The sequence below is a fragment of the Anomalospiza imberbis genome, chromosome Z, assembly GCF_031753505.1.
Source record: "Anomalospiza imberbis isolate Cuckoo-Finch-1a 21T00152 chromosome Z, ASM3175350v1, whole genome shotgun sequence".
NCBI classification, from domain to species: Eukaryota; Metazoa; Chordata; class Aves; order Passeriformes; family Viduidae; genus Anomalospiza; species Anomalospiza imberbis.
This window is the reverse complement of record NC_089721.1, coordinates 26,057,826-26,161,194: the sequence shown is the minus strand read 5'-3', so window position 1 is coordinate 26,161,194 and position 103,369 is coordinate 26,057,826. Positions and strand designations below refer to the sequence as shown.

The 103,369-nt window shown below is 39.6% G+C and overlaps 2 protein-coding genes and 1 long non-coding RNA gene across 6 annotated transcripts; 1 reads left to right on the top strand and 2 right to left on the bottom strand.

Annotated features, from left to right (window-relative positions):
* Positions 1-13,373: 13,373 nt before the first annotated feature.
* Positions 13,374-15,252, bottom strand: LOC137464706 (uncharacterized). The gene is made up of 2 exons (XR_010994375.1): positions 13,805-15,252; positions 13,374-13,768 (listed from the first exon to the last, which is right to left on the bottom strand). It is a non-coding gene; the product is annotated as an uncharacterized lncRNA (long non-coding RNA).
* Positions 15,253-17,435: 2,183 nt separating this feature from the next.
* NAA35 (N-alpha-acetyltransferase 35, NatC auxiliary subunit) lies at positions 17,436-43,760 on the top strand. Its single transcript, XM_068176206.1, has 22 exons — positions 17,436-17,579; positions 20,313-20,346; positions 21,785-21,899; positions 22,981-23,055; positions 24,261-24,428; positions 25,293-25,359; positions 26,060-26,103; positions 26,724-26,774; positions 27,503-27,586; positions 28,397-28,511; positions 28,996-29,174; positions 30,212-30,271; positions 31,576-31,682; positions 31,911-31,977; positions 33,199-33,297; positions 34,597-34,775; positions 36,390-36,526; positions 37,491-37,558; positions 37,864-38,004; positions 39,604-39,726; positions 40,827-40,907; positions 41,411-43,760. The coding sequence occupies exons 1-22, from the start codon at positions 17,456-17,458 to the stop codon at positions 41,468-41,470; spliced, it is 2,178 nt and encodes a 725-aa protein (XP_068032307.1). The 5' UTR covers positions 17,436-17,455; the 3' UTR covers positions 41,471-43,760.
* A 622-nt stretch (positions 43,761-44,382) lies between these two features.
* Positions 44,383-81,781, bottom strand: GOLM1 (golgi membrane protein 1). 4 transcript variants are annotated; one of them, XM_068176202.1, is made up of 10 exons: positions 81,640-81,781; positions 74,159-74,332; positions 71,461-71,640; positions 61,849-61,903; positions 60,769-60,871; positions 54,391-54,517; positions 49,571-49,700; positions 48,078-48,365; positions 45,983-46,096; positions 44,383-45,639 (listed from the first exon to the last, which is right to left on the bottom strand). In XM_068176202.1, exons 2-10 carry the CDS (start codon positions 74,285-74,287, stop codon positions 45,575-45,577), a joined length of 1,191 nt encoding a protein of 396 aa, XP_068032303.1. In that variant the 5' UTR covers positions 74,288-74,332; positions 81,640-81,781; the 3' UTR covers positions 44,383-45,574. The 4 variants fall into 4 exon arrangements, with proteins under 4 accessions (XP_068032303.1, XP_068032304.1, XP_068032305.1 ...); XM_068176203.1 differs by lacking the exon at positions 81,640-81,781 and adding an exon at positions 81,609-81,631; XM_068176204.1 differs by lacking the exon at positions 81,640-81,781 and adding an exon at positions 79,086-79,226.
* Positions 81,782-103,369: the final 21,588 nt, after the last annotated feature.

The following is a 103,369-nucleotide window of genomic DNA, read 5'->3' as shown; positions in this document are numbered from 1 at the left end:
AGACTTCATGTTCAGATGTGTTTATTAGGCACTACTGGGAGTGTCTACAGAGGACTTGTACAAACTCCATCCTCCTGAATACTAAGTGTGTGTGTATGTATATATATATATATACACACATATATATATATATGTATGTGTGTATATATGTACTAGAAGAACAGCAAGATGGTTAGCCACAACCAAGGCAGCAATAATTCTGGTCAGATATCATAACAGGATTCAGAGGAGATTTTACTGACACAAGTTCTGGGGGTCCCAGTGTAGCAAGGATGTGGACTTGCTGAAGCGAGTCCAGAAGGGGGCAATAAAAATGACTGTAGTGACAGAACAATTCTTCTGTACAAAGAAGGGCTGAAAGAGTTGGGACTCTTCACCCTGGAGACAAGAAGGCTCTGTGGGCCTCAGAGCAGCCTTCCAGCACCTAGAGATAGCCTACCAGAAAGCTGGATAGGGACTTTTTACAAGGGTGGGCAGTGATAGGACAAGAGGCAACATGATTTCTTCAAACTGAAAGGAGGAAGGTTTAGGTTAGACTCTAGGAAGAGAAAACACATAGCCACCATTACAACAGTTTAGTGCTGAGCATTTCTGTTGTCATTTTAATAACATCATACTAGAAAGATATTCTTATAAATTAAACACACAATAATGTCACATCTGAGGCTCAAAATTTTTATTTTAACCAATAGACCTCTACTTTCACATTAGGTTTTTCTTTCTCACTGAAACTGACAGAAATCCTATCTCTCAAAACCCCAGAGAGTTTTCATGCTAAAATCCTGCTATTAAAACTTTCTCTTACAGAAAACAGGGATAATCTCTCTGTTGTTGAAATTAAAGGACATTCTCAATTTACATAAACAGAATCCACATGTTCCATTGACCAAAATACTTTAACACAGAACATGCCTGCCTTGGAAGGATAAATGTAATTTTAATAAAATTTGAAGTACCTTTGCATTTTTTTGCTTAAAAACCTCTTGTCCCTCAAGAAACCAGCAAAATCAAACTACCACACACAAGAAGACCACTCAAATAATTAAAAAAAAAACCAACACAAAGTTACAACAACAACAACAACCCACAACCAGAAAATAGACTACTTCAAAGAGCCAGAGGTGTCTAAAATTTTCTACGGCTAATACTAGGATTGTCCTGCAAAGTGCTTTGTAATTACATTCCAAAAAACACAGTTCTATCCAAGGGAAACCAGAAAAATCAAAACCCACTATGGAAATACAAAGTTTATCAATACTACTGAATCTGTTCTACTTGCACTATATTCTATTAAGTTTTTATTTTCCAGAAACTTATGTTCTTAATAAATATTATATAGAAAGGTATATTTTTGAGTTTGTTAAGTATATATTAAAACACGGTACCTCCTAGCAACGGAGGAGTTGCTAAAATCACATATCAAATTATACTTATCAAGAGAAAAACCAAAATTTAAGATTTTTATGTCTATCTACCACAATAGCTCTGCAAAACCTGTAAGACTGTTCATCTACACAAATATATTTCCATGTTTTGCTTTGTATCCAAAGCTTGGTGCAACCCAAAATGTTTTCAAAGCCACAGCTCAGACTTCACTTTTGATTATCACAGAGCTATTGATTTGAAAGGTGAAAAAATTAACAAGTCTGCAGCAACAAAGTCATTACTTTGATGTGTACTTACTTATCTGATAGTGCAAGCAAGTAACTGAACAAAATCTTTGGTAAATGCTACAGTACAAAAAATGGCAAACTAGCACACAAAAAGAGGAAGGAGTACAAAATCTCAGGTGATAGAATAGTGTCAAAATGCAACGCATTAAAAATTAAATAGAAAAACTCTAAGTATGAACTGAGAAAACACTTAATTATTTAAGAGGTCACAAATGCTCGGCAGAAGAAAACCTATATTGAAACCCTGAAGCTGGTTACATACTGGGCTTCCAAAAGCACTTCTAGCTCTCACAGAAGTACATGTGAGTTCTCCCAGTTCAATGCAGATTAAATCACAAGCGAATGCACTTTTCATATTATCTCATTTCATGCATCCCAAAGTCTCAGAAGCTGTTCATGGGTCAAAATATTATTTTTCAAAGTACTTATAAGTCTGTTTAAACAAAACCATATAAAAAGACTTCTGCATTCTTTGTGCTCTAGGCAATCTTAATTCCAAAATACCACTTGTGGTTTACATTTTTAAACACTGAAGTAAATTGTTTGCAAGAACAGACTATTTACCTAAGTGAATTCACATTTGTAGGAATATACTCTGTGTTAAAAATTTAGGATAACCAGCAACACATGGCAGCAAGAGTCATGGTCTCTGTAGCAACAGCAACCTACCCAAAAATCTTGTAGAGAGCAGGTAAACACCATGATAACCAGCATTCTAAATATAGCAAAACCACACAAATAAAACACCAGGCAGAAATAAGCAGTATGTTACCTAACATTACAAAAAGAATTATTCACCAGGACAGAATACTCTTCCTTTGACAGCAGTAAGAAATGGCCACTGCTATTAATAGAGTGGTGCTGTCTCCCCCAACTCATCCCCCTGCACCATAAGGAGGACTGCCCATTTGCAGAAGTCCCAGCAATTGTACCTTAAGTAGCTCCTTCGTCTATTTAATCCTTTACTCTTTCATACTTAGCATACTGTTTTCAAGTTCAGTGTCTCAAATGACAACTTACACAACTATTTTTTTTAATAAAATGGTTTGTTGTGGGCCGGTTGTGGGGGTTTTTTTTCCAAGAATGCAGTTCTATTTTAAAGCCATACAAAGTAGCAAAATTACTGCATGTGAACAACTTCCTTAACAAAAACATGATACTTAATGTTAGGTAAAAAATCTCACACAGCTATTTGGAGACGCTAGAGTTATTTGTACAAACTGCTTTATACCCTAAAATCTCGATCCACTGAACAATCCATAAAAACTTTGGTTACCTATAAACCATACTAAAAACCTGGGGAAATCCTTCAAGCTTCACAATTAAATTTCAAGTTGGCAAACGCTACATTGTACTCAATCACAATCCAGTAAACAGTATCATATACATAAAGAATTATAACTAATGTGGTAGTGACAATCTGTTTCCTGAAGTTGACTATTCCTAGCCCAGCTCCTGAACCTTTACGAGCACTGGAAAACAAAAACAGACTTCCCCCCATGCCCAACCTTATGCTGTATTTCATAGCAATTAAAGTCCTAATCAATAGCCCAGAGAGAGTCAATTATCAGGACTAGCTGATTTTTCAACTGAATTGTAAAATAGGATGGAATTGCACTGAGTACACACTGAACAGCTATCTCTCCCTATTAATATATAGCAGTACAAAAAGTTTTAGTGCCATCAAAGTATTATAATATACCTAAAAGTACCTTAGAAGTGTTTTTTCCACGAGAAAAGGTTTGTTCAAGATAGTAGAAAAACTATTTCTTCCAGATGTAATTTTAAGACTTTATGTGGAAATGGCAGAAAATAATCCCTTACCTAATGACTACTCAAGACCTCTAAGCAGAAAAAAAAAAAAGATTTTGAAGTTTTTGGTGGAAGAGAGCCTAATTCGTAAATCTAAAACAAAATGAAAAGGCTAACAACCTTCACTAGTCAAAGAAAAAATACTTCTGAAAATCAGTTAACTACCTTTCCCTTATGCCATTTGCTATAAATATTTATAGTAGGGAACAAAAAAGTCAGCTGATTAGCTTACCCATTGCTGCATTATAGCAAAGCACCGACTTTTTGACATGACTAGATAAACTGCAGCATATAATCACATTCAAAAAGACATACATTAAACTTCACAGACAACTGAAGCACTGAAGTCCTTTACAGCAGGCTGCCAACTATGTCATGCAGCCATTAGCACTAGTCCACTCGACTGCAAAAACAAAGTCTGACAAAAGTAGCCAAAAAAAGCTAAGCAAGCAAGCAAGAAAAGCATTTGCTGGGAAAGAAGCAGACTCAAACACCAACCAGTACTTTATATCTTGCCTGGAAAGAATCTCCTAGAAAGTTACTAGCATTGCAGGCAAAAGATTACTTCAAGATATGACAAACTTGCTGTCATCAAGGTCACATAGTATCACATTCGAAGTTTATGTGATTTAAGCTGAGAGAAATACTGCAAAAGTCAGCTACTTCTTGCCCAGCCAGCAAAACCCTTTTATCAGGTAGGAGGTGACTGGCACAGGGAGGGAGGAGGAAGCAATAAAAATAGACAGAAGGAAAAGGACTACCACAGCAGAAACTAAGTATTTCCCTACACCATGAACTGAACAAGAACTGGAAACCTAGGAACTTTTGCCAGATCTTGGAAAAGCTTAATACAGTGGTAAATGGCAGAGGTGCTTTCTTGCACCTAACCCAGTGATTGCTGCTTTGGGTTACACTGTCTTGATGGTTAATATCAGTCTGTAAAAATATCAACTCAAAGATCTAAACTTCCTAGTTCACAAACTTGAAAAAGCAAACGTGCAATCCTGGTTTTAATCTAAATAAAAAAAAAAAAAAAAAGAAAAAGAAAAGTAAAAAATCCATGGCTCCATGTTGCAGATTTATCTACCTAAATATACCTCAAACCCTTCAAACCTCATTGATGTGCAGAAACATAATCATAACATCGTATAATACTCCCAGCAACTGTTATCCCTTTCAAAATCTTGATTTAGCTTATGAATTAACCTTGGAACAATTAAAACAGTATTACCTATCTCTAGTATGCAAACCCTGGGCACCCTGTTTCTCAGTAATTTTAAGTTTTATAAAGGATGTAGTGGAAGTTTTTATGTGCCTTGTAATATACTAAATGTTTTAGGGTGACATTTTCAGGACTGTTGCCTCTGCAGCTGTTGCAAAAGAAAGGAAGGATGTTTGGGTGCTCCCTCCTCTCTGCTAGTTCCAGTCTTTCTATGGTTACTGCATTTCCAAATAGAAACCATGCTCAATCATCCATGTATCCAGGACACACACTGGATAGTTTATAATCTTCTTGATGCTTAGCACAGGATACTGGACAGTTAAACTGTGGATATTGGCAGGGCCTGAGAACATGCCCAGCTGTTATAAATCTCTCCTAAGCCCTCACACAAGCAGCTGCTTTGTTCAGTACTCTCACACCCACCCCAAGAAACCTGACATCCCCTCTAAGTTCTTTATGGAGTTTCAACGCTTCAGTTACTGCAGCTATACTCCAGAGCTAGGGTGACTTGATTAGCACTCAGTGCTTTTGAACATTAGCAATTCGTATCAGGGGAGCAATCTCCTAAAAGCACGAAGCTCACAGATACTGGAATTCAAGAAGACGTTTCAAATAACATACTGACAGCCAAAAAACAGGTGATGCCCTGTGCCTAGCAGAGTATCACCATGAATTTTAAAGACTGCAAAGTTTCTAATCATGTGACACACTGCTGACAAGCTGTTGAGGGAGAAGCTGAATGTCTTTCCTAAACTAAAACCTAAACACAAGGTGAAATAGCAAACTCTTCCTGTAAACTAAAAGGACTTCACAGAGCCTCTCACCTTTTTCTCTTTACATGTAGCTTCTTACACATAATTTCAGGGAAGTTGCTCCTACCAGCAGTAAGATAACTAATACAAATCTTCTGCCAAGACAACTGAATATTCTTCAAGCTCAGAAGCTTAAATTTGGAAAATAATCTGTGAAGTTCTTGAACATGAAAACTAAAATATGAGCACTGCCACCTCCAACACCTGAACTGAAAGTTAAGCCTGAGATCAGGTATCACTTTACACAAACATATATCAGGTGTCACTTCACACACCAAGATTATGCCTTGGTTTAAGATAATTTCCACACTTTTTGAAAAAAGAAATACAGAATCCTTTTTTTAAATGAAAGTTTTAAAAAAAGGTATTTTGCTTAATTTATACTAGCATAAAAAAAATCACAGTAGTGAACTGAAACATCAGAAACTATGTGTTAAAATTATCTTGACATTTAAAAAAAAGTCTTCAGGAAGAGAGCTTATCTTGTCACTCCTAGTGGAAGACATTAAAAGATATTCCAACACAGACTTGCACTCACAACAAACAGCATGAGGTATAATTTCCAGAAAAACTCTTTGGTCATAAGTATAATTTCAATGAAAAATTAACCAAAAGGTGGGGCTATCCCATCAACATCCAGTCACTCAGGTTTACACAAATTCCACACTGAAAGCTACCTGCAAAACAGAGAAGCCTTTTCATGAAATATAACCCAAAAAGGTAGTGCAGACACATATTTCTTTAAAGAAACATCATTCATGGGAATACACTTATTGGAGAACTAATTTCCTAATGCTGGAAAAATTAATACACAAAACATTCACACCACAAGGTTATACACAAGCTTCACGGTGTTTTTACACCATACAGGTAAAAAGGAATTTACTTTCTGCCTATACATACTATTGAAAGATCATTGCTCTAAGTAACCATAACAATTGGTCCAGCTGAGGATTTCTAAACATCTCACACAAAGCTCGGTGCCTGAAAGCAGGTACGCTGAAGAAAAACACCACCCCACCTTGATGTGCAACCTATTTCTCAAACCTCTCTCGAGCATGTGAACCGGTATCTACAAAGAAACACTTGCTGTGCTAGAGTTCCACTCCTGAAAAAAAAAAAAAAAAAAAAAAAAAAAAAAAAAAAAAAAAAAAAAAAAAAAAAAAAAAAAAGAAGAAGAAGAAAGAAAAAGAAAACCCAAACCCCCAAATGCTGACAAACTCCTACCCACGGAGCATTAAGTCAAAGAGACGTTGGGCAGGCCAAGTCGCACGGCACATGAGGCAAATGTTACCCAACCGCCGTATTTTCCACCCAATGCCCATGATGGGCTACCCCTCCGGCGGGGCAGCGGGGGCAGAGCCGCAGTGTTCGGGGGCCGGCAGGGCCAGGGCTCACGGCAGCCCCGGCTGCTGCAGGGCCGCTCGGCAGAGCAGGAAGTGCGCACGGGCCGGCGATGCACCGCACGGAGCGCTGGGACAAGATCGTCCCGCGCGCGGCGCGGGGCTCCGTGCCACCGGCGGCTCCGCCCCGTGCCGCGGGCAGACCCAACCGCGGCCAGGCCCGGAAACCAGGACCGCTCCTACCGTAGGGCCTGCGGGCGAGAGCGCGCAGGGCGCGGCTCCTGCAGAGACCCGCCGTGCCCGAGCGGCCCCGCACGCATCCACCGGTGCCCGCAAGAACACGCCCGGCAGCCCCGGAGAGCCCGGCACAGAAAAGCCGAGCCCCGCCCCGCCCCGCCCCAGTCCCGATCCTGGCCCCGGCCCCGGCCACGGCCCTGCCCCCGCTGCGGCCCGCTCCGCCCCGCCCAAGGCGATGTCCGCTTGCGGGGCTTCACTTTCGCGGCCGGCGGGGAGCCCCCCCACTCACCCCGCGGCGCTCAGGCGGGGGCGCCGGGCGGCGGTGGCGGCTCCGCTCTGCGCCCCCGCCGTGCTCATGCGGCGGCGGCGGCGGCGGCGGCGGCAGGACCTGCCCGCACCGCAGCGCGTCACCGGCCCCGCCGCGCCCCGCCCGCGCGCAAGCGCCGCCGCCGCGAGGAGCGCGGTGCCCGGCCCGTCCGGACCGCTCGGATGGAGCAGCACCGCTTGAGTCGTGTCAGTCTCCCTGGCTGGCCGCCCCCCGCACCAGCCACTCATGCCTGAGCAGTCCTCCGTACTTCTGTTAGATACACAGGTATCTAATGGGGGACCGGGGGGGAGCAAGAGCACGGAAGCAGGCTTTTCTCGGTGATTCGGGAGCAGTACGAAAAGAGGCAACGGGCACAAACTGATGCCACAGGAAGTTCCACCTGAACACGAGGAAGAACTTCTTTGCTGTGCGGATGACCAAGCACTGGCACAGATTGTCCATAAAGGTTGTGGAGTCTCCCTCACTGGAGATACTTAAGAACCCTTTGGACACCATCCTGTGCGGTGTGCTCTAGGATGACCCTGCTCGAGCAGAGGTGTTGGACCAGATAACCCACTGTCGTCCCTTCCAACCTGACTGATTCTGTGATTTCGCAATACCTACGGGGGGCGCTTCCCCCCAGCCCAACCTTTATACACAGCTTGTTGTGGCAGGTGAGTACCTGAACCCAAAGAATCCTACTGCCCAGGGCACTGAGGTACCACGGAAGCAAGCAAGAAAATTCATAGTGATTCATTAGTCAAAGACTTTGTATGCCTCCTCACACACCCTCCCACCCCTTTCCCCTGAGAATCTTTGCAAAAGAAAAATACCTCATACGCTTCACAAAACATTTTATGGCAAATTAACCTACATGTGCCTAGCACCTGAAGGTGCTATGAACCATGCATTAGTATCGCTGATGATTTCTAGAAATGGGTAATTTAATCTTCCTGACAGTTGTCAAACTGGAACAACTAGGTATTTCCTTTCCCATTAAGTTCCTCAAATGAAGAAACTACTAAGAATCTGTGGCCAGATCTTTATACTGAGTTTACAAATCTGACATGGGAAAAGCAACCCTTTAGTAAAAGGCCAGCAAACTGAAATCAAGTTCAGATCCCACTTACACCCATTATAAAGGCACAATCCCTACTAGAACGATGAAAGGTTAATTTCATAATAATAATGTGTATCCATGGAGTTACCCATTCTAATTCTTTTTCAGTAAAAAGCAGATTTCAGATCCTTTAAATTTATACTTTTATTCATCTTCCTATTCAAAGTACAGATACCTGGATACAGCACGTGCAACTCCTGTCCTATACACATCATTCAATCTACTCACAAAGGCAAGAGTAAAGATAGCCAAGACTTTTCTACTGTCTAGGAGGTAGCTGTGCATTTTGTGTGACAGTTTGCAACTCTTCCATAGGGCTGATTCACCTGAAGGATGGTTTATAGTTAGTGTTTGTTAGTCCTTTACCTTGGGTTACAATATTAGAAAGATGAATTCTGCTTATCATCCATGCAACGGTACACAGATGATCTGCACAGCATGCATACATATCCATACCTTATGGACACAGAACAAAGCTGCTTTACTGGCAAGTTAGCAGAAACCAATGCAAGTGAGGAGCAGTGAACTAATTTTGTCAAGGTATGATAGATGGGAGATCCTGATCCTCCTACCTCCTATTTATGCATAACTGCTTATATACATTTTAAGTCCTCATCCCACCATATTAACAAAAATGGATAGTCAGATATCCATTTATTCAGTTATTCACATGGTCTTTCTCCAGCAAATAATTCAACATTAATTATGCTTCCTAGAACTTGTAAACCCATGGGCTATAATCACAACACATATGTGTACTGGGAATAAGTACAAGTTTCTTACAAGTTTCTCCAGGAATCTAGCATGAATGAAAAGAGCACATTATCAGAATTTTGCCAGTGCATTGGCAACAGATAGGAACGGTCTCACTTGTTCCATAACACTGGTCACATTGGGAAATGGGTAAGAGAATATTTGTAACAGAATTCAGTACAGCTACAAGTTGTCTGTGAATTCTATTAATGGAATATTCTGTTCTATTATTTTAAATGCATAGCTCTGTCTAAAGCAAGGCAGAAGACATGGAAGTACTCAAGTATGACTCAGGCAAATACAAAAATAGTATCAGGCAGGCTCTGGCAAGTAAAGGAAAATAAAGGGGGTGTAGATAAAACTCTCAAATATTTTGAAGTTGAAGTCAGAGTCAGTTTATTTAAGTTAGTTATGAAAATAATGTTTTAAAACAGCTCTGTACGTGTCCTGGCACATGGCAAAAATAAATCAGTTAAAAATATGAGAATTTTCTACTGAAAAAAGAGGACCCAGCAGTAGCTCCATTAATTTAAGGCTGGCAAAAAGTGTGATTTTAAGGAAAAAATTAATGATAGTAATGGGCCTAATTAAAATACTCATATCAGTTACTGAAATCTATTAACTTTTTTCACTCAATGTAAACAAAAAATGCAGAACAAAATTGAATATAAGCACTGCATTCATCTTGATTATTTCACCCAAAAGACCATTCTATGTAGAACTCCTATTTTTACTAGCTAAGCATTTGTTTATGGAAGTTAAAGGTCACTGAACGACTGAACCTAGAATTGGTTTTTTTTGGCAGGTAAACTGGTTCCAAATTTAGGATTTATTTCTAAGGAGAAAAACTTTTCCTTTAGAAAATGTGACTCTGTTTACAGAGTGTAAAAATGGTGTAGCAGACCTTTGCTGATCTTATTTACATAACAATTCTCACCAATTCAGATGCATTTTACTTATATGACACAGCAGGAGTATGCCCTAGCTTTATTTGTTTTCAAACACAGTACTGTGTGCAAAAGTGAATTGTTTATCCATTGAATTTTTTTATAAAAAGTTAATATTATTCTTTGGTTTCACAAAATTTTTTACACTTACAAGTAGAATCTTTAACAAGCATACAAAACTATTCCAAATGATTTACATTTAATTTAACCAGAGCAAATAATACATTTGAAAATAAGGTGATGGCAAATTATAGAGCCATCAAGTAAAAGCTTGATGGGGAGCCAGGAATGCATCTCTGAAAACTGCAGCAACAGTAATTCTAGATTGTGGAGCAGAATGGGTTCCACCAAAATTAAGTCTCTAGGTTTGACTAAGTGACCCACCTAGCAGATGAGAGAAAGGCTGTGGATGTTGTCTACCTGAACTTCAGTAAAGCCTTTTCATACTCTCTCCCCCACGGCTTCTTCCTGGAGAAATTGGCTGCTCATGACTTAGGTGCAATTTACTGGTTAAAAACTGGATGGCTGGCTGGGCTGAGGTATCTGGCTGACAGTCAGTCACTACTGGAGTTTGCTAGGGATCAGTGCTGGGGCTGGTCCTGTTTGATGTCTTTTATCAATTATTTGGAGTACCACCTCAATTTGCAGACAACACTAAGTTGGGTGGGAGTGTTGATCTGCTGGAGGGCAGGAAGGCTCTGCAGAGGGATCTGGACAGGCTGGATTGATGAGCTGAGGCCAGTGGTATGAGATTCAATATGGTCAGGTACTGAGTCCCAACCTTGGGTCACAACAACCTCATTCACTGCTACGGGCTTGGGGCAGAAAGACTGGAAAGCTACTCAGCCAAAAAAGACCTAGGGGTTAACAGCAGATCCTGACCTGGGACATTGAGGAGTGTGGAGCGTCCAGAGAAGGGCAATGGAGCTGATGAAGGGTCTGGAGCACAAGTCTTATGAGGAGCAGCTGAGGGAGCTGGAGATGTTTAGCCTGAAGAAAAAGGAGAAAAGGACATTCAGGAGTGACCTTTTCCCTCTCTTAAAACTATCTGAGAGTGTAGCAGGCAAGGGTTGGCCTCTTCTCTCAGGCAATTAGCAACTGGAGAACAATACATAGCCTCAAGATGGGTTAGGGCAGGTTCAGGTTGGACATGAGAAAGAATTTTGTCACTGAAAGAGTGATTAAGCATTGAAACAAGCTAACCAGGGAGGTGGTGGTGTCACCATCCCAGGAAGTGTTCAGTAAATGACTAGACATGCAACTTAGGGCTATGGTTTATTTGACATGGTGGTGATTAGTCAAAGGTTGGACTTAGAGGTCTTTTCCAACTTTAATAACTTTATGATTTGTAGGAAATTCAGTCTTAAGAATATACCTTTTAATGGGACAATCCATGGACTTAGAGAAGGTAACAAATATATACCAATCTACACACTGTGTGGAAAGGCAAGGACATCAGAGGTGTCATAAGATAAAAAATGAAGCTTATAATTTTACATATATTGTGTTCATTTAGTATTGTTGGCAAGGCAACACAAGCAACAAATTGTGTCACAGATTACTAACATTTATGCAGAGACACAAGTTTTCAGACAAAGATAGGCTCCTCAGTCCTGCATTTTTACAGGCTACTAAAAATGTATTTACTACTAAGTAAGCTGTACAGCATGACTTCCAGGATCAGACCATACAATTAAAATAATCACAAAATATTTTAAAATATAATGGTTAGCCCCTCTGGAAGCAGGAAAGGGCATTAAAGCATTAAAACAGACTGCCCAAGAAAGTGGTGGAGTCACCCCCTCTGAAAGTTCAGAAAAGTGTGTGGATATGGCACTTGAGGAGGTGGTATAATGGTGAACATGGTGGTGGTGCTGAGTTGATGGCTGGACTCGAAGGACTTTTCCAACCGTAAAAATTCTCTGATTCTATGATAAGAGCAAGGAGAATAAGAAAAAGCTCTTCAAAATAACTTAGTGAATAGCAACATATAAGCATCTCTAGATCCTATCCTGTTCCCTGTAATTATCAACTAGATAATCATTGCTTCCTACTAAAACTTAACCTCTACTAGTTAAATCTGCCTTGCCTGTAGCTATATGCCTATTACTGAACAGATCCAGTCAGTTCCAGATAATAAAGCTAACAACTCTCCATCACTCTTAAAAACAATCACTCCTTCATTTGGAAGCCAACACTTGCGTACATGCACACTGGAGAATTTGTTTTTGACTCTTTATCTCTAACGTATCTTATCAGAACACTTTTTTGAGATGATCTTTTATGCTCTGTTATGCATGTATTTTAGTGCATAAAAAAGCATTTTAGTTCAACTTCATATCTGTGCTTCATTCAGCTACTTTAGCCTTTGTAATACTACAAATGCAATAACACATCAATATTCTTCACAGAGAATTCAGAATGTATAGATTTGGTGGATATTTTCATCTAACTTTCTAGGGACAGGGGGTGGGAAGGAGTGGGCATTATTTTTCAGAGCAGGAAGAGGACAAGTTTCTAAAGTGATACACTGTTTCACAGGCTCATACCAAGTCAGCCACTTTTTCCATTTGCCCACTGACAATCACATTTAATTTATACATGCAGAATATTAACATAATGCCCCCTCCATGACCCAACCAAAACCAAAAGTGAATCTCATCTGTTTCAGTCTGTCAAGAACCTCCATACTCACAGTGTAAAAAACAAAAGTGTATCATTTTCAGCCTACCTGAAGGTCACCTTCTTTCTATTTATGACAGTATTTGCACACTTTGAGATGTCTCACTTTCCCTTTTCTCCCTGCACCAAAAGAAGGACATCTAAAGCAATGGTAAGTTCCTGAAAAATCAGCAGTACTTTAAGCAAGGTAAAAGGAAAGAATAATCTTCAGAAACAAGTATGAGATTTCTCCTTCTTGGGGCAGGGCTAGGAAGATATCCTGCAGCAGATGACCATTTCCACAATGGACTTACAACACCTCTTGAGGGAGAGGACAGATCTCTGCTATTTAGAAAATGATAAACAATTGCAATTTTGTACAAAGAGGTCAATAAGTAATTCTAAACACTTCAAATTCTTTAGACTAAACAAAATAGATTTACCTCTTAAATCTGATTTTCATTTCACATAGTACTTGAAAGACTGGCTTATGCCAGTCAACATTTCTTTTACAGGATATTTTTTTAAAGCCAAATAGTAGAGGACAAGTTTGCTCACTTCTCCTCTTAAGTATCCCTAAAAAATTCATAATGCTTTAGTATGAGTTTTTGCAGTGTAAAAATAGACACCCTGTGTTACAAACTCATACAAAATACATCAGTAATTTCAAAATTAATGTGACATCATTTTGGAAAGACAAAAATAGCAATCAGTCAAATGACTGCACCCTAAACTGTCACATGGTTAGCTGAAGTTTTCTTAAACAAAGCAGCCTATTTAAGTCAAGTATATGATGGCATGTACTAACTGTATTACAGGAACAAAGGTACTCCATAATTAATACTGAAGCAAGTTCGTCATCATCCTTGATCTACTGCTCACTTCACCAAGACAGTGAAGTGTCGTCTTGGTGTTACTTCACCAAGACAGAAGCACAAAACATGTGTTGGACATAAGGAGCAAGTATTATATGAAGGTTGTTCTTTTCTTCTGTCTTGCTTAACATTGTGGACTACTTTGTGGTGTCACAGACTAAGGAAAAAGGGGATTCTTTTGTAATAAATGCAAGGCATTTTAAATACTAGTAATTTTGGTAAACTATCTCCAGGAAAAATAATAATTGTGTGCATAATCTAAAAATAAATAAAAACTGATATTATTTCTCTGGATTTTCCCATGTGCATATCACATGTACCAGAAGTTAGATCAGCCCTTCAAAGCATTTTTTCAAGGCACTTCATTGTATCATTTCAGGTTGAGGTGCTTTGATGTTCTCAAAGCAAAGCATTTCACTTTAGAGGTTATTGCAGTGAACAGGTATTACCTTTTTTAACTGCTATGGTCATTTCACATACACATAATCAACCTGGTGTTCATTTTTGATGCTTGGTATTTTTTTCAAAGGAAGTGATAATTGCTTGTATCTATTTAGGATGAATCCATTGCCATGATTACTTCACAAAAGTCAGCTTATAATTTCTACCATAAAGTCTGCACAGAACCACAAACAGGTGGTTTAATGGATTACTCTCTGACAAACTTCAAACCTTTTCAGAAAGTAATTTTTGTTAAATATTGTGGTTTTAAAAAAAGATAATTTCATAGTGAAAATATTATTATATGGACCACAGCCCTTCTGTCCTGAAACTAAAAATAGAATTCCCCTGAAAATCAACTACAGAAGAGAGTAGTGGTCTAGCTATGACTATCTTCTGTTTTAAAGACAGGTAGGTTTCACGTGCAGATGTTTTAACCAACATCAGGTTCAGTAATAATGATCTGTTCTTTCTACCATAACATTGGGATCATTACAAGATGTCTGCTATATTGTTGTGTATCACCCCTGGAACTCCATATACGTACAGTGCAGCTGTCAGCCATCAGACATTTCAACAGCCATTAAACTAAAGATAACTTATTCTTTCAGATAAAGTAGGTTGCTGTCATTGGTTTAAAAGGAGATCTGACTGAAATTTCTCCTCTTGCTTCCCACCAAGCACAAATGCTCTGTTCTTTGAATGCTGAATAGAAAGGGCGATGGATAAAGTTAGTGCTTTGATTTTAATCTCTAACTTTTTTTCCCCAAAACCTTGGACATAAAATCTACTTAAGGTAGCCTCTACCAGGTCAGTAAGCTCATTAGCCACTGTCTTAGCCTGAAACTGCAAGCATTCAGTCATACTAAAACTGTAGCTCCCTAAGACATCATCTCACGTCACCGGACTTCCCTCTCAACGGAGATAATCAGCACATCTCCGTAGACCCTGTACAGAACAGAGAGTTAGTTACGTACTCTCTAGCAGATGACGTTCATTAAAACGGAGTGCGAAAGGAAAAGGAGGGAACGTCTGACAGGGGACAAAATAAACCTGCTTCGAGTCTGCTTTTCAGTTCAGCCACCGCCCGCTTAGCCCACGGCGCCAGCGCCGCACCCGCACCGTGTCCCGGGCGGGCAGCGGCAGCACCGGCGTGCGGGCTTGGCTGGGAGCCCAGAGGCCGCGCCGGGACGCCGCTGGCAGCGATTCAGAGAGTCACAGAATGGGTCAGGCTAGAAGACACGAGGTCATTTGGTCCAACCTGTCTGCTCAACCAGATCCAAGCCTGCACGTAGTCCACAAGCCTGCAGGCTTGTGTCTATACAGTTTTTGAGTATCTCCCGTGAGATACACAATCTCTCCAGGAAATCTGTTCCAGTGCTCGGTCACCTGCATGGTAATGAAGTTCTTCTTCGTAGAAGTTCTTCAGGTGGAACTTCCTGTACATAGGTTTGTGCACATTGCCTTTTGTCCTATTGCTCGGCGCCACTGAGAAAAACCTGGCTCCGTCCTGTCGACACACTCCTTTTAGATATTAATACAGCGTTCACAACAGACCTGGAGATAGCGTCTGCTCCCGCTGTGCGGCAGCGCCCCGCCGCCCGCAGCTCCCGCATCGTCCCCCAGCCCCTTCACAGTCCTTTCCCCACCCCCGCACGCGAGCCTCATGGCGCCCGAGCCTGCACCGCGCCGGGCGGAGCCGCCGCAGCCCCGCCCCGCGTTGCTCGCGGGCGCAGCGGGTGCCGAGCGCTGCTCCCCCGGCTGCTCTCGCCCCGCCTCGCCGCTCACGGTAAGCGGCGGCCGCGACGGGGTGGGGCGGCAGAGCCTCTTGTGTGCGGCTGCGCCGGGACTCAGGCCGAGACCACGGGCTGGTGTCGGCAGCAGCAGCAGCAGCAGCAGCAGTAGTGGGTCTGCGCGTGTGCGGCGGCGGCCCAGCCAGGAGCGGCGGCGTGGGACTTAGCGGGTGAGGTCCGGGGAGGGTGCGGGGCGAGGGGCGCAGGCAGAGCCCGCAGGCAGAGCCCGCAGGGGCACCGAGGGAGGGACGGAGGAAAGGGGAGCCTGCGGCAGCGGTACTGCTGCCCCGCAGGGGCGGGCGGCGCGCTGGCCCCTCCTCTGCGGCGGGGCGGAGGAGCCGTGCGGGCAGGCGGCGGTGCCCGGCGTCCCCGGGAGGCTGCGTGGGGCCCGCTCAGCTCACGGTGGCCTCGGCTATGGCAGCGTTGGAATTGGGGTGACATGGGGGAAGAGGAGAGCCCGAAGGGCCTGATTGTCCCGGAATGCAAGGAGGAATTTAATTTATTTCAACTGATTTCCCACGTATTTCCTCACCACAGCCCAATGAACCTTGCAGTCCCTGTGGTCGCTTGAGAACTGGTGACAAGCTGACGGCCCCCGATGGGGAGTGAGCCTGGCTGGGCCGAGAGGACCCCTGGGCTGCTGTTCAAAAGCCTTTTTATCGTCCCCTTTGTTTTTATTAATTCCCGGTGCCCCGGAGGTCTTCTGCCACCGGGGCCTTTGTTTGAAGCTTCCGTGGCGGCTGTGGTTAAGCTGCTCAGAGTTTGCCGAGCTCGTAGCTGTCTCTTAGGGGAGCTCCATCAACAGAGGGGAGGGAGTTCAGCATTTGCTGACACCTCACAGGCAGGCTGACCGGGAAAACGACGTCCTCAGGGGTGCCCGCGTGTCGGGACGTTGCGAAAGAACAAAACCAGTTCGAAATATCTGGTCGGTGGAGTTTAAAACTTATATTCCAGTCTGAACTTGCTTAACTTCAGTGGTGCAATCTTTTCTGCTGAAGAAATCGTAGGAAATGTATTTTTTCACTTTTACAGTACTCTCTTTTTAATTACTGTTGCAGAGCAGTAGGAGGACATATAGTCTAACAGTATAAAAGAACAAATAGAAAATTGTGTTGTCTGCATCTATTATTATGCTTCCGATTTTATTTTTAATTTGACAGCAGACACTTTAGTATGGGTCTGTACAGCTGATGTCCTGGTGTCCCTAGTTTTTGAGGTTTCACAGCCTACAAGGTACTTGTAAAGAAATTATGCATAAGAAAAGTTTTTTCTTAGAGAGTTTTTATTAATAAGGGTTTTTCTGTGGGTCTTGTGTAACAGTAAATGTTTAAATAAAATGTTAGTTCATTTCCTATTCTCACCTGATTATTAAAAAGAAAAAAAATTATTCCCACAAAGCACCTTCTCTAATTTGTGCAAATATATGGTGTCTCTGATAGAAATTTAAAGGTGCAGCATCATGGTTATGAAAGCTACACTAGAAGATGATGATTCAGGATGGGAACTTGGTATGCCTGACAAGATGGAAAAGAGTAATACCAGCTGGATAGATATAACCCAAGATTTTGAAGAAGCTTGTAAAGGTGAGTTGTAGTCCTTTCATTCTGAGAAAACCTGGAATCATTTGGAGACCTAAGCATAGTTCTTTGAGCTCTTTTGAGCAATAGTTTGACCCAGGTTCAAGCTTTAGATGAATGAGCTACATTGATTCTGTGTTAACTCTGAGGTTGGAATTATCATGAACCACCTCATTTTGTTTCCTCTTCCAGATTACATAAATACTTCTTTAATTAAAGCTTTTTCATCTTACGCATTTTCACATCTGCTTTTTTTCTTTTGCAAAGATTTCTTACTGTCTCTTCTGCCAAGTGGAAATGTCATTCCTGCATGCAGAATCAACACACTATTTCTTTCATGCATATTTTTGATCTCTAGGGTCCAGTAATTAATTTAATTCATCAGTGCATCATTTTTCATCTTTGAAACAAGTCTGAGTTTTTGAACTGATGCAGTGCCTCTCAGTAATGGGGAAGCAGTTGCTTCCATTTAAACAGTGCTTTTATTACTGTTAGGTGCTACTGCTAGTTTACAGTTTTTCCAACTGATTTTATGATGACACTAGGGAAAAATAAATATAAAAACTGCATCTTACTACACAGAATATGACATAATGATAAACACAATTTCTGTGTATTACTTCTCTATATTACTCTAAATTACTTATAAATAATTATCTCCCTGTATTATATCTGTGTACCCATCAAATATATCTAAAGACTCCTTTAAAAGTTATGAGGAAAAGCAAGCCTTTCAGTAGTCTCCCCTGGAAAAGACTAGGGCACCTGAATAAAGGAGCAGAGGAAACAGGCTATTCAGAGGCTACTATTTCACAGAATAATCATCACAGAATGATTTATGTTGGAAGGGACCTTAAAGACCATCTCATTCCAACTCCCCTGCTGTGGACAGGGACATCTTTCACCAGACTGTGTTGCTCAAAGCCCCATCCAGCCTGGCCTTGAACAGTGCCAGGGATGGGGGATTCACAACTTCTCTGGGCAATCTGTTCCAGTGACTCACCACCCTCCCAGTAAAGAATTTTTCCCAGTATCTAATCCAAATCTCTCTTTAGTTTAACAGCAGTTCCCCTTGTCCTGTCAGTACATGCTCTTGTAAAAAGTACCTCTCCACTCTTTTCTAGCCTTCCTTTATGAACTGGAAGGATGCTAGATGAATCCATAGACCCTTTTCTTCTCCAGGCTGAACAGCCCCAACTCTTTCAGCCTGACTTCATAGGAAAAGTGCTTTAGCCTTCCATTCATTTTTGTTAGCCTCTTCTGAACTTGCACCAACAGATCCATGTCCTTCCTGTGCTGGAACCCCAGACGTGGATGCAATGTTCCAGGTAGGGTCACAAGAGCAGAGGGGCAGAATCCCCTCCCTTGACCTGCAGCCCAGGATATCATCTTTTTGCTCTGTGAGTGCACTGTGTGCTTAGTAATTCTAAAACTTTTTTAATTCCTAGAATAACAGAGGGATGACAGCACACTGCTAACCACTGGGGTTTTTTTTAGTCTTTCAGTCTTGAAAGTGCTTTGTAAGTAAAAGCAGTAGTGTCATGGGTTGACCTGGGCCAGATGCCAGGCACCCAGCAAAGCCACTCACTCCTCTCCCTCTGCAGCTGGACAGAGAAGAGAAAATTTAATGAAGGTTCATGGGTTGAGATAAGGACTGGGAAAGATCACTCACCAAATATCATCATGGGCAAAACAGGCTGAACTTAGAGACATGAAGTGAATTTATTACTGACAAAATCAGAGCGGGACAATGAGAAGTAAAATAACCCCTTAAAAACAGCTTCCTGCCACCCCTCCTTCCTTCCAGCTCTGCCTCGTACCCCAGCAGTGCAGGGAGACAGGGAATGGGGGTTATGGCAGTTCATCACCCAAGGCTTCTCCTGCTGCTCAGGGAGGGGAGCTGTTTCCCTGCTGCACACTGGGGTCCCTCCCATGGGAGACAGTTCTCCATCAACTTCTCCAGCATGAGTCCATCTCATGAGCAGCAGCTCTCAGTGAACTGCTGCAATGTGACTGCATCCCATGGGCAACAGTCCTCCCCAAACTGCTGCAGTGTGGGTCACTTTTCCACACGGTGCAGTCCTCCAAGGACAGGCTGCTCCAGCATGGGAGCAGGTCCCTTATCTACAGGTTCATAACCCATAGGTTCATAACCCTTCCTCAGGCATCCACCTGCTCAGGTGTGGGTCTCCTCCATGGGCTGCAGGTGGATCTCTGCATCCCCATGGACCTCCATGGGCTGCAGGGGCACAGCTGCTTCACCATGGCCTGCACCACGGGCTGCAGGGGAATCTCAGGTCTGGCATCTGGAGCACTTCCTCCCCTTCCTTCTTCACTGACCTTGATTTCTGCAGTGCTCTTCTTCTCCCATGTTCTCACTTGGCTGTTCTCCATCTGCAGTTGAAACTGTGCAATTTGTTTTTTTGTTCTTAAATCTGTTACCACAAGGTATTCTTGTTTCTAATTGGCCCAGTGGCTCTCTGGAGGCACCAGGGATTGCCTCTACTGGACATGGAAGAAGCTTCTAGCAGCTTCTCACAAAAGCCATCCCTGTAGTCATCTCCCCCACAAACTACCAAACTCAGGCCATGCAAACCCAATGCAAGTAGAAATTCCTGATCTGCTTCCTGCAGCTTGTTCTCTCTTGGCATAAGGCAGTTTCACGTGTGACAAGACTACCTTGGAAAAGCTGTGCTAGTAGATGATTGTAATTGTTTGTTTTGTCCTGTTCCTTTGTAGAACTGAAGTTAGGAGAACTGCTTCATGACAAGCTGTAAGTATGTGTGTGGGATGGTTCTGGCTTTTAGATTAAGATTACTGCAAACATGTTGATGTTACCTAATAACTAAGCTTTTTTAGACTTTTATGTTAAGTATTTGAAGTATATAGAATATTATATATTCTTAGCAGTGTGTATATGCTGCACCTATGAATGCAGAACATATCTGATGCTCTAAGTATAACATAACATTTTTCAATGGCATTGAAATTGTATTTTCAAAATTCATAGCGCATCTTATGATCTGTGGTGATTATATTACTGCACTATCTTATGGGACATGCTCTTATGAAAAAAGGCCAGAAAGACTTTAAACCTGGTTGCCCCAAATATCACTATCAAGTATTTGATAAACATTCTGTATGCTTTAATGCATTGTAAAGCACTTCATGCTAAAGCAGAAAGTAAGAACTCTACACATTGAAAGTATATTTCAAAGAAAAGCATGTGGTAAAGACTTGCTGAATTTATTAAAGAATGATGAATTAAAATAATTTAAATATCTTAAAGGTTAAATTCTTCTTCTTAGTGAAGGTGTTCACTTGAGTAAAGAAAAAAGTTATATTTGAAACTAATAGCTCAGAAAACAGAAGCATTCTATTAAATGAAAACCTGCTTAAAACTGTGTGCAAAGATGTCACCAGCTAGTTACTAAGTTGAATCAAAGCACATTTTCAGGTGTACTTTTATACGTAAGAGCATTTCAGAGCAAATGCAGCAAATACACTTCTCAGAATTTAAATGTGCTACGTGCAATAAACTTTTTCTATTATAAAGCCCGTTGCAGGAGTTCTGACAAACCTTGTGATAAAGTGAAGCACTATATCTCTTCATATGTAGGCAAGTCTTTTGATGTGGCTCTTCTGCAAGCTTTTTTTCTTCTGCCCTGGCTACAAGTGCTATGTTGTCACATGCTGAGGGTTTTTTTTTTTGCATCAGTTTTCTTAACATGCCCATTTTAAACAAAGCTGGTTATTCAATATGTATTAGTATATGTTATGTATATTGTCATTTGTGTGTGGGGGACATATCTTACTTGTTTTTTTGGATGTGGTGTACTAAGGAACAGTTTGTTCAGTTAATACCAGTTTATGATTTTACATGATGTTTAAGAAGATGCTATGAAGTTTATAGAAATAAGTGTGCAAAGATGTAGTAGTGGGATATTTCACTCAGAAGTGTTCTTCATCCTTAGAGAAAGGCTAATCATTTTCTTTTAGCCATCTCTTTTCCTATGAATTTGTTGAGAGATCCTTAACTTCCTGAAAACCATGATCTCTGAAGATCAGTACTAATGTTCACATACCTTATTGTCTGTGGTCAGAATATAGTGTACTTGGTTTGTCACCCTATGTTCTTTTTCGTTAGTTTGCAAAGACTATTTTGTATAAAATAATTAAATTCAGCACATTTATTTTATTTGCGTTCTTAGTTTTGGTCTTTTTGAAGCCATGTCTGCCATTGAAATGATGGATCCCAAGATGGATGCTGGTATGATTGGAAACCAAGTTAACAGAAAGGTTCTTAACTTTGAGCAAGCTATTAAGGTTTGTGTGAATTTCTTGGGTTTGCCTACACTGTCTGTAGAAATACACATTTTTGACAAATTACTGCTAAGCACAATACAGCATAATTTATGTTTTCAATCTCCTCTTGAAATCTATGTTTTTTTCTTTTGGATAATTAAGTAAAACATAGCTTGTGATGTTTACCTTTCTTGTTATCTGCATTATCACAATGATGCTAACCCTTCCAGTGAAAAGTAGTATGAAATTTTTGGGTATTGATACCTCAAGTAAATATATTTCCAGCATTGTTTTGCAAGTCACTCTATGCTTCCCCAAAACATGTCTTTTATATGAAGATATATTGGTTAGCTTCTATTTAACCTGAATGGAAACCAGCTTCCTTAAAAAAGCTGGAAATTAACACTTTATTATTCTTTGAGTTTATCAGCATTGAACAGAAGCTTCACCAACATTGACAGTAATGATTAACTTTTGATTTATGATCAAGGTAAATTGGAGAACAGAGGTTGAAAGACTTGCTTTTATTTCAGAAAAAGTAGTGCAGTCAGAGGGAAAAGTATTTTTTTATGGTGAACATTTGGAATGGAGTCAGAGAACTCCGTAAAACACTAGCTAAGTCATGTAGAATGTATGCAGGATTGCATACATTGGGCAAATTAGATGATCAAAGTTGCAGCTGTTTTGGTGTTCCCCTTTAAGGTGGTAAAACACTACAAGTATTTCCAGTTTAAGAAGCAGTCTTCAAAGAATTGGTCCTGCATATTACTTGTTGTTCAGTCTTTATTATGATTTTACAGTTTTGTGATTTTAGTGTTAGCAGTTAACTGGTTTTAAACTGTTCTTGGCTGGTAATAAATAAGAATTGTTACTTTAACATTCTCTTTGGGTAGTTTTATGTTCGGTCAGTGTTAACTGATGGGAATGAAAAGTTTTTAAGAATTTGGGACATGTTATAAAGCTAGAGGTATGCAATTACTCTGAAGTCCTAAACAAATTTTAATTCTTTTTTTGGCTTTGGTACAAGTAAGCTGTATTTTGCCTGTACAATTCCATAGTATTTAGGGTTTTGGTTATGTTTTTTTTTTGTTTGTTTTCTAAGGATGGTACCATTAAAATAAAGGATCTCACTTCTCCTGAGCTGGTAGGAATAATGGACACATGTTTTTGTTGTTTGGTAAGCAGTTTTCTGTTCTTTAGGTTAGATGGTATTGCTTTCAAAATACAATCTTTAATCTAAAATACATCTTAAAAAAAAAAAAGAAAAAAAAAACCCAGCACATCTCAAAAAAAGATTGACCAAGCAGAAAATACATAGATATATTTTTTAGTTGTTTGCATTATTTTTTATAGCTTAATTTTGATTTTTAATTTTTTCACTATAAGAAATATGGAAGATAGCTGATAAAAACCTTAAAAATTTAAATAAAAACTTAAATAAAAACCTTAAAAACTTTAATAAAAGGTTTTATCGTTTCTGGTTTTATAAATGTGTGTTACCTGATTGCCTGCTATGTATTGATATTTGATTGTGTTGGAAGCTGAGTGTGCAGTAACTGGTAGCACTCTGTTGTTCCTTTCTGCACAGTCAGAATTAACTGAGCTTACAGAAGCATTTTGAAGAAAGAAAATAAACCTATTTAGAAAAAATAAATTGAATATAATTTACTTATTAATTGCAATTTTTTTCTGTTTATGTGCTCTAATTTCCTCAGTGAATGATACTCATTATTTTCAGTTACTCTTTAAAATTAGATAAATAATATTATTTTTAAAAACATTTCCAATTGGTTTAGTCAGAATGACATGTAAAGATCATAGTATATCTCATACAGTGTAACATCATTTGTTTTCTACTTCTCATCCCCAAAAGGCACAGTAGTGATATTAAAAATATGGTTCTACTTAATTTTTTGCTATTTCAAAATAGAAATGTAAGTTACTGAATCTTTCCGTGTAGCTTAAAGAAACATGGAAGGGGTAGAGAGAGGGGTTTGGGTCAAGAAGCTTTTATGATGTAAAAAGGAAGAGAACATGAAGAACATTAGTGACTTGTCTCATAGTCATTTGGATTTTCTATTCACTATTTATGCAGAGAAAGTTTATAAGTGTGAAGTTCTCTTAACATAATGTCATGTCTAAATCACAGGGCTTAGACCTGAACTTCATAGAAGAGTTTTATCCAACACCAGAATTCTAGGCTTGAAACACCTTCACTTGCCCTTTTTTGGTATTTGGAAGGTTGCCTTGATAAGGCAGCCTTAATTTTAAGGCTTAGTTTTTTAATGTGTTTTTGAAGCACAGTAAAATGGAAAAAGAATGGATCTACAAAAATGAGGACTTGGCTGTCATGAGTTAAGTATTTAATTTCCTTTTCTCTAGATAACATGGTTAGAAGGACATTCCTTGGCACAGACAGTATTCACTTGCCTTTATATTCATAATCCAGACTTCATAGAAGATCCTGCTATGAAGGCTTTTGCTCTTGGAATCCTAAAAATCTGTGATATTGCCAGAGAAAAGGTTAATAAAGCAGCTGTTTTTGAGGAGGTATGTGTTTCCCATCTCCTGTGGGGTTAAATATGCAATATTATACCATAATGCAAGTAAAAGAATGTATTAGTGACATTTGTTAGTGTTTGATTTGAGTATACTGTAGGAATAGCAGTTCATCATCTTAAAAGTATTAGACTAGATACCTTTAAAATGCAGTTTTCCCCAGTGAAGGTGTTTTATGCTCTCCTGTATTTTCCTTGAATACTGGAGCCACATAAATATTTTAATCAAGAAGCAGTGCAAGTCTTGTGGTTATCCATTTGAAATAACGTTTCAGTTGTGGTTTTCTTCCAGTTTAAGTTTTTTATTTTTCTATGTTAGATAGTCATGATTGTGTTTTGTCTAAAATGTCTGTCCAGCAATGAGATCAAAGTCCTGTTTTCAGTGCTCAGAGCAATCTCTGTTTCCTCTGAGCTTAGACAGGTCACTCTTGCTGACTATATCTAAAATGGATCAAATACTATTTTGCAGCTATAGTTCTTGTAACGTATTGGTAGGGTGTCACTTGATGAAAATATGAAGGGCATATTGGTATTAAGGATTTATGCAGAAAATAATTATCTCAAGCTGGATTTGGGTGGGCAGGTCATTCAGTGTATTCATTCTGAGTGTATTCAGCTGTGTGGAATAAATCTGGATTTCTGTACTTGATGAAATTAAATAAAAGCACACCCCATCCACACCCCCAACCATTCATCCAAAAGAGAAAAAATACCAAAAGACACAAAACCTAATAAGAAAACCACTCCCAAAAAACCCAAACAAAAAAAAAAAAAAAGCCCTCAAACCCCAACCTCAAAATGTAACTACAGCTTTTATATTTCACTACATATTGCTTCCTTGATCTTTCTTTTTTAGGAAGATTTTCAGTCAATGACTTACGGATTTAAAATGGCCAACAGTGTGACAGATCTTAGAGTTACAGGTACAGTTTATGTTTTCTTTGTATCTGTCCAGCAGCCTCTTTTTCTTTTGAGCATGTGATTGCTTTCAGACACATATGGTTAATTGCTAGGAGTCTTAGCTGTTAAGCTTTTTATTTGTCTTGTGGAAAAAAAGAGATCAAATTATTTTTCCTTAGAAAAAAGGTTCTGTTGTCATGTTAAGTCCCTGAGAAACAGAAGAAGTGCTTTTAGATGTGCCAACGAAGTGGCTAGGCATGAGCTCATCACGGTAAAGATATGCGCCACTGGAAAGTGTGTTGTTTGAATTCTGCTTTTTTGCCTCATAATTTGTTGTCCTCTAAACAGGTTGCTTTACAAAAAAGAGCAATCTAGTAGTTCTACAGCTATGAATACATATGTTATTAGGTACATCCATAAGTATGTATGTTAATCTTTTGATGCACGATTTTTTTGTGTATGTATTTGAGTTTTCCATTGATTTATTTTTGAAAAGTTTGTGCACTCTTCAGCTTTGCTGCAGTTGCTCTATATTCTGATTTTTGGTTGTTCCAAAACATCCCCACCATTCCTCACAAGATTTTTTTGTCTAGTCTTTGGCTAATAGATATGTAAAGCACTTCTGAGTTTGACTTTCCCCATAAAACTTTTTTTCCCCTCAGTGGTGAAGGTGTTCTTAGGAATGCTTCTCAGCTTTTAATCGTGCTGTGATTTTTTTTCCAGGTATGCTGAAAGATGTAGAAGATGACATGCAAAGACGAGTGAAGGTATTGTTTTCATGTTTGTCCTGTCAGTTATATTTCAGGTGTACTTAACATGGGTTTGGGGTAAGGATTTGGATTATGAGGAATGAAAGAGGTTTGTGTCATTATGGTGGGATTTTTGAAGTACTGCCATAATGGTTTCTGTAACATGCTTTTAGTTTTAATGGTTTCTGTAACATGCTTTTAGTTTGTCTTCTAGCTAAATCTTCAGACTTTATTTGTAAACTCCTTAGTAGTTGCTTCACTAGTAGTAGCAGCTGGAATCATGATGTAGAAAATAACACTGGGCTAGGACACAGAAAGTAGGTGTTTAACTTTCAGGTTTTAGGCAGATATACTATGGGATGTTAAAGAAGTTATTTAATTTTCCTTTACCATAGCCTGTAAGCCTGTAATGTAAAGTGTTCATGTACTTTCCTTGCTTATTTGCAGAATTTACTGAGATAGATCTTATTACTACAGGAGAGTCATTCAAGTATCTGGATTATATATTAAGAAATTTTGAATTTGAAAACTGATTTTTCATGTTAACAGGTGAATGTTTTAGAGAAGGCAAAGGGATTTTATCAGTAGCTTCCCTTTGCAATTTTTAGTAAATTATTTGACATTTCTTTACCTTGCAGAGCACCCGAAGTCGACAAGGAGAAGAGAGAGATCCAGAAGTTGAACTTGAAGTAATTAATTGTTTGCTCTTTTCCTGGATTTCATGGATGTAAATGGAAGATTTAAATATGGCATAACCACACCCATGCATATAAGAAGCAGCCAGGAAGTGTGACCACTCAGGAGCACGGGGAAGAGCTGTCAAACAGCAGGGCATGCTGAGGCTTTTTGTGTGGCAGTTTGTGCAGGGAGGGCAGGAGTCCTGTGGGAGTTCTACACACCACAATACAAGAAAGCCATTAAGTATTAGAGAGTGTCCAAAAAAGGGCCATGAAGATGATGAATGGCCTTGACGGGGAGCCATATGAGGAGCAGTTGAGATCACTTGCTCTGTTCAGCCTGGAGATGAGGAGACTGAGGGGAGACCTCATCGCAGTTACAACTTCCTTGTGAGGAGAAGAGGAGGGGCAGGCACTGATCTCTTCTTTGGTGGTGACCAGTGACAGGACTTGAGGGGAAGGCCTGAAGTTGTGTCAGAGGAGGTTTAGGCTGGATATTAGAAACAGAGGTTTCAGCTAGAGAGTGGCTGGGCCCTGGAACAGGCTCCCCAGGGAGGTGGTCACAGCACCAAAACTCTGAGTCCAGAAAAATTTGGACCACACTCAAGCACATAGTGTGGCACTTGGGGTGGGCCAGGAGTTGGGCTGGATGATTCTTCTGTGTCCCTTCCAACAAAGGATATTCTGTGATTCTATGATCTAATACCTACTGCTTGGTAATTAGCAGTATTTTATTACAGCATCAACAATGTTTAGCTGTCTTCAGCAGAGTCAAGTTTACCCGAGTCTTACTCACCGTCCTAATAGCTTTTACGAAAAAAGAGGTATGTTCATTTGGCATTTCTGTGTTTGACTTTGGATCCTATGAAGTACCCATTTTTCATTCTTTAAGATCAGGCAATGACTGTGTAGATCCTGGAGATTTGAATTGACGTGGATGGAGGTAAAGCTTTGAATAAAGCTTTACAATGGCAAATACTCAGTTTCTGTTCAAAGTGGGAAACACAGGGAAGGCTAGTAGCTGGCATTATTATGGCCTTGCAGAAAGACAGAATATTCATTACAAAATATTTTAAAATATTTATAGATTTCTAATTACTCTTTTCACACATGAGCAAAACTTGTTTGAGTTCAGTTCCCTCCTGTGGAGCTACCTGATGCTGTGCAGTATTATGTCCACATCAGAAGAACTATATGCTTTTCCTTCCATGTGATATGGAATTCATATCTAGATATCTTTGGTCTGAGAAGAGGAATTTAATAGCATTCCATACAATTTGTCTGTTTTTTGAATATAAGATTTCCTAATTGCTGAGAGGGGAAGGAATTTCATGTTTTAAGGCAAAGGGCTAGAACTACATGCCCCCCTAAACAGATTCTCATGCACTGTGTACAAGACTTTCAGTTGTAACTATTGTAAAGTCTTATACAGCATTGAATTTATGTACAGATACATAACATACAAAGAACACTACCACACAAAAATGTTGGGTTGTTTGGGTTTTTTTCAGAACTAGTTATGTAAAAATATCAGAATCTTAATGCCCTTACTTTTTTTTCTTTTTATACTAACATTAATTAGATAGTCAAAATGTATTGGTTTGTAATGATAATAATTATTTCCTCCCTTTCAGATGAGTGCAGTTGCAGAAGCTCAGAAACTAATGACTCAGGCAGCTGACTTGCTCTCTGCCATACACAATTCACTGCATCATGGTATGCAGGCACAGAATGATACCACTAAAGGAGGTATGTATCAAATTAGACCATTTTTTCCTTTACTGGATATGATCCCTTCATAAACATAAATACCTTTTTGTATTTAAAAAAAAAGTTGAAATCACTATTTACTTTGAACTGAAACACTTGTTATGCAAGTTGTTACAGATTTGCATTGTTTGATTTTAATTTTATTTTACCAGGTGATTGTTCTCCTGAAAGCAACACTGCCATTTCAAAGCCAGAGTTAACGTGAACTTTTGATTAAGTGCATTGCACTTAGAATCAGTGTATATGCCATTTTAAAATAGAGAACAGTACTGAACTGTTTGTACAGGAGGACTCAGGTTTTATAAAGAGTAATCATTGTATTAATTGTGTTGTTGGAGTCTCAGGAAGTTAACTGTCACTTTAAAGAATTCATTTTGGCTAATTAAATTTATATTATTGAAGGGGGTTCTGAAAGCACAACTTACATGCAGTTTTCTGTCTCTCTCCTCTCCTCCTCATTTAGATCATCCTATTATGATGGGGTTTGAGCCACTTGTTAATCAGAGATTGCTGCCACCAACTTTCCCTCGATATGCAAAAATTATTAAAAGGGAAGAAATGGTCAATTATTTTTCCAAACTAATAGACCGAATAAAAACTGTATGTGAAGTAGTCAACTTAAGTAACTTGCACTGTATACTGGTAAGCATGAATATTTCTTATTTATTGCTAGAAAGAAGATGTGAAAATGTAATTTGCAAAAAATCACGCCATATATGCATGTTCTTGCTCACTGGAGAGAAAACTGAGCACTATGTATGTATTTAGTGTTTTTAACTGTTCAGCTCAGTTTCAAAGTTTACTATCCTTCCTGATAGTTACTACTTTTCTCCTCTCAAACATCTCAACTTTCCCATAATTTGTTGAATAACTGTGTCTTACTGGCAAAGCCCAAGCAAGTTTCTTTGGTTGAAGATCCGTGTCTACAGCAACAGAACATAATTCTTTGCTACATGCCTGATTTTTTTCAAATTCATTAAGCAGTATTCTGCACGTGTCTGTAACACAAGAGAGCACTAAATAGGTGTTTAAGCATGCAGTTCCCTAAATAGGCATAAAGTTAAGCACCTACTTATGTTCTTTCCTGAATAACTAATGTTACTCTTAGTTACTGCCTACATTTATTAGAAGACACTTAAATGCTTGAAATATTTTTTTGTATCCATGCATTCACTGACTGATAAAAGAAATACAGTTACAGCAAACCTCTTGTCTTCCTATTTCCTGTTAATTAATGAAAGGAGTGTTTGCATGAAGCATCTGGTACCAGTTAAACCTTACCTGGGTTTCAATCAATTTTTTAAAATAAGTTCTCAGTTTTGTTCAATACCTGGTGTAGTTACATCATGATCTTAACAATCTCAGTATTTTTTTTCTGTACTATCATCTTTCTAATTGTTGCATTTGAAAATTCAGAAACCTTTTTGTTAGGTAACAATTGCAGAAAATCTTCATAATATATTTTGTTCTGTTCAAACTATTCATGGTCTGTACAAGCTGTGTAAGCTATGCTGTTTGTGTATGCTTTTAAACAAAATATAGGTGTATTTACACAGGTGTATATATTTCTTTAGGAAAGATGCATGTGTGTGTAAAAATGATTTGGTGTATATTTATACGTATATAAATTGGCATATTAACCTGATTTGTCTTTTTTTCTTTTCCTACATATACATTAGGACTTTTTCTGTGAGTTTAGTGAGCAATCACCATGTGTTCTTTCAAGATCTCTGTTACAGGCAAGTCTTAATTATGTCTATTAATAAAATACTTCTGTATTCATTATAAATTCCTGTTAGTAAGTATTTCAGTAATTTGCATGTAAGTTAATAATAGTAAAGTGGTAAATTTAAGTATTGAGTATTATGGAAGAAATGCTTTTCTATGAGGATGATGAGGCATTGGAACAGGCTGCCCAGAGAAGTTGTGGATGCTCCACCAAGTGTTCAAGGCCAGGAAGATGTCCCTGCCCATGGCTGGGGGTTTGGAACTAGATCTGATAGTGGATCTGATGGTCCAGAGAAGTTGTGGATGCTCCACCAAGTGTTCAAGGCCAGGAAGATGTCCCTGCCCATGGCTGGGGGTTTGGAACTAGATCTGATGGTGGATCTGATGGTCCACCACAAACCATTCTGTGATTCTATATATGGAGGCTTATGTTTTGATCTAATTTTTAAAATAATTTTTAAACACTGTTGCTTTGGTCATTTTAGTACATGCTAATTAAAACAGAAAGCATTATTTTTTTTTCTCCACCATAAAGCTGTGCCTGTACACACATTTTTATGCTGCTCTCCATGCGCTTTGCCGTTTTGGGGCTGGTATTTGTATTGATCTCACTTTTTGGACAGAACTTAATGTACAGACTGCTTCTATTGCTACAACAGTAAAACTGATGGTTGGTACAGAATAATAGGGCGCCCCTAAGATGCCAGAACTTCTTTACATTTGATCCCTGTTAAACCATGTGTAGACCCAATGGACTATAATTATGGGCAAGTAAAATGTGTTCCTAGTGTGTGTTCTCACCTTCCACTACATGTATTTCTGTAATCCCTGTGGGTGCCTGACAGCAGTTTTTTTTCTTCAACTGCTGAAGAACTATGTAAGAAAGGGACACAGAACTCATGGAGGGAAGTTATATGAGTATCAGACATGACTGATGTAAGTAGTAGCATCCAGAGGGATTGAAAAACATCAGCAGTCGTCTGTAGATACATCCTTATCTGTATCCAGAGAAGGCATATATTTTACGCTAATCTTCAGAAATACCTGATTTATCATCCAAGAAATCAAACAATTTTGCATGCACTCTATTATGCAAGTAATAGAGCTGTATTTGCTGTCCTGGGAATACCACAGAAGTGTCAGATCTCAGTATTTCTGAGTCTTTAACCTTGGACCTAGTTGAACCATTTTAATTCTTAAAGTAATCTTACAATTTTTTTATATATAAAAGGTATTGCCAGAGCTTTCTATTAGTAATTCTAGAGCATTACTTTTAATGTAAAACACGTTTCTAAAAGCACATCTTTACTTTTAGGCAACTTTTCTAGTAGATAACAAGAAGGTGTTTGGCACTCATCTCATGCAAGACATGGTAAAAGATGCCTTAAGATCTTTCGTCAGTCCTCCAGTACTTTCTCCAAAGTAAGTGGATCTTGAGTATACTTGTATGTGTTTACATGTCTGATGAAAAAAATATTTCTTCTTACAAGAGCAATGACAAATGTACAAAAAACATACCTTTTGTATGTAGTACTTATGTATGAAGGAGTCAATTGCTGTTGCTGCACCTATGTTTCTTTTTTGTTTTGTGATACACAGACTGGTGGCATTTATAAAAAATATGTAGGTACACAGATATTTCTTTTTTAGGTGTTGTCTTTATAATAACCACCAGGCAAAAGACTATATCGATTCCTTTGTCACACATTGTGTTCGGGTAAGTGTTCTTTCCAATTACAACATATATATGTGTGTGAGCACTTGGCAGATTTGCATACATTTGAAAATTAGTCAAATTATTTTACACACCTGACATGAAGGCAAAATTGAAGAAGCTGGCCATCTTAAATTGGTAATCACTTTTAAAAATCCAGTGTAATTATTGCTGGTTTTCTTCTGCTTCCAGATTTTTATTTAGCATTTCACTTTATAAGAAATCTGCATCTACTATCTCTTTACAGAGTAGTTTCATGTCACAAATGCATATCACTAATAAAAACAAAATTATTTCAGTTTGTTAAGATTCTGTTGTTGACCTGGCATGACAAAAATCTTAACAAAATCAGAATTACTTAGGTTGGAAAAGACCTCCAAGCTCATTAAGTCCAAACCAGCACTGCCAAGTCCTTCATTAAACCATGCCGTGACTACACATCTCTTAAATACTTCTAGAGATGGTGACTGAACCACTTTCCTGAGAAGCTGGTTCCAATGCTTGACAAATTTCTTTGTGAAGAAATTTTTATTAATATTCAGTATAAACCTCCCCAGGCACAACGTGAGGCCATTTCCTCTTGTCCTGTCACTTGACAGAAGAGATGAGCTCCACCTGGCTGCACCGTCCTTCCAAGTGGTTGTAGAGGGTGATAAGGCCTTCCCTGAGCCTCCTTTTCTGCAGGGTAAAATAAAAACACCCTCAGCTCCCTCAGCTGCTCCTCACAGGACTTGTGCTCCAGACCTTTCACCAGCTCCATTGCTCTGCTGTGGACATGCTCCCTCAGTGTCTTGTCTTGTTGTGAGGGGCCCAGAAATAAATGAGATTTGTGAGGCAAGGCCTCACCCACCAGTAACGAGTACAGAGGGACAACCACTGCCCTGGTCCTGCTGGACACAGTGTTTCTGATACAGGCCAGGATGCCCTTGCCTACCATAATCACCTGGGCACATGGATTTAGGCATAAGAAATACTTCTGTAGTCCCTGGTGACCTTTCTAAAGGATGCTGACTCAATCTCACATTGACTTTCGTACAGAGAAATTGGCTCTTGAGTCACTCCACAGAGTTTACTTCCCTGCTAACTTGGACTTTGTAGGGAGTGGTAAGGAACCCACCTCCTAATATAGATGTATGAATCAGGTACCTAAATAGACATCATACTACTACTCCTGTAGTTTCAAAGTTGTATTGGTAGTTTAAAATTACACTTTGCTTCTTTCAGCCATTCTGTAGTCTGATTCAAATCCATGGACACAACAGAGCTCGTCAGAGAGATAAACTAGGTCACATCCTTGAGGAATTTGCCACACTACAAGATGAGGTAATGTCCTAGGCAGCAGTCCAGCAAAATTTCTTTCCAGATATATTACTGCCAGAGTGAAGCATGGTACTAAATTCTAAATGAATGATGGAAAATCCTTAAGACAAGGACTCCTAAAATTTAGCACAAGAAATTGTTAGGATGCATCCAAAAACTTCATGCTAGATGTATTGAACAAAACCATACTACATTTTTTTAAGATTAACTTTGTCTAGTAAGTAGACTTCAGGAAGATCTGTTGAGATGTAATTTAATGGTAATTGCACAGCTTTTAGTCTCTATCCTGCTTGTGATTATCAGTCTGCAGGATGTAACCAGGGGGAGATAGACAAGGTGTGCTTACAAGACACCTTTGAAAATTCAGCCTTATACCTATGTAAGATGTAAACTGCAAAATTTTATAATTATTAAAGAGAACGTAAAAAAAAAAAAAAACACTATAAAATATGTGCTCTGACTGATTTTGGACATCCCTTAAGAATGGGGAGAGATGAGGAAAAAAAAATATTCTCTTACAGGAAATAAGTTTTCTCAGCAGTGAGAGCCATATAATAATAAAATAATTCCCAAGATGTATGTGGCAAGGAGAACAGTTGAGGAACTTGGAGTTGGAGAGTGATTTTGTGTGCTCCATCTTTCTTCAAGATGGTTTGAGTTTGTTGCAGTATTGTACCTGAGGCACTGTTTTTTTCATTTTGTAGCAGGTTATTTGGATGGTTCTGTTTAGGCTTACTGATGATATTCCAGCTGTGAGAGACTTTGTCTTCCATACAACTTGCTTCTTAAGACAAAATTGATCTTGGCAGTATTTCAGTTACTCTGGTGGAACACTGTGTGTTTCTTGCATATAAAGCTTATAAATTTACTTTTCAATGCAGCTAGGTTTTTTCCTTAAAAAATAAATAATTATTGCCAATACAGAACAATGAACAACAGCATGTAATGGGTTCTGAGTCTGTGCTCGTGTGACTGCTAATGATCTATATAAAAATGCATTTAAAAATTACAAATTTTACCTATCTAATATTCTTAAAATATTTGGTAATTCTTTCAGGTAATTCAGGTAATTCTTGCTATATTACTGTGAAAAATATTTTTGTTCTGTGCAGCAGAATTTACTTAGGTGAGTATCTTCCCAGTTTTCTGGCAGTTCTAGACTTATTTCCATCTTTTAATCTGGGCCATAAATGTACTGACCCAATTTGTTAAGATTTTATTTCTGGCTTAGGATGCCGTTTCTGTCAAATATTTTTCCTTCTCTGTCTATTACTTTGAGGTCTTTTTTTTTTATTCCAACAGGCAGAGAAAGTAGATGCAGCGCTTCATAGCATGCTACTGAAGCAGGAACCACAAAGGCAACATTTGGCTTGCTTGGGCACCTGGGTCCTATACCACAACCTTCGTATTATGATACAGTATCTTCTCAGTGGCTTTGAGTTAGAACTTTACAGTATGCATGAATATTACTACATCTACTGGTAAGAAGATGCTTTATTGCCAGCTCTTTGAGGAGGGATGCTCACAGAGAGCTATAATTACACGTATTTGAAGGAGGGACTTTAAATACGATTTTATTATCCTCAGGCTTGATCAAAACTGTGTTTGGTTTACCTATCTGTAATATTACAAGTGGAGAAAAAAATCCGTTGGTCTCCAGCTTTTTAAACTTACTAAATATAGTGTACCTTTTTTTTCCTGAAAAAGTAATTCTCACTCTGTTTGGCTTTTTGGCAGAGGGTCTTTTATTAACAATGAATGAAATGTGTGCTGATTTTGTTAGACAAGAGCATACGGGAGAAAAGCAATTCTTTTCTGCCTTTATAGTATCAGGATCACTAGTCCTATTGATCTCTAGTATTCAGGAAAAGTTCTGCAAAGTTTTAAGTCATAACTGTAATCTGAAAGTTGACTAGCTAAAATTCTTATCTGGGGTATATTTGAAGAGACATCCTCCACCTTTAGTTAAAATCATCACATTATCTGGAAATAGAATACTTTTATTTTTCCACTTCCATTCACATATTCACATTAATTATTTTTCACAGTTAATGGCTTGTGCCAAAAGAGAATTTTTAATTTTTAATTTTTTTTAAACTACCAAGAGATTCCTATGTCAGCCATAAGCCTTCTTACTGAAAGATTAAAACAGTGCAAATGACACAAACTTCTATGCATTGCATTTCTATGATGTTTCAACAGCGGATTAAGTAAAAAGATTAGTATTTTATAAGTTACCAGAAGATGGCGGTCTTTTTTTACTCAATCAGTAATACCAACTTTTGTATAAGACAGTATTTTTTTTACCTGCCCGTATTTCCTTCTACCATTTTAATAAAACCACTCTTAGTTGGAATTGACATGTTAACTGCTTTCTTACTCAAGGAAAAAAAGGAGAAGCAGTTTCTGAGAGGTAATATGCAAATGAAACTCAAATTTCTCAGTAATTTTTCTTCTGATTACAACTTTTTTATAATTATTACTACATTTTTATTTACTCCAAATCTGTAATTTTTTTCTCTTCTTTTCCCCCTATTCCTTTTGATTTGAAGTCAAGTAAGATATTTACTGGACTCAGTTACACTTTCTAAAAAATGTTCTTAAAGTTGTCTCTTTAACTCTGAAAGAACTGCGTATGTATGTGGGCTTGGCCCCTTTATGTAACAATTCACAGCTTTTTAATGCTTGAAAAGGTCAGTAGTTATCTTTTTTCTCAGAATAACAAGTCATAACAAACAAAAATAGAAAAGGTGTTAACATAGTATCTTTAAAAAACCCACTTGATCTGGTGGGGGTAGAGTTCTAGAAAAATTTGATGTTACAGGAGTGAAGCTTAGACTTCACTTAGTAAATGTGTAAGAAGCTTGCACACCTTGAGCTGTTTGTGGTTGAATCTGAACCGGAACATGAACGTAGACCGATGTGTTGATTCCAACCATACAAAACAAAGAATTTTCATGGCCCATAAGCATTGTCCTTTGCTAGGACACATCCTTTACCTCTTGGAGCAGGTGCCTTGGTACTGGGCAGGACGTGTGCAGGATGAGTGCATGGTGCACTGCGGCCTGTAACAGCTCTGTATGGCTTCTGTGCAGGTACCTCTCAGAGTTCCTCTACGCCTGGCTGATGTCAACGCTGAGCCGCGCCGACAGCTCTCAAATGGCAGAGGAGAGGATAATGGAGGAACAACAGAAAGGCCGTAGTAGTAAGAAAACGAAGAAAAAGAAGAAAGGTACCTAGATGTAGAGTGTTAACACATCTTTCTTTTTCCTTTCATGCAGCCATGTAGAATTAAAATTCAAAACTTAAACAGGAAACACTGATATGGATAGGAAAAATATCCTATTATTTATGAAGACTGAATGTAAAACTTTAAGAGTTTCCTATTTATTTAGTTAGTTTTTTACTTTCAAATAGATCTTTCAGAAAAATACAAACTCATTTATATTCACCGTATATAGTTTCTTCAGTTGTGTGTTGGACTTCCTCAGAGTTTATAATTCCTGCAGAATTATGCTTTTAGTGACTGTAACTAGATTCAAACACTAGACTTGCAGCATATTTCTATAATTTCTATTTGGCTTTAGAGTTTCTTAAAGCATGTTTCTTAATTATACAATGGTGAGTTTCCCTTTCTTTTCCTTGCCACCTTTTCAAGGGGACAGTTGGATATGAACAGCTCAGGATCATATCAACTAAATTCCCTTGTCTCTGGAAGTTCAGAAAATTACTAATGTACTTGAGATGCCAAGTGTTGGGCAGTTTGGCACTAATTAAACACTGGAAACTAAAGGGAAACTTAAAAGAATGCTGTCAGGATTATTAGGATAAAAAGTGCTTTAACTTCTTAGCCCTAGAAGTCAAAAAGATCCCTGAACTAGGCCTCTTGAGTACAGAGTGAGTGTTTGAGGCTGTTGTTCTGTGGTTTATAATGTCATGGGAATACCACTGACCAATTTATTCCATGGAGAGTAGAATTGTGTTCATGTGACTGGTAGGTGTGTCCTGAGGTATTTTATGTAACCAGGAGTCAGGTGAGCAAAAATGCATGTCTAGGCTTTGTATGCTTCAGTTATTTTAAAATATAATTAAGAGTTATGTGACTTTCTGGAAATTTGGAAGAACTTCTCTGATCTGAAATTAATGCACGTACTTAAACTGAAGTAAGAAAATTTATTTTTATGTAAAATTTGCAGTTCGCCCTCTCAGCAGAGAGATCACCATGAGTCAAGCATACCAAAATATGTGTGCTGGGATGTACAAGGTAACTCATTTGTCTTCTTTTTGTTTCAGTTTTTTTGTATTAGGGATCCTGCATACATTGCATATCTTCTTTTTTTGTAGTGGTGCTGGAAATTAAGTTCAAATTTATAATTTTCTGTGGTAAATTCTCTACAGTTTTTCTATCCTTCCAGTTATACCTACACCATAATTTTGATCTTCCTCACAGCAAAATATGACATAAATATAATATGTACTATATATTATATTATAATTATTGCATTATAATTATTATATATTATATGCAATTGTATACATATTATATAATACTTTATAATTTCCTTTTAGACAATGATTGCCTTTGACATGGATGGCAAAGTAAGAAAACCTAAGTTTGAACTGGATAGTGAACAAGTTCGATATGAGCACAGATTTGCTCCATTCAACAGTGTTATAACACCACCTCCAGTGCACTACCTACAATTTAAAGTGAGTAATCTTCAAACGTGATGCTGCCCATACTTTTATAGAAGTCATTTACTCACCTGCTTTAAATATCACTGTCATAGTAAAAAGAACCTCAAAGTTCACATTGAAACTATGTCACAATGGCAAGGACTTCTAGCTTTAGTTTTGTGCAAGGCATATTGGACTGAAGTCTTTATAAACTTAGATGTTTAGCAATTGGTCTGATACGGCAGTTTAAGATGCTTCTGTTGATTTGCATGAAAATGAAATCTCTTGGAAGTCTATTAACAGACTTCTTGGCTATGGTTAATTATAGCAGCATGTTTTTATTGTGCAGCAAGCAAATGAAAAAACCAAAAAAGTTAATTTTGAGTGATGTTTAGAAAGGACCAATGGAGGCTTGTCTTGTCCAGCCTCCTCCTTGAAGCAGCATTATAAAATCACATTACTTGTGTCTTTGTCTAGCCAAATCTGAAAAAAGTCAAGGTTGGAGATTTTCCAACATCTTTGGTTAAACCTGATTCAGTTACTTTTTTCTGGTCCTTTAAGTCATAGGATAACTAATTGAGGGCTGTATTATTTTTTTTTCCTAATGTCCAGTCTGAATTACCAAGCCACAACCTGTGGCCTCTCACGTTACATTGTTTGCCATTATGAACAAGGAATCTTTATCTTCTGTCAGCTTTGTAACTGTCTTTCAAGTAGTTGTAGGCTGCTGTTAAAATTACCCATTAGCATCCTTCCTATAAAACTGAAAAAGTCCAGCTCCACTGACCTCTCCTTGTGGCTTATATACTCACTAGGCCCCCAACCATCTCCACATCTCAACATCTTTCTAGAACTGAGTGGATCCAGCCCTGTATGCAGTATTTTAGATAACAGAACACAAATACTGAGATCAGGATGATAACCTTGATATGCTGACCATACTCCTTCTTGTATAATCCCGTATGAGGCTTGTCTGATTTGTAGTAAGAGCATGTTGTTGGCTGATATTCAGCTAGGTGTTTGCAGTACCCCTGGCTGCTCACCTATTAAGTCTTGCTTCTGGGGTTAGTCTGAACAGAAACAGTACTATTTTCTATTCCAGTTCCTCTCCCCAGTTTAATGTTATGAACTGTTTAATATTATTTCCACTGTAGTGGAAATTAAGAAATTATCACAGTCTTGTCATTAACAGCTTTTTTTAACCCATAATCAGGAACAAAAAAAAAATTGAAGAATCAAAATTATATAAAATGAAGTTTTATACAGTTTCACCATCTGACTTGCTGAAGCTTTGAGTCAACAATATACTTTATCTTTTTCCTGTAATTTCATACCCTGTTGCATACCACTGTTAAAGCAAATGAATGGCAACTTGTTCAAGAGAGAGACTGTTTTATAAAAATTATGAGAATTTCATTATGTTTTGTGACACTGTAATAGCTGAGCACTGTTGCTTGGGTTTTGCCATTTTAAGTAAATACTTTCAATTAAAGTTTTGATTTTCAAAGTAGTATTTAGCTGACATAACTCTTCTCTTGAATACAGTAATGTTATAAAAACAATCTCCTGGCAATTTTTAATTTCCATTTTATATATTTTAATATGTATTTATGCATTTCTGTAACACTCTAGGAAATGTCTGATTTAAATAAGTATAGCCCACCTCCTCAGTCATCCGATCTCTACATGGCAGCTAGCAAGCACTACCAGCAAGCTAAAATGATTCTTGAGAATATTCCAAATCCAGACAATGAGGTAAGACTGAAACACTAGAAAAATGAGTATTTGCTTAAAATAGAGTGGTTTTTTTCAGCTGGATCTCCTTGAGACCCAAAATGTACTTCCATCAAAATGCTGAGCAAAGTTGAGTGCTTTGATTAAAGAGCAGACAGTGGAGAGTGGTGGCATCTTGCACAGTGATCTGTTTCAGTACATCAGCTAGCATAAAGTTGTGCTCACTGTTAAAAAAAAGCTCTCTCTGCTGAGAACCCGAGATGCTGGATAGCAGCTTATTTCCTTGCACGTTGCCTTCTAGCCCCTTTCTAAAAGAACAGCACTTTTAATCAGACAGTGGTAACATGCCTGTCACACTTAGTTGGCATCTTGTAATTCGGGTGGACTCCTGAGAGGAGGACAAAATAGGTTTGAACATCATTAGGATGAAGAGGATTGAGTTTGGCACTTGTTCCCTGGAGCAGTTTTCTCAGCACTGAGCTGAAAAGATGGGTAGGAATTTCTCGGTCTTTGTCCTTAAGTGTCTGTGACTGTATTTTGGAGCAAGGAGGATACTTTTTCTGTCACATCTAAGCATATTAAGAATAGTTACAGGATTAGGTCCTCCTGAGAATTTAGGACTCACTTTCTCCTCTCTGGGTCATGGTGGTACTCACATATGTGCTATCTATTTGAGGCCAAGATAGTTAAGAGGTAGTTTTGAGCACATCCAGAACACTTCCATACAAAAAGCCACCAGTTTCATACACGAGTTCCTCTCACCATTGTGTTGCAATGTTGAAGATTAGATGTCTAGAGTTTGTCTATACCCTTATTTGTGTGAGTGCCACAGAACTTGCCATAGTTCCTATGTTTTTGTTCAAAAATTATTAAAGCTGTGTTTTCTGTGGCCTGTTGACTTTTTAAGAAGTAACTATTAAAATAAATGCACCCTTCATTAAATTTAATCAATTCAGCGGTTGTATTTAAAACCAAATCCAAAACAGTCTGATCTCTGTTAAACTGATCCTGTAAGAGAACTGCTGTATTGCTAATAGTGTATCAAAATTACAGTAATATCTTTTAAATAACTGTGAGGTCAAATGCTTTGACTTGAAGATTTCTTTCTGTTTTATGTTTAGATCAATCGAATTCTAAAAGTTGCAAAACCCAATATTGTGGTCATGAAGCTGCTGGCAGGAGGCCACAAGAAAGACTCTAAGGTAAGGAAATGCCAGCTCAATTGAACATAAAATGCAGTAATACATAAATTAAGGTTGGATTCAATGATCTGGAGATTTCCCAACATGAACAGTTTATCTTCTATGTAAAGCCACCACAGATCTCTTAAGAGCCAAATGAGCACATTCAAACTTAAGAGTTACTCTAAGAACAGGGCAAGTAACTTAATTTATTTTTCCCCTGGAAACAGTTTGTTGTAGTTAACTATAGAAAATTCTAACCTATAAATGTTATGAGAAAAAAAATTGAGAAATGCATGTTGGACAACATAGACGATAAGGGTATTCTTCAATAGCGGGAACAAGCACGTGTAACAAGCAGCTTGTGTGAACAAAGTCATGAGAGTGCTGTCTGCCACAAGGACTATGTTTTTTCAGTCTCTTGCTGTTCAATTTTTTTTTCTGTGTGCAGGTTGTTTTCATAATGAGTATTAAATGTAGTAGTACTGCTGTCTAATATCTAATCTTTAATCTTTTCTTCATAGGTTCCTCCAGAATTCGACTTCTCTCCTCACAAATACTTCCCAGTTGTGAAGCTTGTTTGAAGTACAAGAGATACTTTTAGGATACCTGAAGAATATATGTGTAGCAGATACCAGTTCTAGGAGAGGGAATAACTAGTGCTGCACTTGGACTATGAGGGACGTCCAGGATGAAAGTACTGTCACATGGAGTATCTGTAGTCTGCTGCCTTTATGTGATTTGAATGGCAACTGCTGTTTTAAAGTGGTTTGTATAAAGTTTATTGGATTTTATGCGTGAAGCTGATTTTAATCATTTCTATTATTAAAGAACATTGTATTTTAGTTGATATTATTACAGATTTTTATCATAAGTAATTTTTATTACTGCATTCTAAGTGATGCGTTAGCAACTGAATAAAAATCATGCAATAGAGCCTCATGTCTGATGTGCACAGCTAAGCTGCTGCAATTCTGCATTTAACAAAGTCACTTGTATAAATTTTGAGTTTCTATATTTTTGTTTAATTGTTTCAGAGTTGCTCACTTTGCAAGTAGAGAAATGTTGGGGTTTTTTCCTCACCACATCCTCCAAGCTAGAATAGTCTTTATAGAGATCAAGAGCAGATGAAAATTAGTCATTGAGCTATTGAAAGAGTGATACCTAGTTGGAATTTGTTCCCTTGTCTTTGTTCAAGTGCTGGAGAATCTGCACAGCAGACACTCCCAGTAGTCACTAGCAATAGCACCAGACACTGAGGACTCTATTTTACCAACTCTGCAGCTTTGTTACAATCCTAGTATTTGCCCGTGCAAATAAGGGATTGCTACATTTGCATGATCTTTATTCTCCATTTTTGACTGCAATGGGGCTGTTGCATCCTATTGTCTTCTGTAGTAATTTTCAGGTAGATTACCAAAACAGGAGAAGCTCCAAACCTATCCCTGCCTTCCTGGAATAGTTATGCCTTCCAAGCTTTCAGATGTGAAATAATAGAGGTAAGCTGTTGTGTTGTAGCAAAAGAGCAAGGAAGGAAAAAATGTTCAAAAAGCAGACCTGGCCCTGGCCAAGTCATACTTAGGCCATACAAGCAAATCCTTTGTTGGACATGACAATTCTTCATTTTGGTGGACATTTACTTCCACCATAGGGATGAGCTTGTAACTCCATATTGACCCTACAAGACATTTTTTAATACTAATCCTATCATCTGATTTTACTGTGGATTAATATTGCTTCAGCTTCATCCCCTGAGCAGCAACACTGCCGAGCTAGAGCCTGAAAACTGAGTAACCTCTGAAGTAGAACACTCACTTGTCTTCCAGAAATTTGCAGCTTCCTGAAATAAGCAGAAGTACTGTCCTGAAGACACTTTTTTTCCAAAATCTCTGCTAAAGAGATGGCATATCACATTACATGTTTGCTTATCATCATGATCAATATACTTGAATGCTTCCATATAGCTGCCAAAGAAATAAAAAACCCGAAATATCTAGAGGTAAATTGGCACAGAGCATTCATCTGGCTTCTTGTAAATAGACACAAAATCTTTCCCATTTTAAAAATCCTGAACTACATGACAGTAGCTCAAGGACAGCCTTTGTTACTTCTCCAAACCAAGCAGCAAGTAAAAGAGAAAGCAAATTACATGATTTGCAGAACCAAGAAAATAGTAATATTTCCCTTTTTCATTATAATTACAACGGGATGAGTCGTACAAAATAACATCAGTACGCTAGAGATTCTTTTAAATGCTTACCTAAAATGGATCAAGTTTAGTTGTAAAGAAAACCAAACCAAAGTGCTAATATAATACCAGGATGATTAGAGAAAAGTAATAATGCCTCACACAACTAAAAACTTTAGTGAGAGACAACACTATGTACGCCACAGTTCCAGATTAATCTCTTGTTCAACTAAAGGTCTTTTAATTCTAAAATTCTGTACACTAAACATACAAGGCCTCTTGTATGCTAGAAATCTACAGCCTGAGTTAGACTGAAGCACTTGAAGTCACTGTGAATAAAACTGTAGTCCTTCATTTTCAACATTGCTCTTATGCATGTTTTCGGACCCTTTACCCTCAGAGGTCTACAAGTATGCTTTGTACAGAGGTGGTTATATTTACAGAGGACAACATCCAGTTGGCAAGGAGAAGCCCAGAAATGTACAGAAGCATAGCCAAAACAATTAGTTTTAAAATAATCCTCTGGCAATATATTAATTACCCCTAAGTGTTTGATTATTTGGAATTTTTAACTTGATACTGGTAAAGCTATTCATTCAACCTGAACATAGTGTTTCACTGTCTAATTTTTACTGCTACAATATATGCTTTTTAACAATCAATATTAAATTCCCGATCAACTTAAATCTCAGCTGCATATTTGTTTACTGATTAAGTCCTAGGAAAATGCTCAGAAGATGGGTAAATATTTTTATCCAAATTACGGGTAAATACTTTGATGTTGAAACCTGTCATTATTTGCAAAAAAAAATCCCAATAACCTGAGTTTCCCAATACTTGTCAGAACAGATGCTCATTCCTCTTCCCTCCTGTTTACAAGCATGTTTTCCCTGCTGTGTTGACTGTAGTAGCCCAGACCAGTTAGGTCTTACTTAAATGGTGAAAATCTCTTAGTGAACTGTTTCTGTGTTTAGGCTTAATAGGCATCTTTTGACTTAAACTCTGACGTTCAGTTGATGACAACTAACACTCTTTTCATACACAGAAGAGCCAGCCTTATCTTATGGTACAGGAGCTATAAAGTAGTACACTGAAGAACGAAACACCAGAAAAGGAGTTGCAAAGTGACGTGCTTTAACAGAAAGCAAAGACAAATTTGTGTTTTCTTAAGTGGAATGCTGGTTGGCAAGGTAGTCACAGCTGTCTGGCTGCTGTGCTGTCTCAACAGAGGTTGGTTCATACTCTCAAACAATGCTCCAAACACGGGTTTTTGGTCTTGGGAACAGACACAAGTATAAAAATTTCTTCAAACCAGGTGGCTATACATGGTGGTTGGACTGCAGTTAAGGGTGCCTTTGTGGTAAGTAGAGGGTATTTCTAGTTCACAGGAAGTAAAATAGTTTTTAGTTTACATTTAACAAGTTACAGAAAAGACTGCAGAATATTAACAAGATGATACATTGTGATTAGCATACACTTCACAACAACTACAGCTTCACCTGTGGAAGACACTGCCATGTCTTCTAAATGCATAGTCTAGTTACCTCAGTCAGAAGTCCAGCAGAGATTAGTCACGTTGAACAGCTGAGATTGCTGTTGTACAAAGCAAGCATTTGCACTCCATTTTCGCAAAAGATAGTGGCTGGGTGGCATAAAGGGTAGTTGTAGTACACCATTTCAGAGGTCTGCTGTCGTTAAACGTTTATGAGTTTGAATTTTTACACTAAACTTGTGCCAGGTAGTGGTAACCAAAACACACTGCAGTACTGACCTTGTGGAATCCATCAAAGCTTTCAGAAAAATCTTCCTGGCTAATCTCTTAGCAAGAAGCTTCTATTGTCAGAATCCTTTTTGGTTTTGTTTTTTTTTTTTTTTTTTAACTTTGAAACTAAGAACACATCTCAACAGTGTAATCTAGGAATTTAATTTAGAGACCCAGGTACATATATCATTCTGCATAGTATCTGAGGAGTACAGTTGTGCTTTCTCAGTCTGTGTTGCAGTAAAAAGTGCCAGAACAGACACAAGGGTAGATTGCAGCATGGACTGGTTTTCATCCTTCCTTTGTTTTGTTACAGTAACACAGCCCCTTCTTAAATTCCTAAAATTGAGCTGGGGATTTCTCTACTATGCATTGCTCAGCAGAGATCCATGCTTGGCAGAGGACTGCCACAATTCCACACATAGGCTTGCTTACTGCAGTATGACTATACAAAGGTAGCCAACTCCAAAGTTACTATATTGCTACCTGATTGCAATTTGATAATTGATAGGAAGGAGAAAGTCATTGCAGAGGCCAAACTGCTTTGAAACAAGCCTCCAGAGATTTACCTCTTTTCCTCACTACAACAGTACTAAAACTTCACAAGAAAATACTACTTCATTTGGGCCCTTAGTCAAGCCTTTAGAAGATAATCAAGACCTTCTAAGATCACTTTGCTTGGATCATTGCTGCATTTGGAGGAAGAGGTGACTCAGTTGTATCATGAACTTCCTTTGTTCACAACTTCTGTCGTCCTTCACCATTGTCAGGTAAGTGGTTCTTCTTATCTTCATGGTTTTGAACTAATGAGGGGAAAAAAAGGAAATGGTACAGAAACCTCTTTTAAGAGGGAGAAGTTCTTCATATATAAAGTTCTATCTAGAAAACAAGAAGAAATTTTGTAAGGATTCTTAAATGCTATGTAGTACAATATAGAAACCACGCCCCCCAGGTGTGGAGTAAGTTCAGTGGTGTTAAACAGAACATAGGTCACACTATAAACATAAGTGTGTTTGTGGGAAAGTTCAAAAAACAAACAGAAATCAGGTAGGTATAGCTTGCTGCAGGATACCATGCAAAATATGATCTTAACATTTTAAGCATGTGATATTTAGGTTAAAATTGGGGCTTGTTTTTCTTTTTTACCATTTTCAATCCCAGCAAGTGCTGCTTGCTTGTCAGTTTCTGATTCAGCTTCATTCACATCTAAATTGTAATCGACATCCTTGTCCTGGTTCACTGCTTCACGTTCTTGTTTGTCTGGAAGATTAAAATTAAGTCATTTTATGCTATACCATCTGCACACAAGAATAGTGACTGTAAACATCTTCCACAGAATTATGTTGCTGCTGAATTAATTACTGTTCTGAGTAGGTTTTTTTATCATTTTTCCTTTGAGGTGTTACTTTTCAGAGCAACTTTGGCTGTAAATCCTGTCAAAAGAACTAGATAAAAGACAATCTTTTGGGATTTGGAAAGCATAGCAAAATCAGCTAGCACTCTGATGAACATAAAGAGCATTACACAATTTCAGAATACATAATGGACAGCCTAAGGAAGGGCAAAACCTGAAGTAAATGCTGAAAACCCCTTCTTGTTTTAGCTTGTCCAGCAAGCGGAATGGTATACCTATAGTGTAAAGTGTTTTATGACATACCAAGCTGTCACAAAAGTACTTCTGTCCTAGAAGATTTTCTTCACCCAGTTATTAACTCCTCTCAAGCAACATTTATTGACTATCAGCTTTCTTTAGATAGAGGACTCAGACATAAATGGAAACATTTCTGATTGCCAAACTACTATCCTCATTTTTCAAATAATCAACCAGGAAAAAAGGTAACAGCAGAGAGGTATAAGCAAACCTCACTTAAGATGGATTGCAGCCTCTGTTCTAACTGTTCTTAATAAAAGCCTTTCAGTTAGTAAGTGGCTAAGAAAGAGGCTTGGAAATTTTAAGCCTTATGTCATTCATGTTCAGACCACCACATGCAATAGATTTTAATAGTTATGGACCTAAAGGTCTAAAAATTTCAGAAACAGTTGTTCTTGAAAGAGAATGCCCATAGACTACTGAAGAAGTCTATCTACCTTAAGCTCCTTTGGCTACAAGGAACCTGTGCAGTAAGGTTGAACAATAAAGCCTGAAGAACATCCTCCTAGCCTTTTTAGCTCACAGAAAAGCAGACCTTTGAAACTGAGCTTTCATGAGCTGCATGGCAGAGATCTTTCCTTGCACTAATTGTTGGATGATTTCTTTTGATCTCATCTTTCTGCTATTTACTTCCATGAAATTGAAAACAGTTTAGATAACTTGTAATTACATCTCTTTGGGGTATAGCCTGCTCTGGCCAGCATCTTTTTGGACCAGTTGGAAAAATACTGCTTTAGCAATGCAGATGAGATTATTTATCCCTGTCAAGTTAACAACAACATTAACACTGAAACTTAAAATTCTAAGGATGTGTTTACTAGAAAAGCATAAACAGCATTTTTGTGGGCATCATTTCCTGCCATAAAGCTTCCTTTGGATTACTTTGGGTACTGAGACCAAATCCCCCAAGACAGAGGAATGTCTAGACATTGGTCAGGTTTAGACACAGCATCAATACTCTGGTGCTTGGTGCTGTTGAGATTTGTAGCTCAGGGTCACTTGATAGATGCCAGAAACTGGTACCTATCCATGTCTTCCATCTAAACATCTGATCCATGTTTTTGCTCACAACAGTAAACTTCAGATACCTGAAGGCTGAGTTACCAGTTCTACTCATGGTAGCTTATTTTGAAATAGGAATAGCTAGTATTCACACACTGATATTGTAAAAAGACTAACTGCAAAACATCCATGCATAAGTGCTCTACTCATCAGTGCTTTGGATGATGAACATCTCATTCTTTTCAGATGCATCATATTCTTTTAAAGCCCCAATAACAAAATATTTTTGGGTAAATTTCCCTAAACACTTTGGAGCCAGTGGAGAGACAGTAGGGCTGTTAATGGTGATGCAGAGGAACACAGCCTTGCAGCTTCATGTTACACAATCAGAAGCCTCCATCTTTAACACATGGATTGCAAGTGACTGCTCGGGACTGACACCTTCCACATCACTCTGACCTTATGAAAACTTGTACTAAGTCTGGCCAGCTTCCACCACTGCTCTAGAAGTCATGCCTTATTCCACCGTTTTATTTCTTTACTTTTTATTCTGTTACTGTTTTTAAAAATACATGACATGCTACAAACCAGCCTTTCCAGGAAGCAAGTCATCCTGCTTATCATCATAATTTAGGAACTGTTCTCTCTCAACTTCCTCACTGGCAGCCTGCTCTGCTGCTGGCTCTGACATATCTTGCCCAGCTACATGTTTCTCATCCTCAGGTGGATTTTGCTCCTTCTCTGACAGGGGCAGCATCTTCTTGTGACCTGCAGCAGCCTTGAGCGACTCTTGAGGTTTTTCCAACTGCCTAGAAAGCTGCTCCTCTTCTGCCTTAGGCTCCTGTTTTCTGATGTCAGTTGGGCTGACTGTTCTTTCTGAAAACAACAAAAATGATTCTGAGTTTAAAAAATATTGTCTTCCAGTGTGGCACAAGTTAACCTTTAATAAAGAATGCTTTATATTTCTCACTAAATTATTAGTTTTCCTCTGAAAGAAAATCTTCAAATCACACCAGTACCAGAGATAAGAGGAAGACAAATTGTGTTTTTCCTACTGGGAACAGCTAAAGAAGGGAATTTATTTACTGTCAACAGATTCATGCTTCTACATCCTTAAAATTTTGTTATGTGCGGTTAATAAATTGGGCAAGTGAAACAGAGCAGTTTAAATAAAAATTGTGGTGTACTATATAAGCATCAGGTTTCCATGTGTTACATCGTTTTACAAACAATAAAATTGATTTGGTGTTCAAAAGTAGCTCAGGACAAAGCATCACATAGGCAGATTTGCAAGTATCCAAGCCTGTTCTTGTTTAAGAGCACAAGTGCTATAATATTTAATTGATATTAACATATATCTGTCCTCACATATCTTCATTTTTAATTTAAAAAAACCCATGAAATTTCTCAGTTAAACTATATGTAGACGCTGTCTTCAACTGCTAGCTCTCTAAAATGAGTTGCATGCTCACAAGATAGTAATTTAAGATAGCATGTAAGAGTAATTAAATTTAAGAACTGAATTTCTATCACACACCCTACTGTGCAAAACAGACACACAAGGATACATCCATTCAAATTAATAATTTCTGAAGTTTAGTGCCAAAAGGAACCATTAAGCTAAGTAACCTAAATCCATGTGTATTTCTCTCACCTGCATTTTGCTCAGTGACAACACATGGGAAGTATGGATGTGTATTTGTTCTAAACCTAACTTTCAGCTGTTCCACACAGAGGAGGGTTTCCAGGCTGAATATGTCAAACTTACTAAGAAAGCAGATTTTAAATATGCTTGAAAATTATTCCTTCCATAAGTTGGGTATTTTCTCCATATTAAATGAGGAAGATGACTCCAGAATTGTAAATATTTCTATTTTCTGTTGTGTGTAACGTACCTACTACAACAAAACTGAACCAAAAAATCCGAGCAAGTTTTCCTTCAGCTGGAAACCTGATTGATGTTCAGACTGTTGGTGTCACTTTTTTCATCCTTTTATGGTGTACAAAAATGTTTCTGAATGTTCAGTTGAAAAACAACCATTCTTAACCACTTGTTAGTGAGACAAAGATTTCCATCTCACCTTCAGCCTGCATCAGGTCTGTCTTTCTTACTGTAGGTACTGCTTTAGGAACATCTTCCTTGGTTTTCTGCTTTTCCAAGTCAGCTTTCTGGAACCCTGTTTGCTTCAAGGCTGGCAGCTGAGTATCAACCTATAAAGTGAATGTAGTAGATAAGCACTGGTCTATATAACTACACCTGGATTTGGAAAGGGAAGTAGAATTTAGGTAAGAATTCTGCATGGGAAAAAAATCCCAACACACTCGGAAATATTTGGACTGAAATTTTTATTGGTGATAGATGGTACTGTACAATTCTGAATATGCAGTAATGTTTCTGTGTAACAGCACAGCACATCAGGAGATTTTTAATACCTTATTTAACTGCAGCTAATGATGAGATTACGGTCCTTGGTTATTCTCAGAGTGTTACAGAACACACATGTAACACCACACATTTATCCATTGTTGTTCTGCTACTGTGTCAGGATCAGCAGAGCAAATAAACAGATGCCATTTACTATTAATAGTCTACAAGGCAAGAAAACTGAATTTGGTCATCATTAGACTTCAGCTGAGTAAGGCTTGTATAGAACTGGTCTGTAACTTTATTAAATGCAGGATTAAGAAAAGTGTAGATTAACCTACTAGAAAATAATACCTGTTTGACATGACAGAGGTTACTTAAGAATATACTAAATTCTGGTGCTAGACTGCAATAAGCATCTGACCCACTAAGATATTAAGCCTAAGATGTACAACATCATGAAGATCTTCCTATTGGGCAATTAAAATGTATGTATGACTTTATGACATAAAATTTATGTATGACTTTTACTTACATTGGCATTGGCTCCCTCACATAACCATGGTCTCCCTGTATATCAGAGTTGGCATGTTTGCCTACCTGAGGCCCCCTTCCATCTCCTCCCCATCTCTGTATCTAGTGGCTGGCAGTCCTGTGCTTGGTGCTGTCCCCGTCAGTGAATCTCTTCATCTATACCATGGGGAACAGGGAGCTCAGGAATGCCATGTCGCCACCTCTCCATAAATTACTCCCAGACTACATGAATTGAGTATTTGGGTGTGCAGGTTTGTACTATACCTCTTGAGGGACACAGGACTCAACTTAGGATTCACCATTAATTCCAGATGAAAATTAAAGATGGTCAGTGAACTGAGGGATGTACCCAGGGGATTTCACACAAATGAAATTAAGAACACCCATACTCTAGGAGGGGAATCTGGAGCTGCCTGTAGAGAATGGTGATTCTCCAACTACAGCATGTTTCTGGAGTTGAGTGGAGGTAGAAGAGGTTTGAAAAGATGAGGTGGACATGCTTCCCCAAATAGCCCTATGGTTCATATGGTACCCCTTATAGCACTCAGGCTCTTCTCTTCATGGTCATTGCTCAAGCAGTCAAGACCCTGCTTGCCCTGATATATGGAGTTATTCTTTCCTCCCTGTCACCTTAGAAACACTAAATGAGGGTGCAAAGCCAGGGCCAGTGGGGAAAGTGCAGAGCTGAGCTGTTTGTGGATGAATTTATGAGAACAATCAAAGAGAAAGACTTGAGAGGAAAAAGAAGGGAAAAAACCAAAAAGATAAGCTCAGATATGGGATTACCTGCCTAGCAGCCCTGCATCAGGGACTTCAATGGGACAAAGAAGCTACAGTTGATGGCTCCAAATAAATGTCTGCTTACTTCCATGGTCATTGGGAAACCAGAATGCTCTCCCAGTCATCATCAACTCACTGCATTACCATCAATGCTCTCCAGAACCACCCCAAAGGAGGTAGTTGTATCGAGGTGGGGGTCAGCTTCTCCCAGGTAACAAGAGACAGGATAATGGGAAATGGTCCCAAGTTGCACCAGAAGAGTGCAACAGTAGATTGGATATCTGTTACTAATTGTCATTGGTACTGTCAAGACTCTAGCTTCCCATTTATCTAAGAAGGGCAGTAAAACACTGTTGTCAAATGTTCATTCAGTCATTTGGAAAAATGACCGCAGAAAGAAGTAGCTAAGTCATCAAGAAGCCAGAGTTGCAGCATGACTACTTGGCTGTTTTGAAAAGCATTTAATTTCCATCAAAGCCAGGCAGAACAAGATCTTTTTGTATCAACACCATGAAGCCTAGTATCAGCAACTAATCTAGCATTAATTCTTACTAACACTTGATAAGCAAATATTACTGCAGAATATTTGGTTATTGAAGTAAAGATATTCAGAAGAACTCCATCTTCCTTCAATCAGTAAAACAAAAATGCTGTATTTAAACATGGTTCTGTTCTATAAATAATTCAGCTCCTTTAGATCACTCTCTACAGTAGAAGAAACTGAACATCATCAGAAACTGAATGTAAGACCATTTTTCACTTTTTGTTGAGCTTGAATTCTTCTGCAAAAATACTGAGCCTGGACTTAAAAGCAAGAATTTACCTCTTAATTACACATGCAAAATCCCTTTACTTACCTTAAATTTCTAGCTAAGTAATGCTTAATGTCATATAGATTCAGAGGGTATATGCTTATTTTTTAAAAATTTAAGTAGTTGGATAAAAAGATAGTAATTGAACATGGTGTATTTTCTTCAGCCAAGAAGTATATATAACACTCTCCAAATTACAGAGCCCTAAGTAAAGCTGTTTAGTTATTAACCAACCAACACTTCATTTTCTTTCAGTTTTAAGACAAGACTTTTCTATTACATAAGCACATAGGTCTTAAAAATAGGAATTACTCCAGCTTAAAACACTGGACAAAAACATACATAGATTTGTCAGGGTCATCTTGCACTAACTATAACTAAGTATGCTTTTATAAAAGCAAACGGCTGAAATTCTTGGGCAAGCAAACAACTGAGAAAGTTACAGCTTGGCCAAAGAAACACTGACACAGATACCAGGGAACACAGACAGAAATTATTAAGGCGGTAGCTATATTATCTGTTAGCTCATCTGAGACCATCCCATTTATATATAAAAAGGATAAGAGATAATCTGCCCTGCCTTACAGATAATCTGCTTTGAGTGAAGATTGTCTCCAACTATGCACTTTTGTGCAGGAGACTGAAACTGTCCTGCAGAGGGGCTTCAGTCAAACTCCTCTCTTGGATAATTTACCTTCCAAACTGGAAATGGTAAAAAAACCCCAAAAATTCAACAAACAATCACATACACACAAATAAACAAAGAAAAGGAATCTAGTGCAAGTAATTGTAATTAAAATCTGTTGCAAAGCCACACTAAAAATTAAGCTGACCACTTCTTTATTAGGGTCTTCCCTAGGTCAACTTTCTTAAACAAGATATATTTGACAAACTAACTTATCATCTCCAAATAATGCAGGTTCTATTTATTTACAACAATGTATTTATTATTTACTTTTTATCTACTTATTTGGTACTGTTGATAAAAACTATTGACAAGAGCTATAAGTTTTATTTTAAGGCACAACTGGATAGCACTTCCTGTTTCTAATGTTTCATTCAAGTTGCAGCTCTCACATAGTACAGGTTCCCAGGATAAAAGGTCAATTCAGTACTACACTTTATTAGTTCTGTCTCCCCCATTTTACATAAAGGACTGGACACAGACTGAAACATTACCTATGGGAATCTCTGGACAGACTGTTTTAGCTGTTTTCTCACACGCTTTTTCACCTCTTTGTAAAACCAAGATTCATTCCTCACTGCCTTACCCTTTCCATTTCTGAAGCCATCAAATTTAGCCTTTTCTTAGCCAAGAGAAAAGGGTATATTCCACTAAACCTCCACTGCCTTTGTAAAAGGGTATATTGCACTAAACCTCCAATGCCTTTGTAAAAGGGTATATTCCACTAAACCTCCACTGCCACTCAGGTAGAGGGAAAGGCCCCACTGCAGTCACATGTAAAAAGTCTAACTTCTGAAACTTCTTCAGTAATCCTGAAGAAAGGGCTAATTTGGTACAGAAATAAACTGTGTGCCTTCTCACCCAAGAGCCTGATTGCTTCATCCCAGGGCCGTCCATATCAAGCTTAAACAATCAAATCCTACTCCTGACCAAATCCCACATCAATGAAGAAGGATCAATAAATTGCATGCCAAGACAACAGGATGAACTGAAATTACCTTTTCTCAGGATTTTCTGCTACTCTCTGCACACCAGGAGAAAACTCACCACCCCAGGTTCCTGATGTCAGTTTGCAGGGTGCGCTTGGGACTGTCAGGACAGCACAAGTTTGAGGTGGGGGCAGGTTGGGTCTGGGAAACATCCAGCCAACATATTTGCTGAGCCTGCCCTACCCTAGTGAGCCTTCAATAGGTTCAGCAATGAATTTGTAATTCTTTGGCTGAGATTATCTGACATTAAACAGCTAAGACATTTGATTATCCCTTCATTCCTACAGTAAAATGCAGACATAAAGGACTTCTGTGAAAATTAATAGCTGATGAACCTTGGACTACAATATTCAGGGTTTGCTGCTTCTCTGAAGTGATTCACAACTTATCCCCATCCTTAACACACAAAGCAACTAAATACTTTACAAAGTCAAAAGGTATTATTAACTAAAGTTCAGTCATGTAAATATTCCTTAATGGATCCCACACCACTTTTGGCATCACCTCTCAAATTTGGCACATCTCAGAGACACAGTGATTTGGAATCTCCTGCAGTATATCTCCTTGTTCTCTCCTTGAAATCACCCCATTTCCCACAGATCAGAAACATTCAACAAATGCTGAAGTAGTGAAAAATTTAAAGAGATAGGGTAATGCTAATAGAAGACAGCAGAAAGGTGAAGAAACACTTAAGAATCACAAAAAAAGTATTTCCAAGAAATTATCCAAACCACACCTGGCTATCTTCTGTGAAGTCTTTGTTTTCTTTGATTGGTGTTACATCACTACTCTTTTTTCTAAGCTCATCTATCCTTTCTTCACATTGTTCTTTTAATTCTTTCATCTGGTTGATGCACTGTGACCTGAAAAAAACATGAACAAGACAATTAAGTCTCATCTAGACTCTTCTATTATGTAGTTTTGTAAAATTATCTTATTTTTTCCCTTCACTGTATCTATTTTTTTTTCTTTACATTTTATTATTGCCTTAATTCTACTACCTGGTTTTACATTTGATAAGTCACTAGATAAAAATGAGGAACTGACCTAAGTCCTAAGGACAAATTCATAGTGCAGGCAAGTTCTACTGGAAGAAATTAATTTAAACTACTTTTGTCTGACTAGCTCAACAAGCTACATGATTTTTCCATTGTGTCTTTGTGTCATTGTGTCAAGTCCAGATAAGTTAAAATCAATTTTGATCCTTGAAGCATTTCTAGTATGATTATAAAAATTCATATTTTGATTTTAGCTGGAAAACAGAAAAGTATCAGTTGAAATAGAAAACAGATGTAATCTACCATTAGCAAACTGAACGCACTTCCTCAATATTTCAGCAAAGTGCAATGCTGGAAGATGTAACAAAACATATGTTACAGAAATGGAATTCACTAGTAGCTACTTTAAGTTCCAGAAGGAGTATGTCCTAAAGATGCATGCACTGTATATCTTTTACATACTTTTAATAGTTACACAGCACCAATAGAATCTCAGCCTTTGTGAATCTCAGCCTTTGTGACAGCAGCGTTCTATCTGCATCCGTGCAGCCTGCCTTTTCCTCAGAGTTCCCTAACTCCTATGTAAGGTCTGCTGTTTGCAACAGTGTTTTTCCTAAAGCTGCCAGGGCAGTGTTCTCCCCTTCTGTGGATGTGCTGGGGATCCTGTGCGAAGCCCAGGAGTTTTGTCAATCTGTTTCTCAAGGCAAGCGGCTGCAGTCAGGGCAAGATCATTCTTTCTCCCTCACTCTCTTCATAAGTCATTTTACAGCTTTCAGTTTATATCAGAGGAAGATCAAGACCTAGTGAATAACAAACCAAGATAAGCATTACCCCATAATACACACAAAGAAGTCTTAGAAGCTAATCATCATATGACCCCATGTATGCTCTGTCCACACTATGAAGAAGAATAGCAGTTTGTTTGGGTGGATCCCAATGACAAGTGTGTCACACTAGGGGAAAATATGGTGAAAAATCACCATCACTGTCAGTACCCACTGCCTTGGAGAGCCTGCACAAGGAAGAGCAGGTTCCTGGCTGGGGAACATATTTTCTTTTCCACACTGGTTTAACAACAAAGAAGTTTGATGGGCTTTTTAAACCTTTTCTCCTTTCTCTCTCTCCTTTGTTTTTCCACTCAAAGGTAACTTCCAGTTTGTACATATACAATCAGCTACAGACCTTACAAACACATTCAAAATCTTTTCCAGCAATCTTTGTACAACAGCATGGTCAACATACTGCAAGTTTCTCATACCCATCACTAAGACTAAGAAGGGGGGTGAATTTTTCCTTATTCTGGCTCCGACCAGTGTTATTCTGAATGTCAATACCCTCCATGCAACAGCAGCTGTTTCAGACAGGCATGCTGCAGTTTCTCAAGCTAAAAATAAACTACTACGTAATCCAAAGTAGATTCCAGGCTATGTGCACTCTACCACAGCAAGTGACTCATTTTTATTGCACTTTCACCCTTCTCCAGCCCTGCCTTTCGAAAGTAAAATATCTCTTCTGTAGTTCACACCTAGAAAGGAAGAACAGTAGCAGACAGATATGCTAACTGACTTATTACCTTTATTATGTTTCCTTGTAGACCAGACATGATTCTGAAGTCTGATTTGACAATGCTACTACATAGAAGAGTCACCAAAATAAGCTGTGCTTCAAACAGTAAAATAGCATAGGCTTGAGTTATACTCACATTCACTATTTTCTAAGAAATAAAAGGACATATTAATTGTGTAACAGTTTACAAGTTTGAAAAAGATGCAGTACACAGACAACCTGAAGTCAGAGACAGAGCATTTGAGAAAGCTTGGACTTTGATCCCACAATGTACATGAAAATAAAGTTCATTTAACATCTAGGACAAACCCTCCCCATTTTAAGCTTATTATCTGTAACAGAATTCCCTTCTTTTTAAGGAGATTTGAATACTCTACTCATGCTTACAACAACTTCTAGAGTACAGGGACAGCCTGGGTTTCTCCACCTCATCCCATCACCATGACATTTCAAATGTGCAATACTAATGTTCTTAAATTCAGTCTCTGTGGCATGTTTTCTCCTTCACTACATAGTTAATTCCATGACACAGAGCTCACCTGTGCACACACAAAGGGTGCAAATAACACCCTTCCCAGCTGCTCCCAGCCTCATTAAGGGAGCCACCAGCCCATCCAAGGATCATCTCCAAGAGCCGAAGAGGCACAAAGAGCTCCAAGAGGCACAAAGGTGGAGAAGAGCCCAAACTACAAAATCATAAGGAGGGACAGCCCATCTAGTCCAACCTCAGAGCATGTTTTGCACTGCAGACACTCACTCTCAGGAGAATGTTGTGTGCACTCATGCTTCATGTGTTCTGCATACTCGGCCATGCACAGGAACAGATATGCAGCCTCTTCCCCTCTAGGCTGCTGGATATGCCCACCATGACAGAGTACATCTGTTCTCCAGGAGCATTTACCATCTCCTCCTTTCAACACTACCAAAAGAGATTACTCTTGCACTCACACTCTTGCACTTGTCAGATCTGCAAATATCACACTAATTATCAGACTTTTTACACACAGTGAGATTTCTAAAGATGCAGTTATGTAACAAAGCTCTTAGGAACAAAAATGCATTTGAATATTGCAATGTACTCAATAACAATTTCAAAAGATGAATCCAGAGGCTTCTGTTTCACTCTGGCTGCTGCAGAAGAGAAGGGTCAGTATGCCAGTGAGCCTTTGCTGAAGAAGCTCTAACATGATCAGACAGCACTGGGCACAGTGTACACCAAGGGTACATTGTGAAGTCAACTGCTGAGGAATGCACGCTCCTTTTGCACACAACACCAGTAAGGCCAGATAGCTCCTGCTGACTTCTGCATGGAAAACACTAAGCTTGTTCCAAAAAATGCTAAGATGAAACTTCAAGGCTCAGGTACAAGAAGAAAAAATTATTTCCCCCCCCCCCCACCTCTAAGATCACAGATTTTGTTCTTACACATTCCGTATGCACAACTGCTTTTACCACTGTCTTCTACAGAATAGTAACTGAATGTTTAAAAAGAGTGATTTACAATGTGCCGTTTGAAAAAGACATTTGACTTCTGTAATTTTTTATAACATTTTCATTATTTTTATACGACTCATATGGTCTATTTTTGCACTGGGCAGAGTATACTTGATACCTAACGTGCAAAACCTTCATCCATGCAAATCCAGGTAAAAGGAAGAAGCACATAATCAGGTCTAATGCCCCTTCCTGGCAAGGCAGATGAACACAGAGGCAACACAGTAGTTTATTCCTAACTGGGAGGTGAGGAAGGAAGACAGATTAAAAATAACATTTGGAGTCTTTCTAATAATTCTTATTTTTCTAAGCCCACAATCACACTGGGAAAAGGCTGTTTGTAAGCATTTAAAGTGACAGTATTAAGTGAGCATATTGCAAAGAGTGTGGTATTGTGTTTTTATATTTCTGTAACAGTTCTGTCGTGGTTTGCCCCTTCTCCTCCCATTTTCTCCCAATGGTTCCACCCTGAGCTTTCCTGCCTTTCCCTCCATGCCAATCTCCCTGAAAATGCTCAGACATTCCCCTGTCCCCTCCCTGGTACCTTGTCCATCACTCAGCTCCCCATCCCACTCTCCCAGAATCTTCCACCTTGGGTGTCGAGTGAGTGGACGAGGGCCAGGGGTCCCTCCCTTGAACTTCCCCCATTGGTTTAAGTACCTGTCCATCCTTCCACCTTCCACTCCCCCAAATCTCCCCACTGGTTAACGGGCATCCCTTCCCCCCTTGTTACCACCCCCATATTTGAGATGTTGCAAGAGCCTCAAGGCTACTCTCAGCTGTTGGATACTATGGCGCTCAGAGCTCCTCAGAGCATGGATTAAACCTGAGACTGTTTCCCCAGCCTTGAGTTGGCTCCCTTATTGCCTCCTCGGACGCTGCCTCTCCTCCATACAAGGCAGACAGCGAAGCGCTCTGTCTTAGCCGCTCCCCGACTCTCCTCGAGACACAGGGGAGTGTCCCCCGCAGCTGACCATGCCTCTGCCAAACAGGCAAAGCCAGGGGGCTTCAGGGTGGGCACGGCGGCAAAAGAGGAACATATGTAGCCAAGCACAATCAAATACCCATTTCTGCAATTACCTAAACACAATGTAAAGTTAGTTGTGTAAATTAGTTTAGCAGAGAATTATTAACATCCTAACAGCCTCCCTAAAGGTACACAACAAGCAATGTTTTAAAAATACATGCTCCTGCTAGGACTGTGTGAACACTGCACAGTACTGAAGCTATAAATTATTTTATGAAAATTGAAGTCCAAAGTTTGTTTTTCCTCACTTGTACTCTTAAGAAAAGAGTCTAGAAATAGAAAATGAACCTTTAAGTACTTTGCAGTAAAGCTAGTGAAGACAGCATTGCTCCTTGGATGAGATAACTGCCTTTACATACTCCCATGGAGGCTCTGCAGGAAATGGTGCACCTGCCTCAAGACCAACCAGAAGCAGATCAGCTGAGTCCCTGTTCAACTACCACATGGCTGATTTACCACACCTATCTCTACACTTACCCTCATAAAAGGAAACCCATCTTTACCACTGTGTCATGCTTAGCTCTTCACCTTGAGCCAGCCCAGACCTTGGAGCCATGCTGTCTGAATACAATCTTCCTCTGTTAAACAAAGAGGGTACACTACCACAAGTAGGGGTGCTCTGTCAGGGATTTCCTCAACAGAACCATGCTTGTAAACACTTCACCAGACATGGGTGATAAACCTCCAAGTTTTCCTAAGCCAGACTAAATACATTTGCCATGTATCACTTCCCTGTATGTGTATATCAATCCAGTGCTTAACAGGTGTACCTCTCATGTGGAGCATTACTGTACAGCAGATAGATATATTTGTGCAGATCTATTTGTTCCTGCTGATCTCAGACTTAGAAGACACTGGAAAACAGATTCACTGACTAGTGCAGAACTATCAACAGAGGTACATGGGTCTCAGGTCTGTCATTTAACTAAACAGCCAACAGACTGTGCTTAATAACCAAGGTACACTACAAACACAGAGGGGGAAAAGGCCACTTAACACACACACAAGCAACACAGTTTATTGAAAGGCAGGTACACACTAAAGTTTCCAACTTCCATCTACTTTTCTGTTAGAAATCTTAAATTCTCCACTAATATAATCCATCTAGGTCATCTTTACTACATGAGTAATAACCTAAAAAAGGTCACAACCAACTGGTAATCAGTAAGTATACTAACATTAATCTTTAATTCTAAGGTGGAAATAAAAAGAAAATACTTACTTCAAGTGTAGCCTGCAGAATTCAAGTTCTTTGAGTGTCGTATTCCACTTTCAGTTATAATTCCTACAAAACCTGGCTAAACAATGGCTGCTGAAAAATACCTATCACTACCACAATTACTTTCTTGATGGAACATAATTATAAGAACATGCAAACAGCAAATTCTATTGTTTTTTTATATCTATGCACAAGGGGAAGATACTACAGATTGTGAAGGCTGGTAGAAGAAACAAGAATATTACTGAGCATAAAGAACTGAGGAGAAATTCATAGAAATACCAGAAATGTGTATTTAGCGTAAGGATACTGAAAGTACTGTAAGTACTTTCGTTCAGTTATCCATGCTTTAAAATTAAGTGGGAAATCTCAAGAAAAAGCCATGACTAGGTATGTCATGTAAAGCAGAATACATGAGTCTGATGGTACAAGAAATTCCCAAGACCTCTTCAGCTCAGTAAGGTACAGCTTCTCATCAGGTACTCCCCTATCTTAATTCAAACTTCTTCACAGATTAACCTCTTCATGTTTCAGTTTTCCTCACACAATTCTTAAGTGATAATACTGCTACCTTTATCCTCTTGCAATAGAAGGAACATCAAGAAGTGTCTGGGCACAGAGATGAAAAACACTGGAAAGTTAATGCTCCTCTCCAAGATCAACTGTGAGCAATTTTAGGTGAGTCAGATGTTATCTTCTCTTTAAAAATGTGTATTTACTAACAGAGCTATAGCTAACACAAGAGTACTCTGGGTTGTAACCAAGTCACCTATAATTTGGGAAGTCATCTTTCCTAAAGAACATACTTACAAATCATATGAGAACTTCCTCTGAAGGTTAGTCTGGTTCTTCTGAAACCAGTAAACATCCAGCTGTAGCTTTCCATATTCCGTCTGTAACTCTTTCAAGTGTTCTGGTCAAAGCAGGATTAAAAAAACACATTAAAATACACATATATGTACAGATTCGAAACCAGAAACATCAAGAAACAAATCTATAACAACAATGCTAAATTAATTCATCTGCCATGCAAACTGCATTTTGTACACAAATGCATATATAATTGTTGAATTTATTCAACAAGGGTGCATGGGATCTGGTAAGAATAACCTCTCAGCATAATATATTGGCAAAACAGTATAATACATATTTTTACCTACTTTTCCTCTTAAGGAATACACAGAACTGATTTGCAAACCCTGTTAAGTTGCAGTCTGGAAAATCTTTATGTCTGTGAAATCATAATCAGAACACAGTATGAAATAGCATTCACATTTATCAGTCATATACAGACAAGCTTGCAATACTTCCCTGAATAATATGCAATTTATACCGATGTTCCTTAGCAACAGAGGCATCTATGATTTAGTTTTCTTCCTGATAGAAACCTCTGTGAGAGGGCACCAGAAGACAATACCACAACATACTTCCTTCTTTATAGGATTAATTCCCAAGTACATCCAGAATACATTGCTAACAATTTTGAAGCACAACCACGAATAGAAATTAATTAGACTGACTTTTTTATTTAATATAGATTTGTGAATTCCTCTGGTGCTAAAATGCATGACCCCACACTTCAGGGAAGAATGCAAGAATATGTTGCCAGGAAAAACGAAGGGAAAAAAAATATTTAGTTCTATTCATATTATATCATAAGAGTCAAGAGTACTACATCAAGCACAAGATGGACAAATCCTCCTATACTATTGAGGCAGATTAGTCTGACACTTAATGGAGCTATGCAGATGAAGTATCTAAGTCATGGCAGCTCCTGTACCATCTGACTTGAAGAAAGGCAGCATTCTCAAAAGGCCACAGAAAAATTCAATTCTTAAAAACAGGGGGCCAAAAAATCAGTATGAGAGTCACAGAACTACCATAACATACCTCGTAAACTCTGAATCAATCGATCATTTACTGTAATGTTACTCATCAGCATTGCCTGAAAGAAGCAGAACAAAAAAGTGTTTTAATTGCAAAGGACCTGTATTACCATTATAAACAACACCCATCAAAGCACTTGTAGTAAGATCTACTTTTTGTGTGTCACAGTTGTGACAGTGTCACAGTTGAACAAAACCTTTTAGCTGCTTTAGAGATCTCCTATTGCAAACAATAAATATTCATTTTAACCCAGGTTTTCCAGTATAGGGGAGTGGGGGAAGATACCACTGCACAAATGAAAATAGGAAGAATTTAAAGGAATTTATAGATACTAAAAATGCTTGTCACTTTATTCTACCTGCATCTCACAACTGAAGTCACAGTCAGACTTACTGTATTTATCTCTTGAAGGAAGAATACAATATCACAGCTCACTGTCAATTACCCTCTCACTCAGGAATCAATACACCTGCATTCAGGCATGCAAGGATGAGCTATGAAATCATTAATCATTCAGTATAAAGCAACTCCATGAAAGCCTTGCATTGTATCCCTTTTCTACCAATCTTCTTGATTGCTTTCATGTTGGAGTGCCCTTCTTCCACTCCTTCACTTTGTTCTCCCATAAGAAGAAAGAATAAGAACATAATGCATTTTGTCTATCCTTTAATCAATCTCCATCTACCATTTCATATACACACATTCCCCAAAACACCTGAAAACTGCATCAAGTCACAGCTAAGTAAAATTATTCTTTTGAGCCAGATGTCAGGATAACTCAGATTCATATTCAACATTTAGCAAGTCTGATGCAGAAAAGTTCTTAAGAATACAAAAAAGACACCTACTGACTCTTCAGAAACCATCCAGTCCTGTCTTAGGAAGGTATTTCTCAGGCTTCATTGTCAGTTCCCTTATTATCCTTGTCCTGGGAAACTTCAGGGTTCTTCAAGGGTCCCAGAAAATCAACTGCCCTGCTTCCCAAACTTTCTGCTCTAGTACTGAGGCATGTGTATGTCTACACCCAAAAAGAAGGAACAGCATCCACTCTGTCTGCCCAAGTCACCCTGAAACACTGACAGCATTGTTGGTGTCTTTCTTCCCAAGGCTACAGTAATAAGAGCCAGCTGATTACGTGAGTGCAACATTCTATAAATCTGAGCGGAATAGCACCCAGCAGAGTAGTAATTTGTCTTGGAATGACCCTTTAAAGAGTCATTCAACAGAGTCACAGAAGTGGTCATTCAGCTGTTGCTACGTCTTTCTACACCATTCTTTATGTACAGCTGTTTTGTGAACACCACTGTGAAACCTTGAGAAAAAAAAATGTCATGCTCAAGTAAAAAGAAACTCAAAAAACAGTAACAACTTATACCTAGGATTGTTTAACATCTCTCCCTCTCCTTTCTCATAGGATAGGTAAATAAGAAATTAATTTGTTTTCACTGGTTTATTGGGGAAAGGAAATTAATGTTTCACTGCAAACTCCCAAGTTTTGCTAATGTGTGGACAATGTAGTCAGGTTGTTCCAGGATTATCACCTTCAGGATAACAAAGTATTGGCCATTACCAGAAACTGTCAGTGGACTAGAAAAATCAGTATGATAGAGCAATTTATAATTTTATGTTATTACAGTTTTTTGTGGGGCTGTGTTGGTTTTTGTTCTATTTATTGGGGGGAGAAGGGGGGAAAGAGTGGGAGCAAATGGGGGTGGGGGTGTCCTTAAACACCTAAGTGCCAGGTGTCACTTACATGACAGTAAAATATACAAGTGTTACACGTTTTGTACATTAGGACAATAATAACTGTGATCAGCTGACGTAAAAAAAAATATTTCCCACATTAAAAAAGCCTCTTTGAATCACAACAGGGAAAATAAGAAATTGCTCCTTGGCTGAGATAAGGCTTTGCCTTGGTCTTTATGGATTGCATATAAAACTTTCTTTTGGCAATGCCACACCTATCTCCTTGAATCTGTGGGCAATAGTCCAGGCAAAAACCTGTTAAATCCGAGTTAGCTGTTTAACTTGAGCAGGAAACACAGTTTAATAATTTACAGCACAGTACTGCAACTGCCAGCTTCCAATCTAAGTCAATAACATTAGGTCTTCCATTCTTCCTCCTATCATTCAAGGGTTAACTAATTTTCACCTTGTGGCTGTAAATTAAGCAAACATTACTTACTTTTGGGGTTTTATGCAGATCAAGAATGAAAACTGCTGGGAAGTACTCAAAAGATACATGCCAATACTCAGTTCTAGAAAGAAACTCAAATTTTAAACTTCATTTAGCCCACTAAACAATAGCTTTAATCCCCAGGAGCAAAAAAATCCAGCTTTTGAAATCACCCTGTCACCATATCAAAATCTGATATTCTGTGATACAGTAAATCTGTAATACAGAACCAGCTTATTCTATTTGTAAACATGTTTGCACAGAAGTCCTTATGATTACCAAAAGAGGAAAAAGCCAAGTCTTTTGACTGGAGACAATGCTGTGGACAGACAATGCTTCAGACATCAAAACACAGAAGTCACACTTCCACCAGCAGTGGGAAACAAATTGCTTCAGCTGCACAACAAATTTTTTAATGATAGCAGCCAAAGGCTTGTTTATATTCACCACAGAACTTGTCTACTTAACTATTATTCCACTTAAGAAACACAGAATTACTGTTTAAAAATAATAAAACATAATGGAGAAATATGCATGAGGAAGCTTTAAGATAATTTTTTTGAAGTATTTGTTTTGAGCACATGCTTTGGACTATGTAAATGCATATGATCTGAATAATGCCAAACAGTATTCTCCATACACATATTCCTTGGAGGAATTACTACAATAACTCCTCCAGAATTTGCTACTATCAAGAACCAAGCTAACCCAAGCACACTGAATTGACATACATCCTTTCTAACTCTGACTGTATGTGGTGTATGTAAAAGCATAATGAGCTTGTATATAAAAGCATAATTGCAACAGAAAAAAGAAAGCAAATAGTTTGATAAGCATAAACACTAAAACTTAAGGAAAAAAGGGCTTTGCATACACAAATATAGCACAAAGGATACAAAGATAATCCACAGGATCAGTAACTCATCTGGTAAGAACAAAACCAACTGTGAATAAAGCAAGATGGGAAGGTAAGATTTATACATGCAGAAACAGACATTTATAATTAATGAGGGAAAAGCAGGGCACTCATTTCATGATTAATTCAAACTGATTTAAGTCCTTCCAGCAAAGAGAAAGAGTGGTTCTGTCTTGCATGCTCCCACAACTCCCCACCACTACTCTGGCATTAATATGAGAATAATGCTGGCAACACACTGATGTTTTAGTTCCTGCTCAGTAGTGCTTAGCTAAAGCAAGGATTTGCCCATTTCCCATGACCTGCCAGCCAGCAGGTGCACAAGAAACCAGAAGTAAGCTCTGTCAGGCATCCCAAACTGGCCCAAGGAACATTCCTTACCACAGAACACTAGGACATAAAGTGGGGGAGCTGGCCAGAAGGCATCAATAGCTGCTGGGGGACCATAGGAATCCTCTTCTCTTTGGGACTCAAATCCTATTTATAAGGAGCCACCTCAGATCCAGGTGATGCCTTGGGGGTAACAGGCTGAGGCGTCTGGTGGCATCCATAAGAGAAAAAGAGACCAAAGGTTTTGTCCAGGGGGATTTTGAGCCCAGGGAAAAGGGGTGGGGCGGAACCAGGAAGCCACATCCAATGGGACACAGGTGAGGAGAGGGGAGGGGAAAGGTGTGTGGAATAAACCAATGTAACATAAACTCCATGGTGAAATATAAAAACTACTCAGTGCAAATTCCCAATCACCCAGTGCAAAACAACAACTAAATAAACTATTTAGTGCATCACAATAGCTGGGCATCAGACAGCAGGTGCTGAGCAATTGGATTGTGTATGTCTTGTTTCTCTTGGGTTTTATTCCTCTCAGTTATCAAAGTGTTCTTATCTCAACACAGAGTTTTCTTCAAAAATCTAGCAGGAGATGTGGGGAGACTAAGTCTGCATGATATTTAGATGCCAGCTGGAGTTAAAACATAAGAACTTGCCACAAAAAGGCTTTTTGGTTCCAGGCCAAGAGACTAACAGCTAAAATACATAATAGTGTGTGAGGAAAAAGTTCATAAATAAGGTTTTTAAGGAAATATTTCTCTTTAAGGTTGATCATTGTGTTGCACACTCATGTATACTTCAGTGGAGGCACATCAATTAAGTCAGCCTTACAACAAATTTCAAGCTCTAAATCGAGGAGATATTGTTCATTGAGATCTATTTCTCAATAAATGGAATTCCACTCAGAAACTGCAATTTTCCTCAATAAACAAAAAACCCTACCCAATCTACAAAAGAACCCCAAACAAAACCCACCCAACCAAACAAATGAACAACCCATGCACCCAACAAAACCCAAATCCTAAAAAACCACCTCTGTTTCTACAGAGTGGTTCTGCCAAAGATCCGAGACTCAATCTTGCTTCACAGCCTGCGCTAAAAGCAATCTAGATTCTGTTTTGTCACAGAGGACACAAGGACATGCACACCATCACATGGTGCAGTTCTGCCTTCAAAACCACCAAAACTGCCTAGTTTTTAAAGTTTAAGCACAAGAGGGTGGTATTTGACACACATGAATACAAAATTACTTTTACAGGTACTAGGCAACAGCAAGTAGATTGGAGAAAAAAAGTCCTGTGAAACTACAGGACTTGCACTTCAATTTACACACTTTCCATCACTTTACATTTAACTAAAACCCAAATAGTAACCCAATGTAAGCAAAGCATACTCTCATGCAGTTCAGAGATATTAAAAATATTGCTGTCCTGTTATGCTCCTCAGATACTTCTGTGGCTCTACACATCCCAAAAGCTATGAGTCCTGATTAACAACCACATAGAATATACCGATTAGAAACAGCCTTTTGCACTCCTGAACTTTTGTTATCAAATGGTCATGTAAGACTACTTGATCTTGTCATTCTACTTCTGTATGGACTTCCAGAAGCTATTTCCTAAATCTACACTGATCTTTAAGAATCCAAGCAAGTTATTTAAAAGTAGACCAGTGACAGTAGTGTTTTATACATACTCAGACCTAACAAAATAATCACTGTTGCATCCTGGTTTTGGGTTCAAATTATGGGTTTTTACATTGCCAGTTTTCCAGTTCTCTGTACCCTCGTGCATCCCTCGGGTTTTCCCCTACTCCTGCGGTTTCCATGCCCGTCTCCCCGTTCCCGCAGTCCCACTCACCCCAAAGCCCCATGTCCGCCCCTGCCGTGTTCCTATTGGTCGCTGTAGTACACGTCATCACCACGATGTCTGTACCCATTGGGCGGGAGGACTCCCCGTCCGCCCTGTCCCTTCCCTATTTCACCCCACTCCTCGGCATGCTCGAGGCCATTTGCGTCCATGCGAAGCTAGGAGCGGACTGTAGCTTTTCCACCGCAGCTCTCACAGCCAATAAATCATCCAGCCGCCACGTGGATGGATTTGGACGAATTCCCTGCCTCTTTGTTTCTTCCCTCGTGCCGACGGCAAAGCGCGGCCAAAAGCCCACCCCGGAGCGCAACAGCAAAAGCGCCTGGAAACTGCGGCGAGCCCCGGCCCCGACGAAAAGCTGAGACGCCCAAGCTGGGTGCTTGAGAGCTGACCGGAGCCAAGAAAAGTAACGCGAAGCTGCGGGTCACAACAGTAATTTTCTAGAACTACACTGCCTCAGTGAATGGTGAACCCACATAGTATAACAGGCTCAGACTACCCATGTTCTGTGCCCTCATCCTTCAAGTAGCACTGAGACAGTTCTACTACCACAGAAGGCAGATTTAACTCAAAGTGATTACTGCACTGCTAGTGACAATGATTTTAAAGGGGCAAATACCTTACCGGTGTTTTGGTTTGGCATGAAAGTATATCAGTACTGTAATTATTCTGTATTTTATCAACAGAGTAATAAGACACAGTGCGCAGAGATTAACTGCAATTATGATGAGTCTCAAATGTTACTTGTGACTTGCTCTTGGTTAGAAGTCCAGATTGTGTAAGTAGGCCTCATATGTAATTTTCTTCTAGAGCCAAAAGAACCATAATTTCTTCCTCAAAAAGTGGGAGGTTTGAGAGGGACCAATCATTCCTACACAACTGCCAAAAGCATTTTACTTTTTCTTTAAGAACAGCAAGAACTAAGAAAAATCTTATTTATGATTCGAAGATCTCTAGTTAGTTGTAGAGTTTGTAAAATGCTTGTAGAATGGGTTGAGAGTCTCAGGATTTGGATTTACATTAATTCTTCCTAACTGGGTAAATACTAGCCACTAATCCTCACAGAATAAATAAAGTTCAGTTCAAGGAGCAAGCTTCCCACCATCAGAAAGAATGAATTCATTACTTGCCTCTCTCCCAGGAATCCCAGATTCCACTGCAATCCATGGAGCCAAAAACCAAGGATATATGTATATGTCCTGTATATACCTTCATACCTTGTAAACACAAGATATGAACATACAAAACACATTTATACGTGGATATAGATACACACAAACAAAAAAACACTCAGAAGCTGTCTTTTCTTATATTCCACATCCCTCTGTCGAATAAACTCTGATCCCAGACAGCTTCTTCCAATAAAGGTCATTAGTGAGGAGAATTAAGCTTTCCCTCTCTTCCCTGCCACCACATCAGAGGCATTCCTGAATTACAGTGGATGAATCCATACCAACTTGGCTGATGTCTTTTTTTGACAAAAGCATGGCTTTCCATCAAAACAGCTCTCCCTACTTTTAAACTAGAGCTGGAAAACAAACAGCATCTCTGTAGGGTATTTGTTTGTGTATCACAAGAAAAGCAAATTTTGAATTTGATGCAAAATGGTGCACAGGCACTTACATGCTCACCCTACCACTTCAGGCTCCTGAGTGAGACACATGCTCTTCTTCAGCCACAGAATGCAGAAATTAGGAAATTAGTCCAATGCACCAGTTCCCTAGGGTATTACTTCCCAGGGTTTCAAAGCAAGCTTTGAAACAAGCTGAACAACTGTATTTTAGGGTGACAGAGGGAAAAGCACTAAGAAGGCAGGAATTTCAACTTCATTGGCCCCAAAATCCACCTTTCCCAGCATCCCACCTCTAACACTGAAATGCCAAATGAATTCCAAGGCAGCTATAAAGCACAGTATTTTCCAAGCAGCAGTTTCTTCTGTCTGAGTAACACTCCGAAACAGAACAAACACCTTGGTAGTGGGTTAAGTGTTTGCCCAAGGTCATCCAGCTGCTCCTTAACCTACACAGACCCACTGTAACTAGGTATTATGGACGCCATGCACTTGAAGCTTTACCACCTACTGCCTGAAGAGCACTACCTTCTGCTCAGTCTGAACTACAACTTGATGATGTCATTTGAAGCACTTCAGTGAATGCAGGACAACCCTACCTTCCCTCTCCCAGCCACAAACATTTTCTGTACCATTTGGTATCCTGGACATGACTGTGATGACTCTCCTCTGCTGACTCTTGTCCAGCCTGTAAACCACACTCTGGATTCCTGTAGAGAAATTACTGCACAGCTTTGCTGACCTTTGCTCTCCTCTCTGTGCCTTTCACAGCACTTCAAAACTCCACCGGTGATCCTCCCACATTACAACAATTAACCCAGTGTATTTCTAAGCTGCTTTGTAACTTTTGTCTTGTCATTCACCCTTGCAATACCGCTGTCTTACCACATGGCTTTATAATATCTCTACAAGCCACTTCAACTCCAGGTGTGAATGTGTTCACTTGTCTCCCTCACCTTTATCACCAACTCTTTCAGGAGAAAACTCCAAAATATTTCAGAAGGAAGACTTTCTTTTCCAGAAGCCACATTGACTCTTCCCCAGACACCACACTCCACCCCATGTCCAACAGCAGTTCTAGTTCTGTAAAATACTTACCACTACTTCTCTGGGAATGGATGCCACATTTTATGAACAGTTCCTATATGTCCGCTAGACTCAAACACCACAAGGAAAGTAGATTGTGTGCTGCCACCTACCTCTCATCTAATGCCAGAAATTTGAAGCAAAAAGATGGCACATCATGCTTCGCAGAAGCAGTATTTCATTCACCAAACTTATTTAAAATTCCTGGATGAGGTCCTGTCACCACTTCCCAACATCTGCCCCTCTTGCTAGCCTGTGCTGAAAACTCCCTGGCCAGCCCTTTCAGTGTCTTTTAGTAACTCTGGCAATATCTATTTATGGAAAGGAAGCATAATACTCTATTACATTTGCCCTTTTCTTACCTTTGAATTTTATTTTTTCTGCTCATGCATGTGTTTTCACTCCCTGTAGGACTGAAGCAGAAAGCAAGAAAATGCAACAGCATTCAGTAGCAACACAAAATAACAGGAGGCAGAAGTGATAAGATTGATTACTCCTTGACTCTTGTCTGAATATTATGAGCTATCTTTTTAAAAAATGCACACATTAAAAAATAAATGGACAAATTATATCTCATCTTTTTTAAAGTATGTGCAAAGACTGAACACAAAGAAAAGAGAGAAATTATCAAGGATACGTGTTTGTCTCAAAAGAGGTAAAAAGAATTGGTTTACTATTTCCCTGAAGATCTGGGGTAAAGATTATTTCAAAATAAACTAATGATACATGACATTGATGCACACATTCTGCCTTCCATTTTTACTCAATTTCTGTTCCCCTAAGTTCTTCAAAGATTAATCTGGTGATATTTTTCTCAAGGCAACACATTTTGAGGAGAAAACCCAGGTTCCCACACAGTGAACCTGCTACCTGAAGAGTACGTACTACCATCACAAGATGTGACTGTTCAGCCTGCTGAATGTAATAGTCCTGGAAAGCTGACTTACAAACTTCAGTAAAGAGACTATGGGAGAAGCATTTTAATAGTCTCAACTAAATACTTCTGCTAATAGGGAGAATTACTAACAACTGCAATCACAGTAGTATCAGAAACACAAGGAAAATACACAGCAAACCAATTTGCAAAATATTACATAGCAGGAATCATACACACTGCTATTTAAGTAGCTTTGTTTACATTCTTCACAAGGAATACCATCCCCCTGGTGAAGTTGAACTGTCAGGAGCACTGCCATGAAAGCCTCACAATCTCATATCTTCCCAATACCATTGAGTTTTGGAGGCAGAAAGCCAGGATGCCATAAAATTTGTAATGCATTTAGAAATAAATGTCAACCATTTATGCTTACAAATATACTTGAGAATATATCTCTTGGTGTATCTTCCTCTTTTTCTTATTTTTTAAAACATTAGTATACAGGAAAAAAAGTGAAGGTACCACCCAAGAATGGTAATGATTTATAGAGAGGATAGCAGTTTTATTCAGAACTGCTGAATAAACTTGCAACTTGCAGCTTCTAGTATTTCAAAATTATACAACACATGCTAAAATGTCCATCCAAGGTCCATTTTCTCAATATCATACAATATAAAATGTTGTGCCACACCAACACTGACCGTAAGCCGCAACATGTGAGCACCACTTCCTGTTGCAGAGTGTGTCTTGGTAAACCACAGTCTCACAAAAAACTGTGGCTAGGAAAAGCCCTACCTTCTCTTCCTGATGTACTCTGTTGGCATTTTCCATCTGAAAGCTGTGCAAGGACTGGATTTTGTCAATCTGCTGTTGCTGCTTTTCTAGCTCCCCTTGGAATTCATTCTTTTTTTGCTCCACAGCACCCCTCTCCGCTGCCGCCCTGCGGACTTTGACTTCCAGATCCATGACTCGACCCTGAGAAAGAGCAGATTAGCCAAAGCAAGCAGAGATGTTTCTCCCTTGCCAGAATCTTGTCCAGTATATTCAAGGAATAGCAAGTATTACAGTGCTAACAATGCGGATATCATGAAAGTCCTGTGTGAGCCAGGGATACTAGTCATACACACAGACACACACCTCTATAGTTTTACGTAAATTAACAGGAGTGCGTATTTTGTAGAGACTGTAGAATTTCTGTTAAAGTTAAGAAAAATGAAAAGCTCAGTACTTGAGCTTAAAAAAAAAACCTAAAACATAAACATAAACATAAAAAAGATTAGACTACCATCCTTCTGAAGTACAAGGACAAACAATTTTTTAAATTTAGTCCATACCATTCTGACAGCTCTACACTTCTCAGTGTTGACCCCAAACTAACTCAGTGTGAAAACTCAGCTCTCAAATCAATCTAATTTCCTGGAAGAGCTAGAAAAGATAGAGGGAGGACAACACTGCCCAACTTTTGGCAATGAACAATTTACATATGGCTATTACACAAAGACATATATGAGAAATATTCATTCATAAACAGAAAATCATCATTCCTCTTGACTGCTCAAAGAGCAGCTACAGTCAGAAGAAAATTCAACACCATCACATCCTGTACATACATAGACAGAGACATAAGCTAAGGAATCAAGCCTGATACTTCCACATTCTTTCCTCCTCCATCTCCACTTCTTATTTGTAAGTACCAATTTAGTTTTGCAGGACATTGTTTCTAAACATTTTGGATTAAAATTGTTCTTCAGCAGCAACTAGGAATACAAAAACATGCAGGGGGCTGGAGATACCAACAGAATCTACCCATATGAAAAAAGACCTGGTGATTCCAGGTGGACTAAAAATTAGACATAATAAAAACTGTGTATTTTCCAAGACTCCAAGAAAATGTACCAGATCTTCTTACATCACAGTATTTAGCATGTCATGTCCCACCTACCCTGCCTCTCTGCCACAGAAAGAAAGAAAAGGGGGAGGAGCCAGAGGAGAAAAAAAAATGAAAATTACTTGCAGTTTAGCTGGAATAGCAAGGAAAAACACTCCTTCCATTTCAGTCATAACAGCTGCAAAGTCTTGCCAACAAACACATAGGTCTACAGAGTTTAGAAGTTTAGAAGCTCCATCCAAGTTCAGCTATGATTTTATTCCATGCAGAGTATGTGACCATGCCAAAGAGAAGTAATTTTCAGGCCAACTTTAGGAGAAATGTATAAGATGGTACAGTACATCAGTAATATCACAGGACCTTGTGTCTCTAGGTTATTGAGACCAAGAAAAACTAGGATGGTGGCATATTTTTCTCGCTATCAGCTGCTTCAGGGCTGTGCAACAACACTTCAGCAGTACTGACAGAGTTACTACACACTGGTAGCCACCATCCTAAGGCCACTGACTGAAGGGAAAGCAAGGGATGACCAGGGTCTCAGAAGTCATAAGACATACCCTTAACTGCAGGGCCAGACAGAAGTGCCCTGTTTGTACAGTGCCTGTTCTAGGGTGAAACAGGAGTTCCACTCCTTCAGCTGTCCACTCAGTACTAAAATCTGGCTCAATTATGAAGAGCATGCAAATTCACTGGATAAACTGGGAAGGAGCTCTCATGAACCACGTTTAAACAACATGTTGTTAAGTTTTTAGGTCAGCTTGTTAAAAACAATAAGAAAATTTAAAAAAAAAGAAAGAGAAGAGGAAAAAAAAAGAACTGTCCTGTAGAGAATGTCACAAACCAGAAACTTGACTCACCTGTATTAGAACAAATGGTACAGAAAGGATTAAAACCCAAGCTCAACAGCCACAAAAAACATAGTTATCATCAGACAAGGTAATTATTACATGTGACTTTTATGTCAGAAAGGTCTTCAGAAAGGTCACTAAGAAACACAAATTCAAATTTTGTTTCTGAACAACCCAGATTTCTTTGTACAGTATGCATACAATGTTACAGGTCATGTACAAAGACAAATCTAGGAATATCACTGTGCTAGTTTTGACTGGGATAGAATTAATTTTCTTCACAGTGACTGGTATGGGGTCTGTTTTGGAATTGTGATGAACACAGGGTTGATAACAAAGATGTTTTTGTTATTGCTGAGCAGGGCTTGCAAAAGCCAATGCCTTTTCTGCTTTGAGTACTGCCACGATGGCGAGGAAATTGGAGGTATTTGGGAGGTTGGGAGGAGACAAAAAACAGAGGATGGCATTTGTTACATCTTTAATGTGAAACAGCACAAGACACCTGAATGTTTTGTGAGAGCAGAAGTAACAAGTATGACACAGGCAGGTATGTTCAAGTTTTGGGTTCCTCACATGTACAAATAGGCATTCATCCTATTCCCCCACTACTGATAATCAACGACTGTAAAATTTGTGGAAATTCCTACAACAAGCTGAAGTTCCTGACTTGCCACATGAAGGAGAATCATCCTTCTTGTGAACGATGTTTACTACTTGCACAAGTACAAACTGACATGCAGAGCAAAAGGAACATTACCTGCAGATCCATGCTGCGAGAACTTGCAACCCAATAATTGAAACCCAAAACAATTATGCATGCCATGAGCGCAGTCATGAGGAGCGGTGGAGACTTCATCCCACGACAGCTGTTTCCTAGTCCTACCATTTCAAGAAAAGAACAAATCCGAAGAACCACAGCAAGTATGGAAACCTGCAAATTAAAAAGGACACATTATACTGCATCCCCAACTATCCAACAGCTATTTTATACACACAATAAAACTTTCTTTGCAGTAATGCAACAGCTGTGAGCTGACAGGTTTACACGCAGCAAGGAAGGTAAATGTATTAGTGTTGACCTGTCTAGATACTTCCATCTGAAAGACAAAGAAAGGTCATTGCACACTATTAGCTTGTACTTAAAGCTTCACATAAAGCTCTTGAGGGGGATGTCTTGGATTCTCCTAACAATATAGTGAAAATCTGCAATAAACAGAACCAGCCATCCCTTTATCATACATCTACCCAAAAATCTACACAGACAACACTGGGCTAGAGAATAGATTGCCTTTTACCTAATTTACTAAGAAAATTAATTTAGTCTTGCTGTTTGAGAACTAATTCCCACTTTGCTTTCTAAAATTGGACAGTTTCAACTTATTCCATCTGACACTACTATTCTAACTTCTTGTTCCCAAGCTTGCAAATAAATATATGTCATGGTTTAACATTGAAGTGAAGTTAGGTCAAACCAATCAGTAGTCAGGTTTAGATATTGGCACCTGGAGTGACCACTGAAGGGATGGTCACGCCTCTGAGAACACAGGGGGTTAAAAGCAAGAACTCGCAGAGGAGCTGTCTTTTTTGGTGCTGGTCAGAGTGCTGTGCAGATCTCCCCTGCCCAGCCATGGGGCTGGGTGGGGGAGGGGAACCCATGTGGCCTGGTCGAGGTGAGCCGAGGGGACTGAAGGACTGGAACCAAGCCAGCTCCTGTGGACAGAAGGGTGGAGAGAAGCAGAGATACCTTTGTCTCCCTTCCCCCCGCTTCCCCCCCATCCCACCAGAGGGAAGAGACAGAGAATGCGGATGGCACCTGTACCTTTGCTGGTGGAGGAGAAAGAGAAGGAGGGGGGGAGGTGCCCAGCCTTGGCCTTGGGAATTGGCTTCTGGGCAGAAATTTCAGCCATCCGGGGAGTCTGAACTTTTAACCATTTCCTGGGAAATGAAGGCTTTGTAAAATATTATTCCTCCTCGATTTGAAATACAAGAGAAACACAGTCTAAGATCTGAGATGTTGGAAGAGGAAATTTTTGGGTGGAAGGAAATGATGGAGCAGCTTGTAGCTGGACTTTTCTTATTAGCCATAGGCTGAACTAAATTCTCCTGCAACAGAGACTGCATTTTAGGAGGATGCAGTAGTGAGCCAAGAGACCTGTTTCAGTGACTACCAACAAAAGAATAGAGAGAACAGAGAAAAGTTGAGGAGGGTGTGGTGATGCCCTCTGTCTTCAAGAAGAAGATCTCTGTTATTGAGACCCTTGGCCCCAGGGGAGGAAGAAAATAGGGAGGACTGTAGTCCCAAAATAAAAAACTGAACTGTTGTTTCTTTTAGTCCTTAGCAAAGCATCCTTAAAGGAGCCCTATGAGCAGTCTGTCCACGCACGGTGGTGAGAGCACTGTGACATGGAAAGGAGAGAGTCACACTGGCAGATTTTCTCCGGGTGGTTGCCATGTGTGACATAGAAACGTAAGAGTTTCTAAACTGCGTTTCCCGGGGGAGTCTGTGGTGCAAGAGAGACTTCTCTCTCCCTTAATGGACTGAGTATTGATTATCTGAAGGGTGGCAACTTGATCAGGAACCCTGGGTGGTGTCTCACTGGTTTTGTTGGAAATTGGGTGGGAGGAGGAAGGGTGTTTTGGAGGGTCTTCATCCTGGATTTAGTGTCTGTGTTTTTTTATAGTAGTAGTAGTTTAAGAAAGTTTTTTTTTTTCCTTTGTTATTAAGCTTGGGCCTGCTCTGCTCTATTCCTGATCACATCTCACAGCAATTATTTAGGAAAGTGCATTTTCATAGTGGTGTTGGCATTGCACTAGTGTCAAACCATGACAATACATAAATAAGACTGAACCAAATTATTTAAAGGAGAATCTAAAAATAACAATTAATATAAACATGAGCAGACACTCAATTGATTTCAATGATACATTGCCTTAGGTGTTCTCCATTTTGATCCTCAGCTGCCTTCTCTGCTCCTACAAAAATAAATAATGAATTAGCAGTACCAGAGATACTACTGGTTGTTATTGAGATTTGTGCTATTTCTGTGAAACAGACCATCTTAAAAAATAGGCAGGGGCAAAGGGTAGCTGCAATTCTCTTTGAAATAGCCTACATTGATTTTATGAAGTGGTGAAATCTGGTCTTAATAAGCCTAATGGCACCTAGCTTCATGAATCCTTAAACTCCAGGGAATCTTGGCTGCAGTTTGCAGATTGCTCCCTTGTAAACTAAGATTAACTTTTTTTTTTTCTTTCTGCACCCCTGCAGACAAAAGACAGCAAAAATAAGCACAGAAGGCCAGGCAGACAGCAAATATATATGCACCACAAGACACCAGTTATATCTAAAATGGTTACTTTTACTAGTAATGTATTTTACAAGTTCTCAAGGAGCTTTTAAGCAAAGCAACATCTTCCCTACTGTTGCAATGTACAGGTGGCAACATTTAAAAAATTAATAAATGGTAGCAGCTCTCAAAGGATTTACAGTAAACATACACTGTAAACACAGGGGAAGAATGTGATGCCAACACTTCACAGGTACCAGAAATACAAATTCTACTGTATGTCCAGCACTTAAGTCCTTCAACAGCTCACCTATACCTCAAGTGTCCACATGCATTCTCTGCAAAATTCCCTGTCTGCAGTCAAGGTAGATTATATCTTCTCATTTCTCAGTATACAGTGCACAATACTGCCAGATTCACACAGGTTTCAAATCCATGTGCTCATCTGAAAAGTTTCCTAATTTGTATTTGAGGGTGGAACATACAGAGGATTATAAGCGTAAAATGTAGCTTCCTGAAAATGTTGCCTCTTCATAAACACACACATACCACAAAACAATCCAAAGAAGTCTATTATCTGAGACTTGAGTTTCTTGCCTAAAGGAAACCTCAGCTAAGATGCAAAGGGACATACACAGCACAGCTCCAGTGGACGCCCACAGATACAGATAAGTAAGGTCAACACTAAGAAGCAAAGGCAAGTAAAGGGATCATGTTGGGGTTTTTTTCCTTGTAATGCAAACAATTAACATGCAGTAGATTAAAACAGACACACAGAGACATGCAGATTTCCAGTAGAAAGCTATGAATTGCAGAAACACATACATCTTGCCACAGACTATTTTCCTACTGTATCATCCTAAAAGAAGCACCTGAGAAGTACAGAGCCACCATGTCTTACACATGATCCCTGAAAAACAAGAATCCCGGATGTCTAGAACAGCAAAAATAAGAGCAAAAAGGGCACAATTAGCACTGCCATCTCAGCAAAGAACAAGAAAATCTATTTACTTTTGCATACCAGAATACAATACTGTATTTCAAAAAAGGTCTGTCAGAAGCCGTTATGAAGTCATCTGTATCTTATTCCTTGCTGTAAGAGTATTAGCAGGTACACCTGACACGTGGAAAACATAGCACTGCAAGATGCAGTGATTCATTCTAAGTGTGAATTGAATAAAATAACTGGTATTTTCCTCACAGCTGTCAGAAATAGAGAAAACAGTTCACATTATCAGCAGTAACAGCTTGCACTGTAATCTACTAAATAAATATATGGGACTAGCTGTTTAGCTCAAAAATTTTCAGAGGTAAAGCAACTATATTGTTCAAAGAAAGAAGGATTAGTTCACCATGCAGCTTAAAGCACCGATATGTGCTTTAAACTATGCTAAAAATGCCAATACACCTAGATAGACAAATCTGGCAGCATCAGCACCTTTTCTACTGCTTTCAGCTGCTAAAAAACAAACAGGCAAATAAGTGTTGATTTCACTAAAGCATGTTTGACCTCAGTACATCGCTCTTTCTAGAAAAGAGCAGTGCTGTTTACCCTTAAATAATTTATATTAATTAGCAATATACTTTTATATCGAACAGAAGGAAAAGCAAAAGGAAGAGGAAAGGCATGAAAGACACAGAAGGATCTTCAGTTCGTGTACTGCAGACCCAAAACTTTACCTCAGTTGCAATATTGATATTACCTCTCTCATTAGTTTAAAAAATAAAAACTGGTTAACTTTCTGCCATGGATATGCATACTCATGTATTTTGGAGGTGAGATAATCAAATCAGCTCAATAAGCACATTTACATGAAAATCTGTTTGCACGTGCTATTTTCTAGGAAACATCTGGTCTGGCACAGTTATTTGAGTTGGATTTAAAATAAGTTTCTGATTTTATGGATAAGAAAGTAATGTTACTGAAGATGAAATTCAAACATGTCAATGGCAGATGTAAAAATAAGCATATTCATAAAATTCCTGACTTCGGAACAGAAGATTTCATCCTTCTGTTTTTCCAACCTAGTGGTGCTTCATTGAGAAGATGTTTTAGACTCTGAGATATTCAAGCAAATTAACATACAGCATACTTCCCACAGTAAGCAATTCTTTCTTTTTACTGTACTCAGAAGAAGTAGGATATCTGGTATCCAGCAATCTTCCACTACAGATAAGCAACAACGTTGCCAACCAAGCCTCAAGACCAATACTCTAGTTGTAAAAACAAAACAAAATAGTGCGTTTCAGACTCCCAGAAAGAAAGCCAAATCCCTCTGCTCACAGGATTAATCTCTGTGTACCTGCTGAGCAGAAATAACTAGAAAAGGTGAAAAATTCAATAGACACATAGCAGACAGTGTAAGAAAAATGTTCCCTTATCCCTCGCCAGCATACCTGCCTACCAACCACCTCCTCGACCACCCAGCCACTGCATGGTACAAAGCCAGTATAAGCCAGAGCAGCATCTAAAGACAGACCACAGCTGAAGCAGCCACTGACAAGTGAAGGCACAGCTTCTTGGAGGTCTGAGTACTTGCAACTCCGAGTAAGGACAAAGTCTAACTAAAACCCCTGCATAAACCAGAGACAAGAAACAAAAAAAAAAAAAAAAAAAGCCCAAACAAGGACCTAAGAACTAACACACAGCACAGAGGTCACACAATCCCATCCCAACCAGACTGGACCAGAATGGAGAAACCTCCTCCGTCAAGGGAGTCCCTGAGATAGTGATGCTTTCCCCACCTATAGCAGATTCTTTTCCAACCTCCCACTGAGCTTCTGGAGGAAATCACTGCGGTTTTTTTCAGATATTGTCATTAAATTCCTACATCTGACTGCTTGAATTAAAGCATACTGTATTAACCAAGCAAGTTAATCAAAACTTCTTCCACTAACAAGTTAGTTAGGTATACCCAGATAAAACTAAATCATACTTAAAGGTACTAGAACTTGAGTGTTATTTTAAAAAACAATTAAATTAAATTGGAAAAATAAGTAATTCTTAAAATAGTGAATCAGAGAGCAAACATTTGTGTGCCTGGCTTCCAAAAATAAAGGATTTTGGGTGGGTGGAAATGGAGTGCAGAAAAAAGGAGTAAAAACCTTTCTGTTTTCATTTTATAAATGGTTAATACACAGTAGTGATTATCTCTGAAAGATAAATCCAGTTGGTTCTTACTCACAGCAGGATCTTACTTACAAGTACCACTATTCACAGCCCCATGGTGAGAACCAGCTATAGCCAGCAGCAACCTTTATGCTTTCTGCTTGCACAGAATGTACACAGGGCTCAAGAAACTGTACACTGTCACAGAACAGAGCATACAGATTTCTTATCATCCTCTGCAGCAACACTGTCTGAGGGTGGCTTTTCCTTTCAAATTTGCAAGTAAAAAAAGGTCAAACAAACATTTTTCCATTGGAGATTTAAAGTTTGTGCACAGAACTCAAGCCTGCTGACCACAAACTTCCTATATGCCTTTCACAGGGATTTACAAACTGCAGCAAAAAAATAAAAGAAAAAACACACTGAAACATTCAGCAACAGCAACAGCTGCTACTCAAACTTCTGTACTTTGGATGAATGTCACAGAGTCACTATTTACCAAAAGTATCAAGCTACACTTTTTACAGGAAGGGAAGGGCATTTTCACCACAACACATTCAGCAACTCTACTCTCATCCTGCTCAGGAATAACCATTTGACAGTCAATTCAGGTGTCAGGTCTTCCTTTTCTAATGCATTTTAAAATAAAAATAACAGATCAGAAAACTATGAAAATCCTAAAAATGCACTATCTGTCCAAGGACAGGGTCACTGTTACCACTTGTTCACTAATCATATATCAGCTCAATAAGTCCCTCATCTTTCAAATGATTACTTTACAAGAAGCTAATAACCAAACACCCTCAATGCCCTTTATCTGATTAAAGAGAATTCTGAAACAGGTACGGGGCAAAACAGAAGCTAGAGGTTTAAAGTAGGTATCTATCCCAACAGAATCCTGACAGAAGTTGGCTAACTAAAAATAACTTGATAAAATGTTCTAGAATATCTGGACATGTTGCCTAGGTGTACTTTCAGATAATAGTTATTACCACTGAAAATAATGTGTATGAAAACAAAATTGAAAAAGCAAACTTACACACCTGAACTACCTCAAGACTATTCACTTACTTTTATGCATATATTTTGTTGCTGGTATTTTTCCCATACAACATGAACTAGCTTGTTAAGTTCACAATTAATAGGACACCCACTTATTTTAAATGAAGATTATGAAACAGAGTACAGTAAGTTTAGATATATGATTAAAAACTCAGTAAATTGCTACCATTTCCCCACCACTACTAAACTACACATATGGTTTGACTGTAAAACATGCAGACCTTCCACTAGGAGTGAAAAAAATTTTAACTATACAAATAGTTCTCTAAAATCAAGGGCTATTAAGATGTAAGATGAAAGGCCATTCAAAAAAAGTCAATTCAAGAGGAAGACTTTCTAAAATGTTCAACTCTTTCTATATTCATGCTGACAAGGGAATCCAATTAAGTAAAATAAGGCAAACTTCCCCCGTGCAGGCAATAAACACAATACCCACTGTGTACCCAACATCCGAACCAAAATTTCTGAAGAGGTGGGGGTAACACTTTTCCAAGCAGAGGCGGGAAGGCCTCTGGAAGCAAGAACTTTTCAGAAGCCATCAGTCCCCTGAGCAGAGGTAAGGCCTCCGCAGCCCTGCCCGCGGGGAGAGAAAGCAGGGAGCAGGCTGCCTCAAGACTAGCTCGGAAGGAGGAGGAGGAGGAGGAGGACAGTCAACAATCTCAGGTAGCCACCCTGGCTGCGACAGACCACGGAAGGCCACCTAGTCCGACCCTTCCCGGGAAAGGTAGCCGGGAGGAGGCATCTCACACCTGCACTGATTTCTAATATTACAATTTTTACCTTCGCTGCGAATATTCAAAGATGTTTCCGGCTCAAGACCCTTAGGAGGGAAGCCTAGCTGAAGAAACAAGAAAACGCTATCAGTGTCCGGCAAGCACGCCAGTTAAGCCCTAGTACCTCTGCGATCACTGCCGGCAGCGAGCGGGAAGTGCCCGCGGGACGGAGCCCGCGCAGGGCCGCCCCTCACCGCCCCTCACCGCCCCCCACGGCCGGCTGCCGCCCGCACGCCCCGGGCCGGGGCCGCCGCTCGTTCCCCACCGCCGGCCGAGCCGAGCCCGGCGGGGCGCAGCTGGCAGAGCCGCGGCCTGGCGACCCTCGCGCCCCACCCGGCGGCCTCACCTCAGCGTGCCGCTGGCTGCGGCCCCCCGAGCAGAAGGGCAAGGGACGCCGCGTCGCCCCTTACGACCCGTCGTCGGCGGCAAGAAGAGTGGCAGCAGGAGGCGGGCAGGGCGGGGCGCAAGGAAGATCCCACCCAGCCCCTCGCCGTCCCGCCCCTCACCGTCCCGCTGGCGCCTCCGGCCGAGAAGCGCCTTGCGCTGAGCAGAGCAGTGTGTGTACCGCCCTCTGCCACCCTGCGGCACCCTGCACCCTCACCCTCCGCCCGAGCGGCTCCAGCAGAGTCCTTCCTTCACCAGCGCTTCTGCTGAGTTACAGATTTCCTGTCTTGACCACAGACGCTTCAGTTTCTGGAAAGAGGCATGCAGGCGAAGCTGTGTGTCCAAAATCAGAGATGGAGCAACAGAAAACTCAGGAAGGCTGTTTCAATACTTATTTTTGACAACCAAATGGATGATGCCTGTATTTTCTTAATTTTAAAAGAAGTTAGCCAACGTCTTTATTCCATGGTTGTCATTAACTCAGCTGGCGTTTCCACAATCTAGATAGAATCATAGAATTGTTTTGTTTGGAAGGAGCCTTAAAAACAATCTAGGCCCATGGCCTAGAACATCGTTCATTAGGCCAGGTTGCGTGAAGCCATGTTCCAAAACAGCCTTGAACACTGACAGGGCTGGGGCATCCACAACTTCTATGGGCAGCCTGTTCCAGTGCCTCACCACTCTCACAGTAAATAATTTCTTTCATAATTTTATGATTTGTAAGGATTTCCTTTCTAAATTTCCCCTCTTTCAGTCTGAAGCCATTCCTCTTTGTCACATCAATGCAGTTTCTAATGAAGAGACCCTCTCCAGCTTCCCTGTCGTCCTCCTTCTGTCGTCCTCCTACAGATTCAGATTCCTTCAGGAATGCTGCTATGACATCTACACAATCTTCTCTTTTGCAGGCTGAACAGCCTCAACTTTTTCAACCCAACCTGCATATTGTTTCTGCATTTTAGCTTTTGCAAGTGGAAGTTTAAAAAACAGAATCAAAGCAGTATAGAAAAATTAGTGAAGTAGCAATTCTAGGTGCTGAAAAAAGCAAAATAATTTCTTTACATATATATATATATATATATATATATATATATATATATATATATATATATTGCCACTGTGCTCTCTCTGAAGCCCCCTGGCTTCGCCTGCCCGGCAGAGGCACGGTCAGCAGCGGGGGACACTCCCCTATCTCTCGTGGCAGATTCGGGGAGCGGCTAAGACAGAGCGCTTCGCTCTCTGCCTTGTATGGAGGAGAGGCGGCATCCAAGAGGTAATGAGGGAATCAACTCATGGCCAGGGGAAAAGTCTCAGGTTTATTGTAAGCTCCGAGGAGCTCTGAGTTCCATGTCCCTGCAGCCGAAAGTGACTCACATGGTTTTCGTAATCACCTTAAGTACCAGGGTGGAGACAAGGGGGAGGGACGCCCACTGCCCAGTGGGGGAGTTCAGGGGAGTGGAAGGCAGAAGGACAGACAGAAACACAAGCCAATGGGGGAAGGTTAAGGGAGGGACCCGTGGCCTTTGTCCACTCACTCAATGCCCAAGGTGGAAAAATTTGGGAGGATGGGATTAGGAGCGGCATGATGGACAAGGCACCAGGGAGGGGTGGCATTGGAGGAAGGGTGGGAGAGCTCAGGGTGGAACCATTGGGAGAAAATGGAGGGTGAAGGGGCAAACCATTACAGAACTGTTACAAAGATATAAAAACACAATACAACAATATATATATACATATATCTATCTGTAAATTTCTACATGATCAAAGACCATAAACTTAACAAAAGTGACCTTCTACATGTCGAAACATAATGCCAAATATGAGGTTTTCTTCCCGTCTTTGAAGACTGTTTAAAATTTGATCAGTGTAACACCTGCACTTCAACCTTTTCATGGGAGAGAACATATATTTGTTATTATATATTTATTTTTTAAAACAATTCATACAATAGATTTGTCTAGACCAGAACCGGAAAATTTTTTTACACATACACAATGGATCACATTCCACTAGTTAGGGAATTAATTGATTTCCAAGTGGGATCTGCAATATTAATAAAAAAGGTATCATTCTATCTTAAAAAATAAATAGCCATGTATTTTAACAAAGAACTAACAAAAACACAAGGACACATGTACATATGTTGCCCTGCAGAAAAATTAAGGATCTTAGCATGATTTCTTGGGACTGGTACTAGAAGCAATGTACTACTGTGCCTGAAAATCTAGAAGTAAAGCAATTTGCAGAAGTCTTCTGGAGGTGTATCTCCTGAGTAATTTATATCTGAAAGAGAAGGGGCAACTTCCAAAAGTTTGTGAAAAAAATAGATTACCTTAAAATATATTTTATTTAATTACATGCTTTTTTTTTTTTTTCCTAAATGGTAAGCTAAAAAAATCAAATTCTAGTTATTCTTTCACTGAAAAGTATATCTAATTAGAAAATCCAGTACTTCTTTTTTCTTTTTCCCCTCAAAACTACTGACAGCTTTCTGGTAGAATATAATTGTCAAAACAGTTCACAGAACCACAGAATCATGAGAGCTCTGGATATCATCCAGTTCAACCCAAACTCTGCACAAGACAGGATCACCTAGAGCAGGTTTCAAAGGAGCTCATCCAAGTGAGTTTTGTGTGTCTCCAGAGAGGGAGAATACATGACATGCCTGGGAAGCCTGTTCCAGTGCTCTGCCACACTCAATATAAAAGAAGTTGTTCCTCATGTTGAGGTGGAACTTCTTGTGTTTTAGATTATGGCCATTACTTCTCCTCCCATCTCGGGGCACCGCTGAAAAGAGTCTAGCACAATCCTCTTGACATCCACTGTCCTGGGGTGACAGGACATTTTCATGTTTTGTATCCCAATCGTGTATTCCTGTTCCCGTGCTCTCAGTTTGTTTTGTCTATAGCCGTGTCCCTCCCCCGGGCTGCTTGCTCTGGCTTGCTGCTGCTAGCTGTAGCCCCGCTTCGCTTGCTCTGCTCTCTTGCTTTTTTTTGTTTTTTCTTTGCTTGCCTTATTTTGCCATTTTTCTATTTTTGTTTTTCCCTTCCTTCCTTCCTCCCCTTCCCTGAAGACATCAGACCTGCTTCAGACCTTGATTCGGGAACGTCAAGGAACTCCTCCGGAGTCTGCATTACAGAGAAGCTCAGCACCCTCCTCAGCAGACTGCCCAAGCTGTTTGGCCTCTCTTGGACTGGTGAAAACATTTGTTGTCATCTCAGGCTGCTTTTCTTGTGTTGGGGAGTGTTTTTTTGTTCTTGCTTAATAAACAAGTTTTTTCCACGTTTCCTCCGAGGAAATTCCCCCTGAACCCGGTGGTGAGAGGGGGGAGGAGTTGTGGAGGTTTGTTTCCTTTAAGGGGCTCCTTTGGAGATTTTCCCCTAATTTGTCCTAAACCAGGACATCCACCTTTAAGATATTAAGTAAGACTACTCCCAATGACCTTATTGTCCTCTACATGCCTGGGCATGATCTCCAGAATGGGCTGTTCCCTTCCCTTTTCAGATATGGAGGTGAGGCTGACAGAATGTATCTTCCCAGGTCCTCCTTCTTGTCCTTTTTGGAGATGGCAGTAATGTTGACTTTCCTCCAGCCATCGGGTGCCTCTCCTGTTCTCCATGCTTTTGCACAGATAATGGAGGTTGGCTTATCAACGTCTGCCAGCTCCCTGGCCACCCATGGGTGCATCCCATCAGAGCCCATGGATTTATGGGTGTTAAGTTTCTCTAGCTCATCTCTAACCCAACCCTCTCTGACCAGGGCAAAGTCTTCCTTACTCCAGCCTTCCTCTCCTGCCTCTGAGGCCTGGGACTCCTCAGGGCTGGCTTCACCAGTAAAGACTTGAGACAATTAAGGCATTCAGTAGTTCTGCCTTCTCTGTGTCTTCTATCACCAGGACACCCATCTGATTCAGCAGTGCCTCCACATTTTCCCAGTCTTCATTTTACTGTTGATAATACTTGTGTCATCCATTTTAGCCTGTCCCTTAAATCTTATCCTTAAGCTCTCAAATAGTATGTATGTCCCTGAGTAGAGCTCAATACATTCCATATCTCTCTCTCTCACAAAGACAACTCCACTACCTCATCTCACTGACCTCTCCTTTCTAAAAAGTACACAGGCATCCAAGCAACATTCCAATCCATGAGCTATCCTACCACATCTCTGTAAATGCAATGATATAATGACCCTACATTGGCACATGCCCAGAGATTTCTAGATCTTGCTTATTCCCCATGCTCTCTGCATTTGTGTACAGACACATCAGGAAAGTAATCTAGCATCCAGGCTCCTTAGAAGAGGTGTAACAGGATTCCCCACAGCAATACACACCATTGATGTGGATAGCCTATGATTCTCATCTTGAGAGGAGGCCAAGGTAGCACTGGTTGGCATGGCCTACTCTCCAGGAAGAAGCAAAGGCAGGAGCATTGCCACTTTGGACCCCACAAGCCATTCAGTGTAAAGCTTATCTCACCAAATTGGCCAGTCTGCTGCCAAAGATTTTCTCTCCCTTTTTAGATAAGTGTGTTGTATTGTGTTTTTATATTTCTGTAACAGTTCTGTCATGGTTTGCCCCTTCACCCCCCATTTTCTCCTGGTGGTTCCACCCCGAGCTTTCCCGCCTTTTCCGCCAATGCCAATCTCCCTGAAAATGCTCAGACATTCCCCTGTCCCCTCCCTGGTACCCTGTCCATTACTCAGCTCCCCATCCCACTCTCCCAGAATCTTCCACCTTGGGCGTCGAGTGAGTGGACGAGGGCCATGGGTCCCTCCCTTGAACTTCCCCCATTGGTCTGTGTGTCTTCCTGTCCCTCCGCCTTCCACTCCCCTGAATTCCCCCATTGGGTGGTGGGCGTCCCTTCCCCGTGGTTACTGCCCCGGTACTTAAGACAATTGCGAGAGCCTCAAAAGCACTTTTGGCTGTCGGGACATTCGGAGCATTTGGAGCTCCTCAGAGCTTGCGTTAAACTTGAGACTTTTCCCCCAGCCATGAGTCGACTCACTCATTACCTCCACGGATGCTGCCTCTCCTCCTTACAAGGCAAACAGCGAAGCACTCTGTCTTGGCTGCTCCCCGAATCTCATCGAGACACAGGGGAGTGTCCCCTGCTGCTGACCGTGCCTCAGCTGGGCAGGCAAAGCCAGGGAGCTTCAGGGCAGGCACAGCGGCACAAGTGGATCCCATTTCCCCCTAACAGGCTTCAATCATTGAAGTGCAATCCATTGCTAAAAAAGCCAAAGCCTTCTTGATGGCACCAGCCATGAAGCCAGACACTGATCTGCACTATGCCTCTGCTTCCACCTTCTTCAGTTGTGAGATTACCCTCTGGACACCCATGTAAAAATTAATTTCAGAAAATTATTTTCAGATAGCAGAGGAACAAAAATTCAAATAATTCAAGTAAGACATTAGTCATGTGTTGGTGAGACTATGCTATAGATCCCAAGAAAGAGGAGTCTAACTTCTCACAGTGCAAAATGAAGTTCAGTGTTTAACAAAATCTCTTTTTTCTACATACCATTAACTTAAATTGCCAGACATCTTTGTGTACTGTTGACTTGCTTTATCCATGCAATCTCATGCATTGTAGAGTTTGAGAATCCTTCCTTTGAATTATCATGAAAGAATGACAGTGGAGATTTTTTGTTTTGTTTTTTTTTCAAATTTCACTAAGTCAGAACTAAATGTCAAAACCAAAGAGGGCTGAGATGCTGAAGACAACAGCTGAAAGATGGATGATGTCCTCTGCCTCCTGTCTTCAACTTTCAAAGGTGGACATCTGAAATCCATGTTACATTCTTCAGAGGTACTGAGCATATTACAAGATGTGAAAGTTCATGTCTGTAACAATTTTCTCAATAGCAGACAAAAAGTAATATGTGGGATTTTTCTTCTTCTGCACAACTTGCATGCATACATATTTTTAGTAAGTGTGTGGTGACTTCTGTGCACATTCAGGCTCTGACCTATCATCAAAAAAACCTTATAGGCCACCCACCCACTGGAAGTCAAATTATGGCCTACATTTTTCAGGATGTACACCTTAGTGATGTCATTTGGCCTTGAAAATATATAGCCAAAAAATCTTGAAGTAACATGAGTGCAGGCTGAAACACTGATTAAAAACTGTCAAATGGAATCTTATTGCAGTTGTGTGTTACTGAAGCACAGACAATGATAAGGGGTTTTCTTTTCCTGTCACAGATTCTGTGTGCTTTCTCTGAGCAATCCTGAATGGTACCCCTGGGCTTAACTTGTGCAAATGGCAACATTTTTCTGACTCCTTTGGGTCTGCAGAAGTTGCCTCAAAGTGTCAGTTCTCTTGCTTAATTGCACCGCCTTATTCAGAGAAAATGCCCAATGTGCTCTGATATATGAACAAAGAGCTTAATGGAAAATTCAGACCAGCTGTAGGAATTACAGTTAGGCAGGCTGGTCTTGCTAGGACAAAATCAACATATACTGTAAGAGCAGTAAAACACCACCTTAGAAAAGAACATGTTGACTTGGAGAGCTGGATCTTTAGCAGATGACCTGTCAGCATCACTGATTGACTTCTTTTTCTTCTTTTTCTTTTCTGTGTCTTTGTTATTTTGGCAGCTAACTTGTCCTATTCTGGAAAATAAGCCTTTCATTCATGAGATGCCTCTAAAAGTTGCTTTAGGAGGTTTATTGACTGATTTTAATCTTCTGTATTGGCTGATGCCATTTTCTTGGGACAAGTATTACCTGCAGGCAACGGCTGTATTCACTCTTGTTGGTTCACCTTGGATGCCTAAGGGATCAGAATTAAGTCCTTTTCTCTTCAAAAATGATCAGTAAAAGAGTAAGACTTATCTTCAACCTCTTTTGGCTTCCATATATGTAATCCAGTAAGAGGAATGGAGCACATTATTTTCTCTGGTTTTTATATTGATGGACAGCTTTCTATATATATCAGTTGCATATGTAATGAAGGATGCCAGATTTGCAAGCATTTGCTACAACCTTGTGTATATGTGTACAGTCCTATGCACAGGTTATAGGCTAAACCTGGTTTTCCCAGAACATGGGCTGTTATTTGCAAAACTTAGGGCTATTTGACTGGAATTCATAAGGTGAAAGATATAGTCTGAGCTCTGCTGTGCAATTACAGAGAAAATCAGTCTTCTCTGTTCTTCAGTGAGTCAGAACAATAATGCTGTTTTTACCTAATGAGGGCACTGAGAGGCTTAACTTATTAGGGATAGCACATGGCTAGTCCAATGCATAAAACAGCATTTAAAAGCCTGAAAAAATCTCTCTGGGTCTTGAATGTCTACCCAGGAAACAGTGGTATTTTCTATAAAAACTGTCAGTGATACGAAACTGCAATTCTGCAACAGAGGGCAGTGTTAACTGACATGGTAACTGAATGCAGTTTTGGCTAACTTGCCTCACTTAGCTTATAGGAAGATAAAATATATATGGATCATTTTTTTCACTTCTTAGTGCTGGAGTTCACATTATATAAGAGGATATGGTAATGTAATGATAGACTATGTGAAATTACGTGAGAGCCACAATATTCCAGCTCCAGTGGTGCACCTTGGTCCAGGTCTCTGGTGTTGTTACTGACAAATGTTTGAAATCACTTAAAAAATCATTGTCAAGGGTATAAATCAAAAGCTAGATTTAATATTAAGTGACATCACAACAAAGTTCATTGGCGAGATTCACTCTACTACTTACAGGACAGTTAAGGCACAGCAAGGAAAAACAAGCAAGAACAAAATCATACAAAATCCAAAATGAAAAGAGAAACGAATGGAGAACTGTGGTAGTGTGTTTTTCAGATGTAATTGTTTAAGTTGTTAATGTGTTTTATTCCAAAGGTTTGTAATGGTTTATTCCTATGTACCCCAACCTTCTGTTAAAGCGGTCTAGCCTTATGTTAAGCCCTTCCCCTCCAGTCTTCCATCAATCCTTGTACCTGCCCCCTTTTCCAGTCTCTTCCATGTCAATCTATGTAGTCCTGCCCCTACTATCCATCAATCATTGTAACCCATGCCTTTTATCTGGAATCTTCCCTATCATTTATGTAATCCCTAACCCTTCTGCCCCATGTACCTTATTAGTTGTATGTTAATGCAGTCCCACCTCACGCTCCTTCCTTAATGTGAAAAATGCCAATCACTTGGTTTTTAAAATTTTAAAAGTTTAATAATAATAAAATAGTTATAAAAATAGTAATACAATTAGAGTAATAAAAATTTAGAGTTAGGACAATTACAAGACAATAGAAAGCAAAGAATTACGGATGTCCGGATGCTCTCGGGCACTTAAACCCGATAAGCATACCTTGTGAACGAAGTAATAACCTTTAAAAGCAATAGCCTGTTGCATATTCATATATCTCATACATGATGTATAAATTCCTTGCAAATTAAGAACTTTTCTGGCTTTTGTCAACTTCTTCCCATTAATCATGGTGGTTCCATAAAGATGGAGAGAAGGTGGAAGAATGTTTGTCTTTTCTGATAAGAGGCAGTAATTCTTTATGGGCCCCCATCACTGCCATCTCTGTGCGAAGAGTTTCTTGATTATCTCATCTCTTGCTTGAGCTAGCAAAAAAAAACCCCACATACAAGTTTCTATTTTAACTACAAAACTACATATACCATACTATTAAAATGTTAATAGAGCACTTCTAATCAATATAACATAATACATACAGTATTCAATTTAATATTTGCGAAAAGCCAATCATAAAATATGCATTTTTCACACTTAAGCTAGCTGGTTGGTTGTTAGGCTGTTTCCCACCCCCCCGGAGACAGTCCCCCTTTAGAAGTTGCTGCACTCCGTCGATCTTTTCTCTTTGTCTCTGCTTTCCTTCGTGTGTGATACTTTGTTACATGTGCTCGCTCCCTCTCAGGGGAGGAATAAAAGCCACTTGGAACAGCAAGCAGGAGTCCTTCCTTTACCTCAATCCAGTCGGCGTGGACCCTATTCTTATAGGCCACTCCTGGCGATAAAAGGTCCCAGCTTGTGTCTGAACCGCTACCCTTCCGTCTGCCGGTGAGTGAGGCAGGGAGCGGCCACTTACGATGCGTCCCTGAGGAAGGGGGTAGAGCTAGCCGGAAGATCACCCCTTCTCTGGAGGGCACGGTGTCAGAGAACTGTCTAAGGGTGTGAATGTGGGCAGGGGTGTGTGTGTGTGTGTGTGTTTACATCTTTGTGACAAAGGACAGGGAGGGCAAGGATAAAAAGGAACACAGCCAAAAACCTTAACAGTAACTCATACTTAACAGTAATTTAACTTAAGTTACACCTTAACTTAATAATTTAATAAAGGAACAACACTTAACTTATACCTAACTTAAATGATACCTTAATTTATATCGTAACCTTAACAATTTAACAGAGGAATAGGTCTTAGCAGCATTTACCCTAATTTATATCTTCAAAGTTATACTTAGCAATTTAGCGAAAGAGCAACACTTAGCAGCATTTAAATAAGGTTAAGTCTTAAGTAACAAGCTTAGTTACAGGCGTAACTTACGAGGTACTTAAACATCTAAGAAAGCAGCATTTCTTTCAGATGTGCTATAGCACCTGCGCACATGCATGCAACACAAGGACTCAGTGCAAGCAAAGTACCTGTGAAAAATTCCCCTTGGAGGTCGGTGAAAAACTCATTTTGGATGCTTTTGCATTTCCTGACAGGTGAAGGACCAGGCCTCGAGGAGTGGGGGCATCAGACCAAGACTTGTTGCTGTTCTGTTCGGCAATCATCCAATTATAGCAAACTTGAGAGTTCACTGTCTCAGAGAGGTGTCCCTCTCAGAGGGAGACTGCTGCTCACAGCCCACTGAGGTCCAGGAGAGCTCAAAAGGTCTCATTTGGACTGTTATTTATAGAGTCTCAAGACAGTGGGCTTTAGTCATAATGTTTCATCCTGGCCACAGTTTGGATCAGCTCTTTCTTTGAATGTGTGAGAACAGGGATGTTGTGCCATTGAGGCAAGAAAAATACTTTCCAAGTTTATATAAGGAAAAAAGGAGCTCCTTAGACAACAGTTCCTGGGAGCAGACCATGTTTCTGATAAGCTCACGAAGAGCTGAGGCCAGGTGTGTTTCCAAGGCTGAGGCCTAATGAGCATTTCTTAGATCACAGTGCAGCCCGGAAGTGGGGAGAGGGGTGTGAAAAATGCCAATCACTTGGTTTTTAAAATTTTAAAAGTTTAATAATAATAAAATAGTTATAAAAATAGTAATACAATTAGAGTAATAAAAATTTAGAGTTAGGACAATTACAAGACAATAGAAAGCAAAGAATTACGGATGTCCGGATGCTCTTGGGCACTTAAGCCCGATAAGCATGCCTTGTGAACGAAGTAATAACCTTTAAAAGCAATAGCCTGTTGCATATTCATATATCTCATACATGATGCATAAATTCCTTGCAAATTAAGAACTTTTCTGTTTTTTGTCAACTTCTTCTCCTTAATCCTGGTTTATCTGAAGGTAGTGCTGTGTTTTCTGGGACTGGTACCTGAGAGGCACAAGTGTCTGTGTGTGAAACAGATTTATCACCTTACGGGTCACAACAGGGAGGTACTACAGAGTGACAGCCTTAGCAGTGATTTAGCACCACAACAAAGTAATATATTTCCACTAGGGCTGCTAGCTAATTGTTTGCTCTTGGGTTGAGACTGCTGCCAACATTAACTCCCTGGCTACCTGTGTCAAATATCCTTTTGTCAGCAGTTCAAAGATGGTATGTACAGGATGCCACTGAAATTGAACAAATGGTGTTTCTACACTTCCAACCTAGCAACAGGAATAAGAATGCATCAGCTTTGAAATACATCACATCAACAGCATTTGCACCTTTTGAACCCCAAAAATATGGGTACCACAGCAAATCCTGAAGTTTCAGATGAGACACAGCCTCTGTGACAGTTTTTTCCTTCTGCAAACATGCAAGTATTATTGTACAACAGGCACACTAAAAATAAATTTTGCACCACTGTTACCTGAAGAGACCGAAATAATTAGCAAATAAAAATACAGTGTGTGGAGATAGCCACCAGATGGTAGCAAACACATAGTGTAGATGTCTGTCAGATTTTCTCAATTATACTGGATTTCTTGAAAGAGAAAACACTCACGTGCATTTTTAAACATGTGAGCTCAACAAGCTGATCTATAAAAATACTAATGTAATTTTGAGCAACTGCTCAAAATTTTCTACATCAAAACCCACCATTTAGTTATATCCTTCATGGTTACTTTGCTACTGTTAGCAGAATGCATCCTTAGTGTTCCTTCTGACAAACAAGTGAGACAAAAGATGAGTGCAAAATTCAGCACAATGATTGACAGTAGTCTTCAGACAACTGGTTGTTGAATTTTCAAATTTTTTCCTCAGTCTAAAGTCAAGAAGACTCCAGTGCTTACTAAACTGCCTAACAGCTTCTGCATAAAGATTGTAGAAGTGAATAATGTACAGTGAAAAAAAAACTTTTCAGGATCTTCAAACATGACTCTATGCTAACACCATCTGTTCACCAAAGCAGCAGTGAGACTCTAGGCTCTAGACTGTTCTAGACAAATATAAAAATTTACCCTTTCTCTTAGAAAAATAATCACTGACCTCCTAATCAAAACCAGTAGTTCATTACATTTCTGCTGACCCTGACTGACACAGCGACAAGGACTGCATGATACATCTGTGCGGCCACCAGGCAGCTGTCAACGCAGTGGCCGCCTTCCCAAGAGTGATCTGTTTGGCAAGGGCGGATAGCTCCCATGAACCGCCAGACGCTCTGAGGGCTAGGTGTAGCAATACTGGCCGACCAGTGAATGCGAGAGAGGCGTGCTGCTTGAGAATCCAACTCTGTTTATTGGAGGGTCCAGGAGAAGCGAGGTAAAGAGATCAGGAAGCAGGGTAGCAGGTAGCAGGATGGCAGGTTGAAGGGACTCAGAGGCAGCAAGCCCCGAATGAGGGAGGGTCCAGGGTATATAACCAGGATAAGGTAGGCAGGGTAGGTGTAGAGAGGAACCAATTGGAGAAGGGGCAAGGGGAGGAGCAGGGATGGGGTGATTGGAAAACAACCAGTGAGGAGATAGGGGATGAGTGACAAGTGACAGGAACCAATGAGGGAACACAGAACACCGAACTTTCTGGAACGAGGGATTGAACTACAACTCAGTTGACACAACAATATTTGCATTTGATCAAAGGATCATTGGCAAAGGTTCAGTCTCTCACTCTGATCTAAACAATTCTATCCTCCCTAGCAGTTCCGTCTCATCTTTCCCCATCTGATATCCTACACATCTGTGGTCACAATCTCCCTAGACATCAAAACAACACAACATTTAGGAAACAAGTCTTTCCAAAGCTGAGTGTATGTATAAGGGAGACTGCATCAGGCCTTGTGAGAGCTTCCTTTGCCCTTTGTTTCTAGGTGAAGTGCCAAAGCTTACATCTGCAGGAGTTATCACCATCAGATATGAACAAACAAACACACAAGCAAACCAAAGCAAAAAATCCAAACCAATAAGCAAAAACCAAAACAAATAAGAAAACCCAAACTCAACCCAAAAGCCAGCACTCCATTCTATGCCATCACCACCACAAAATTACTGCCATTTTGTTTGTAGAACTCTCTGCTTCAAGAATTGAGGTATTGACAGGAGTGAGGATGATAGCTTTTGGAGAGCTCACAATATCATTGCCACCTCTGCTTAACATCCTTAAAAGGATGTTAATGCTACTTTGTTTTCCAGGTGTCTCAGGCCTCTGAAAACTTTGTGTCAGAACCATGGCATATGATTTTGGATCCTTTGCTTTTAAAACATGTGAAAACAACAGTTTGCTTTTAAAACATGTGAAACAGTTTGGAATTCTATATATATGGATAAATTGTTGCAAAATGACTGTCTCAAAGTTCTTTTTGGCCTTTATGCTTTTTTGGATCTCTTTCTTGTGCATCTTCCCTTGATACTCTAGAGGAAGCCAGCAGAACTGTTGGGCAAGTATGCATCCAGCATGACAAGATGTCATCAAATCCTCTGCATTAAATAATGTTCTGTCTGGATTGCTTTGTTGTTTTCTGACAGCTGGAAATATGTAACTTTTTTTATAGACAATCCCTTGCTCCTGCTTCTACCACCTTCCTTGTGATGACAGAGATGAACACGTATCTGCACCTGTCCTCTTCACCAGTGGCTGCAGTTTTCCTTGAGAAGAGGTACTGTTTAGTATTATGTTCCATCATGTCTCTAGAAGATTAAATTATTTAATGGGGACTAATTATACAGATAGTAACAGTAGTGGAAAGTGTAATGCTAGCAGTGCTAATCCCATTATTGAATTTGTATAGGAAACAGCAAAAGAATATTTGGAGCAGCAGTGATAAATTTATCACCTATGGCACAGTGATGCAATCCTGCTGCTGTATCTTGGAAGAGGAATCTGTGCAACTTTCGAAACGTGTACAGGATCTGTAACCTTTTGCCTGTTTATGGCATGCCAGGGATAATTCCTGAAGTAAATTCACAGTCCCCTGCACAGCCATGGACTGCCTTAGGTCCAGCAATAAACAAGCACCTTTCATGAGCTAGCAGCTCTGCAGCACAGAAAAGCACAGCTGGCCCAAAATAGACTAGAGCTGCATCAGATCTGCACCCACTGTGCTACCCTGAATAGCTCTTTGTGGATACCACTTTTAGAAGTGCAGTCACACTTGGCTCTGAGACAACATCCACAGGTCATTATAGACTTGAAGGGTCTAAAAAGAGTGTGTTTGGAATTATATACTTCAACTAAGACTGTGACAACCCACTGGAGCATAGCTCAGTACAGACTGTTTCTTTTGCTGCCTGAGGAATTGTAAGCAGGAACTAGTTGCCTTGATTGTTTCTCTTCTTTAATTTTGTGAATTTGGTTTTTAAGACCCTGGTATCAGCTGCATGTAAAAACAATTACAGACTTGAGAACCATTTCCCAAGCTGTTGCTGCCAACAGAATTTTGCCTGTTCCAGTATACTCTGGGACAAAGGGAGAGCACAAACAGGTTCTTACTGTCCCCCCCTCCTCCTGCAATGGCTGCTCAGCAGTACTCCAAGCCTTCAGTCTTACTGCTGAGCATGATCTGTGTGCTACTCATGGTAATATTGCACTGCCATCACAGAAAGAAGGAAATTTTCACAATCTTCTCTTATAACAAAAACACCTTGTCAAGAAAAAAAAAAAATCTCACAAACTTTAGAGAAAATAGGGATTTCCTTGACAGACCTATAATATTTTTCTGTGAGTAGAAATGGCTACTCACTTTTCATAATTTTAGAAAGGTTTATTAAACCATACCAAAAATACAAGAGAAGACTGAATAGAGAAAATGTTACAGCACAGGGAACAATGGATTTTCCCCACCATGTGCTTGCCCACACAATGGAGGTTTTGCCTTTTAACCCCTTAATCCCTCCCAAGGTTCTGCCCATCGACCCCTTCTTTGCTGTCCAGCGGTGGAGTTTACTTCCTCAAATCCCAATTGGAGGTCAGATGTTGCCATAGTGACAAGCTGACCCTTCCAGATATCCCAACCCCAGCTGTCTCTTGATAACAACGCGAGGGGGTGAAACATAATTATAAATCTATAAAACTTTTCTTAACCTATATACATGATAATTGTGAGAGTCAATCATCGCATTACTCATCTATCACAAGAGAGATTGCCATTTGACATGGGAAGGAAAATCCAGACTCTCTTGAGGTGCCTTGATTCAAATCTAGTCAGTCCCCTCTAGATAAACCCCATGAAGCAATTTGAAGCACTTGCCTATCATCTGTGTGACATGGGCAGCTGTGTGGAGGGGTTTCTGGCTCGCCCAATCCCCTGGCCTGTGCCAAAGGAGGCCAACCCCTGCCCGCCCCTTGGGCCGTTCTGGGTGGTGGTGTGAGCAGGGCTGCTTAGCTCTCAGCAGCAGCAGGCTGCGCTGTGTGGCTGTTAGATGTCACTCCAAGTCGAAGGATCCAGAATAAAGGAGACAAGAGGGGCCACTTGTATGCATTCTCAAGAGGCTTTAATCTCCAAGAGGGTCCAGAAATAAGCAACAAGTACACAGCCTTAGGACTTTAAGTACAGGGGAATGGTACTAGGGGAGGAGACAAAGCTCAACCAATAACAGGATAACAGGGGAGGAGCACAAGGCGGGGATTGCCTCTAGACAACCAATGGGGAATTACATGGGAGGAGATCAGACTATTTATACCAGTGGACCTTCAAATGGCAGGAGATGGATAGAAGGTTCTGGGGAAAAAGGTGGGGATATATTTGATGGACCAGGGAGAGGGGCAGTACTTTCAGGATTGGCAGGGAAGGGTCTGGAAACAAAGGAGGTACAACGGAGATTGGCATGGGGATTGATATAGGGACTGGCAGGAAAATGGGAGTAAACAACTTCAGGGCAAGACCATAGAGGAAGCTGAACATGGAACAAACCACTTTAAATTTGCAATAAGAAACACATTAAATTTACAACAGAAAGACACGCTACCACAGTTGTGCTTTGTCACATCTCAGTGTATCTGCTGTGGTTTATGCCACATCTCCAACTCTTTACTTTCTCTTCATGCTTTTTTCAACAGGCTGCACCCTCTCAGTCTGTTCTCTGCAGTGCCATGGGAAACCACAGTCAAGGTCTTGCACCTGCATTTCATAGAATTTACAACGTTAAATCTGACAGTCATTTACACATAGTTCTGCTCATGCTACTTTGGCAATGCACAGGGATTCAGAATCAAGAATGCAAGAGAAGGAAAATTTGTTTCCTTTGGAACTATACATGATTTATTTACAAAGCACAAATAAAGAGACTTAAAGCTAATAGGTCTTGAATATTATTTCCAGCTCTGTTACTTGATCTATGTGAGTTCAGGATAGCAGTATTTATATTTGAGCTTCCATGCATATATTTATTCCTTACAATGGCTCTACTCCTTTTAAACTGGTAGTTGTCCAGTGTGTGTATGTGCACCGAACATAAAACACAACAGGAACATCAAGCTACATCATAGAAGAAAACCCAAATTTACAGGCTCAAATGAACAGGACAGGAATGTTCACTTGCACAGTGGGAAAATAAAAACCACAACAAAAACAATAACAACAACAACAAAACAATATTACCTTGTAAAAATTTTTGAAACTTTCTCTTACTCTGCCCTTTTCATGATCACAGTTTGAGTCACTAAGTGTCTGTTTTCAAGAGCTTGGGGACAGCCAGTGAACCACCCACTCAGATTTCTACATCCATGCATGAATGTATGGGAACACTGTCAGGCACTGCCACAGCCAAGCCTTACCAGTTGGAATTTGTTATATGTTAGGATAATTAATTGAATACTGTAACTTGATAGACAAACTGTAACAAATCTATACTGGCAAGTAATTATTCTACTGCATAAAAATCACAGAATTGCAGAATCTTTTAAGTTAGAAAAGGCCTCTGAGATCATCACACCTAACCTTTGATCAGCACCTTGTCAACATGTGGCACTAAGTGCAATGTCCACTTATTTCTTGTGCATCTCCAGGGATGGTGACTCCTGAGCAGCCCGTTCCAATGCTTAACCATCTCATTTATGAAGAAATTCCTCCTGATATTCAGCCTGAACCTCTCCTGGTCCAGCTTGAGTCTATTTCCTCATATCCTGTCACTTGCTGCTTGTAAGAAGAGACCAATCCCCACTTGGCTACCCCCTCCTTACAGGTGGTTGTAAAAAGTCATAAAGCCATCCCTGAGCCTTCTTTTTTCCAGGCTAAACAACCACAGTTCCCTTGCCTGCTCCTCATCAGACTTGTGCTCCAGACCCTTCTTCAGCTCCATTCCTCTGCTTTGTGCAGAGTGAAACTCCAGCTGCATCACATACTGCTACACCTTACTCCTAAAACATAATGATAAAGAAAGACATCAGTGAGGATTATAAACTACTGGTGGGGATGGAGCGCTTCTTTCCAATGTAAGAAATGCCCCTGGTTCTTCGTGGTTTATAAATAATTCACAAAAGAGCCTGGTCTGTTCACTCCATGGTAATTTTACAGTAAAGCTGTGCTTCAGATGAGACAAAAAACAACCCACTGAAACCCAGCCATTTCTAGTAACTCAAGCTATTACAGTACTGATCACAAAGCAAATAAAACAGGTGTGACTGCATTGTTGGATCAGAGATAGTGGCAGCCATAAAAGGATAGAAACCACTCCCCCACCTTTTTTTTACTGATTATATTTGTTTCACAAGAATCAATACTTGTAAGTCTGAAATATCAGAGAGCTAAAGAAAACCTGACTGGAGCTCGCTGGGGGAAGAGAGGGAACAGAGGGGAGAAGTTTAAGATATCATCTTAAATCATCTTGCTGCGTAGCAGAATTCAGACTCACATTAGACAGAAAGGTTCCCCCTGCAGTGAACAGGCAGAGTGCAGTCAGCCAGCTCCAGCACCCTGTGTGGAATAAAGCACTTCAGAATTAAACATTGAACATCACAGCCATCATTGGAAGTTGAAGTCTCACGTCTGGAAACAAAGGTAGCTAAGGTAATGAGTAATAGTTCTTATTGTTTCTCAATAAGTGTAGTAGATACTTAAAATTTGAAAAAATACACTATATTTCTTCTACAAAATTTTAGTTACTCAGTTTCATCAAAGATGTTATAATAATTTGAATTAAATTCTTTACTATAAGAACTACTACATGAATGAAAACATTCATAAAAAATACAGGTTAGAGTGCATTCCTAATGCTCATTTTTTTTCCCTCCAGGAGCTTCTCCAAAGGCTCTTGAATAACTTTATTTGATTTAGCTTGTCTGTGAATTTTAAACACAGTTAATAAAGACAGCTTAAGCTGATCTCCTGGAAGTTACACAATCTCTGTTTTATACTAGGAGGCCTTTCCTACAGATTACAGACTGTGATGAAGTATGAGAGTGCTACCACCAAAACACAAGCACTGGTTTTCTTTTGTTTTATAAGCACTTGCTCGAAGATTTACACAGGCTTTAATTTGTGTTACATATTTCAGTCCAGTAATATGAACCCATCTAAAGAGATGTAAGATTCATGTTTTGAGTGTGGCTTTATGTACAGAAGGAATCAGAGGTTTTTTGCTTTATGATTCACTAGATTGCTTTGCAAGGGAAGTACTCTCCAGTGTTACACCAATATCAGGGAAAGACACAAGTCTGCAGGAGCTAAGACACAGCCTTTCCTTTGGGCAGCAATAAAACACCTCCTTCTTTAAAATAAGTATTTTCTACAGCAAATGTATATAATTGTCTTGAAGGTAGAATTCTTTTGTGCATTTATTTTTTTGCAGGAAGCTCCTTCACACATCTGGGGAGGACACATATCTTGGAAATCAAGCTATGTGTCTTTACAAACTATAATTCTAAAGCAGGAATAGCTATTAACAGAAAATAGCCAGAATACTCATTGAATAGTTATCTTTCCCTGGTCAGAAAGAATCCATTACACATTTCATGGTTGTAATCAAAAAGTTCACTGAAGCCTGGGGGCTTTCATTAACTTTGAGGGCTCTCAGATCTGATCATTAAAAAGAAAAAAAGTACTTAAACAAAAAAAAAATCTCAAAGCAACTTCACCACCTAGCTGGCAGCCTCTGTGTGGGGATACAGTTAAAGCTGAGCAAAGTAGAACTAGCTGAGATTTTCACTCTGCTTTGTACCACACCACCTATGCATCTGAGAAGAATGCTTTATAGCTTTAGAGTAATTCTCTAGATAAGTTCCTACACAGCTCTCACTCAGTGGGATTTCTGAGAGAACAGCTAGTGATGGCAGCTAAAGCAGCTCAGCAATCTTTTCTGGGGTATCTCCATAAACACCAGCAGGACCATGCTTGCTGAAATAACTGTTTTCATCACTGTGCTGAACAGTCATATATGTCTCCAAGGAATAATTTGTTTGCATGGTATAGAGAGATAAAGAGCACAGTTACCAGGAAGCTCCCAGCAATGGTCAACTTCCCAGTAGCCTGAAGTTTCTGGGTACCTAGCAAGAAGAGAGTCTCTGCTGAGGCAACACTACTGTACAAATTGGTTAGTCGTGGCAACCAGGAAATCCAAAGGTGTTGCTAACACTTGGAGACATATTGTGGATCAGGCAGAGAGACCATCTTTGTAATCAGGACTGAGAGAATTCTGTCATAAAACATGAGAGTCTGATGGGTTAAAAGAGAATTGAAGAGAAAGGAGGAATACAACTGGGATATGTACTTCTGAAAAAAAGAAAAAGACTATTCCCTGGGCATTGAACGCAATGACTTCATTATGACCAGTAAGAATAGACTGAGAGGAATAGTGATCAAAAAAAGACTAAGACGTCTATAAAGAGGGTAGAAGACAATGGATGAATACATAGAGAGAGCTGAACATAAAAAAAGAATAAGAAAAGAGAGAAACTAAAGGATGAGAGAAGAGGAAGGGCAGACTTGAGTTCCTTAGTCTGGGCAGGGCACAACCTGGTTAGTTAAGTGCCATGGTTACTGTAGAACACGTCTACTCTCTGGACCACATCTGACCCAGGGATATCTCAGGCAGCAGTTAACTGAACTAGTCTCACTAGACTAGGAATTACATTGAACAGAAAAAGACATACTACATTTTATTTATACTATGTTCCAGCAGAGACAAAGAAATATAAGCATATTGTTTTTCTGAAGGCTTATATTTCCCTCCATCTGCTCCACATTGAGGAACACTAAAACACTTGGGAGGGTCATATTATTCTGCTGTGTTTGTACAGCATGAGAAGGTCATGCTTCCCACTCAATTTCCAGCTACTACTACAGTCTGAAGAATAATTAAAAATAATGGTAACTTTATAAATTGCCTACAGCACTTCAGCTTTATTTGCTTTCTCTGCTGAACTGCAGTATTTTCCATTTAAATTCATGATGCAGAACAGGATATGAAGGATAAACAGCAAAAATTATTGAATCTCCTCAGACTGTGGAAGATCACATAGGTATTTCTGACATTGGCAAAAAATATGTATTATTTTAACACATACATATAATACAATATTTTCCCTAGAATAAATGGGAGTACATTGTAACAAGGCAGAACACTGACCTCTGTATGTTGTAATTTAAACCAGTGCTCAGGACTCAACACTTTCAGTGAGATATCTACACTTGATAAATGCCTACATGGTTTGTTGTTGTTATTTCTTAGAAGGAAAAAAAAAAAAAACAAAGAAAAAAAAACAAAGCAGAAAAAAAGAAAAAGCAGTCCTACTTCTGCTTTCACTGGGGTGAATAGAGTGATTTTTACTGATTATAAAGTCATGAGGTAAAATAATTCATATATGATCACTGCTTGGCACTCATCTTGTCAGTCTCAGTCACAAAGCCAATGGCTAGATGTTAGCATTTGACAACTGCACACTCTTACAAAAGTGTGTTGCTGGCAGGTCCAAGAAGACAGGTTTGAACTGACACTGCCTATGTTATATCTGCAATTTGAAGCAAAAACAGATCTAATTTCAGCTTGTTTCAATCTGTCCACATGTTAAAGCCTTCTTTGTCATCTAGGTATTGATTTTGTTCCTGTTGGCAATCTTGTTGCTGAAGAACATCTAGGGAGAGACAGTGTGAGAACCAACTGAAACCAGCTGCATGAACAGTTGTCAGCTCCTTGGGAGATGTAAGGAAGTGGATGCTATGGCAGTCTTCAGGTGATGACTAACCTACCCAAACATATTGCAACAGTGGAAAATATACAGCCTCCACCAAATCATTCCTTGAAGATTTGATGCTATGTCTGAGAAGCCAAGAGCTAAAACATTTGGTGTAGTTTTTCCCAAGCTATGCAGGAAGGCCACTCAGAGCCATGGTGTTTTGCTTAGATGTGCATGCACATAATGCATACACACACAAAGAAAGGGTAATAGATGAAAAATTCATATGTAACCCTGAAGTACTTTGTAGTAATGAAGGTGGAGAGGAGGGAAGATATATGGAAAGTATTGCTTTGGCTCAGATTCTCCCTTTGTTGTTCAAATGTAACTAAACATGCACTGGTATGGTAACCTCTTTGCGCAAAATGGTCACAGTATATGCAAGCCATTAGCTATAGCAGATTCATAAAAAACAGCCTGTTAATATATTTCAGACTAGGTGTACTGTGTCATGATTTTAAAAGGAAAAAATTGTGTAGGTTAATCCAGATCCCACCAAAATCCAAGACAGGTTTCCCACTGAATTCAACATCAGGAGCAACTAACAAGCTTGTAGCAAGCTTTTTTTGTAGGAATCAGCTACCTCTATGCACATGGATCTGAAAGTGCTCCCAAATGC

What these genes read in the sequence shown, in the direction of transcription:
- NAA35 (XM_068176206.1), top strand. Translation starts at nt 17,456, where the DNA reads ATGGTTATGAAAGCTACACTAGAAGATGATGATTCAGGATGGGAACTT. An exon ending in TTTTGAAGAAGCTTGTAAAG is followed by an intron (nt 17,580 to 20,312) that starts GTGAGTTGTAGT and finishes GTTCCTTTGTAG; the next exon opens with AACTGAAGTTAGGAGAACTG. An exon ending in GCCACAAGAAAGACTCTAAG is followed by an intron (nt 40,908 to 41,410) that starts GTAAGGAAATGC and finishes TTTTCTTCATAG; the next exon opens with GTTCCTCCAGAATTCGACTT.
- GOLM1 (XM_068176202.1), bottom strand. Translation starts at nt 74,287, where the DNA reads ATGGTAGGACTAGGAAACAGCTGTCGTGGGATGAAGTCTCCACCGCTC. An exon ending in ATTGATTCAGAGTTTACGAG is followed by an intron (nt 60,872 to 61,848) that starts GTATGTTATGGT and finishes TGCTTTGACCAG; the next exon opens with AACACTTGAAAGAGTTACAG. An exon ending in CTTGCTTCCTGGAAAGGCTG is followed by an intron (nt 46,097 to 48,077) that starts GTTTGTAGCATG and finishes TTAATCTTCCAG; the next exon opens with ACAAACAAGAACGTGAAGCA.